This window comes from Molothrus aeneus, chromosome 1 (assembly GCF_037042795.1).
Source record: "Molothrus aeneus isolate 106 chromosome 1, BPBGC_Maene_1.0, whole genome shotgun sequence".
Lineage (NCBI taxonomy): Eukaryota > Metazoa > Chordata > Aves > Passeriformes > Icteridae > Molothrus > Molothrus aeneus.
The window spans coordinates 1514406-1655658 of NC_089646.1; the positions used below are offsets into that span (position 1 = coordinate 1514406).

General features: G+C 45.9%; 4 protein-coding genes across 8 annotated transcripts; 2 read left to right on the forward strand and 2 right to left on the reverse strand.

The window, feature by feature from the left end:
* Positions 1 to 10044: 10044 nt before the first annotated feature.
* On the reverse strand, positions 10045 to 21281 carry TMIE (transmembrane inner ear). The gene is made up of 4 exons (XM_066553221.1): positions 21106 to 21281; positions 18146 to 18263; positions 11791 to 11940; positions 10045 to 10330 (listed from the first exon to the last, which is right to left on the reverse strand). The coding sequence occupies exons 1-4, from the start codon at positions 21190 to 21192 to the stop codon at positions 10224 to 10226; spliced, it is 462 nt and encodes a 153-aa protein (XP_066409318.1). The 5' UTR covers positions 21193 to 21281; the 3' UTR covers positions 10045 to 10223.
* Positions 21282 to 27065: 5784 nt separating this feature from the next.
* ALS2CL (ALS2 C-terminal like) lies at positions 27066 to 68934 on the forward strand. 2 transcript variants are annotated; one of them, XM_066550336.1, is made up of 26 exons: positions 27066 to 27191; positions 35457 to 35574; positions 36472 to 36664; positions 37573 to 37638; positions 38530 to 38695; positions 39402 to 39530; positions 40880 to 40999; positions 42361 to 42437; positions 42977 to 43043; positions 43530 to 43726; positions 47978 to 48043; positions 48929 to 49027; positions 50023 to 50181; positions 51439 to 51550; positions 53111 to 53188; positions 55853 to 55971; positions 59475 to 59648; positions 60606 to 60699; positions 61885 to 62042; positions 63064 to 63126; positions 64013 to 64186; positions 65063 to 65105; positions 65321 to 65382; positions 66641 to 66790; positions 68370 to 68466; positions 68701 to 68934. In XM_066550336.1, exons 2-26 carry the CDS (start codon positions 35460 to 35462, stop codon positions 68761 to 68763), a joined length of 2841 nt encoding a protein of 946 aa, XP_066406433.1. In that variant the 5' UTR covers positions 27066 to 27191; positions 35457 to 35459; the 3' UTR covers positions 68764 to 68934. The 2 variants fall into 2 exon arrangements, with proteins under 2 accessions (XP_066406433.1, XP_066406424.1); XM_066550327.1 differs by lacking the exon at positions 27066 to 27191 and adding an exon at positions 33004 to 33196.
* A 1410-nt stretch (positions 68935 to 70344) lies between these two features.
* JMJD4 (jumonji domain containing 4) lies at positions 70345 to 82633 on the reverse strand. The gene is made up of 7 exons (XM_066550349.1): positions 82530 to 82633; positions 80465 to 80948; positions 78212 to 78377; positions 76979 to 77104; positions 75457 to 75724; positions 73050 to 73196; positions 70345 to 72222 (listed from the first exon to the last, which is right to left on the reverse strand). Exons 2-7 carry the CDS (start codon positions 80721 to 80723, stop codon positions 71911 to 71913), a joined length of 1278 nt encoding a protein of 425 aa, XP_066406446.1. The 5' UTR covers positions 80724 to 80948; positions 82530 to 82633; the 3' UTR covers positions 70345 to 71910.
* Positions 82634 to 82727: 94 nt separating this feature from the next.
* Positions 82728 to 104135, forward strand: SNAP47 (synaptosome associated protein 47). Of its 4 annotated transcripts, none has more exons than XM_066550373.1 (6): positions 88724 to 89125; positions 89208 to 89316; positions 91832 to 92384; positions 94335 to 94819; positions 99304 to 99425; positions 101576 to 104135. In XM_066550373.1, exons 2-6 carry the CDS (start codon positions 89301 to 89303, stop codon positions 101720 to 101722), a joined length of 1323 nt encoding a protein of 440 aa, XP_066406470.1. In that variant the 5' UTR covers positions 88724 to 89125; positions 89208 to 89300; the 3' UTR covers positions 101723 to 104135. The 4 variants fall into 4 exon arrangements, 3 of the variants coding, with proteins under 3 accessions (XP_066406478.1, XP_066406470.1, XP_066406458.1); XR_010783717.1 differs by lacking the exons at positions 88724 to 89125; positions 89208 to 89316 and adding an exon at positions 90233 to 91493 and having other exon boundaries at positions 101576 to 102485; positions 102576 to 104135; XM_066550381.1 differs by lacking the exons at positions 88724 to 89125; positions 89208 to 89316 and adding an exon at positions 82728 to 82770.
* Positions 104136 to 141253: the final 37118 nt, after the last annotated feature.

Genomic DNA, 141253 nt, shown 5'->3' on the forward strand with positions numbered 1-141253 from the left:
TTAACTCGTTATCAATTCCCAGCCACCTCTTATCGACCTCACAGTCACCTCTTATCAATTCCCAATCACCTCTTATCAACAGCACAATCACCTCCTATCAATACACAATTAATGACCTCCTATCAATTCACAATCACTTCTTATCAACCTCTCAATCAAAACCTCCTACAAATTTGATTCTGGGAAAAAAACCCAAAAGCATTCACCCAAAAATTTTATTAAAGCTTTTTTTTGGCAGAACTTTTCCACTCATTTTGGGTGATTTTTTTTTGGTTTGTAGGAAAATTGTCCTTTCCCAGGTTATTTTTTGAGCCCACGGATTTTAGCATTGATCCAAGAGTTTGTATGAGGAAATAAATAAGACATAATGATTAATAATTATAATATTTATCGTAATTAATTAATCATTCTCTAATAAAGAAAATATTCATTAATGACAGGATTATTGCTGGGATAAAGGAAGCAGAAAAAAAGTTTTTTGAACAGCTGAATCTCAGTTTTATCCCAAATTTCCTTCCTGGAGCAAAGCCGGGTGAAAATGCTGAGCTGAGCTTAACGCAGCCCCTCCATCTCCTCGGGAATTGACCTCAAATCCCACGGCTCCTGCTCCAAATTTTCTCATTTTGGAAAATTACAGGCTGCAGCTTGGCTCTGCTCTCCCCCACCTGGATGTTCCTCCCTTCCCAAACCCCAGCTCCGAAGGCCCCTGATCCCCTCCCGGGAACAATCCCACAGAATATCCCACAGAACTCTATTTTCAGTCCTAATTAACGGCCCGGGCGGCTTTTGTTTGCTTTTCTGGTTGAACCATTTTTACTACTCCACCTCCTCCCTCGTTTTTCCAGGAAGAATGTTCCGTGTGCACCCCACAATTAAATTCCAGACAGCGCTGGGGGAGATCTGGGCTATTCTGAAAGACAAACCAAAAAAAAAAAAAAAGAAATAACAACCCAAGGTGCTCAATCTATATTTGACCACCCAAAAATGAGGCGAGGATCCTTCCAGGCAGAGGGGAAAAAAAATTATAAAAATAAAAAACTCAACTCAGCCACTGTGGGAGCCTCTTTTTTTTGGAAAGGCAAAACCAGACCCAGAGTTCAGCCCAAGTGATGAATGCAAGAAAAAAAGCAAAATTTTGTGGTTTTCTGCCTTTAATCAGCTCCCACCTGACCCCTGGGGATTTGTTTCTATTCGAGCTCCGTGTGGGATTTGGGACTGTGATCCCAGAGCGGCAATTTGCAAATTAGGACCTGCACTTGGAGGGAATTAAAACTGGATTTAGCTGGGGCACAGCCACACCACTGTCTTCTCTCAAGGTCTTCTTTATTCCCTGCCGGAGCAGCCTCCAAAAGCTGCGGCAAAGCCCAGGTGGAGTTTTGGGAATGCCAGGTGGGGGTGGGACAGTGAAGCTGAAATGATTTTCCACCAAAACATCCCCCAGGACAGAGCTGCTGAGCCCAGAGTTACCCCAAATCCCAAACATCCCCCAGGACAGAGCTGCTGATCCCAGAGTTACCCCAAATCCCAAATATCCTCCCAATTACAGCAGCTAATCTCAGAATTACCCCAAATCCCAAATATCCTCCCAGTCAGAGCTGCTGATCCCAGAATTAACCCAAATCCCAAATATCCTCCCCATTATAGCAGCTGATCCCAGAATTAACCCAAATCCCAAATATCCTCCCGGTGAGAGCTGCTGATCTCAGAATTCCCCAAAAATCCCAAATATCCTCCCCATTACAGCAGCTGATCCCAGAATTACCCCAAATCCCAAATATCCTCCCAGTCAGAGCTGCTGATCCCAGAATTACCCAAAATCCCAAATATCCTCCCAGTGAGAGCTGCTCATCCCAGAATTCCCCCAAATTCCAATTATCCTCCCTGTACAAACTGCTGATCTCAAAATTACCCAAAATCCCAAATATTCCCCACGTGGTTGCGTCCATCGCTCCACTTCAGCGTCCCCCTGGAACCCAAGGAATTCTCTCACAAGGGACATCACAACATTCCCAGATGGAACAGCACCTGCTAAAGCCCAGCCTAAATATTTAGGCCGCCTTAGATGGAGCTTGGAGTCCTGTGGAAGGTGCCCGTGGCAGGGGAGTGGCATTGGATCTTCCCCAAAGTTCTTTCCGACCCAAACCATTCCCAGAATTTATGCCGAATATCCAAAATGTTCCTCGGAGGGCAGAGACACAAAAGGCACCCCCAGGCCTTGGTTTCCAGCAGGAGGATTTAATCCCATAATGTTTTCCTGCTCTGGGCTGAGTGGGAAGAACCCATTCCATTCCCTAATCCCAAAAGTATTTTCTGGAGGTGCTGCCTCGTGCCTTTAGGACCTTGCACCTGATCCTGAATTAATTACAGGGATTGATCCAACGGGAGCTCCTGCCTGGCCCATCCCCGTGGACACGGTGACACCACAGCCTGGAATTCCAGCAGCTCAGCCACCGGCAAAACGCAGAGGAAAACCATTCCCAAGGGATCGATCATCCCATGTTTTGTGGGGGCTGGAAAAGAGATTCCAGGAGGAGATCCCACAGCAGGGAGAGCCGGGAATGGGCAATGCCAGGGAAATTCCTGCCCGGCCACGCCCGGCTCCGGAGCGATTTCCCTCCCTCCCGGAATCCCACTCCACCCACACCCACTGAGAGCTTTAATTCCGGCCTCATCCCAGAAAATCGCATCCCTGCACATTCCCCAACCGGACACAATGGAATTACAAAATCCTGGAATGCTTTGGCTTGGAAGGACCTTCAAGATCATCTCATCCCATGGGCAGGGACACCTCCCACTGTCCCAGGTGATCCAAGTGTCCAACCCGGCCTTGGGCACTGCCAGGGATCCAGGGGCGGCCACGGCTGCTCTGGGAATCCCATCCCAGCCCCTCCCCACCCTCCCAGCCAGGAATTCCTTCCCGAATTGAGCTTAAAAGGTTCTTGAGCTTGGAATTAAAACTGGGAATTAGGTAGAGGAAATATTGGGGATTTGAGGAATTCTGAGCTCTTTCTGGAGCTGGGGGCCAAGGCTTTGGAATCCCTCAGGGAATGTTGGAATATTCTCTCTCCGTGCTGATGCTGAGCTCATCTGTTTTACCTCAAAATCCAAACTGGAACAATTGGAAATAATGGAATTTTTGGGGGTTGGATGGGATCTTCAAGAACATCCAGTTCCAACCCCATGCCAGGAACACTTCCCACTAATCCAGACTGCTCCAAGTGTCCAATCCTTGGGCACTTCCAGGGATCCAGAGGCAGCCACAGCTGCTCTGGGAATTCCATCCCAGCCCTTCCCCACCCTCCCAGGGATGAATTTTTCTTGGTCTCCAAGCTAAACCTGCCCTGCTCGCAGCGATATCCCGAGTTCCTGGCGACAAATCATGGAAGGAAAAGGGAAAAGCTCCCAGAGCAGCAGCAGCAGCAGCGCTGGGGGAGCCTCTTACGGGGATTTTGGAAAGAATTTCGGATGAGTCCGAGACAGGACCTCTGAGCTGTTTTTGATGATGTGATTTATTTTCTTATCTTCCACACGGGCGGGAAGGGTGAGCTCAGCTCACACCTTCACTGCGCGGCTCACAAGGTCACAGGACCCTTACTTAAAGATCTTTTAAGGATTTATTGACCAATAGAACGCTGCCAACAAGGATATTTATGTTTGGTTTTGACCCAATCCTCAAATATTTCATCTTACGGACCCGTGCTACGGTGTGAGCTCCCTTAGCCGATCCTGTCATGGCACACAAACCCACAGCGCTGCATTCCAAACTCCTCGCTTGCCTCTGTAACTGCTTTTATTTTTTTATTGTTAATTATAATAATTAAATATAAATTAATATTTGCTCTTCTCAAACTCCAAACCTCTAAACTTTCCTCTTCTCAGCTTAACGCGCCTCTGCTTTAAACCACAAATCCACGTTCTCACTTCCAGCACCTCGGAGCTTGGGAGCCTTTTCCAAGGTCTCAGATCAAATCCTGGGTTTCATTCTAAGCCCAAAGTTCTGGGAATTCCCTGCATTTTGGATTCCAGCATCTCTTTTCCTTGGCTTTCAGGAAGCGCCAGACTGGGACAGGGAAGTGCAGGAAGCTGGAAGAAAAAAACCCAGGAATGGAAACAGGAATGGTGGGAGCAGGGATGGACGGTTGCCATGGAAACCGCTCCTCCGTCTTGCAGTGCTTCCCTGATTTTGGATAGTTCCAACCTGGATAAGGCTCCCTGATCCTTCCATTCCGGTGGGAGCTGTCCCTGGCCATGGCAGGGGGTTGGAATGGGGTGATCCAACCCAAACCATTCCAGGATTTTGGGATTTCAATCCAAACACCTCATTACTGGTGCTGACACTGAACTGAGTGCAAGGAAAGAGATTCTGGAAGAGTTTGGCTTCCTTATTCCCACAGAAAATGGGAGCACGATCCAGAAGTTTCCATAAATAAGAAGAGTGTTTTACTTTGCCCAAATGAAAAAACTGAAATAAATTGGGATTTGGATAAATCCTCCAATAAAATTCACACACAGCTGGCAGAAGGAAAAGCTTTGGAAGATCCCCCTCAGTTTCAGAGATTTGGGATTCTCGTGTCATTCCTGGCTTTTCCTGAGCATTCCCTTATCCTCCCCAGACCCTTCTGGGATCCATGGGATCCATCCGGATGGAAACGTTCTGGAGACCCTTTGGAAAACCCAGTGCATTCCACGGATATTCAGGAAACACTGGAGTACCTGAACTTTACATCTTCCATTCCTGGAAGCCAGGTGGCTTCAGAGCCCTTCTTCTCCTGCTTTTTTTTTCTTTTTTTATGGAATCATGGATTGGTTTCAATCCCCTAAAATTGTCAAGTCCATGCTTTAAACCCCAATTTCCACATGGATAATAAATCCCTCCAGGGATGGGGACTCTAAACCTCCCTGGGCAGCTCCAATCCTTGGCCACCTTTTCCATGAAGAAATTCCCGCTGATGTCCAACCTGAACATCTCCTGGCCATTCCCTCTCCTCCTGTCCCTGCTCCCAGGGAGCAGATCCCAAATTTTCCCCCTGGCTCTCCCCTCCTGTCACAGCCGGAAGGTCCCCCCTGAGCTTCCTTTTCTCCAGGATGTTTGATGGAATTAAGGGAGGAATTCCTGAACTGAGGGAGAGATTCCTCTCTTCCCACGGCAAACATTGAAATTGGGCCGATGGGAAATATTCCCAAAATGTTCATTTCTCCAACTGATTATATGGATAATGTGGATTTCTCCAACTGATTAATGGATAATAATATAAATTATATGGATAATTTCTCTAGGGACATCCACGATCCCAACATGAAAATTCGGCTGAGGTGACGCTTCCAGGAGACCTCATGGAATTTGTTTTCCTGCTCACCCACACTCCCACCTCGTTCCTTTTCCTTGGAAAAGCCTCAAACTGGGAGCTCCTCTGACTTTGCCCTTTGGAAGTTCCCCGGGGTGACAGCAGGACCTTGCTGGGGCGTGTTTTCCATGGATTTGCTTCCCTGGATTCAGTCCAAGAGGGAAGGATCCTTGATGGGATTAAGGGAGGAATTCCTGAACCGAGGGAGAGATTCCTCTCTTCCCACAGCAAACACCAAAACTGGGATAATGCAAAATTATTCCCAAAATGTTCATTTCTCCACATAGATTGTATGGATAATGTGGATTCCTCTGGAGACATCCATGATCCCGACACCAAAATCCAGCTGAGGTGAAAATTCCACAAAACCCCATGGAGTTTGTTTTCCTGCTCACCCACACTCACCCCTCATTCCTTTTCCTTGGGATTACCTTGGAAAAGGCACAAACCCGACTTTGATGTTTGGAAATTCCCAGAGGTGACAGCAGGACCTTGCTGGGGCGTGTTTTCCGTGGATTTGCTTCCCTGGATTCAGTCCAAGAGGGAAAGACCCTTGATGGGATCAAGGGAAGAATTCCCGAAGCGAGGGAGAGATTCTGGGCTGATGGGAAATGCTCCCAAAATGTTCATTCCTCCCATTGACTCTGTGGAGAGGGATAACTCGGAGTTCTCTGGAGACATCCATGATCCCGACACCAAAATCCGGGTGAGGTGAAAATTCCACAAGACCCCATGGAGTTTGTTTTCCTGCTCACCCACACCCACCCCTTGTTCCTTGTCCTTGGGATTACCTTGGAAAAGGCACAAACCCGACTTTGATGTTTGGAAATTCCCAGAGGTGACAGCAGGACCGTGCTGGGGCGTGTTTTCCATGGATTTGCTTCCCTGGATTCAGTCCAAGCGGGGTCAGGAGGTTCCTGGTATTCCCAGGGGGGATTTTCCAGGAGCTGCTTAACAGAGGACGGGAATGTCCCGGGAATGTCCCGGAAATGCCCCGGGAATGTCCCACCAGAGCCCGGGACTCAGGTCACTGCTCCCGCTGCCGCCGGAGGGCTCAGCCAGCACCGTTCCCCCTTTCCAGGTGTTTCCATGGGCTCCGCATTCCTGGGCGCTGGGGCAGGACAGGGGGAACGGCACAATCCCTTTCCAGGGGCACTGGGAATGCGTCTAACAAATGCTGGAACACCCCATTTTCCCTTCTGTTTTCCATGGAAAACCAACCCAGGGAGAAAATCGGGAGAAATCAACACCAGGAGCAACTTTGGCTGGAAGATTTCCCAAATCCAGGCTTAATTTCCCATCCCAAATAAGCCCAAATTCCTCAAAACTGGGTCTAATATCCCAGACAAGATCCCCTCTAGTGGGAATTTCTGGAATACGTGGAGATCCTGGAATTTACTCCTGGTCCTGACTGGGTGATTTTTCCTCCTCCAGGACCAGCATCACCTGAATCCCAGGAAATGAGTGATCCTGCCATTATTCCCTGGGTTTCTGGGAATTAAATGCAACTTTTGGCTTCTGGAATTCCATTTCCACCCAAATACAGGACAATAAACCTAATTTCCCACTAAAAATTCCTTTCTGCGGCTGTGGCTTTTCCAAGGCAATTTCTCCATCTGCTGGTGGAAAAGCAACTCCCAAAGCGCTGGAATTGCTCCGGGCTGGAATTTTCCACCTTTTTTTTCACTTCCTGGCTTCCAGATCCCACTGGAACAGGGAAAACATCGGATCAGGACTGGGAATTTCTTCCCTCTGTTTCCTCTTCAGGAATTGGGACGAGTTTTATGGGCAGGATGATCCCTGGAAACTCTAGGAACGGATTCCCTGATCCCAGAAATGGATTCCCAAATCCCAGGAATGGATTCCCTGGTCCCAGGAGTGAATTCCCTGCATTCATCCCAATCCTGGTAATTCCAAACCCAATTATTCCCAAAGGATAAATTCTATTTTTTTAAACAGAAAATCCCTTTTTCAAAATCAGTAAGACATTCCCACAAATCTTTCGGATCTGATCCACAGGATCTGGAATATTTGCTTGGAAAAAAAGGGATCGAGGTGGATTCAAAGGATCCCCCCCAATCTCAATGAATATTTTATTTTGGTTTTTGATTATTTTAATGGGCAAGGGATGGAAGTTGGATGAGGGAGAAGGAAATCCATGGAAAAGAAAAGGAGCGGATTTTCCTCCTGGAAACCTTTGGATTGGGAATAAATCCCTCTGCAAATGGAGCCACATCCCAAATTTCCAGTACAATTCCAACTGCAGGACAGGGAGTCCGAGTTTTCCTGCCCCAATCCCAGCTGGATCCCATCCTGGAGTTTTTAAGGCACAAATATCCCTTCCCAAAATTCCCACGGATCCAGCAGATCCCAGGGAGCAAAGCCTGAATCCAACAGAAAAATCCTTTTTATTGTCATGATTCCTGATTAAACCGGGCCTTGAAAATTTGGGATTGGGATGGAAATTCCAAAGAAATCCAATCTTTGTATCCATATTCCCACTTTTCCATCAGTGCCATTCCAAGATTTGGACTCCTCTGTGCCCAGGGGCAGAATTCCCAAAGCTGGAATTTCAGATTTCCCTGGATAATTCTCTTCCCAAACATTTCCATGGTTCTGGACATCATTCCCAACGTCTCTCCTGGAGTTTTCCACCTTTTCAGGTGCTCTGGAATTTTGGGACTTCTTGGAGCTGAGCAACCTCGCTCAGACAGGAAATTCCCTTCATTTTTCCAGGCTCATTTCCCACCAGAAGGAGTTGGGTGGGAGAGAAGGGAAAGGAAAATCGGGATAAGGGAAAAGTGGGAAATATCTTGGCACTGAAAAATCTGTGTTGAAAAAACAGCAGGAAAATCGATCATTTCTATCGATTCAATAGAAAATAAATCCCATTCCTGGGGATAAGGGACTGGAGGGAATTCTCCCTGTGGAGGAGACAGTTCCAGGATATCCTGACTTTCAATTATCCCAAGATTTTCCAGGCTATCCCCCCCCCCCAAAAAAAATCTGGAGTTAAATCCCCCCAGCTGGAAATTTTAAGGCAGAAATTGCTGGAATATTCCCAAAACAGCTGGAAAACACCACCCCTGATAAATCCACCCCTCAGGAATTCCCAGGAAGGGAGGGAATAGCAGCCACCTGGAAGTGGAGCAGAATTCCTGGTCTCAGAACTGGCTTTCCTCAGCAAAAAATGGGGAAAGTGTGGATTAATCTCCTGTAAAAGATGGAATTCCTGGCGTTTCCTGCAGCAGTCCAGGAAAAGAGGCACCAGAAAAGGAAGGAAAAATTCCCACGTGTCCAAAACCCTCTTGGAATCCAAAGGACCCAAGCCTTGGAGAATTCCATCCTTTGGGATTTTCTGGGAATTTACATAATCCCTAAAATTCCCCACGAGGAGGTGCTGAGTGCCAGGAAATCTTTCTCCAACTTCTCCAGGAGAAGAAATGTGGGATGAATCCCATTCTCCTTTAGTTCAGATCCTTATCCCTGAGCATTCCCGTGTTTATCCAAAGCCCTCATTCCCATTCCAGCTTTCAGGTCAGTTCCATCCCATTCCCACTGGATATTTTTCTTCATTATCCAACCAAATTCCCAGTTTTCCTTCACAGAGACGGATCCTGGCAGCTCCACCTCCAAGTGGGAAGAAATCCATGCATCCAACAGCTTCCCACAGGAATATCTGGAAAAGCACATCCTGCTCCAAGTGCTCCTCCCCCAGCAATTTGCTGGACCATTCCCAAAAAAAATTCCAGCACTGTCCTTCCGGGATGTCACTTCTTCTTTGCCGGAGCTTTGGAATTCCCGCCGGCTTTTCCATCGGTTTTGGCACCTCCAGATTTTCCAGCTTCGCCGTCTTTTTCTCCCTTTTTCCCTTGTTTCTTATCGTTTGTGTCCTTTCCCTTTTCCCCCTTCTCCTTTTCCCCCTTTTCTCCTTTCCCTCCTTTTTCCTCTTTTCCTCCTTTTTCCCCTTTCTCCCCCTTTCCTCCGTCTTTTTTTTTGGCTCCGTCCTTCCCTTCCTTCTTGGATTCTTCCTTCTGCTCCTTCTCCCCGTCCTTTTTCTTGGAGTCTTTGGATCCATCCTTCTTTCCCTGAGCCTTGTCCACTTTTCCGGACACAGTGGGAACTTCTTCCTCTTTTTTTTCTTCTGCAGCCTGAGCTGTTCCCAAGGATAGAGGAAAAAAAAAAAAAAAGGAAAAGGAATTGATGTGGATTCAACAACCCAGGGACTGTCAAAATTCCAGCTCCCTGCTAGAAATCTGGGATAAAGGGAAAACATTCCCACTGGGGACTTTCCCATCCAGCTGATTGCTCCCGGTGAGGTTTTTTTTTGGAATTGAGAAGCAGCAAATCCAAGGATTGATGGATCCCCTTGGAAGAGGGAAGCCACAGGCGGCCAGGAATTGAAATTCCCAAAATTCCTTGGAGAACCATCTCATCCCCTAAGGATTAACTGGAAGGACAAGGATTCGGTGGAAGGAAAAGGATTTATTCATGGAATTGGATTCAGCTCCAGAGGGAGGGCTGGGAATTCCCAGTTTCAGGCACCCCTGAAATCCCGGGATTTGTGCAAATTCCCATTGTTCAACCGGTAATTCTGAATTTTGCTGTTGTAGGATTGAATTTCTCCAAGGAATTCCTGAATTCCTACAGTGCTGGGATCTGCCTCTTCTCCCACAGACTGAAGCAGCACATCCCAAATTTTGGAAATGCCGTTTTTATGGAATTACATCTCCCGGAGAGACACAAGAGAGAAGGAAAAAAGGCATCGAAAGGTGTTGAGGAAACAGGAAAAATCCAGGAGTGAAGAAGCAGCAAATCCAAGGATTGACGGATCCCCTTGGAAGAGAGAAGCCACAGGCGGCTGGGAACCGAAATTCCCTAAATTCCTTGGAGAACCATCTCATCCTCTTCCTTCAGCACAGGCAGGGAGTGGAGAGGTCTGGACTGGCCATGGCCAGAGAGAGGGAGGAGATTTTCGGGAGAGCCTATGGAATCAGGAAAGGAGAGTGAGAGCAGCGGAGGAGAAATATTCCAGCAGGGAAAACCGGGAATGCGGGATTCCAACCACTCCAATTTCACTCCATTGGTGCTCCCCAGCCCAAGGGCAGGCCCTGAGATTAAATTGATTCCCGCTGGGAATTTTCAGCATGGAGTTCTCCTTCTAACCAAGGAGGGTGAGAGATGGAAGTTGATGGGAAAAGGGGATACAGCCTCCAGTTGTCCCAGGAAAAGTTTGGATTGAAAATTAGGGAAAAAAAATTCCTGATTGGAAGAGAGATTAAGGATTGGGAAGTGTTGGAATCACCATCCCTGGAAGGGTTCCAAAAACCAGGAGATGTGGAATTTCACAGGATTTTTTAGTGGGATTTCGTTCAAAATAGGATTTGACGGATTTGAGAAGCTTTTCCAAACTTAATTTGGGAATGAAGGAATGATTCCGACTCGAACCGAGGGAAAAGTTCCCTCTTATCCAAAGGATTTTATCCCAATGTCCTGAGTCCACACTGGGAGGGTTGAACTTGGTGGTGGCACCACAGGAGGGACTTCGTGCTCCCAGAATCCCCCCAAAAAAAGTGGGAATTACGTCTGGGGAATGTCAGTGAGCTCATTGAGGGAATTTGCACTGCCCCAATCCCCCCAAAAAAGTGGGAATTAGCTCTGGGAATGTTGCTGAGCTCACTGAGGGAATTTGCACTGCCAGAATCCCAAAAAAAAGTGGGAATTACCTCCGGGAATATTGGTGAGTTCATTGAGGGAATTTGCACTGCCCCAATCCCCCGCTCCATAAAAGTGGGAATAACCTCTGGGAATGTCTCTGAGCTCATTGAGGGAATTTTCACTGCCCCAGTCCCCCAGAAAAGTGGGAATTACCTCCAGGAATGTCAGTGAGCTCATTGAGGAACATTGCACTCCCAGAATCCCAGAAAAAGCGGGAATTGAATCGGAGAAAATCTCTTTACTCATTGGGAGAAATTTGCACTGCCCCAATCCCCCAAAACATTCGCTCAGCTTTGCCAATGTTGCCGAGCTCATTGCGGGACTTCGTGCTCCCAGAATCCCCCAAAAAAGTGGGAATTAGCTCCAAGAATATTGGTGAGCTCATTGAGGGCTTCAGCACGGCCAAAATCCGCCCCCCCCCCAAAAAAAAAGTGGGAATTACCTCCAGGAATGTCGGTGAGCTCATTGAGGGAATTTGCACTGCCCCAATCCCCCAGAAAAGTGGGAATTACCCCCAGGAATGTTGGTGAGCTCATTGAGGAACTTTGCATTCCCAGAATCCCCAGAAAAGTGGGATTTACCTCCAGGAATGTCGGTGAGCTCATTGAGGGAATTTGCACTGCCCCAATCCCTCCCAAAAAAAGTGGGAATTACCTCTGGGAATGTCTCTTGAGTTCATTGAGGAACTTTGCGTTCCCAGAATCCCCAAAAATTAAGCGGGAATTACCTCCGGGGATTTCGGTGAGCTCCCCGAGGGGCGGCACCGTCTCCAGTTTGTCCGCGTAGTTTTTGGCCGCCTGGCGCTGGGCGTAGCGCGCCTCGATCTCCTTCCGCGTGCGCGGGATCCGGCACTTGAAAATGCAGCACAGGGTGATAACTGGGAATATGGGAAACGGGAATGCTGGGTGAGGGACGGGAAAAGGGAAACGCGGAGTCCTGGGGGAGTTATTGGGAATGGGAAACGGGGAATCCTGGGGGAGTTATTGGGAATTCTGGGTGAGGGATGGGAACGGGAAACGTGGAATTCTGGGTCAGTTATTGGGAATGGGAAACGTGGAATCCTGGGTGAGGGACGGGAATGGGAATGGGAAACGTGGAATTCTGGGGGAGTTATTGGGAATGGGAATGGGAAACGTGGAATTCTGGGTGAGGGATGGGAATGGGAAATGTGGAATTCTGGGTGAGGGACTGGGATTGGGAAACAGGGAATTCTGGGGGAGTTATTGGGAATGGGAAAAGAGGAATTTTGGGGGAGTTCCTGGGAATGGATAGGGAGAAACAAGGAATTAATTGGAAATGGGATCGGGAAATGTGGAATTCTGTGTGAGGGATGGAAATGGGAATGGGAAACATGGAATTCTGGGTGACGTTCCTGGGAATGGACAGGGAGAAACAAGGAGTTAATTGGGAATGGGAGTGGGAAATGAGGAATTCTGGGTTAGTTCCTAGGAATGGAACACATGGAATTCAGGATGAGTCACTCAGAGAGAGAGAAGAGAGAAGTGAGAGATTCTGGGGGAGTTCCTGGGAATGGGAGTGTGAAACACGGGAATCTGGGAGTTCCTGGGAATGGAGAGAGAAATAAGGAATTCTGGGCATGACTGAGAATGGCAACGGAAAAAGAGCAATTCCAGTTGAGTTTCTGGGAATGGGAAATGAGGATTTGGGTTGGTTATTGGGAATGGGAGCAGGAAACAAGGGAATCTGGGTGAGTCACTGGGAATGGGAAACCTGGAATTCTGGGGGAGTTATTGGGAGTGGGAAATGTGGAATTCTGGGTGAGTTATTCAGAATGGGAGATGTGGAATTCTGAGTCTGGGAATGGGAGAGGGGATCAAGGATTTGTGTTGGTCGCTGGGAATGGGAACGGGGAGTGGAGAACAAGGAATTCAGGGGATAACTGGGAATGGCAACGGGAAAAAAGGAATTCTGGGAGAGTTATTGGGAATGGAGAGGGAGAAATGAGAATTTAACTGGGAATGGGAGGGGGAAATATGGAATTCTGGGGGAGTTATTTGGAATGGGAAATGTGGAATTCTGGGTGAGTCACTGGGAATAGGAGAGGGAAATGCGAGTCTGGGTGAGTTCCTGAGAACGGACAGGGAGAAACAAGGATTTAACTGGGAGTGGGAGAGGGAAGTATGGAATTCTGGGTGCGTAATTTGGAATGGGAAATGTGGAATTCTGTGTGAGTCACTGGGAATGGGAGATGTGGAATTCTGCAGGCACAGAGTTTGTGATGATTGGCCGTGGGGCTGGAGTGAGTGCCCCGGCGAGCTGAGCCGTGGAGGGCGTGCCCAGGAGTGACCAATCAGAGGGGGAGCAGGGGGCACACGGGTGCAAGGTGTGAACAGGAGGGGATAAAGGGCTGGGCTGGAGAGGCGCAGGGGCCCGGAGCCTCCCGAGGCGGGATCGCCGTGAGCGGGGCGGAACCTTCTGGAGCTGAACGGGGACACTCTGGGTGTGCCGGCCATCTCAGCTGACTAGTTACTGGGAACGGGAAACGTGGAATTCCGGGTGAGTTACTGGGAACGGGAAATGCGGGAAACGTGGAATTCCGGGTGAGTTACTGGGAACGGGAAATGTGGGAAACGTGGAATTCCGGGTGAGTTACTGGGAATGGGAAATGCGGAATTCTGGCTGAGTTACTGGAAATGGGAAATGTGGAATTCTGGGTGAGTTACAGGGAATGAGAAATGTGGGAAACGTGGAATTCTGGGTGAGTTATTTGGAACGAGAAATGAGGAATTCCGGGTGAGTTATTGGGAATGAGAAATGTGGGAAACGTGGAATTCTGGGTGAGTTATTGGGAACGAGAAATGTGGAATTCCAGGTGAGTTATTGGGAACGAGAAATGTGGGAAACGTGGAATTCCAGGTGAGTTATTGGGAATGAGAAATGTGGAATTCTGGGTGAGTTATTTGGAACGAGAAATGTGGGAACGTGGAATTCTGGGTGAGGGGCTGGGAATGGGAAATGTGGGAAACGTGGAATTCTGGGTGAGTTATTGGGAACGAGAAATGTGGAACTCAGTGTGAGGGACGGGGAAATGTGGAATTCTAGGTGAGTTATTGGGAAAAGAGGAATTCCGGGTGAGTTCCTGGGGACAGACAGGGAGAAACAAGGATTTAACTGGGACTGGGAATGGGAAATATGGAATTCTGTGTGAGGTACTGGAAATGGGAAATGTGGAATTCTGGGTGAGGTACTAGGAATGGTGAGGGAGAAATGAAGGTTTAAGTGGGAATGAGAGAGGGAAATGTGGAATTCTGGGTGAGTTTCAGAGAATGGGAGAGGGGATCAAAGATTTGCATTGTTTCCTGGGAATGGGAGTGGGAAATACGGAATTCTGGGTGAGTTCCTGGGAATGGAGAACATGGAATATTGGGGGAGTTCCTGGGAATGGGAGAGGGAAATGAGAGACTGGTTGATTTACTGGGAATGGACAGGGAGAAACAAGGATTTAATTGGGAACGGGCGTGGGAAATGTGGAAGACCGGGAATTCTGGGGAAGTTTTTGGGAATGGGAAATGTGGAACTCTGGGTCAGTTACTGGGAGGGAGAAATGAAGAAATCTGGGTGAGGTACTGGGAATGGGAGAGGAAGAAACCGGGATTTAACTGGGAATGGGAGAGGGAAATATGGAATTCTGGGTGAGTTCCCAGGAATGGCAACAGGAATTGAGGATCTGGGGGGAATTCCTGGGAATGGGAGATGGGAACGAGAGTTTGCATCGGTCATTGGGAATGGGAAATGTGGAGTTCTGGGTGAGCTCCTGGGAAAGGGAAATGAGGATTTGGGTTGGATATTGGGAATGGGAGGAGGAAACGCGGGAATCTGGGTGAGTCACTGGGAATGGGAGAGGGAAATGTGGAATTCTTTGTGAGTTCCTGGGAGAGGGAAGTGAGGAATTCTGAGGGAGTTCTTGGGACTGGGAGTGGGAAACATGGAATTCTGGGGGTGTTACTGGGAAGGGAGAGGGAAACGAGGAATTCTGAGGATAAGTGGGAGTGGCAATGGGAAAAAAGGAATTCTGTGTGAGTTTCTGGGAATAGGAAATGAGGATTTGGGTTGGTTATTGGGAATGGGAGCAGGAAACACAGGAATCTGGGGGAGTTCCTGGGAATGGGAGTGGGAAACAAGGAATTCTGGGGATAACTGGGAATGGCAACGGGAAAAAAAAGGAATTCCAGGTGAGTTATTGGGAATGGAGAGGGAGAAATGAGAAATTAACTGAGAATGGGAGGGGGAAATACGGAATTCTGGGGGAGTTATTTGGAATGGGAAATGTGGAATTCCGGGCGAGTTACTGGGAATGGGAAACACGGGAATCTGAGGGATTTGCTGGGAACGGAGAGGGAGAAAGGAGGATTTAACTGGGAATGAGAGTGGGAAATGTGGAATTCTGGGTGAGTTGCCGGGAACGGGAAATGAGGATTTGGGCTGGTTACTGGGAATGGGAGCAGGAACCACGGGAATCTGGGAGAGTTCCTGGGAGTGGGGAAACCTGGAATTCGGAATTTCCCCCGTTCTTTATGGGATGGTGCCGCCTTGTGGGATGTGCCGGGAGGTAGAATCCACACTCGGATCAGATTCCTGGATTTATTTGGTTTATTTAGTTTAATTTTATTAATATTAACGTTAATATAAACGTATTTATTGGATATTTAATAAGTTAATATTAATATTATTAGAACAATTAATAAAATTATATTTCTTATTAATTGTAATGTTATAGAAATTATTCTTCGTAACATAAAACATATGTGTTAAATATTAATATGTTTTTCCACAAATATAATTTAAATTGGTTCATTTTATTTCCTTATTTATTGTAATAACAGTGAAAATAAAGCTTTTAGTGACAACTACAGTTACAATCAAATTATTATCATTTATAACATAGAAATATGTTATTCCATTAATATAATTTTATTAACTCAAATACTTTATACGAATAAAAATTGTTATTTAAAATTAATAGGTCATTGATAAAGTAATACAATAATATGAATTAAAATCATATTAACCATCCAATTACCTTTAAAGCATAATTCCTGTATTTCTATTTTATTTAGATCTATGTTTGGTTCTTGTTTTAGTTTTGGTTTTACAATTATTTCCTTTTTTTAATTTATGTTTTATATTTAATTCTATTTTGAATTTTATAGTTCTATACGAATTCTGTTTTAAAATGTTACATTTTTGTATTTATTTCTATTTGTTAATTTCCTATTTTATGTCTAATTTCATTTTTACCTTTCTATTTATTTCTATTGTTTAATATCCAATTTTCACATTTCATCCACTGCAATGCAATATAATGTATTTACTCATTCTTATTTAATTGTATTTTAACATCTTCTGGTTTTCTGTTTATTTTTATTTTTTTAAATTTTATACTTTAATATTTATTGCTATTTTTAGTTCCCTATTTTTATATTTATTTATATTTTTAATTCCCTATTTTCCCATTTCACTCCATTTCCCAGTTCCCTGTTTTCCATGGATTTTCTCCATCCCAAATCCCATTCCCGGCAGGGATGGGGGTGGAGCTTGGGCCATTCCTGCTCCGCATTCCCACTGAGAAATCCCTCCAGAATTCCCACTCCCAGCTGGAATTCCAGCATTCCCGAATTCCAGACACCTGAAGGGAATCCAGGAAGCTCCGGGATCACTCCCAGGGAAGGAATTCCCTTGGAAAGAGATTCCAGGTGGGAATCTCCATTTTGGATTCCCTCTGGAATTCTCAATTCCATCCCACAGAAATTCTCCTTGAATTCCCAGACACCTGAAAGAAATCCTTCGGAATTCCCACACTCAGCTGGGAATTCCGGCCCAGAGGAATTCCCAAACTCCTGGACACCTGAAGGGAATCCAGGAAATTTTGGGATCACTCCCAGGGATGGAATTATCTTGGGAAGAGATTCCAGAAGGGAATCTCCTGTTTGGAGCTGGGAAATCCCTCAGGAATTCTCAATTCCATCCCACAGGAATCCTCCTTGAATTTCCAAATTCCTGGAAACCTGAAAGGAATCCAGGAAATTTTGGGATCGCTCCCAGGGATGGAATTTTCTTGGAAAGTGATTCCGGGTGGGAATTTCCAGTTTAGAGCTGGGACCTCCCTCTGGAATTCCCACACTCAGTGGGGAATTCCAGCCCAGAGGAAATCCCGAATTCCCGGACACCTGAAGAGAATCCACGATTCCCAACCTGGAGCAGTCATGATTCGCAACCTAAAGCATTCCATGATTCCCAACCCATAGAATCCCAGGAATCCCAACCTGAATCATTCCACGAATGCCAACCCAACATATTCCAGGATTCCCAACCCAAGGAATTCCAGGATCTCCAACTCAAATCATTCCATGATTCCCAACCCAAAGAATTTCATGATTCCCAAACTGAAGCATTCCACAAATCCCGACCCAACACATTCCAGGATTCCTAACCTGAAGCATTCCAGGATTCCCAACCCAAAGAACCCCAGGATCTCCAACTCAAATCATTCCATGATTCCCAACCCGAATCATTCCACAAATGCCAACCCAACACATTCCAGGATTCCCAACCCAAATCATTCAATTATTCCCAAACTGAAGCATTCCATGATTCCCAACCCAAAGAATTCAAAAATTCCCAAACTGAAGCATTCCACAAATCCCGACCCATCCTGACATTCCATGATTCCTAACCTGAAGCATTCCATGATTCCCAACCCAAAGAATCCCAGGATTCCCAACTCAAATCATTCCATGATTCCCAACCCAAAGAATCCCAGGATTTCCAACTCAAATAGTTCCATGATTCCCAACCCAAAGAATCCCAGGATTCCCAACTCAAATCATTCCATGATTCCCAGCCCAAACCATTCCATAGCTCCCGGCTCCATCCTGCACCGGGGCAGGAACGCGGGTGCTGGAGCCGATTCCCGTCCCTGGAACATCTCCGGGTGCTCCCGAGACGAATCCCTGGCGATTCCCACCAATGAATCCCCCCCTTTGCGCGTTCCCGGGATTCCAGAGAGAGCGCCCTCCTGGGGAGCCTTCCGGAGGAAAATTCCCGGGAATTGCGGGACTCACTGATGGAGAGGACGAAGAGGGCGAAGATCCCGACCACCTGCCAGAGGCGCAGCCCCCAGATCACCACGGTCTCCGACGTCACCGGGTCCGGCTTCTTCTTGGGCGGCGCCGTGGTGGCCTGGGAAAAAAAAACACAGGGAAAATCCGGCGGGAAAAGGCGGATCAGGACGGAAAAATTCCCACAAAATACTCCAGAAGGCGATGAGGGCACGGGAAATGGGGAGGCCTCAAGGATTTGGGAATGTTGGAGGGATTTTTAAGGAATCTCCTTTTCCCGGCCATTCATTGGCTCGCTCTGGAATTCCTTTCTCCCGTTTTCTAATGGATTTTTAGGGTTGGGATTTCCGCCAGTGAGGGCCTGGATGAGGAAATTCCTGGAAAAATTCATTTTTCCCAATGAATTTTAATGGTAACACATCCCCGGGATGTGGGAAAGCCGCGGATCCAGAAGGAAGCAGAATGGAACCACAAGGAATTTCTGGGATAAAAAGTTGTGGAATTTTTTAACAGAAAGGTAAACTCAGCCTAAACCTAAAGGATGGAAATCCTACAAAATATTCCAGGGGATTTTCAGGGAAGATCTTGGAACAGCAGCTTAAAAAAAGCTGGAATACACCCAGTGCCCCCAAAAAAAAAATCCTGATTTTTTGAGAAGTGGAATTCCTGAGAAATCCCTCCAGGAATTTTATCCCAAACTGGGAATAAAGGATTATTCCAAACTTATCCTCCCAGGACTGGCTCAGATCCGGGATCCAATTCCCAGGGAAATCCCTCAATATCCCATTGTTTGCTGATCTCTGGGATCAGGAGCAGGGAAGGACGTTTAGGATCATGGGCTCATCCTGGGATTTAGGGATTTTTTGGGATTTAAGGGCTAATCCTGGGATTTGGGGATTTTGACCCATCCGAGGATTTTCTGATTCTCTTCCCAAATTTTGGGAGAACTTCCAGCTCTGGGAATTTATCCAAAGGCCTGGGAGCCGGACAAGTTTTCCTCAATCAAATCCAAGATCTGAAGGGATTTTTGTCTCATTCTCAGATATCCCCCTGCTTTTTCCCCCTTTATTTTTCCTTATTTTTGGGGTTTTTTGGGAATTTTTCCAGCTGCCAGGATTATTTTCCTCTCCAGCTTTTTCTTCCTCCTCTGTTTGCTCCAGCCTGGCTGAGCAGGAATCGAATTTTTCAGGGTAATTCCATTATCCAATTATTTCCAGGAATAAACTCCTCACAGAGCTTTTGCTTTTCCAGGAAAAAAAAAAAACCAAACCTGGAATAAACAAAGCAGATCCAGGAATTCTCGCTGTTTATCCCGATTTTTGGGGCTTGGATGTTTCATTTTTGTTTTCTGGGAATTGTCTGGAATAAAATGGGAAATTTTCCAGCTGGCTGGGTCGTCCTTGGGATTCAGGGAAGGATAATTTGGGAATTCTGCACTGTCAGGGGAAGTTCTGCCTCATTTCTCCCCTTGGGAATGGTTGGACAGCTCAGAAAACCTGGAATTCTTCCTGGAGCAGCAGCCTGGCCTTGGAGAGGATTCCTGGATTCATGGAATGCTCAGGTAGGATGGGATGGGGGAAAAGCAGGGATTTGGTTGGGAATGAGGGGCTGGAAATCCTGGGAAAAAAATCAGGAAAAGGGAAAAGATGAGAGGCTGGAAATCCTGGGAAAAATATGGGAAAGGAGGGATGAGAGGCCAGAAATCCTGGGGAAAAAAATGGAAAGGGAAATCCTGGGAAAAAATCAGGATAAGGGCAGGGGTGAGAGTATTGAAATCCTGGGAAAAATGGGAAAGGGAAATCCTGGAAAAAAATCAGGAAAAGAGGAAGGAGGAGAGGCCAGAAATCCTGGGAAAAAATACGGGAAAGGGAGAGAGATGAGAGGCTGGAAATCCTGGGAAAAATCAGGAAAGGGAAATCCTGGAAAAAAATGGGAAAGGAGGGAGAAGAGGTCAGAAATCCTGGAAAAAATATGGACAAGGATGGGGATGAGAAGTTTGAAATTCTGGGAAAAATCGGGAAAGGGAAATCCTGGAATAAAATCAGGATAAGGGCAGGGGTGAGAGGTTGGAAATTGTGGGGGAAAATGGGAAAGGGAGGGAGAGGAGGCTGGAAATCCTGGGGAAAATGTGGAAAGGGAAATCCTGGAAAAAAAACCAGGATAAGGGAAAGGATGAGAGACTGGAAATCCGGGAAAAATGTGGGAAAGGGATGAGAGGTTTGAAATTCTGGGAAAAAATGGGAAGGGAGTGATGAGAGGCCGGAAATCCTGTAAAAAATCAGGAGAATGGATGAGAGGCTGGAAATCCTTGGGAAAAAAAAATATGGAAAAGATGAGAAGTTTGAAATCCCGGGAAATTGCTGGAATTTTCTAATCCCGAAAATCGCAGGCAGATTCTGCTGCAGGAATTCCCAGGTGGAGCAGGGAAAAGGATCCAGAGGGGAAAGTGAAAGTTTTTGGGAGCTGGGATTTGTGTTCCAGGCAGGAATTTCCCTCCGGAATTGCAGCCAGGGCTCAGGAGCTGCTCTCCCCTCCCAGATAATTCCCAGGTTTTCCATCAATTAGGGAATGCAGAGTCATCCTCAGGGAAAAGGTCCTGTGGAAGGGCAGGAATTCCATGAAATCCCACAATTCCATGAAATCCAGGATTACTGGGAATGAGGGAAGGTGGGAGAAGGAAAATCCATCCCAAATATTCCCAAAATTTTCCAAATCTTTCACGGGAACATCCATCAGGAATAGAATTTGTGGGATCGTTTTTGCCCCGCTCCTCAAATCATTGGAAAACCGGGAAAAACCCGCGATTCCAACCCGAAATTCCCAACCCAGCCTTTCAGGAAGCAGCAAAAATTCCCAAGAAACCCTCCTTGGATCCACCTTAAATTCCCGGCTGGTTGTTTTCCAGGGAAATCCCCCATTCCCGGCCCTCATTCCCACTTTTCCAGCGGGATTTTTTTCCTCACCTCGATCAGCTGCGCCAGGGAAAGTCGGGATCGGAGCAGGACGAGGCAGGAAAATCCCAAAAATTCCCAGCTTGGATCCCACGCCATCTTCTCTTCTCCTCTTCTCCTCCCGGGATTTTCCCCCCTCCTGCCGAGCCTGGAGTTTTTTGGGATCTCGGGAAAATTCCCGGCCTGGCTTTTCCAGCGGCGTCCTCCGAGCGGAGCAGCGCTGGAAGCCGTTAATTAATTAATTAAATTAATGAGGCGGTGTCGATGACGGAGCCCCGGGAGGGGGGATCGGGAGCACCGGGAGCGCTTCCCGCCGCTCCAAGGGGCGGAATTCCCGATTCCCGCCGCTCCAAGGGGAGGAATTCCCGATTCCCGCCGCTCCAAGGGGAGGAATTCCCGATTCCCGCCGCTCCAAGGCATTACTGGGTTTTTTTTCTGGTTTTTTTTTCCAGTTTTTTCTTTTTCCCAGTTTCTTTTTTCCCTCCCCCAAGGTTTTCTTTTCCCTCACTTTTCTTTTGTCCCAGTATTATTTTCCATTTTTTTTTCCCCGCAGGTGTTTTTTAGATTTTTTTCAGGTTTTTTCAGTTTTTTCCCAGTTTTTTTCCCCTCAGTTTTTTTTTTTTTTTTGTATTTTTTGTTTGTTGGTTTGGGTTTTTTTTGGTGTTTTTTTTTTTGTGTTTGTTTTTTTTTCCAGATTTTTCCGGGTTTTTTTTCCTTTTTTTTTTTTCCTTTTGTTTTTTTTTCCTTTTGTTTTTTTTTTTTTTTTCCAGGTTTTTTGTCGCTGGTTTTTTCCAGGCTTTTTTCTTGCCAGGGATTTTTTTCCAATTTTCTTTTTCCCAGTTTCTTTTTTCCCCCCCAAGGTTTTTTTTCCCCCTTTTCTTTTGTCCCGCAGTTTTTTTCCGCAAGTGTTCTTTAGATTTTTTTTCGGATTTTTCCAGGTTTTTTTCCCGTTTTTTCCCCCAGTTTTTTTTTTTTGTGGTTTTTTTTTTTTTTCCAGATTTTTCCCAGGTCTTTCCAGGTTTTTCTTCCCATTTCCCAGCCCCCCCGCCCCCCCCAGGTTTTTTGTTGCTGGTTTTTTCCAGGCTTCTTTTTTTCTTGCCAGGGTTTTTTTTCCAATTTTCTTTTCCCCCAGTTTCTTTTTCCCCCCATTTTTCCCCCCATTTTTTTGTCCCAGTATTTTTTCCAGTTTTTTTTCCCAGCTGTTTTTTACGTTTTTTTCCTTTTTTTTTCCAGTTTTTTTCCTAGGTTTTCCCCCCCTTTTTTTTTTTTTTTTTTGCTCCAGGTTTTTTCCCGGCTTTTTTCTTTCCAGGATTTTTTCCATTTTTTTTTCCCCACAGGATTTTCTAGGTGTTCTTTTGGGGATTTTTCTTCTTCTTTTTTTTTCCCAGTGTTTTGGTTTGTTTTGCTTTCTTCGGTTTGGTTTTTTGGTTTTGTGGGGTTTTTTTCCCCAATTTTTTTTCTCCCAGCTTTTTTTTTCAGGTTTTCCAGCCCCCTTTTCCCCCCTCCCAGGTTTTTTTTCCAGTTGTTTTTTCCCAGTGTTTTCTTTTTTTAAGTTTTTTTTTCCCCTTTTTCCCCCCCTTTTTTTTTTCTTCCCAGTCTTCTTTTTTAAGGTTTTTTTCCCAGTTTTTTTTCCCAGTTTGGGGGGATTTTTTTGGTTTTTCCCTTCCTTCCTTTCCCCCAGGTTTTTTCCAGGGTTTTTTTTTCCCATTTTTTTTTTTTTCCAGATTTTTTCCCCTATTTTCCCCCATTTTTTCCCAGGTTTTTTTTTCAGGTTTTTTTCCCTTTTTTTTTCCCAGTTTTTTTTTTTTCAAATTTTTTCCCCTATTTTTCCCCCATTTTTTTTCCCTTTTTTTTTCCCAGTTTTTTTTTTCAAATTTTTTCCCCTTTTTTTCCCCCATTTTTTCCCCAGTTTTTTTTCAGTTTTTTTTTCCTTTTTTTTTCCCAGTTTTTTTTTTCAAGTTTTCCCCCCTATTTTCCCCCATTTTTCCCCAGTTTTTTTTTCAGTTTTTTTTTTCCCTTTTTTTTTCCCCAGTTTTTTTTTTTTTCAAGTTTTCCCCCCTATTTTCCCTCATTTTTTTCCCAGTTTTTTTTTTCAGTTTTTTTTCCCAGTTTTTTTTCCCAGTTTTTTTTTCAAGTTTTCCCCCCTATTTTCCCCCATTTTTTCCCAGTTTTTTTTTCAGGTTTTTTTTTCCCTTTTTTTTCCCAGTTTTTTTTTTTTTTTCAAGTTTTTCCCCTATTTTTCCCCCATTTTTTCCCAGGTTTTTTTTTTCAGGTTTTTTTTCCCTTTTTTTTTTTCCCAGTTTTTTTTTTTTTTTTCTTCAAGTTTTCTCCTATTTTCCCCCTATTTTTTTCCCAGGTTTTTTTTTCAGTTTTTTTTCCCTTTTTTTTTCCCCAGTTTTTTTTTCCAAGTTTTTTCCCCTATTTTCCCCCATTTTTTCCCAGTTTTTGGTGGTTTTTTTCAGTTTTTTTTTCCCAAACCCTGTTGCTTTTGGGTGTGAAATTCTTGATTTTTTTTTTTCCTTAAAAAAAACCCAAAAAACCCCAAACCCCTGGGATTGAAGCCAAGCCGGACGTTTGGAATTCTGGGGTTTCAGGGATGCGTTCCTGCGCCTGCATTTTGCGGAATTCCTGAATTTTTTGGGGTTTAAAGCTCATCCCATTCCACGAGCAGCAGCAGCTCCTGTGGGATCCCACGGGATATTCCAGGGATATTCCAGCTTCTCTGGGAATTCCATCCCAAAATCCCACAAAACCTTCCTTGATTTCAGAATTTCTGGGATTTGGGGATTTCAGGCGGCACAAGAAAGGATCCAGGTGCATCCCAACATTTTTAGGGAATCCCACAGAATTCCCACAGAATTCCAGCAGCTCCAAGGTTTAATCACGGAGCAGCCCAGGAACATTCCAGGAATTCAGAATCTTTGGATTTGGGGGAATTTTCCCGGGGAAATCTTTGGGAATTCGGGATGCGGGAAGAGCCACGCGGTGGCAGCAGCGAGACAGGGAATTCCCGCTTCCCGAATTTCCTCTGGAATTCCAGGCTGGGGCTCCAAGATTTTAAGGAATTCTTCCCCGAGCTGCTTTTCCAGCGAATTTCTTTTTTGTTTTTGGAATGAGGCTCCTGCATCCAAGATTTTCCTTGTCCCTCTCCCGCTCTCTCCTCCTTTATTTTCCCGCATTTTCCAAATTTCCTGGCTTCCAAAAAATCGGGATAAAACTCCGGGAGATCTTGAGGATTTCCCAGGATTTTGGGGTTTGGTTAAAAAATTCCCTCTGGAAGCAAAAGGGATCAAATGTGGGGAAATCCTGAATTTCCAGAGGTTTGGGAATTCTGGGCCTGGCCAATCCGTGGGGAGCTGGAATTCCCAAATCCGCAACAAAGTGGAATTCCAGAAGTTCTCCGTTTGGAAAACACGGTGGGAATTTGGGATGTGGATAAGAAGATTTTTTTGGGGAATTCATTCCAAGTGCTGGAATGTCAAATCTGGGAATTCTGGGATGGGAATTCCAGCTCCATCCTTTTATTCCCAGAGCTTTGGGAACAGAAATCCTGGGATCTGGTTCAGAGGAGATTTTCTGGGAATGCATCCCATGGGCTTGGAGTATAAATTGTGGGAATTCTGGGATGGCAATTCCAAGTCATTCCTCATTCCTTGTTGGGAATTCCAGTTCCGTCCTTTTATTCCCAGAATGAAGGAGAATGGGAATGGACTTTTGTGGAAATCCGGGATCTGGATGAGAGAATTTTCTGGGGATGCATCCCATGAGCTCAGAGTATAAACTCCGGGAATTCCGGGATGGGAATTCCGGGTCATTCCCGGTGTCTCATCCATCAGTTGGGAATTGCAGGTCCGTCCATTTGATTCCCACAACTTTGGGAATGGAAACTCCAGGATCTGGTTCAGGGGGTTTTTTGGGAATGCATCCTATGGGCTCGGAATATCAATGGGAATTCTGGGATGGGAATTTCAGCTCCTTGCTTTTATTCCTGGAGCTTTGGGAATGGAAATTCCCGGGATGTGGATGAGAGAATTTTCTGGGAATTCACTCCAGGTGCTGGGAGTTTAAACTCTGGGAATTCTGGGATGGGAATTCCAGGTCATTCCCGTCCATGAGCTGGGAATTCCAACTTCAATCCTTTCATTCCCAGGACTCTGGGGATGGAATTTTATCCTTTTGGAAGAGGTTATGGAAATCCCGGGATGTGGTTCAGGGAATTTTCTGGGAATGAATCCCATGGGCTCGGAATATCGAATCTGGGAGTTCTGGGATGGGAATTCCAGGTCATTCCTCGTGTCTCATCCATGAGTTGGGAATTTCAGCTCCTTCCTTTTATTCCCAGGGCTTTGGGAATTCTGGGAAACTCTGTGGAAATCTGGTATATCTGGTTCAGGGAATTTCCTGGGAACGCATTCCATGTGTTGGAATATCAATGGGAATTCTGGGATGGGAATTTCAGCTCCTTGCTTTTATTCCCAGAGGTTTGGGGATGAAAACCCCGGGATGTGGATAAGAGGATTTTCTGGGAATTCACTCCAGGTGCTGGAATATCAACTCTGGGAATTCTGGGATGGGAATTCCAGGTCATTCCCATCCGTCACTTGGGAATTCCAACTTCAATCCTTTCATTCCCTTGGCTTTGGGAATGAAATGCTGGAAAATGCTGTGGAAATCCGGGATCTGGTTCAGAGATCCATTCCAGGTGCTGGAATATCAGCTCTGGGAATTCTGGGATGAGAATTCCAGGTCATTCCCATCCACAAGTTGGGAATTCCAGCTCCTTCCTTTTATTCCCAGAGCTTTGGGGAATGGAATTTTATCCTTCGGGAAGAGGTTATGGAAATCCTGGGATCTGGTTCAGGGAATTTTCTGGGAATCCATTCCAGGTGCTTGGAATATCAACGGGGAATTCTGGGATGGGAATTCCAGGTCATTCCTCTCCATCAGTTGGGAATTCCAACTTCCATCCTTTTATTCCCAGAGGTCTGGAAATGAAAGTTGGAATTTTTCCGGGAATCCATTCCAGGTGCTGGAATATCAACTCTGGGAAGTCTGGGATGGGAATTCCAGGTCATTCCTTTTATTCCCAGAGGTTTTATTATCAATTTTATCATATTTCAATTTTATTTATTTATATTTATTTTATTTTTTAAGAACTAATTTTTTTCATAGATTTTAATTTTTTAAAATTTTATACTTTTTCTTATTTTTAATTATTCAGTTTTTATTTTTCCTCTATTTTTATTTTAATTTATCTTAAACTTTATTTTTATTTTCATTTGTAATTTTTAAAATTTCTAACGTATTTAATATTTTTTATTTAATTTTTCTTTTTTAATTTATTAAATTTTTATTTTATCTGTTCTTATTTAATTTTTATTACATTTTCCTATATTTTTCTTTTAATTTATTTTATCTTAAACTTTATTTTAAAATTTTTAATTCTTTAATTTTTTTACTTTAATTTTTGTTCATTTAATTCTTGCTTTATTTTTTATTAACTTTTCCTTAATTTTATTTCATTTGCATTTCATTTCATTGTTGTTTTTCTTTCTATGTAATTATTTTAACTTTTATTTATCCTTTAAATTTTATTTTACTTTTAATTCCATTTTTAATTGATTTGATTCTATTTTTTATTTCAACAATGAGGCAAAACAAAAATTAATTTTTTAAAATTTTAATTAGATTTCATTTTAGTTTTAAACTTTTGTTTTAATTTTACTTTAAATTATTTTATTAAATTTTGTTGTATTTCATTTTAAAATTTTAATTTATTTTACTTTATTTTATTTTCTTATTTAATTTTATTAAATACGGGGAAAATCCAGGAAAACCCAGGAATCTCGGGAATTCGGGAAATCTTCGGGAATTTGGTGCCGTTTCCCTTTAAATCCTCCCCGAGCCCTTCCCGGCTCGGGTTGCAGCCGATGGAATTTTCCAGCGCCCGAGGTTTCCATGGAGACCGGGAATGTTGCGCTGCACCTTGAGAGAAAAGAATTCCAAGAATTTCGCGTCCTTCCCTTTGGAATTGTGGCTGGAAAGGAGCCGGAGCCGAATCCCCGTTCCCATGAATCCGGATCCTGGCTGATCCCGAGGTAAAAGGGAATTTTTGGCTCCCGGAGATGCCTCTGGAATTGTTCTTGTGGGATTTTGTGGGGATCAAGGGGTTCCAGCTCGGGAATTTTGGGATTTGGGAATGTCTGTGCCGATGTTCTGGAGCGTTAGGAAGGGATCCGAAGGTGCAAGGGAAGATGGGGGAGCTGGGAATTTGGGAAAATGATGATCCATGGGAATTGTGCCTCGTTTCCTACAAATGTTCCCAGATCCTGGACATGGATGGAACACTGGGAATGGGATAAATATTCCCAAATCCTGGACACGGATGGAGCATTGGGAATGGGATAAATATTCCCAAATCCTTGAGATGGATGCAACATCAGGAATGGGATAAATATTCCCAAATGGCCGGAGTTGGATGGAACACTGGAAATGAGATAAATATTCCCAAATCCATGAGTGTGATTGAACATTGGGAATGGGATAAATATTCCCAAATCCCTGACAGGGATGGAACATTGGAAATGGGATGAATATTCCCAAATTCTGAACAAGGATGGAGCATTGGGAATGGGATAAATATTCCCAAATCCCTGCTGGATCCCTGCTGGTTCCTATGGAATGTTTGGAATGGGATAGAACAGTGGGATAAATATTCCCAAAATTTCTGAGTCGGATGGAAAGTTGGGAAAAGGAGATAAATGTTCCCAAATCCCTGCCGGTCCCGATGGAATGTTGGGAATGGGATGTATATTGGGATATACATCCCAATAGTGGGATAAATATTCCCTAAATCCCTACATTGGAAGGAATGTTGGGAACGGGATATAATGGAGGGATAAATATTCCCAGATCCTTGCCGGTTCCTATGGAATGTTGGGAATGGGATGCAACAGTGGGATAATTATTCCCCAAACCCCTAAATCGGATGGAACATCAGGAACGGAACAGAACAGTGGGATAAATATTCCCCCAGATCCCTGAGTTGGAAGGAATGTTGGGAATGTGGATCATGGTGGATGTCCCTCACCTTTGGAGGTGGCGTCCAGGCCAGTGGGACAGGGCCAGGCTGTCCCCATGGGGCTGGGAAAGGTTGGATAGGGACGGGAAAGGTTGGGAAAGGTTGGATAGGGATGGGAAAGGCTGGATAGAGATGGGAAAGGCTGGATTGGGTTTGGAAATGTTGGAGATAGAGGGGAAAAGTGGGAGATGGATGGGAAGGTTTGGAAGGGTTGGATAGGGGTGGGAAGGGTCACTCCAAGGCCACCAGCTCGTGTGTGGCCACAGGAAAAAAGTCCTGGAATGTTTGGGATGGAAGGGACCTCTGGAGCTTGTCCAGAGCAACCAGTTTCAAACCTTTGTCTCTCCTGCCCGGCTCCGGGTGCTGACGGAGCCCAAGGAATGTTTGGATGGTGATCCCGGAAATCTTTTGGGATGTCCTGGGCAGGAGCAGGAGCTGGATGATCCCGGATCCCGTTTTTTGTGGATCACTATGGATGTCCCTCACCTTTGGAGGTGGCGTCCAGGCCAGTGGGACAGGGCCAGGCTGTCCCCATGGGGCTGGGAAAGGCTGGATAGGGATGGAAAGGTTGGGAAAGGCTGGATAGGGATGGGAAAGGTTGGGAAAGGTTGGATGTGGATAGGAAAGGTTGGAGGTGGATGGGAAAGGTTGGATAGGGATGGGAAGGTCACTCCAAGGCCACCAACTCTTGTGGCCACAGGAAAAAAGTCCTGGAATGTTTGGGATGGAAGGGACCCAAAGGTTCTCCAGAGCAACCAATTCCGAAACCTCGTCTCTCCTGTCTCTCCTCCATATCCAAAGGTTGGATGTGGATGGGAAGGGTTGGATAGGGATGGGAAGGTCACTCCAAGGCCACCAACTTGTGAGGTAAAAAGGAAAAAAGTCCTGGAATGTTTGGGATGGAAGGGACCTCCAAAGGTTCTCCAGAGCAACCAATTCCGAAACTTCGTCTCTCCTGTCTCCACTCCATATCCAAAGGTTGGAGCTGAGTGGGAAAGGTTGGATAGGGATAGAAAAGTTGGGAAAGGTTGGATGTGGATGAGTAAGGCTGGATGGGGATGGGAAGGTCACTCCAAGGCCACCAGCTCGTGTGTGGCCACAGGAAAATGTCTTGGAATGTTTGGCATGGAAGGGACCTCCAAAGGTTCTCCACAGCAACCGATTCTGAAACTTCATCTCTTCTGTCTCTCCTCCATATTCAAAAGTTGGATGTGGATGGGAAAGGTTGGATAGGGATGGGAAGGTTGGGAAACGCTGGTTAGGGATGAAAAGGTCACTCCAAGGCCACCAACTCTTGTGGCCACAGGAAAAAAGTCCTGGAATGTTTGGGATGGAAGGGACCCAAAGGTTCTCCAGAGCAACCAATTCCGAAACTTCGTCTCTGCTGTCTCTCCTCCATATCCAAAGGCTGGAGCTGAGTGGGAAAGGTTGGATAGGGATGGGAAGGTTGGGAAGGGTTGGGAAAGGTTCTGAATGGTTGGATGTGGATGGAAAGGTTGGATGTGGATGGAAATGTTGGATGTGGATGGAAAGGGTTGGAGATGGATGGGAAGGGTTGGGAAAGGTTCTGAATGGTTGGATGTGGATGGAAAGGTTGGATGTGGATGGAAAGGTTGGATGTGGATGGAGAGGTCATTCCAAGGCCACCAACCCCTGAGGCCACAGGAAAAACCATCCCGGTGGTGACGGAACTCAAGGAATGATTGGACAACGCCCTTGGAAAAGCTGGAACGGGACGAATCCAGCCTGGAACCCTCCAAAGGAAGGGACAAACCCTTGGTCCCGATCCAAGGGCTGAGAATTCCCTGGGAATAAAATATTCCTGGGACCTGACGGTCGAGCCAGACCGGTTCTGGAACCTCCTGGAGAAATTCCAGCGGCAGCCAGGTGGGGGAACAGCCCCGGGAATTCCCATGGAATTCCAGCCTCTCCCGGCCCATTCCATCCCATCCCACTCTTCCCTAAATCCTCCTGCTCATCCCAACAGGATTTTCCTGAAAGGGAATTTTCTGAAGTTAACCCTGGAATTCTGTCCTGGTTTCCAACAGCTCCACAAAGGAAATTCCCACTGCTGATCCTGTTTTTTTTTCCTCAGGATTTGTTTTCCAATCCCTCCCTCACCCTTTAGGGAAAGGTTTGCGCTGTCGCGGTGAAAAAAAGCGGGATTGGGTTTTGGGATCGCAGCTCCACATCCCCCGTTTTCCAGGAACATGAAAATCCTGGAATTCTGGACTTGCAAGGCATAAAAATTGGGAATTTTGGGGTTGGATTTAGGATTTTTTTAGGAGGAGGGGAAATGGTTCCTGGGGCTGAGGTGTCTGGGGTCTCCTTAAAAGGGTTTGGGAATTTTGGGGTTGGATTTGGGATTTTTTAGGAGGAGGAGAAGGAGTGAAGAGCGGCTGAGGTGCAGCAGGGAACTCCGGGAGCTCCTGAGGGATGGATTTGTGGGTTTGGGGTTGGATTCAGGGATTTTAGGAGGAGGGGAAAGAGTTAAAGATGGCTGAGGTGTCTGGGATATCCTGAGGGACAAATTTGGGGGTTTTGGAGTCGGATTTAGGATTTTTAGGAGGGAGGGTAAGAGTTAAAGGTGGCTGAGCGGGAGCAGAGAACTCTGGGATCTCCTGAGGGATGGATTTGTGGGTTTGGGGTTGGATTTAAGGATTTTAGGAGGAGCGGAAAGAGTTCCTGGGGTTGAAGTGCCTGGGATCTCCTGAGGAATGGATTTGGGTGTTTTAGGATTGGATTTAGGATTTTTCAGGAAGGAGGGAAATGGTTAAAGGTGGCTGAGGCGCACAGAGAACTTTGGGATCTCCCGAGGGATGGATTTGGGAATTTTGGAGTCGGATTTAGGGTTTTTAGGGAAACGGAAGCAGTTAAAGGTGGCTGAGGTGTTTGGGGTCTCCTTAAAAAGTTTTAGGAATTTTGGAGTCGGATTTAGGGATTTTAGGAGAAAGGGAAATGGGTAAAGGTGGCTGAGGCGCACAGAGAACTCCGGGATCTCCTGAGGGATGGATTTGGGAATTTTGGGGCAAGGTTTAGGTTTTTTAGGAGGAGCGGAAAGAGTTCCTAGGGCTGAGGTGCCTGGAATTTCCTGACCGATGGATTTGGGATTTTTAGGGCTGGATTTAAGAGTTTTTAGGAGGACGGGAAATGGTTAAAGTCGGCTGAGGTGTCTGGGGTCTCCTTAAAAGGTTTTAGGAACTTTGGGGTTGGGTCTGAGGTTTTTTAGGAGGAGGAGAAAGAGTTAAAGGTGGGGCAGAGAACTCCGGGAGCTCCTGAGAGAAGGATTTGGGAGCTTGGGGCTGTGTTTAGGGTTTTTTTGGGAGGAGCGGAACGGGTTCCTGGGGCTGTGGCGTCTGGGATCTCCTGAAAAGGTTTTAGGAATTTTAGGGTTGCATTTGGGATTTTTTAGGGGGAAGGGAAATGGTTAAAGGTGGCTGAGGCGCACAGAGAACTTTGGGATCTCCCGAGGGATGGATTTGGGAATTTTGGAGTCGGATTTAGGGTTTTTAGGGAAACGGAAGGAGTTAAAGGTGGCTGAGGTGTCCGGGGTCTCCTTAAAAAGTTTTAGGAATTTTGGAGTCGGATTTAGGATTTTTTGGAGAAAGGGAAATGGTCAAAGGTGGCCGAGGCGCACAGAGAACCGCCTGACCGAGGGATTTGTGGGTTTGGGGTCGGTTTTAGGATTTTTTTAGGAGGTGAGGAAAGAGTTCCTGGGGTTGAAGTGTGTGGGATTTCCTGAGGGATGGATTTGGGAATTTTAGGGTTGGATTTAGGATTTTTTAGGAGGAAGGTAAATGGTTAAAGGTGGCTGAGGTGCCTGGGATCTCCTGACCGATGGATTTGGAAATTTTGGGGTTGGATTTAGGATTTTTAGGAGGACGGAAAATAATTTCTGGTGCGGCAAAGAACTCCGGGACCCGCTGAGAAAAGGATTTGGGAATTCTGGGGTCGGGTTTAGGGTTTTTAGGAGGAGGAGAAAGAGTTAAAGGTGGCTGAGCTGCACAGAGAACTCCGGAATCTCCTGCCGGATGGATTTGGGAATTCTAGGGTCTGGTTTAGGGTTTTAAGAAGAGGAGAAAGAGTTAAAGGTGGCTGAGGTGTCCGGGATGGATTTGGGATTTCTAGGGCTGGAATTAGAATTTTTTAGGAGGAAGGGAAATGGTTGAAGTTGGCTGAGCTACACTGAGAACTCCGGAATCTCCTGACCGACGGATTTGGGAATTTTGGGGTCGGGTTTAGGATTTTAGGAGGAGGGGAAAGAGTTAAAAGTGGCTGAGGTGCCTGGGATCTCCTGACCGATGGATTTGGGAATTTTAGGGTTGGATTTAGGATTTTATTTTTTTTTTAAGGAGGGAGGGAAAGAGTTAAAGGTCGGGGTGCAGCAGAGAACTCTGGGAGCTCCTGCCCGGGGGATTCGGGAACTTTGGGGCTGTTTTTGGGGTTTTAACGCGGAAGGGATGCGCCGCCTGTGAATGGCAGGAAAAATCTCCTTTTCCAAGGAATTCCTGGCGTTCCCAGCAAATGGGAGCGAGCCCGGAAGGAGGAGGAAAAAAAAAAATCCCAAATTTTTTTTGGTTTTTTGGGAGGGGGGAGAAGCGCTGTGGGAACAGAGCGAGGCTGAGAAACGAAACGTGGCCAAAACCCCTCCTGACCCTTTTTTCCTTTCAGTTCCCGAAATTTCAACTTCCCGAAAGTTCAACTTCCCCGAAATCCGGGATGACAAAATCCGGCCTGACAAAATCCGGCCTGACAAAATCCGGGATTATTTAAATAAATAAATAAATAAATAAAAATAAAAGTCGGGGGGAAGAGGAGGAGCAGGAACTTTGGGGAGCCAAGATTTGGGATTTTGTAATCCCGGCTCCCGTGGGTGTTTGGGATTTGGGGCTCAGCCTCCAAATGTGGGAGGGAAATATGGGAGGGAAAAATTCCAGCCTCGGGAACACCGAGAATTCCCGGATTTCTGCGCCTCCCGGAGATTTTCCCAGCCGGGAGTTTTCCTGCGCTGCCTCATTCCAGGTGGGTCCCCCCAAAATCCAGCAAATTCTGGGATTTCCTGCTTGGTTTTGGGATCAGTTTGGTTTAGTCCGGAGGAAACTTGAGAATGCTTCCCCCAGGTGGAACCGGGATCAAATTCCAAATCGCGGAGCGGATTTTCCCGTAAAACCCCGCTTTTCCCTAAGGAATTCCAGGTCTTTTTAAGGGATTTCACTCCCGGCGAAACCGAAACCCCCGAACTAAACCCGGTCCTTGCTCCCACCGCGGCTTTTCCAGGCGGGACTCCCCGATCCCGCTCCTGCAGGAAGGGATTTTCCAGCCTCGCCTGGAATTCCAGGGCGGACGAAACAAAGCTGGAGAAGCCGCGGCGGTGCCAAGAGATCGAGGATTAAAGCCGGGTTGATAAGCTCGGTTTAGCAGGTTTCTGTCCGGGGGGAGGTGATCCCAAAAAAACCCTTCCCAGAGCTCCAGAATTCCATGGGAAGTCGGGATCCAAGGCTCGGTTTTGGGTGCAAAGCGGCGCTTTGGAGGCTTTTAAAAAATAATAAAGAATTAAAGGCAGAGGAGGGGCTGGGTTTAAACTTTGGTTTCATTTGGGGCTGGGTTTAGTCTGTGGTTTAAACTGTGGTTTCGTTTGGGGCTGGGTTTGAACTTGGGTTTAAATTGGGGCTGGGTTTAAACTAGGGTTTATGTTGGGTTTAAACTTTGGTTTATTTTGGGGTTCAGTTTAAACTTTGGTTTAAACTTTGGGTTCATTTGAGGCTGGGTTTAAACTGTGGTTTAGTTTGGGGCTGGGTTTAAACTTGGGTTTAGTTTGGGGCTGGGTTTAAACTGTGGTTTAAACTGGGGCTGGGTTTCAACTTTTGTTTAGTTTGGGGCATGTTTTAAATTTGGGTATAATTTGGAGCTGGGTTTAAATTGGGTTTACGTAGGCCTGGCCTAAAGCTGAGGCTGTTTAGGGCAAACCCCTTTGGAATGTGCAACTGCTCCCTGCAGTGGCTTCAATCCCAAAGAGCAGGAAAATGGGAAATTTTGGGAATGTGGGTGGGATTATCCCGAAAATCCAGCCTGGAGTGCATTTTGGAGGCCAGAAAATCTGGGAATTCCAGAGGAGTTCCAGAATAACAGGGAGGAACAGGGACTAAAGTTGGGTAATTTAGAGATTCCTGATTCTGGAGTTGGTTTTTTTTGGGAATAGGAGCAAAATAAACCTAGGGAAGCCTCCCGGGTTTAGTTCTGGTTGCTAAAACCAGCTCTAGTTAATCCCGGCCTAGCTGGGCCACAGGCCTGACCTGTTTGGGAATGTTGACATTCCAAAGGCGTTGGAAAAGGCCTCATGCAAAGCACCTGGAATTCCCTTGGGAAAGGCTTTGGGCAGGAAAGCGCTGGGGGAATTTCTCAGGGAATTGGGGGAAATTCATCCAGGAATTGTAGGAATTCTTTCTGGGAATTGGGGGGACTTTCTTTGGGAATTGGGGGAACTTTCTTTGGGAAAATACAAATAATCCTGCTGGATATTCCATTAATTCCTGAAGGGATCAATTCCAGGTTTTTCTGAATGTTTTGTGGCCCTGAGATCGATCGTTGGGAATTTGGGAAAAGAGGGAGAAGAATGGGAATGAGATGGGTGGGAAGAGATTTCTCCTTCATCCCATGGATTTCTGGGATTTTCCCCTCTGGAATGCATCAGGATAACCACAAGGAATTAATTCCAGGCTTTCCAGCATTGAGATCATTGGGAATTTGGGAATGGGTGGGATGGGGATGAGATTTCTCCTTCATCCCTTGATTTCCAGGATTTTCTCCTGGGAAAACCCCTCTGGAATTCATCAGGATTAACGCAAGGAATTTCAGGCTTTTCCTGATTATTGGGAATTTTGGAAAAGAGGGCTGGGAATGAGCAGGACAGGAATGAGAGTGGTGGGAAGAGATTTCTCTTTCATCTTTTGGATTTCTGGGATTTTCTCCTGGAAAAACCCCTCTGGAATGGGAAAAGCCCCATCAAGATTAACACAAGGAATTAATCCCAGGCTTTTCCGGCTCTGAGATCATTTGGAATCCGGGAAAATTTGGGAAAGTTCAGGAAAACTGGGCTGGGCTGTCTCTGGTTGAGCTGTTTGGTTTCAGTTTCTCTTCCGACTTTTCCTGAGGATTTTTGTGATCGGCCCCACCCCAGAGTGGGGCCGAGGGCAGGGAAGCTTTGCTGGAAATCCAAGGAAAAACCTTGGGGATAGAATCCAATGGATTTACAGGGATTTGATTCATTCCCGCTGTTTTCCAGGCCATGTCCACAGCTGGAATTTCAGGAATTCTGGGATTGTTGCTCCAGCTGGAGGAAAACTTCTCCTCCTGCCTGGCCCGGATCGACGCCCTCATCCTCAAACCTCTGCTCCAGGCAGGTAAATTCTGGGAATTTTTCTCTGGAATTCCCCCCTGGAATTGATCTGGGAAGGGATTTCTGGCTGGAATTCCTGCTGGGAAGAGGAAGTGTTTTGTGGGAATGTTTTCCTTAAGATAGGGAACGGGGAACGAGGCCAGGGTGGTTTTTTGGGATCAATCCGTGTTTTCACCGGGATCAGCGTTCCCGATCCAGGGAAATTCATGGCCCTGATTTTCCTGGCTGGGGCTTTTCCAGCAATTCTTTTTGGGATGACTCCAAGGAAACTGGGAATGGTTCCTTGGGAAAAGGGGGGAATTTTCCCTCTGGGGCAGCAGGATCAGCATCCAGAGAGTTTGGGATAGAGTTTGTCCCATTCCAGCAAAAACAGCTCCATGCCCTCCAAAAATTCCTGGAGTTTCCCCCATTCTTCCCATTTTTTTCTGCTCTCTTTTTTCCCAAATTATTGAATTCCTTCCAGTCAAAACAGCTCCAAAAATTCCTGGAATTTCCCTTTCTTCAGATCTATTTTTTCCCATTTTTTTCCCCCCTCTATATTCCCAAATTATTTATTTCCTCCGGGAAAAATGGCTGCATGAGCTCTAAAAATTCCTGGAATTATCCCAATTTTTTCCGTTTTTCCCATTTTTCTCCCTTTTATTTTCCCGAATTATTAAATTTATTCCAGCAAAACGGCTCCTTGGCCTCTGAAAATTCCTGGAATTTCCCCTGGTTTTCATTTTTCCCATATTTTCGTCTCTCTACATTCCCAAATTATTCAATTCATCCCTTCCAACCAAAACAGCTCTGAAAATTCCTGGAATTTCTCATTTCCCAGAATTTCTCAACCACAAAATTCCACAAAATCCCTTTGGAATTCCACTTTTCCCACAGGATTTTCCCAATTTTTCCCTCCCAGAGCCGCAGGATCCAAAGGAAAAGGAGAACTTCCAGCTCTTTGTGCTCCTCAATGATCGCTTCCAAACCCTCTGGAATTTCACGGAGGAGAACTCCCGGATCCTGAGGGGGAAATCCCAGTTGGAAAATTCCGGTTGTATCCAGGATTTTTACATCCTCTGGAAAGGAGAGGTTTTCCTCAGCCTCTACATCCAGTGAGTGCTGGAATATTTGGGATTGGGTTGATCCCATTGGGAATATTGGGAAAAATTGGGATGAGAGCCCACAGAGAGAAAATATCTTTGGAAAACGGGTTGGGTGTGATTTTTTCCAGGATTTTGTGTTTCTGGATTTGGATCAGAGATCCCAGCGGGAATGAAATTTTACGGAGAGCTGAAATTCCATAAAAATCTTCAATTTCGCATTTTTGCTTCTCCATGGAAGCGGCCAAAGCGTTCCCAGTTTGGGATTTCCCAGTTTGGGATTTCCCAGTTGGGATTTTCCAGGTGGATGAGGTTTTGAATGATCCAGAGGAATTTTCCTGAGATTTTATTCCTGGGTTTTTTTGGAATTAAACCCAGGTTTAATGCTGGGAAAATGTGGGATTTGCTGGGAGAACACGTAGGATTTCCTGAGAATTTTTGGTACAGAAAATGCAGATCTTGGAAGAAAATCTTGGGAAATATGCGATGGAAAAAGAAAATTCCAAGTTTTACTTGGAAAAATAAAGCTCGGAGCCGGAGTGTGACAATTCCATTATTTCCATCCCAGAATTCCCAAATTTTCCCAATTCTCTTGGGAATTCTGTGGTGAAGAGTCTGTGAATGAACAGCTCGGAGCAGAAAATTCCTTTATGGAATTTCGTTCTGTAAAATCTGATGGAAGCGGATCCCAGGATTATCAGCACTTTTGCCTTATCCAAATCTGCCAAAAAATCCTGGAATTAAGATTGGGAAAGAATTCCAAGATCTGATCCAGCCTTTGATCCCAATCCATCAAACGTCTGGGCCTGCATTTTTCCAGAGGTGCTTTTATGGGATTAAGGGAACTTCCCAAAAAGCTGGGATCCATAAATTCATCCTGAATTTCCCTCTCAAACTCTCCTCCTTGGAATTTTTTCCAGGTATTTCGTCACCTTCGCCAACTTTGTTGTGGTCCAGGGCTTCGAGCAGGCCGCCAGGAGCAAGAGGTCAGCGGGTGGAAAATCCTTGGGAATTTTGGGAATCCTTGGGATACGGGGACACCGGAGAATCTCAGAATTCCACAATGGTTTGGAAAATTCCCCCAAAAAAATCCTCTCATCCTATCCTGGGCCAGCTCCCACTATGGTTGCTCCAAGCCCTTTCCGACCTTGGACAATTCCAGGATTGGATTTTCCTCTTCCCAACCACCCCCAGCTCCTTCTGGAGCTGGAAGCTTGGGATTTGGGGATTTGGGGAAAAGATGGAATTGGAGAGAGGAATTTGGCTGGGAATTCCCACTTAAGCCAGATTTTTATGGAAGCAGGGAATGAAAGCATGGATTTCTAAGGAGCCCATTCCCAATTTTTCCATGGCTCCCGCTATCCCAGGTTGCTCCAAGCCTCGTCCAATTCCAGGATTGGATTTTCATCTTTCCAACCATTCTGGGCTCCTTCTGCAGTTGGAAACTTAGGATGTAGGGATTTAGGGAAGGGGTGGGAATCTAGCAGGAAATTCCTACTAATCCCAGATTTTTGTGGAATCAGGGAATGAAAACATGGATTTCTGAGGAGCACATTCCCAATTTTTCCATGGCTCCTGTTATCCATGGATGGATTCCCTCTTTCCCAATTCCCTCTTTCCAACCACCCCCAGCTCCTTCCAGAGCTGGAAATTTAGGATTTGGGGATTTAAGGAAGGGGTGGGAATCTGGCTGGGAATTCCCACTAATCCCAGATTTTTATGGAAGCAACAGCTGCAAACGTGAATTTCTAAGGAGCACATTCCCAGATTTTTCACGGCTTTCTCCATCCTCACCCAACGCGGAAAGTTTGGAAAACAGAAGAGTGGGAATTCCGGGATAATTTAACGACCCTCTCCCATCATTCCCAATTTTCCAGCGATGCCTGGAAGCTGCACAAGGCGGTGCTGAAGGAATTCCTGCGGGATTTCACCTCGGAGAGCTCCCTGGGCCTGGCCCTGCACCTGGTGCTCCACAAACCCTTCCGGGAGCACATCCAGGGCTACCTGCAGCTCCTCTCGCAGCTCCAGGAGCAGCTCCAGGAGGTGGGGATTCCCTGGAATGCTCAGGGGGTCTTCTTAATGCGTTTTGCGGCAAGAAATATTCCCTAAAATTCAACCTGGATCTCTCCTTCGCTAATTATTCCTGAAAATCCAGCCTGGAACTTGGTTTAGTCCAGGATGGACGCGTTGCTGAATATTCCCAAAAATCCAAGCTGGAACTCCTTTCCTAAATATTCCCTAAAATCCAGCCTGGAACTCCTTTCCTAAATATTCCCACAAATCCAGCCTGCACCTTTTTTGATCCATGGTGGACATGTTGCTAAATATTCCCAAAAATCCAACCTGGAATTCCTTTCCTAAATATTCCCTAAAATCCAGCCTGGACCTTTTTTGATCCAGAATGGACACGTTGCTAAATATTCCCAAAAATCCAACCTGGACATTGCTAAATATTCCCGATATTTTGGGTTGCTAAAATCCAACCTGGACCTTCTTTGCTAAATATTCCCCAAAATCCAGCCTGGAACTCCTTTGCTAAATATTCCCTAAAATCCAGCCTGGACCTCCCTCATTCCAGGAAGGACACGATGCTAAATATTCCCAAAAATCCTGCCTGGACATTGCTAAATATGAAATAAATAAATATTTAAATTTAATGTTTAAATGGATAAATATTCCCTAAAATCCAGCCTGGACCTCCCTTGACCCAAATTTGCGGCGTTCCTGGAGTTTTCCTGTCCTTTTCCAGGGCTCGGAGCGGGATGTGGTGGCCAGTGTGGCGCAGGAATTTGGGAAGCTGGAATCCTTCATCGGCCAGGTCCTGGATGAAGCCGTCTTCACCAAGGAGCTCTGGAAATCCCTGGGCTACAAATTCACCGTGAGTCCCGAGGGAATGGAACAGGGATCGGGAATTTGGTGTGCGCTGGGGGTTTGATAAGGATGAGGAATTTGGTATGGATTGGGAATTTGATAAGGATGAGGAGTTTGGTATGGATCGGGAATTTGAAGTGGTCTGGGAATTTGATAAGGATGAGGAATTTGGTATGGATCAGGAATTTGATAAGGATCAGGAATTTGATATGGATTAGGAATTTGAAGTGGACTTGGAATTTGATAAGGATGAGGAATTGGATATGGATGAGGAATTGGATATGGACCAGGAATTGGAAGTGGATGGGGAATTTGATAAGGATGAGGAATTTGATATGGATTGGGAATTTGGTATGAGTCAGGAATTAGATATGGATCAGGAATTTCAGGTGGATTGGGAATTCAGTATGGATCGGGAATTTGATAAGGATGAGGAATTCGATATAAATCAGGAATTTGATAAGGATGAAGAATTCAAAGTGGATTGGGAATTTAATATGGATCATCAATTTGGTACGGATCTCAAATTTCATAAGGATGAGGAATTTGATATGGATTGGGAATTTGCAGTTGGAATTCAATAGAGCAGAGCTGGGTGGAAGAGCTGGTGGAGCTCCCTGGGGGTTCCAAAGCCGAGTTTGTGTCCCAGGTGTGTCACTGTCACTGGAGCCCCGAGCCAGAGGGAATTTGGTGTGAATTGGGAATTTGATGTGGATCAGGAGTTTGATTTTGACGGGGAATTTGATATGGATGTGATGTGGATTTGGTGTGGATCGAGGAGCTGAGGATTGAAGTTGGCAGCAGAGCTGGGTGGGAGAGCTGGAGAGACTCCCTGGGGGTTTTAACGCTGAGTTTTGTGTCCTGTGGTGTCGCTGGAACCCTGAGTCAGAGGGAATTTGATAGGGATTGGGAATTTGATAGGGATCAGGAGTTTGATTTTGATATGGATCAGGAGTTTGATTTTGATGTGGATCCGGAGTTTGATTTTGATTGAGAATTTGGTATGGATTAAGGATCTGAGGATTGAAGTTGACGTAGCAGAGCTGGCTGGAAGAATTGGAGAAACTCCCTGGGGACTTTAGTGTTGAGTTTTGTGTCCAGTGGTGCCGCTGAAACCCTGAGTCAGAGGGAGTTTAATGTGGATCAGGAATTTCATATGGATCAGGAATCTGAGGCTGGAATTCAACAGGGCAGAGCTGAGTGGAAGAGCTGGAGGAGCTCCCCGGGGTTCCAAAGCCGAGTTTGTGCCCCAAGTGTGTCACTGTCACTGGAGCCCCGAGCCAGCTGATCCCTGCAGGAACTCCTGCCTGGAATTCCATGTCCTCTCCCAGTCCTGTTTTTTTCCTGCTGCTCCAGGACGTGCTGTGTGTCCCTGAGAGGAGGCTCCTGGAGGACAGCAGGAACCTTCCCATCGCGCCCGGCGCCGCCCGCTCCGAGCGGCTCCTGCTCTTCGATGACGTCCTGGTGCTCATCCAGGTGAGCCTGGGATCCTCCCGGGAAGAGAGCACAGACAAACGGACCTGAAATTCCAGCGGAATGGCAGAAATGACAGGAATTCCCACGGGAATGGTGGTAAAATTCCAGGTTTTTGGTGTTGAACGCACAGCAGAGTTTGGCTGTTGGGAAAAGTTGGGAAAACTTTGTTTCAGGGCCATCTGTGTGTGGTTGGCTCTGGAAAATAAAGGAAATCCGGGAAGGAGTAAAGGACATCCAGAGAACATTTTCCCAGGAAATGTGGATTGTCCACCATCACAAGCACCTTTTGAGTTGTCCACACCCTTTTCCACAGCGAATTTTGGCCCTTGGTTATCCCAAGGGATTTGATGGATCAAGGATAGACATTCCATGACCTCCCACGCGTTGGGATAAACAGGATTTTCCATGTTTGTGCCATGGCTGCAGACATTGGAGGTGGTTTTGGGGCTATTTTAGGAATTTTGGGGTGTGGAGATGCGTTCCCATGAGGGAATTCCAGCTTGGATTGTGCCACTGGCTGGGATGGGAACATGGGATCAGCAAATCCATGGAATCATCTCCATGTTCAATCCATGATTTCCATCTGTGTCTCACCTGCTGCTGCCGAGCTTTATGGAGGTTTGGGAATTCCAACTGAGTTGGGATTGACCTGGTTGGGAATTTTGATGTCCCTTCCTTTTCTGGTCTCCCATATCTGGGAAAACACTGTGGAATTCCTTGGAAAACTCCATCCCTCCAGGCAGCAACTCTGTGTGAACACCCGGATGTGAGGCAGGGAGAGGAGATGAGAAATTAAAATTTTCCTCTTATTCCAATCGTTGGAGTTTGTTTTGTTTGGGTGCTGCTGATCCCGAAAGTGGCTCCTTAAATTTGGGATTTCTGGGATACTTTTGGTGGTGCCACCTGGAGTCCAAATCCTAAATCAATCCCAGAATGGATTGGATGGAAAGGGAGCTCAAAGATGATCCGTTCCCACTCCATTCCATGGTTCCAGGTTGCTTCAAGCCTTGTCCAACCTTTCCTTGGATACTTCCGGGGATGAGCAACCAAAAATCTCTGGGAATATTGGCTGGAATGATTTGGGTATGTTGCCATGTGATAGGGAAGGAATTCCTGTGGAGATCAGGGTCATGTGGGAGTGTTTTACTCCTGGATGTAGCCATGGAATTTTGGAAGAGCTTTAGGAGTGTTCAAATGAGAACTTCCCTCCTTTTCCGGTGGCTTTTCCATGTCCAAGGTCTCTCCTCCCGATGTTGGATGGATGGACCAAAAAGTTGGGAATTTGTGCTGCCACTCCAGCTCTGCCATTCCATGGATGTTTCCAGCAATAACAGGACCATCTTTTCCCATTTTTTTTCCAGGGAAACAGCTTCCAAAGTTTTGACCTGAAGCTGGTGTGGGTGGATGAAAACTGCGGAGAGAAATCGGCTCCAGGACTGTGAGTGAGAGATTCCTGCTGGGAGTTAAAAAAATGGAATAAAAATGTTCAGGTTGATGGGAAAATGATCCAAAGCTTTGTCCCAAGTCCTTTCTGAGCCATGGGGTTGAGATAAGGATAATGGGATCTCACCAGCTTGGAATTTGCTACCTGATTGAAATCCCAGGATTTTTGAGGTTGGAAAAGCTCTCTGGGATCATCTAATCCAACCTGTGTCCCATCCCCACCTTGTTCCCAGCCCAGAATTCCTTGGACAGCTCCAGGGATGGGCACTCCAAACCTCCCTGGGCAATTCCAATGCCTGGCCATTAAAAAATTCCTGCTGGTGTCCAATCTGACCCTCCCCTGGCACAACCTGAGGCTGTTCCCTCTCATCCTATTCACTGCCAATGAATCCCAAAATTATTTAATCCAGCCCTGGAGAACTTGAGATCTCTCCAGAAGAACCACCTGGGAAAGCACCAGGATCTCCAGGAGGGGAATGGGAAGAGCTGATGGATTGGGAATTGTGTTTTCCATCCTTTTCTTTCCCCTCCCAGGCACAGCCTACGCATCACAACCCCGGAAGAGACGTTCATCCTCTCCACCAAGGACCCTCAGATGAAGGTCAGGCTTTGGGATATTCCCATCTCTTTATTATTTAAAACTGGAAAATAATTCTGGTGAGGGTGGGTTGGGATTTTTGTCTCCCTTTTCCAAAAGAATCCTGGATTAGATGGCCAGAGGTGGCTCAGGGTTGATGGCTGGTGAGGAATGTTGGTGGGAGCCCATCGGTTTCTTACTGCTTTGCCTGAAGGACAGGCCTAGACAGGCCTATCCCATAGGCAAATCAACTTGAAATTTGTATTTCTTTTTTTTTTTTTTTTCATATCCAAGTGGATATTTTTCCCTCTTTTTTTAACATCCAAGTGGAAATTCCTCCCTCACAGCTCTTGTGCCTTGCTGCAGTATCCACCTTCCAGGAGGAGAACCCCTGTGGAAGCTGCAGATGGGCTTTGATGGGAACCCGCAAGCTCCCCGCTGCTTTCCCGGGGCTGTCTCCGGTTGGTTTTCCAGGGGTTTGTGCTCATTCCCCGTTCCCCGTGCCCGCAGGCTGTGTGGAGGTGGAAGCTGGAGCAGGCCGTGCGCCAGGCGCTGAACGGGAAGCGGGATTTCCCTCTCTGGGGCCGCAGCGGGGAGGGCAGCGAGGCCCCGTCCCGCCGCTTCTTCACCTACGTCTTCCGCATGGAGGGACGGCTCCGCGGCGCCACCTACGAGGGAGAGTGGCTCTGGGGGAAGCCCCACGGCAAGTAAGGAACCTTCTGGGCTCCTTCTCCAAGTCGGGGAAGAGGGTTGGGAAGTGCTGGTTTGGAGTTTCTGTGAAGGCTGGGAGAGATCTCCAGGTCACTCATGAGGGGGCTGCTCCTTTTCTGGGCAGGCTCTGAGTAAGCACCTACAAGGGCAAGGGAAGGAACCAGGAAGGAACCTTTTAGGCCTCTTTTCCAAGTGGGAATAAGGTTGGAAGCACCTTTAGGGCCCCTTTTCCGAGTGGGAATAAGGATGGAAGTGCTGGCTTAGAGATTTCTGTGAAGGTTGGGAAAGATCTCCAGGTCACTCATGAAGGGGCTGCTTCTTTTTGGGCAGGCTCAGGGGGGCCACCTATGAGGGCGAGTGGCTCTGGCAAGGAACCTTTTGGGCCTCTTTTCCAAGTGGGAATAACATTGGAAGTGCTGGTTTGGAGTTTTTGTGAAAGTTGGGAAAGATCTCCAAGGTCAACCCAAACCTCTCCAGGTCACTCATGAAGGGGCTGCTCCTTTTTGGGCAGACTCTGGGGAGCCACCTATGAGGGCAAGTGGCTCTGGGAAGGAACCTTTTAGGCCTCTTTTCCAAGCAGGAATAAGGTTGGAAGTGCTGGTTCGGAGTTTCCCTGAAGGCTGGGAAAGATCTCCAAGGTCAACCCAAACCTCTCCAGGTCACTCATGAAGGGGCTGCTCCTTTTCTGGGCAGGCTCAGGGGGGCCACCTATGAGGGTGAGTGGCTCTGGGAAGGAACCTTTTAGGCCTCTTTTCCAAGTGGGAATAACCTTGGAAGTGCTGGTTTGGCATTTCCACGAAGGTTGGGAAAGATCTCCAAGGTCAACCCAAACCTCTCCAGGTCACTCAAACAGATCATGAAGGGGCTGCTCCTTTTCTGGATGGGCTCAGAGTGGCCACACCTGTGAGGGCGAGTTGCTCTTGGGGAAACTCCATGGCAAGTAAGGAACCTCCTGGGCACCTTTTCCAAGTGGGAATAAGGTTGGAAGTGCTGGTTTGGCATTTCCGTGAAGGCTGGGAATGATCTCCAAGGTCACTCAACCACCTCACCACGGGTCTGCTCCTTTTTTGGGCACTTCCAGAGTGGGAATAAGGTCAAAATTTGATCCTTAATGATGCTGTGGATGTGAATCCAGGCCCGGCTCTCTGATTCCTGCCTTACTCATTTTCACAGGGAATTCTGGCCTGGAGAGCAGGTTTAGCAAAGCCTGAGTTCTAAAACTTGGGATTTATTGGGGGCGTTTCATTGGTGGTTTATGGATTAAATCCTAAAGGCTGCCCCAGAAACGTGGTCTTGGTCACCCTGAAGCTACGTGAGCTGGTGCCTCTACTTAGGATTTAGGCTTGGCCTAAAATCGAGATCTCAGCCTGGGATATGAAAATCTCACCCTCGTGATGAGGAAAATCCCCAATAAAAACCCTTTGGGGAGAATTTTATTTATATATTTTATTTATATTTGTTTTATTTTATTCTCCGCCAGCAAAATCTCTTTGAACTTTATCCAAACTTGAAACATCCAAACTTTTATCCCAGGAATTAAGAAAAGCTTAAATCCAAAAGGAGCTCAGATGGGAATATTGGGAACTGTTCAGTAAATCTAAGTTTAAGCGAGGGGATGTCTGTAAATCAAAGGTTCCCGACCAAAATTTCTTGGACATAGGATAGAGAACACTCTGGTTATGTTGGGGAAGAAACCTGGAATATGACCAAGCTCCTCAGCCACCAAAAACATTGGGAAATTTTATTTCCCATGAGTTTTACACAGTTTGCTCTGGAAGCAAAAAGGATGGAGAGAGACTCACTTTGAGAGAGCCTTAAAATGATGAAAGAATCCAGAATATAAATGGCTTGGAAGGGATTTGGATCCAGTTCCAGCCCCAAGTCCAAAACTGAATCCTGAATATTTCATGGAAGAGATTGTGCCGTGCCCTGGAACAGCATCAAAGGAGAGTTTAGGGCAGGAGACCTTTGGGTCATCCCCACCTTCCCTCCCTCAAAACCATCTCCAGGATTTTGTCCTCTCCTGCCTCAGGGCTGGAAAACTGGAATTAATCCAAACCTCTCCTGCCCCATGGAGTGACTCGGGTGAGGCATCCCAGGAAATTTCTGGCAGAATTCAGGAACTTCAGGCGTTCGATTCCTTGGATTTGACTTCCCTTCCCACTCCTGGAATTCCTCTGCTGTGATTTTATTGCTGGAAGGTTCCAGAGCAGCATCCTGGCCTTGGTGGCCGCTCTGGGATTTCCGAGGGAGGAGCACGGGAGCGGAGCTGTGGGAGTGGGAATTTGGGCTCTTTGGCAAAAACACCAGTGTTCTCCACTGGCTGTCCTGGAATTCCAGAGTCCTCCAGTGCCTGTCCTGGAATTTCAGGTGGCCTGGGCTGGGAGAAGGCCAGACTCCCACTCAGATGTGGCTTAAACATCCTTGTGCCCGGAGCAGACATGAAACTATGGAATATCCTGAGTGGGAAGGGCTCACAGGGATCAAGCCCTGTACAGATCCCAACAACCCCACCCTGTCCAAACTCCTGGAGCAGCCTTGGGAATGTGCCCATTCCTTGGGGAATGTTCAGTGCCCGACACCCTCGGGGGGAAGAACTTTTCCCTAAAATGCAACCTCAACCTGGGCCAGCTCCAGCTGTTCCCTCACCCCCTTTGGCTGCTCCCCTTTCCCCACTCAGACCCACAGAGCCAAAGGAGATTTAAATTAAAATTAAAATATTGAAATTGCCAACACATCCAACCAATCCTCTGGAAAACTTGGAAAAGAGCCACTCTCGTGGAGGTGTTTGAAACAACAACCTGGGTGAAAGTCAAACAACCCCCTCACGGTTTTGGTGTTGCACCATCCCCTGGCAAACCGACCCAGAGGAGGTTTGGATTAAATGTTGGGAAAGAATTCCTGGCTGGGAGGGTGGGGAGGGGCTGGGATGGAATTCCCAGAGCAGCTGTGGCTGCCCCTGGATCCCTGGAATGTCCAAGGCCAGGCTGGAGCACCCTGGGATAGTGGGAAATGTCTCTGGCATGGGGTTGGAACTGGATATTCTTTAGGATCCCATCCAACCCCAAAAATTCCAGGTTTCCATGATTTTGAATTGTTCCAGTTGGGATTTTGAGGTAAAACAGATGAGCTTGGCATCAGTGTGGAGGGAAAATATTCCAACATTCCCTGAGGGATTCCAAAGCCTTGACCCCCAGCTCCAGAAAGAGCTCAGAATTCCTCAAATCCCCAATATTTCCTCTACCTAATTCCCAGTTTTAATTCCAAGCTCAAGATCCATTTAAGCTCAATTTGGGAAGGAATTCCTGGCTGGGAGGGTGGGGAGGGGCTGGGATGGGATTCCCAGAGCAGCCGTGGCCGCCCCTGGATCCCTGGCAGTGCCCAAGGCCGGGTTGGACACTTGGATCACCCTGGGACAGTGGGAGGTGTCCCTGCCCATGGGATGAGATGATCTTGAAGGTCCTTCCAAGCCAAAGCATTCCAGGATTTTGTAATTCCATTGTGTCCGGTTGGGGAATGTGCAGGGATGCGATTTTCTGGGATGAGGCCGGAATTAAAGCTCTCAGTGGGTGTGGGTGGAGTGGGATTCCGGGAGGGAGGGAAATGGCTCCGGAGCCGGGCGTGGCCGGGCAGGAATTTCCCTGGCATTGCCCATTCCCGGCTCTTCCTGCTGTGGGATCTCCTCCTGGAATCTCTTTTCCAGCCCCCACAAAACATGGGATGATCGATCCCTGGGGAATGGTTTTCCTCTGTGTTTTCCCGGTGGCTGAGCTGCTGGAATTCCAGGCTGTGGTGTCACCGTGTCCATGGGGATGGGCCAGGCAGGAGCTCCCGTTGGATCAATCCCTGTAATTAATTCAGGATCAGGTGCAAGGTCCTAAAGGCACGAGGCAGCACCTCCAGAAAATACTTTTGGGATTAGGGAATGGAATGGATTCTTCCCACTCAGCCCAGAGCAGGAAAACATTATGGGATTAAATCCTCCTGCTGGAAACCAAGGCCTGGGGGCGCCTTTTGTGTCTCTGCCCTCCGAGGAACACTTTGGATATTCGGCATAAATTCTGGGAATGGTTTGGGTTGGAAAGAACTTTGGGGAAGATCCAATTCCACTCCCCTGCCACGGGCACCTTCCACAGGACTCCAAGCTCCATCTAAGGCGGCCTAAATATTTAGGCTGGGCTTTAGCAGGTGCTGTTCCATCTGGGAATGTTGTGATGTCCCTTGTGAGAGAATTCCTTGGGTTCCAGGGGGACGCTGAAGTGGAGCGATGGACGCAACCACGTGGGGGATTTCCAGGAGGGCCTGGAGCACGGGTAAGCCTTGGAAAACGGGATATTCCCTGTTTTGAAAAGAAAAACAGGGAATGGTTCCTGCCAGAGGTTGGAACCTGGAGGGAGGGGACTGACACTGACTGATCCCGGGGCTGGAATTTGATCCCGGATTCCAAAATCTGTGGGATTTTTTTTCCTAGGGAGTGTCTTAAAGTTATTTTTAGGTCTCTTTAAAACCTTAAATGACTTTTTCCTCATGATTTAAGAAACCAATCCATGAAATTCAACTATTATTTATCTCAATTTTATTGGAAATAGGACTTTAAGATTCCTCATTTTTCCAAGGGAGAAAAAAATACATCCTGAGCACTTTGTGTTGGGAATCCCAGAACGTTTAACTCGGCCCCTAAAATGGGAAAGGGGGAAAGAGGGGGAAAACAGCGCTGAAAGAAACTCTGGAGAAGAACAATCAGGATCTGGGAATGCAGCTCCCAAAGGGATGAGCTTTCCTTTGGCCCAGTGGCACCTGGGAGAAGTGTCCCAGGTAGGGCTGATCCATGCACATAAACGTTGGGAATTTGGACAATCCTTGGTTTTTTGAACTTCATCCGCTACAATGGAGTTGCTGCTTTCAGTGCAGACATTTCCATCCAGCTGGAACCTGATCCCAAATCCCAAAATCCATGGGAATTTATTCCTAGGAAGTGTCTCAAAGTTATTTTTAGATCCTTTAACAAATCTCACTTAAATGAGGAGTTTTACAGGAGAAACCCAATCCCATGGAATTCAAATTGGTTTTTAAACTTCATCCACTGCAATGGAATTGCCATTTTTCCACGTTGACTTTTTTTTCCACGTTGACTTTTTTTTCCACGTTGATTTTTTTTTCTTTTTCCCATGCTGACCTTTCCGATGTGCCCCCGGCAGGTTTGGGATCTGCCTGGTGCCGCGGCGCTCCGAGGATCGCTATGACTGCTACAAGTGCCACTGGCACCAGGGCAAGATGAGGGGCTATGGAATCTGTGAGTAAGTAAAATCCAGGACGGGTTCCAGGGGTTTGGAGTGGGAAATGTCCCCTGAAATCTTTGTGGCCTTGTTTTGGAAACGCTTTGTGGGCGTTTAGAATTCCAGAATTGTTTGGGAGCTTAAGGATGACACCATTCCATGGGCAGGGACACCTCCTGCTGTCCCAGGGTGCTCCAGCCTTTCCTTGGGCATTCCAGGGATCCAGGGGCAGCCACAGCTGCTCTGGGAATTCCATCCCAGCCCCTCCCCACCCTCCCAGCCAGGAATTCCCAATTCCCAATCTCCCATCCATCCCTGCCCTCTGGCACTGGGAGCCATTCCCTGTGTCCTGTCCCTCCAGGCCTTGTCCCCAGTCCCTCTCCAGCTCTCCTGGAGCCCCTCCAGGCCCTGCCAGGGGCTCTGAGATTTCCCTGGAATTTTCTCCTCCGAAGTCACCCCAAGTCATCCCAGCTTTGGCTGCTGGGAACACTGGGCTGCCCCTGGTTCCTGCTCATCCCTATCCCTGATTTCTCATGCCAAGTAGGACAGACCCAACATTCCAGCTGGGATAGGCCTGTCCTCCAGCCTGGATGTTCTGCTCCTTTGTTTATCTCGGAGCTGCTCTTCCCAGAGGGACCAGTCCAGGGAAGGGCTGGTGGCCACCACAAAGAGCTGGACCCAGGCTTGGCCTCCTTCCTACGGATCCGATTTTCCAGCCTGGATTCACCAGAGCTTCCTGTGCCCAGGCTGGTGAGAGGTCAAGGCCTGAGTGGCCTCTCCCAGGACAGCTCCAAGCCCATGTGTTGAGTCCTTGGATAATTTGGGAAGCTCTGGAATGTCTGGTTTGGGGGGATGCGCATTCCTAACAGCAAACAAGGATCCAAATTCAGCGCTGTCAGAAAAATCTTTGGAATATTTCGAGATGGACGAGCCGGATCTCCTTGCTTCCCTGGTTTTCTACTCCAGGAGTAGCTGTCAGATATTCCCAGGCTGGAATTCCATCCCTCTTCCTGCAGGTATGGGAATGACCTGGTCTACAAGGGCTACTTCAAGGACAACGTGCGCCAAGGCTTTGGGATCCTGGAGAACTTCTCGGCTGAGCATCCCTTCAAATACACGGGACAGTGGGAAAACGACAGAAAGAACGGATACGGAGTCTGGGAGGACAAGGAGAGGTAAAGGTGGGATGGATCTCAGGTGTGGGACCGCTGAATTTGCAGGCAGCCCCGACAAGGGAAGAGACGAGAATCTCGACTCCCCGTGTTTCAGAAGGCTGATTTATTATTTTATGATCTATATGTATTATATTAAAAGAAAATGATATATTAAAAGAAAATGATGTATTAAAACTACACTAAAAGAATAGGAGAAAGGCTGGCAAGGAATAGAAAGGAATGACAATAAAATCCTGTGACTGCTCGCAGCCTCGGCACAGGTGGGGCTGTCTGTGGGAAATGCGGCTCTCAATATGAGTGATCAGCAAGCCTCAAACTTTATTGATGGTTCACAGATATTTATATTGGTGTTAATGAAGCTCGTACATATTGCAAAGCTGAGCTCATTATTGGTTAATTACTTATCGGCCAACCACACCCACTTCTATATTCTCATGGTTATTCTACATTCTTGTGGTTATTCTGCTGAAACTATCCTCATATTCCTGGCAAGAGATCCTCTCCTCTCTCCTGTTGTTGCACCAAGGGCACAATGTCCTTGTCAGTGGTTGGACACTGACTGCTGAATCCCAGACTTGTCTCCTTGTTGCTTAACCAGCGGTATCATGTCAATGTGCCCTTTCTCAGCCAGCCAGCTGTCCACAAAGCTCTCCACACTTCCCCCGTTTTTCTGTTGAACAAGCATGGTCTGGTTAAACGCAGCAGATACCATCCTTTGCGCCGTGTTCTGTAGGCACGCGCAAAAAGCACGGCAAAATTAACACTCCCAACAGAGCTATAATGCCCGCTATAACGCTGGCCTTAACAAATGCGCGGAGAGCTTTGTTTTGCCAAAAATACGAGGATAGTTTCGGCAGAATCACCACAGCTGTCGTTGGTCGTCAGGTGAAAACAGTTTCACACGCTGGGTAAAGGGTTCTCCAAGTCACATTCCAAAGCAGCAAAACGTGGAGAAGCTGAAGCTTCCCAGCTTCTCAGGAGAAAAGATCCTGGCGAAAGGATTTTTCATTGAATGTGTCCGTGACATGAGACAGCTTTGGGTTTGGTGGGATAAACCCTGGAGATTTGGGATGGATGGAGGCGGGGGGGATGTAAGGCTTGAATTCCTTGGAAAACATTCCCGGAGCTCGGTTTGTGTGGGACATCCAGCCTGGAGCGATGTGTCAGGAAAAATCACCCTGGGCAGGACAAATCCGATGGATTGAGAGCTGGGAAAACAGGGAAAAATCCGTCACCTGGGATTTCCTTGCATTCCAGAGGGGAGAGGTACATCGGGATGTGGTTGGATGACCACAGACATGGAGAAGGCATCGTGGTGACCCAGTCAGGGCTCTGCTACCAGAGGACATTCCATGCGGATAAAATGGTGGTGAGTCCGAGATTCCCGTGGAATCTGGGAACCCCTGGGATGGGGAATCCACCACCGAGGGCGAGACTGAGGTTTCATCCCCGAATTCTTCCTGGAGGACAAGGAGGGTTGGAGATCAGGGAAAGGTTCTGCTCCCAGTGGGTGCTCAGGATGGACATTCCCAAGGGAATGGGCACATTCCAAAGGCTGCCAGAGCTCCAGGAATGTTTGGAAAACTCTCCAGGAAAGGATGGGATTGTTGGGATCTCTCTGCAGGGCAGGGGTTGGATTTGGATCCTTGTGGGCCCTTCAGGATATTCCATGATTTTCATGGTTTGGAAGAGCAAGGTCTTGGTTAAGTCTTGTTTCATTCTCCCCTTCCAGAGGGATTTTTGGGATATTGGGGAGGAATTCCTGGATTGGAGGGGTTGGGATGGAATTCCCAGAGATTTGTGGCAGCCCCTGGGTCCCTGGAAGTCTCCAAGGACAGGTTGGAGCACCCTGGGATAGTGGGAGATCCCTGCCCATGGATCCTGAAAGTCCCTTCTAACCCAAGCCATTCTAAGAATTCCATAACATTCCATATTTCCTGGAAATCATGAAACCCTTACTTTTCCAGTGGCAATTCACCTGTCCAGTCCATGGGACGTTGGGAATTTGGTGGGGAAAGCAGAGGGAATTGGTATTGGAATAAAAACATCCTTAAGAAAAACCAACCCTAAAAAAAATCCATCCTTAAAGAAAAACCCAACAACCCCATTCCCACTTCCCGAATCAGGGAAAAATGGTTTTTATTGGGTTTTATGAGACATTTTTGATTGAGGTTTTGGGATTTTTTTATTTTCCTTTTTGGGAGGTTTTTATTGGGTTTTATGCAACATTTTAATGGAGTTTTTGGGATTTTTTTTCTCCTTTTTTTGGGTTATTTATTGGGCTTTATGGGACATTTTTGGTTGAGAGTTTTGGGGTATTTTCATTCCAGAGGAAAATATTCCAGCTCTGGAAGTGATCCCAGTTGGTTTGGGGATGAAGAAACCTTTGGGTTTAAACTATGGAATAAATCCCATTGGGCAGAAAATTCCCTATGGACAGGAATTATTCCCTGGAATAATTTCCCATGGAATGGGCCTATTCCCAACACTGCCAAAGCTCTGGGATTTTCCAGGGATTCTTGGGTTGCCTCCTGTGCCAGGAGTTGGATTTTGATCCTTCTGGATCCCTTTCCCACAGGGAATTCCACACAGTTGCCGTTTTCTTGGAATCATTTCCCAAAGAATTCCCTAAAATATCCCAGGATTGGGAGCACCACGAGTTTGACTCTGTGACAATCCTTGGTGGCTTTTCCTGGTTTTTTCGTTCCTTTTCCATGGAAAATCCATGGAATAATTTTATTGTTCCGAGTTTCCTGACCTCCTTCTCTGTGGGTTTTCCCTGGAGCTTCTCCCAGACATCGAAAGATGATGTTTGGCTTAAAAAAAAAAAAAAAATCTTGGAATCTGCATCCCATTAATTTTTCTGGGATCAACTGGACCGGGTGGGAAGTTAATTCCACAGATTCCTGACCTTTCTTTTCATCCCAAGGGCTCAGGAATTTTGCTCCTGGAAGACGACTCCGTCTACGAAGGGAACTTCACGGAGGAGCTGACATTTGTTGGAAAGGTTGGAATTTCCTCCCTCTTCTCCTGGAATTTTCCATGGATTCATCTCCCAACTTTATTCCTTCCTGATCCGCTTCCCCCAGCTTCCATAAAAACCCCATTTTCCAAATTTCTGGAGTGTTTAGCACAGAAGGAAAGCTGCAGCTGGAGATTTTGGGAATTTTGAGAATAATTTGGCATTTTCATGTTTTGTTTACTTCAGGTTTGGTTGGTTTGGGTTTTTTGGGTTGAGTTTTTGGGGTTTATTTTCTTGGGTTTTTCAGGACACTTCTGCTTGAGGTTTTGGGATATTTTTTACTCTTTTTTGATTTTTTTAATTGGATTTATGGGACACATTTATTTGAGTTTTCTGGGGTTTTTTGTTGGATTTTTTTTGGGTTTTGTGGGACATTTTTGGTTGAGTTTATGGGATTTTTGAAGAGGTTTTATGGGACATTTCTGGTTGAGGTTTTGGGATTTTTTCTCTCTTTTTTTTGGGTTTTTAAATTGGGTTTTAAAAGGACATTTTTGATTGAGTTAGTGGGGTTTTTTGGTTGGGTTTTCATTGGGTTTTATGGGACATTTTTGGTTGAGTTTTTGTTTTTTGTGGTTTTTTTTTTTTTTCCCTTGGGTTTTATTAGGGTGTTACGAGACATATTTGGTTGAGGTTTTGGGATTTTTTTTTTCTTTTTTTGGGGGGTTTTGTTGGGCTTTATGGGATATTTTTGATTGAGCTATTGGAGTTTTTTTTAATTGGGTTTTGATTGGGTTTTAAGGGACATTTTTAGTTGAGTTTTTGGGATTTTTGGGGGGGGTTTTGGGGGGTTTTTAGTTGGGTTTTATGGGACATTTTTGGTTGAGTTTTTGGGTACTTTTTTTTTTTTTTTTTTTTTTTTTTGAGTGTTTTTTATCAGGTTTTTTTTTTGGGATTTTTGGCTGTGCTTTGCAGCTGCACCTGAGATCCCTTTTTTATTTTTAAAGGAGCTGGGGCCACAGGAAATGATGCAGAACCCGGAGCTGCCGAGACCGAGGCAGCGGAAATTTGGGATTTCGCAATCCGGGCCCTGCCCTGGCACGTCCCAGCTTTTGTGGTTGGATTCCAACAGAAATTCCTGCTCCAAAGGGTTGAGAAAATCCCCAGGGCAGGGAAATTGAGTTTTCCAGAAATCTGGGATGAGCCTGGCAGGAATTCTGGGAGATGGCACAATTAATGCTCGTTAATTAATGCTAACGAGCTTTGGCAGCCGAGGAGGAATTTGTCATCATCTTCCTCCTCCAAGGACATTCCAGGCTGAGAAAATGGTGGAGAATCCAAGAATTCCTTGGAATCTGGGAATCCCTGGGATGGGGAAAATCTGGGAATCCCTGGGAAATCTCTGGGGTGGATTTTGAGGGGTTGATTCCAGTGCTGGGATATTCTCCCTCCAAAATTCCTGTTTGGATTTCGTGGCAAATCCAGAGAAATCCGGGATTTAGGTGCAGCTGGAATGTGCGTCCTGCTTTTCTGGCTGGAATTCCAAGCCAGATTTGGGATATTGAGTTGGATTTCATGTTTGGGATTGGAATAATTCATAGAGAATTGAATGATGGAGAGTGGAATAATAATTGAGAATTTAATTATAAATAGAGAATTTAATAGTAAAGAATTTAAAAGGAAAGAATTAATAATTGAGACTTTATTAATAGAGAATTTAATAACAAAGAATTTTTTAATAAATAGAGAATTAAATAATAAAGATTTTATATAATAAATAAAGAATTTAAGGATATAAAATTTAATAACTAAATTTAATAACTAAATTTAATAAATAAAGAATTTAATAACAGAATTTAAAAATAAGTAGAAAATTTAATAATAAAGAATTTATGTAATAATAGAGAATTTAATGATAGTTTAATAATAAAGAATTTAATAATGATTAGAATATTTAATAGTAAATAGAGAATTTAATAATAAAGAATTTATATAATAGAGAATTTAATGATCAACAGAGAATTTATATAATCAATAGAGAATTTAATGATAGAAAATTTATATAATAGAGAATTTGATAATAGAGAATTTATTAACAAACAATTTAATAATAATAGAGAATTGAATAGAGAATTGATGTTAAGAAATTGAAATAAGTATTTTTTTTAATTAAAAATTTTAACTTAATTTTTAATTCCAGATTTTTCTGCAGGGGAAGTGCTCCAAAATTTAACAATAAAAGAGAATTTAATAATAAATAGAGAATTCAATAATAAAAATGGAATTTAATGATAGAGAGTTTAATAATAGATGGGAATTTAATAATAGAAAGTTTAATAACAAATAGAGAATTTAACAACAAAGAAATAATGATTGAGAAATGAATAGAGAATTGATACAGAGAAATTGAACTAAGTAATTTTTTTAATTTAAAAATTAATAAAATTCATAGTTTTTAATTTAATTTATAATTCTGAATTTTTTCCTCAGAGAAGGCTCTCTGGAATGTAATAATAAAAAGGGAATTTCACAATTAATAGAGAATTCAATAATAAAAAGGGGATTTAATAATAGAGAATTCAATAATAAATCGAGAATTCAATAATAAAAGGGAATTTAATAATAATTGAGAAATAGAAATAAATAATTTAATTTTTGATTAAAAAAGCGTGGAATGCACAATTCTGATTAAATTTGCGACTCTTTCTGCAGGGGAAGCTGTCCCTGGCCAACGGCTTCGTGCTGCAGGGGACGTTCAGCTCGCGGGGCGGCCGCGGGCTCAGCACCCACGGCGTGCTCAGCACGGCCCCCGAGCCCCACAGGCAGCCGGAGTGAGAGCGGGAACAACGGGACCATGGGGAACAACGGGGTCCTGGGGAACAACGGGGTCCTGGGGAACAACGGGACCATGGGGAACAATGGGGTCCTGGGGAACAAGGGGGTCCTGGGGAACAAAGGGACCATGGGGAACAACGGGGTCATGGGGAACAACGGGACCTTGGGAACAAGGGGACCATGGGGAACAACGGGGTCCTTGGGAACAACGGGGTCCTTGGGAACAACGGGGTCATGGGGAACAACGGGACCATGGGGAACAACGGGACCATGGGGAACAACGGGATCATGGGGAACAACGGGGTCCTTGGGAACAACGGGACCGTGGGGAACAACGGGACCATGGGGAACAAAGGAACCATGGGGAACAACGGGACCATGGGGAACAACGGGGTCATGGGGAACAATGGGACCGTGGGGAACAACGGGGTCCTTGGGAACAACGGGACCATGGGGAACAACGGGGTCATGGGGAACAACGGGGTCCTGGGGAACAAGGGGGTCCTGGGGAACAAAGGGACCATGGGGAACAACGGGGTCATGGGGAACAACGGGACCATGGGGAACAACGGGGTCCTGGGGAACAACGGGGTCATGGGGAACAACGGGACCATGGGGAACAACGGGGTCATGGGGAACAACGGGGTCATGGGGAACAACGGGACCATGGGGAACAACGGGGTCATGGGGAACAACGGAACCATGGGGAACAACGGGACCATGGGGAACAACGGGGTCATGGGGAACAACGGGGTCCTTGGGAACAACGGGGTCCTTGGGAACAACGGGACCATGGGGAACAACGGGACCATGGGGAACAACGGGGTCATGGGGAACAACGGGGTCCTTGGGAACAACGGGGTCCTTGGGAACAACGGGACCATGGGGAACAACGGGGTCATGGGGAACAACGGGGGTCATGGGGAACAACGGGGTCCTGGGGAACAACGGGGTCCTTGGGAACAACGGGACCATGGGGAACAACGGGGTCATGGGGAACAACGGGGTCCTGGGGAACAACGGGACCATGGGGAGCAACGGGACCATGGGGAACAACGGGGTCCTGGGGAACAACGGGGTCCTTGGGAATGGGGATCCTTGGGGTCCTGGGGAATGGAGTCCTGGGGAGTGGGATCCTTGGGGTCCTGGGGAATGGGGTGCTGGGGAATGGGGACCTTGGGGTGCTGGGGAACAGGGTCCTGGGGAATGGGATCCTGGGGAACAACGGGGTCCTTGGGAATGGGGATCCTTGGGGTCCTGGGGAATGGGATCCTGGGGAACAACGGGGTCCTTGGGGTGCTGGGGAATAGGGTCCTGGGGAATGGGATCATGGGGAACAACGGGGTCCTTGGGGTGCTGGGGAATGGGATTCTGGGGAACAGGGTCCTTGGGATCCTTGGAAATGGGGTCCTGGGGAACAACTGGGTCCTTGGGAATGGGATCCTTGGGAATTGCGTCCTCAGGAAGGGGATCCTTGGGGTCCTCAGGAATGAGATCCTTGGGATGGGATCCTGGGGAACGGGATCCTTGGGATCCTGGGGAAGGGGATACTCAGGAACGGGACCCTTGGGAACAGGGTCGTGGGCAACAGGATCCTCTGGAAGGGGATCTTCAGGGTGGGATCCTTGAGATCTTTGGGATGTGATCCCGGGGAACTGGGTTCTGGGGAACAGGGTCCTCAGGGTCCTTGGGAAGCGGATTCTCAGGAATGGGGCCCTGGGGAATGGGGTCCTCGGGATGGGGATCCTTGGGATCCTTTGGAAGGGGATTCCTGGGGTCCTCAGGATGGGATCCTTGGGAAGGGGATCCTCAGGATCTTGGGGAATGGGGTCCTCAGGATGGGATCCTGGGGAATGGAGTCCTCGGGATGCTTGGGAACAGGGTTCTTGGGAATGGGATCCTTGGGATCCTGGGGAATAGGGTCCTTGGGATGGGATCCTAAGGAAGGGGTCCTCGGGAACAGGATCTTGGGGAGTGGGATCCTCGGGAATGGGATCCTTCGGAACGGGATCCTTGGGGTCCTCGGGAACAGGATCCTCGAGATCCTGGGAATGGGATCCTCATAATGGGATCCTGGAGAACGGGATCCACGGGAACAGGGTCCTTGGAATGGGGTCCTTGGGAACGGGATCCTCAGGATGGGATCCTCAGGAAGAGGATTCTTGGGAACGGGGCCTTGGGAATGGGGTCCTGGGGATGGGATTCTTGGGAAGGGAGGCCATGGGAATGCTCCGCATCCAGCCCCGCAGGCATTCCTGGGAATTGATCCCAGTGTGGATTTATGGGCAATGGGAGACAGGGAGGGATGGAGCCCGGGGGGTTCAGTGCGGTGGGAGGCAGGGATGGATATTGGACTGAAATCCTGGGATTAATTCCATGTGGGAATGAGGGAGTGGATGCTGGACTGCAATCCGGGGATTAATTCCATGTGGGAAGCAGGGATGGATTTTTTTAGTGCCATCCTGGGATTTTGATGCAGTTAATTCCGTAGAGAAGCAGGAATGGATGCTTTCCTGAAATCCTGGAATTAGGGTTAATTCCATAGAGAAGCAGGGATGGATGTTGGACTGAAATGCTGGAATTGGGGTTAATTCCAATAGGGAAGCAGGGAATTGATGTTGGACTGCAGTCCTGGGATTTTCGTGGAATTAATTCCCATTGGGAAGGAGGAATGGATGTTTTGATGCTATCCAGCCCAAATTCCCCCCAAATCCCAGTTCCCCTCCCAAATCCCAGTTCAATTCCATCTTTTTTCCCCTCTAAAATACTCCCAGTTCCTCAGAGCATCTGTGGGATGGAAATTCCTTTTCCCTGAGCTATCCAGGCAGGAGCAGCTCCTGGGAGTGGTCGCTCAACTCTTTTCCAGCTTTTCTGCAGGAATTCTGAGGAGATAACGAATCTTAAATAGGAATATTTAGGAGTATCCAGCAGTGAATGGAGCAGGAAATCAAAAATTCCGGATTATTTGTGTCCCACGCATCTGGAATTTTTTTCCCCCAAAGGATTTTTGTTGTCAGGACAAGAGGCTTGAAGGGTTTTTATGGAATTACCATTTAGGAATTCCCATTCGTGGAATCCATTTAGGATTATCTGGGAATGGTTTTGGTGGGAATGGAGCTTAAGGATGATCCCATTCCACGGATTCTCCCACTATCCCAGACGGATCCAAGCTGACCTTGGACACTTCCAGGGATCCAGGAGCAGCCACAGCATCTTTGGGAATTCCATCCCAGCCAGGAATTCTTTCCCAAAATCCCATCTAAATCCACATTTTTCCAATGGGAAGCCATTCCCTGCGTCCTGTCCCTCCATCCCTTGTCCCAAGTCCCTCTCCAGCTCTCCTGGAGCCCCTGGAATTTTCCCTTCTCCAGGAAAACATTCCCAGCTCTCCCAGCCCTGTGTTTCCATCAAATCCCAGAGAACATTCCCATATTTGAGGGGGAAATCCGCAAGAATTTGGGAAGACCATGGGAAATCACAGTCCTGTGTTGTTTTCCAGCCAGCTGGGCCTCAAGGAATTGCCAGTGGAGAAGAGATGGACGGGAATCTTCGAGCAATTCTTGGAATTCCTCCATTCTGGCTGCCAGGAGGAAATGGAGGAATCTTTCACGGGATTCCACATCCAAACCAGCAAGGAGCTGAGGAAATCCCAGGAATATCTGTTCTGCCAGAGGTACTGAGGGAATCCCGGGAATTCCTGAGGAAATCCCGGGAATATCTGTTCTGCCAGAGGTACTGAGGGAATCCTGGGAATTCCTGAGGAACACCAGGGAATTCCTGTTCTGCCAAAGAGAATCCTGGGAATTCCTGAGGAAATCCCAGGAATATCTGTTCTGCCAATGAGGGGATCCCGGGAGTCCCTGAGGAAATCCAGGGAATTCCTGTTCTGCCAAGAGAGAATCCTGGGAATTTCTGTTTTGCCAATGTGGGAATCCTGGGAAATCCTGTTCTGACAATGAGGGAATTGCAGGAATTCCTGTTCCGCCAAAGGAACAAGAATTTTTACCGAGGAAATTCTGGGAATTCCTGTTCTGCTGAAGAAGAAATCCCAGGAATTCCTGTTCTGCCAATCAGGGAATCCCAGGAATTCCTTTTCCCCCAAAGAGAAAATCCTGGGAATTCCTGTTCTGCCAAAGGAACCCAAACCTTTACTGAGGGAATTCCAGGAATTCCTGTTCTGCTGAAGAAGAAATCCTGGGAATTCCTGTTCTGCCCAAGGTACTGAGGAGATCCCAGGAACTCCTGTCCTGCCAATGAGGGAATCCCAGGAATTCCTTTTCTCCCAAAGAGGAAATCCTGGGAATTCCTGTTCTGCCAAAGGAACGGGAACTTTTGCTGAGGAAATCCTGGGAATTCCTGCTCTGTCCAAGAGAAAATCCCATGAATTCCTGTTGGGAATGCGGGCCCTCATTCCCACCCAGGAATGTTGTGTAATTCCAAGAATTTTCCAGCTCTTCCCGCTCAGGAAAAAGGAGCAGGAATTTCCCACCTCATCTGGAATTTTTGCTGCTGGGATTGATCCGCGCCCATGGGAACTGAATTTATTGAAATTACTTGGATGCCCCTTTGGAATTTTCCAGCTGGGATTTGTTCATGGGTGGTTTTCCCTCAATTCTTGTTCCTTTTCCAGAGGCTCTGAGGAGATTTCCTGGAAAATTGAGGAGATCCTGGAAGATCTCACCGAGCACCAGGAGCCGGAGTCGCTCCAGAGTTATTTGGAGAAGGTGAGGATTGAAATGGTTTAATAAAATTATCAGAAATTATTAAAAATTTCATTATTAAAACGGTCAAAATCCAGGATTTATGATAAATAATCGAATGACAGAGGATTTATAGAAGAAATAATTTCATAGTAGAAAATTTTTAAATAAATAGATAATTGAATAATAAAGAATTTTTATTATAAATAAGGAATTTACTAATAAAAGAATTTATATTAAAAAAGGGAATTTAATAATGGAGAATTTAATAAGAAATAAGAAATTTATATGATTTATCCATTATTATTTATATGAAATTAATTATTTATATGAAATTATTAATTATTAATTATCGTTAATTATTAATTATTATTAATTAATAATTATTAATTATTTATATGAAATTTATTTTATCCATTATTATTTTTATGAAATTATCCATTATTACAGGGAATGTAATAATGGATAATTTAATAATAAACAGAGAATTTATTAATAAATAGAGAATTCATATAATCAATAAATTGACTAATAATGACTTTAATAATAGAGAATTTAATATTAAATAGAGAATTTAAGAATAAAGCATTTAATAATAAATAGTTTAATAATAAATAGACAATTTAATTATGGAGATTTAAATAATAAATTGGGAATTTAACAGTAGAGAATTTACTATAATAACTAATTTAAGAATAGAGAATTAATAGATAATTTAATAATGGAGAATTTAATAATAAATAGACAATTTAATAATAGAAAATTTATATAATAGAGAATTTAAGAATAAATAAAGAATTTATAGAATAGATAGTTAAAGAACAGAGAATTTAGTAGTTAACAGAGAATTTAAGAATAAAAAATTCATGTAATTAATAGAGATTTTAAAAATAGAGAATTTATTAGTAAATAGAGAATTTAATAATAAATAGAGAATTTGTTTATAAAACAGAGAATTTATAGAATAGAAAAATTATTGATCAAGAATTTATCTAATGAATAGCAAGGTTATTTTTCCCTCACCCACTTTTCCTTGGAGCGCCTTTTGTTCCCTCTGGAATATCCCAGCAAATCCCAACTGGAAAAGGGAGCAGGGAGCATTTACGGAATCCAGAAGATCCCAAATCCCAGCTGGGAATCCCGGGAGGAATCCAGGTGCCCTCCGGGGGCTTTTCCTCTCCTCCTGATCCATGAAATTGGAATTTCCAGGCGTTGGAATCTTCCCTGCATCCCTTGGGAAAGCTGCTCAGGGCTCTGGCCGTGGCGTTCCAGGCGACGTATTCCGGGATCGGGGCCAACCGGCACCTGCTGGCCATGGCGCAGGAGGAGGTCAAGTTCTACTCCAAGAAAATCTGGGAATTCTACCAGTGAGTCCAGGCTGGAGCTTTTCCATGGGGCGGGAGCGTGGAATGGATCTTTGGGACCCTGGGATTGGGAGCTGGGCCTTAGTTGTGGTCCTGTGTGCTTGGGAGTTCTTGGGAGGACATGGGAATTCATGGGAATTCTTTGAAATTCTTGGGAGTACTTTGGAATTCTTGGGAATTTTTTGAAATTCATGGGAATTCTTCGGAATTCTTGGGAGCTCTTTGTAATTCTTGGGAATTGTTCAGAATTCTTGGGAGTTCTTGGGAATTGTTCAGAATTCTTGGGAGTTCTTTGTAATTCTTGGGAATTCTATAGAATTCTGGAGAATTCTTGGGACTTCTTCGGAATTCTTGGGAGTTCTTCAGAATTCTTGAGAGTTCTTGGGAATTCTTCAGAATTCTTGAGACTTCTTGGGAGTTCTTTGGAATTCTTGGGAGTTCTTTGGAATTCTTGGGAGTTCTTGAGAGTCTCCAGGAGTTCCTGGGAGAGTTGCTTCCTCGAGGCGTCAGTGTCAATCAGAGCACAAACCCCTGTGGCTGGAAATCCATGACTGAAGGAAAAACGGGATCATGGAATGCTTTGGGTTGGAAATCTCATCCAGCTCCAGTCCCTTCCTACTATCCCACGTGCTCCAAGCCCTGTCCAACCTGCCAGGGATCCAGGGGCAGCCACAGATTTTCTGGGAATTTCATCCCAGCCCCTCCCCACCCTCCCATCCAGGAATTCCTTCCCGAAATCCAACCTGAACCATTCCAGGATTCTCTGGGAAATCAAGACAAAGCCCAGCTGCTCTTCCAGAGTGGGGTCAGGAATTGTGACCACTGTGCTCTTTAGAATCCGTGGAAATTCTGGAATTCTCAGCCATTCCTGGCGCTTCTGCTGCTCGAGCAGAAACCCCTGAAGCACTGCAACAACTCCGTCAGAATTCCAGGGATTTTCACTGATCTCCCACTCTTCCTCTGGGAACAAATTATCCTTAAATGAAACCAGGGAAGGAACTAATCCTTGCTTTTGCTCTTCCAGGGGCTTGCTCCGGGTGGCCCTGGAGCGGAGGGGCCGCGCGCCCTCGGAGGATGCGGATCCCAGGTTGGTGGCGCCTCCAGAGGTTCCGTGTTCAGATCCCGGTGGGATTTACCAGGGGTCCTGGAATTCAGGAAGTGCTGAGCTCGTGTTTGTCTGCTTGAGCCAGGATCAGAGCCCAGTGGCTCCAAAGATCTCCTGGAGCTCCAGGTTTTTCCTGGTGACTCCCGAGATCTGGAGCTCCAGGTTTCTCTCAGTGAATTTCCAATTTCCTGGAGATCTCCTGCTGCTCCAGGTTTTACCCAGAGGCTCCAAAGATCTCCTGGAGCTTCACGTTTTCCTTGATGACTCCAGAGATCTGGAGCTCCCGGTTTTCCTGGTGCCTCCAGAGATTTGGAGCTCCCGGTTTTTCCTGGTGACTATGGAGATCTGGAGCTCCCGGTTTCTCCCAGTGAATTTCCTGGAGATCTGCTGCTGCTCCAGGTTTTTCCCAGTGGCTCCAAAGATCTCCTGGAGCTCCAGGTTTTTCCTGATGACTCTGGAGATCTGGAGCTCCAGGTTTCTCCCAGTGAATTTCCTGGAGATCTCCTGCTGCTCCAGGTTTTACCCAGAGGCTCCAAAGATCTCCTGGAGCTTCACGTTTTTCCTGATGACTCCAGAGATCTGGAGCTCCCGGTTTTTTCTGGTGACTCCGGAGATCTGGAACTCCCGGTTTTTCCTGCTAACTCCCGAGATCTGGAGCTCCCGGTTTCTCCCAGTGAATTTCCTGGAGATCTCCTGGAGCACCAGAACCTCTTGGATCAACTTGTGGCCACCACAACCCAACCGCGCCAAGCTCGGAAGAGCAGAAAACAAGGAGAACCCCTCGGAAACGCCTCTTCCATAGGTTTGGGAATATCCACATGGATTTCCCTGGAAAATCTCAGGGTTTTTTTTTTCCCCTGTTTTCCAGTCTCGGGAAGGGCTCCAGGCTGGTGCTGCCTCTGATCCTGCCCAGATTCTATCCCGAGCTCTCCATGCTCTACATGCTCCAGCACCAGCGGGAGGACGAGCTCTACTGCCAGGGAATCGTGGAGCTCAGCCTCTTCCCGGATATCCAGCTCCTGGAATTCCTGGATGTGCAGAAGTAAGTGGGATTTTCCCATCCCCAGGGAAAATCCCGGGAGAGTTGAGCAGTTTTTTGGTTCATCGTTGGTTTTTCCCCGGTTTTTCACTGGGAGTTTCTCCCAGAATTCCTACTTGGGAATGTTTGGCTGGAAGGAGAATTGGTACTGGAAAACTGCTGTTATCCCTGCTAATCCTCATTTTTGTGTGGAGAATTCCCAAATTTTTTGTTCCAAATCATCCAGAATTGATAAATGTCTTGGAGAAGGAATGTTCATTCCAGGGTATTCCCTGTTAAAATGTGGAAATGGGAAAAGATGGAAGAAGTGGAAGCAGATGTTTCCCTCCTCCATTCCTGCTCCTGGATCCACCTCTGGAAGTGATGGAAAGCAGCTTGGGAATTTTCCTCCGGGATTTCAGGAGCACAGCAGGTCCAGGGTCTCAATTGGATTCCTTCCAAAAGAAATGAGAGGAATTGGATCCAAAAGTGCCAAAATTTCTCATGGATTATCCCAGGATCATCCCTGAGGAATGCAAACTCTGATGGGAGCTCCCGGGGAAATGGATCCATGGGATGGGAGCTGTGAATGGAAGTGGATCCATGGGATGGAGGGAAGTGGATCCATGGGGATGGAGGCTCCCAGGGAAGTGGATCCATGGGTTGGAGGGAAGTGGATCCATGGGATGGAGGGAAGTGGATCCATGGCATGGAAGCTCCCAGGGAAGTGGATCCATGGCATGGGAGCTCCCAGGTTCCTGAGGCAAATCCCACTGGAGCAGGACCAGGAGAGGAGCGAGTGGAGCCTCCGAGGCTTTGGCAGCACCTTGGAGGAGGAGATGGAAGAGCTGACGGGATTCAGGATGGAATCCATCCTAAATCCCGCTTTTCCCTTTCCAGGCACCTGTGGCCTCTCAAAGATCTCACCCTGACCTCCAACCAGGTAAGGAAAACCCTCGGAGCCAGCCGGGAATGGGAATGGGACATGGAATTGGACTTGGATGAGGACAGAGCTTCTCTGAATGAATCCCAGGAATCCGAGCTCCACGATCAGCTCCCATCCAGAGGCGCTGCCTGTGGATTTCCATGGAGATCTTGGGGGATGGTTCTGGAATCTCTGCCCCCAGCATTCCAAAGGTATCCCTGTCTCTTTTCCAGAGGCGCTCCCTGATCAAGGATAAATGTTTCCTGTCTGCCACCGAGTGCCTGCAGAAGCTCATGTGAGTCCCTGCCTGGCTCTTCCCACTCAAATCCAGGGATTTTTTTTTATTTTTGGGAAATGCCAGGAATTTCTACCTGTTTCAAAAGCATTCCTGGGCAATTCCGTTCATTATTTAAGGAAAAGTTGTTTGGGATGTGCTTTCTGGTTCAAAGCGAATTCCATGGAATTTTTCCCTCCAAAATTTCGTGGAGACATCAATAATGAAATCCAGCAGTTCCCTGCTCAGTGTCTTCCACTTGCCACAGATATTTCCTGGGAAGGAACTCCTGGCTGGGAACGTGGGGATGGAATTCCATCTCTGTGGATGGAATTCCCAGAGAAGCTGTGGCTGCCCCTGGATCCCTGGAAGTGCCCAAAGCCAGTTTGGAGCACCCTGGGACAGTGGGAGGTGTCCCTGGCATGGGGTTGGAACTGGATGTTCTTTAGGATCCCATCCAACCCCAAAAATTCCATGATTCCATGATTTTGAATTGTTCCAGTTGGGGTCTTGAGGCAAAGCAGACGAGCTTGGCATCAGCATGGAGGGAAAATATTCCAACATTCCCTGAGGGATTCCAAAGCCTTGGGCTCCAGTTCCCAAAAGAGCCCGAAATTCCTCACATCCTCAAATGTCCCATTCCATATGGGAGATCCCGGGAATGTCCCATTCCATACTGGAGACACAAGGAATGTCCCATCCAATATTGGAGATCCCAGGAATGTCCCATTCCACCCTGGAACATCCCCTGGCCCAGCCTTGGTGCTTCCTCTTTCCTCCACCCTTTGGCCCCAGTCTGTCAATCCTTTCAGAATCCCAGAATCCGTAATTTTTTCTTTTTAAATCCCGTTTTTCCGGAGGCAGCTCTTCCGTGGCTCTTTTGTCCCAGCAGCCCCAGGGTGGATCCCAGGGAGAAGCTGGAGATCCTCCGGAAGAGGATCTCCAGGAATGTCCCATTCCATACGGGAAAGCCCAGGAATGTCCCATTCCAAATGGGCGACACCATGAATGTTCCATTCCACTTGAGAGATCCCAGGAATGTCCTATTCCATACAGGAGACACCAGGAATTTCCCTTTCCATACGGGAGACCAGGAATGTCCCATCCAATATGGGAGACCCCAGGAATGTCCCATTCCACCCTGGAACATCTCCTGGCCCAACCTCGGTGCCTCCCCTTTGGCCCCAATCCATCAATCCTTTCATCCCTAATTTTTTCATTTTAAACCCCGTTTTTCCGGGTGCAGCTTTTCTTTTCCATGGCTCTTTTGTCCCGGCAGCACCACGGTGGATCCCAGGGAGAAGCTGGAGATCCTGCGGCAGACCTACGAGGAGCTGGAGCTGACGGTGTCGCGGCTGCTGGGCGCCGGTTACCGCCTGCCCATGGACGACCTCCTGCCGCTCCTCGTGTTCGTCGTGTCCCGAGCCAGGTGGGCGCAGTTTGTTCCCTCTGGAATGGTTCCAAGTGGAAGAATTCCGATGAAAACTTCTGGGATTTTGGGGGGGGTTGGATGTGTCGGGTTTTTGTGGGGTTTTGTTTTGTTTTTGTTTCTTTTGGTTTTCCTTCCCCCCAGAGGCACAGTTGGGTTTTTTGGGATATAAATGTGGAATTCTGGAGGGTTCGTGTTTTATCCCAAAGGATATTTCATTGAAAGTCAGATTCCTTTTATCCCAGAATTCCAAAGTGTCCGTGTCTTATCCCAGGCAACGTTTCATGGAAAATCAGATTCCTTTTATCCCAGAATTCCAAAGTGTCCGTGTCTTATCCCAGGCAACATTTCATGGAAAATCAGATTCCTTTTATCCCAGAATTCCAGGGTATCTGTGCCGTACCCCAAAGGATATTCCAGGGTTTTCATGGAAAATCAGATTCCTTTTATACCAGAATTCCAGACTGTCCATGTCTTATCCCAAAGGATATTTCATGGAAATAAGATTGATTTTATCCCAGAATTCCAAAGTGTTTCTGTCTTATCCCAGACAATATTTCATGGAAAATCAGATTCCATTTATTTTATCCCAAAGGATATTCAAGGGTTTTAATGGAAAATCAGGTTCCTTTTATCCCAGAATTCCAGAGTGTCCGATATCCTTTTATCCCAAAGGATATTCAGTGGAAATGGGGTTCCTTTTATCCTGGAATTCCAGAATGTCCATGTTTTATCCCAGACAACGTTCCAGGGTTTTAATGGAAAAAGTGATTCCTTTTATCCTGGAATTCCAGAGTGTCCGTCTCTTATCCCAGATGATATTCCAGGGTTTTCATGGAAAATGAGATTCATTTAATCCCAGAATTCCAGAGTCTCCATCTCTTATCCTGCAGAAGATTGGGACAGTGGGAGGTCCCTGCCCATGGATCATCTGTAAGGACCTTTCCGACCCCAAACACTCTGGAATTCTGGGATTCCTACAGAAATTTTCCACCCTCAGCAGGGACTGGGATTCTGTTGGGAGATGAGGAATCCCAAATTCCATCCAGCAATTGGAATTTCCTATGGATGGATCTGGAATTTTCTTGGGATGGAGCATCCCCAGTTGTGGCTCCTGAATCCCTTTAGGTGTTCCCGGTGGGAAGCGCTTGGGAAGAAAAATTGGGATAATGGGAAGTCCCTGCTCATGGATCATCCTGAAGGAGCTTTCCAACCCCAAACACTCCAGAGTTTTGGAATGCTGGGATTCTGGAGTTCTGGGATTCTGGAATGCTGGGATTCTGTGATTCTGAGATTTTTGGATTCTGTGACTCTGGAATTCTCTGATTCTGGAAATCTGGAGTTCGAGGACTCTGGGATTTCGGGATTCTGGAATTTCGGGATTCTGGAAACCTGGAGTTCTGTGATTCTGGAGTTCTGGGACTCTGGGATTCTGGAATTCTGGTGATCCCAAATCCCTCCAGCAGATCCGGATGCACCAGCACTGGAATTCCAGAGTTTTCCTCCTCCTCTCTAAAATTCCAACCCCTCCACGTGCCCTGAGATTTTTTCCTGGATTTTGGGATGTGTTTTTCCCTAGGATCCAACACCTGGGAGCTGAAATCCACCTGATCCGGGATTTGATGGATCCGACCAACCAGGGAGGAATGTTTGACTTCCTGCTGACAGCACTGGAGGTATGGGGATTTTTCCAGGAATTCCAGCAAAATTCCAGCTTTTCAGGAATTGGAATTTTCAGGATTTTATTCCCTTGTTGGGCTAGAAAAAAATCCTAATTCCTTAATTCCAGACAGATTGGATTCTGTTGGAATTCTCCTTGGGATCAGCAGGGATTCTCTGCCTGCAGGAGCTTGGATTCGATCCCAGAATTCCCAAATTTTTCCCTGATTTTTGCTCTATTCCCTCCCCAGTCGTGCTACAAACACATCCAGAAGATCCGGCTCCATCCAAAGGAAAACTCCCACAGCTCCTGATCCATGGGGAAAATCTGAATTTTCCTGAATTTTCCGGACCAAACCCCACTTGAAAAAGCGGGAATTTTATCCCTGGCTGCCTTCAAAGGGAAGAATTCCTCCCCAGCCGAGGTTTTCCTGATCCCAAGAACACTGGAAGGGCTGGAATTTCCATCTCCAGGTTTTTTTGGTTTTTTTTGTTTTTTTTTTTTTTTTTTTTTGAGTTTTATCCCCTTTTCCTGCAAATAATTCCCGGGAAAAATCTCCTTTCCCTGCTCAGGATGGGGTTTGTCTTTTTGCACTGGAGAATTCCCAGAAAAAGAAAGAATTTCTTTGGGAAAACCCAATTTTTAATGGGATTTCTTGGACTGGGAAGGAGAGCTCATCCCAAAACTCCTAAAAATTTCTGGAATGAGAGGAGATTTTTCCCACCACTCCTTTTCCTACTTTTCCCAACTCAGGACTTTTCCAATTCCATTTGGAAGCTGCTATTCCCAAATTTCCTGCTTTTCCCATGCTCCAAGATTTGTATTTGTCCTTGGGAGACCTCAGGGCTGATCCCACACCTTGGAATTCTGGAGGGCTTGGAAAAAAACATGGATTTCTCCCGGATTTTGGGCAATTCCGGGAAAACAACCAGAAATTATGGAATAAAAACTCCAATCCCAGCTGGATTTGTGCCCTGCCCACCCCAGAGGTGCTTTGTGCTCTGAGCTGGAATTTCCCTTTGGAAAAAGAATGTTTGGGATATTCCCCATGGGTATTTGGGATGCTCTTCCCAGGATCCCAAAACAATTTAAAAATAGCCCTTAAAAAAATCTTATTTTTGACAGTTTTTATCCTTTTTTTTTTTTTTTTTCATTTTTCCTGGGATTTTTTTTTTTCTTATCCAGAAAAATATAACTCCCCAAGCTTTTTCCAGCTGCTTTTCCCGAGTTTTCCTGATTTCCTAAATTAAGGAAAGTGCTTCTTGATACTTTTGGAAATGAAGAATTGGAAATCCAAAGCTTTCTAAAAATGGGATTTTTTGTCATTTTTCCCTTGGGATTTCTTCATTTTTTCCAGGAATTTTTTACCTTATCCAGGCGACTCTGGGAAAACAAAATCCCCCAGGTTTTTTCCTCCCATTTTCCCCAAATTTTATCATTTAATAAAAAACCAGATTAATTACAAGGATTACTGTATTAATGAGAGAATCCCATGGGAAGACTGCCAGGAATTTTTATTTTAATAAAATTATGGGAATTTTGAAGAACTTCCAGGATCCACGTCCTCCTTCTTCCAATCTTCTTTGTTTTCAGGAATTTGGGAATTTTCTAAATGAAGGAAAAGTGGATCCCTGATAATTTTTGGGAATGAAGAACTGGAAGTCCAAATAAATGGGATTTTTTTTTTTTTTTAATAAATAGGAGTTTTGTCATTTTTCCCAGGAATTTCTTCATTTTTCCGAGGAATTTTTTTGCCTTATCGAGGTGACTCTGGGAAAATGAAACCCTCCAGCTTTTTTCCTCCCATTTTCCCCAGATTTTATCCTTTAATAAATAACAGATTCATTACTATGTTAACTAATTAAGAATTAATATATTAACGAGAGAATCTCACTGGAAGTTTGCCAGGAATTTTTATTTAAATAAAACTTTGGAATTTTGAAGATTCCAGGCTCTGCGTGCTCCTTATTCCAATCTTTGTCATCTTCAAGAATCCAGGAATTTCCTAAATTGAGGAAAAACGGCTCCTTGATATTTTTGAGAATGAAGGGAAAAAAAATGCAAAATTCCTACTGCAAAAGGACATGCAAAGTGCAGGGGGGTAAAAATTCCAAGGAATTCAAGGAAAAACGAGGTGGATCTTCAGTTTGACTTCCTAAAACTTCTCGAAATTCCAAGTTTTTCTTGGCTTTGATTTTGGGAAGGATTCAAGCGAGGCCTGAAGGTTAACAGTGTGCAGCCATTTGTGCTTCCAGGTTTTGGATTTTTCCAAGGAAAAGCAGGAGGGGGAGGTTCCACTGGGAATATTCTGGGTGGGAATTGTGCTGTGGAAGCGTGCAGGAGGTGCTGGATCCACAAAAAAATTCCACAAGGAATTTTTTTCCCTGAGTGCCTGCTCAGAATCCTAAAAAATGTGGGATTTTCATTTAGCTGGGATCATTTTTTTCCCCAATTCCTCCAAACCACTCGGAACTTTCCTGATCTTTCCTGGAGGGAATTCTGGGGCTTGGGATAGAGCGTGGGATTTTGGGAGCATATTCCCATTCCTGGTTTTTATTGGGATTGAGTCAAAGCAGGTTTTGCTTGGAGTTGAATTAAATTAAATTTAATCCTGAGCGTCTCAGCTTTGGAAATCCCACTTTGGAAGACACGGAATCAACATTCCCAAATCCTGGCTCCAGCTCAGGCTTCCATGGAATTCAGCAGCTGGAATTCCCTAAAAAAAGGGATGGAAAAGCTGAGCTGCACCTGGAAGAGGAGGGGTTTTAACAAAGCTGAGCTTAAGCACGGGGAATTTGCTGCATTCCAACACCAGATGATCCACAGGGAATTTTTGCCCTGAGTGATGCTCAGAATCCTAAGGAAGTTTGGGATTTTCCTTTGTCTGGGGTGGTTTTTCCCTTAATTCCTCCAAACCACTCAGAATGTTTGGGAATGCTCTCCCTCCTTCCATTCTTCCTGTTCCCACTGGAGTAAAGCTCTTGTCCAAGTCCATTTCCTCCAAGCTCTTTGGAAAACACCTTGGAAAAGCGGGAATTCAGAGCAGGGCCGTGCCTATGGCTGACTCCAGGTGATGGCTCCAGCTCAGGCTTCCATGGAATTCAGCAGCTGGAATTCCCTGAAAAAGGGATGGAAAAGCTGAGCCGCACCTGGAAGAGGAGGGGTTTTAACAAAGCTGAGCTTAAGCACGGGGAATTTGCTTCATTCCACTTCCACACTTGATCCATAGGGAATTTTTGCCCTGAGTGATGCTCAGAATCCTAAGGAAGTTTGGGATTTTCCTTTGGCTGGGGTGGTTTTTCCCCTAATTCCTGCAAACCACTCAGAATCTTTGGGGATGTTGTCCCTCCTTCCCAAACGCTCTCCCTCCTTCCATTCTTCCTCTTCCCGCCGGAGTAAAGCTCTTGTCCAAGTCCATTTCCCCCAAACCCTTTGGAAAACACCTTGGAAAAGCGGGAATTCAGAGCAGGGCCGTGTCGATGGCAGACTCCAGGTGCTGGAGCAGCGCCTCCGGAGGAGGGGACAGGGCAGTCAGGTCCAGCTTCCGGAAATCCTCGTTAGCGCTTAACGAGCTCAGCACCTTCACCGTCCTCTTGAGGTCGAAGACGGCGTGCAGCATTCCCAGGGTGGAGATGGCAGCTCTGGAATCGTTCCGGGACGAGGATTCCTCATCCAGGCCCTTCTCCAGGATGGAAATCCGGTTTTCCGCGATGACTTTGAGGAAGTTGTAGAATTCCTTGTAGTCGATGCCCGTGCAGGATTTCATGATCAGCTGAAGGGGGAAATGGAGTGAGAATGGGAATGGCGGCAGGAAAAAATCCCTAACATCGGATTTGACGAAGTTGGGAATTCTTTGGAATCATAAATAATTATGTTTAATAATTTTTTTCATTGGAATTGCTTCTGGATCCAAAGACACTGAGTTCTTTTTCCAAGTATTATTTGTGGGAGTTTTCCCAAATACTCGTTTTTGGAAGGAAATCAACCCAAGGAGAGGGAACAGCTTCCAGATATAAACTTGGAATTTGGTTCACCCAGAAGATTTTGGAAGGAATCCCACCCATCCTCTTCCTCATGGAACTTTGGTTGGATTATGGAGTTTGGTCTTCTGGATTCTTTCCCAGCGCCAGGGATACAGGGGCAGCCACAGCTTCTCGGGGAATTCTATCCCGGCCAGGAATTCCTTCCCAAAATCCCACCTAAATCCCCATTTTCCCAATGGGAAGCCATTCCCAGTCTCCTGTCATTCCACGCTTATCCCAAATCCCTCTCCAGCTTTTCTGGGACCTCTTTAGGCTCTGGAAGGGGCTCTGAGGTCTCTCCCTGGAATTTTCCCTTCTCCAGGTGAACATTCCCAGCTCTGATCCTGAAGTTCTCCATCTTTCCAACCAACATTCCAACCTGGACACAGCCAATAACCAGAAGCAATTCCCAGACTTTCACAGGGAACGTTCCCAAACTTTTACGGGGGAGCATTTCCCAACAAAACAAAGCCGTCCCCAACTCCTGCTTCCTCAAAAACCCACGGAAATTCCGCTGCGAGTTACTCCAGGAATCCCGGAATTCCGGCTCCCCGGGTGATCCGGGACTGGGCAGTACCTGGCACTGGAGGTGCCAGTCGTCCATGGGATCTTTCCATTGGCTGATCTCCCTCTGGACGGCCGCCAGCTCGTCCTGCAGGAAGCTCCACATGACGGCCACGTTGCACCCGTTGACCCAGTTGTGGTTGATGGAGATGGTGTCTTCCTGAGGGAAAAGTTTGGGATAATCCGTGGATAATTAGTGATTAGTCACAAATTAAGTGATTAGGGATGATAATATGGAATGTGCTGCTCCAAAATGTCCCTGATTCCCAAAATGCGGCCGCTGACCCGGCTGTGGTTGATGGAGATGGTGCCTTCCTAAGGGAAAAGTTTGGGATAATCCATGGATAATTAGTGAATAGTCAATAAATTAGTTATTAGGGATGATAATATGGAATTTGCTGTGCTCCAAAAACCTGATTCCTTCTTTAGAAACCCAAAATATCCCTAATTCCCAAAGTGCAGCTGCTGACCCGGCTGTGATTGATGGAAATTGTCTCTTCATGAAAGACAAATTTGGGATAATCCGTAGATAATTAGTGACTAATTAAGGTAATAGGAATGATAATATGGAATTTGCCGCTCCAAAAATCCTATTCCTGAGCAAACCAGAATGTCCCTAATTCCCAAAATGCGGCCGCTGACCCGGCTGTGATTGATGCAAATGGTGCCTTCCTGAGGGAAAAATTTTGGATAATCCATAGATAATTAGTAATAAATCACTAATTAAGTGATTAGGGATGATAATATGGAATGTGCTGCTCCAAAAATCCTGAGCAACCCAAAATGTCCCTAACGCCCAAAATGCAGCCATTGACCCGGCTGTGGTTGATGGAGATGGTGCCTTCCTGAGGGAAAAATTTGGGATAATCCATAGATAATTAGTGATTAGTCACTAATTAAGTGATTAGGGATGCTATTATGGAATTTGCCGCTCCAAAAATCCTATTCCTGAGCAAACCAGAATGTCCCTAATTCCCAAAATGCAGCCGCTGACCCAGCTGTGGTTGATGGAAATGGTGTCTGCCTGAGGGAAAAGTTTGGGATAATCCATGGATAATTAGTAATTAGTCACGAAATTAATTTTTAGGGCTGATAATATGGAATTTGCCACTCCAAAAACCTGATTCCTTCTTTAGAAACCCAATTCCCAAAATGCAGCCGCTGACCCGGCTGTGGTTGATGGAAATGGTGTTTTCCTGAGGGAAAAATTTTGGATAATCCATAGATAATTAGTAATTAGCAACTAATTAAGTGATTAGGGATGATAATATGGAATGTGCTGCTCCAAAAATCCTGAGCAACCCAAAATGTCCCTAACGCCCAAAATGCAGCCATTGACCCGGCTGTGACTGATGGAGATGGTGTCTTCCTGAGGGAAAAATTTGGGATAATCCATAGACAATTAGTGATTAGTCACTAATTAAGTGATTAGGGATGATAATATGGAATTTGCCGCTCCAAAAATCCTATTCCTGAGCAAACCAGAATGTCCCCGATTCCCAAAATGCGGCCGCTGACCCAGCTGTGGTTGATGGAAATGGTGTCTACCTGAGGGAAAAGTTTGGGATAATCCATGGATAATTAGTAATTAGTCACTAAATTAATATTTAGGGATGATAATATGGAATTTGCCACTCCAAAAACCTGATTCCTTCTTTAGAAACCCAATTCCCAAAATGCAGCCGCTGACCCGGCTGTGGTTGATGGAAATGGTGTTTTCCTGAGGGAAAAATTTTGGATAATCCATAGATAATTAGTAATTAGCAACTAATTAGGTTATTAGGGATGATAATATGGAATGTGCCACTCCAAAAATCCCATCTTAAGGGATCTCAAGGATCATCCCATTCCATGGGCAAGGGCACTTCCCACTATCCATGGTGCATGGTGCTCCAAGCTGGAATTCCTCCTTCCTGGGAAGGATTTCCACTGTTTCCTCTTTCCCAGGATCTTCCTCCTCCTCCTCCTCACCCCAATTCTATCCCACGGAATTCCTGGAATGGTTTGGATGGGAAAGGACCTTTGGGGTCATCCCATTCCCACCATCCCAGGGTGCTCCAAGCTGGAATTCCTCCTTCTTCCATCCTTTCCTCTTCCTTTTCCCTGGGATCTTCCTCCTCCTCCTCACCCCAATTCCATGCCACGGAATTCCTGGAATGGTTTGGGTGGGAAAGGACCTTAGGGATCATCCCATTCCCACTCTTACAGGGTGCTCCAAGCCTCATCCAAGCTATCCTTGGATGCTTCCAGGGATGGAGCTTCTCTGGGAAAACCATTCCAAACCATTCCTTCCCAACATCACCCAGGAGAACAGATCAACCTTTTCCCTTGGAAGTCCCAATTTCCATCCATCCCAACAAAACCTTTGGGATCCCATTTCCCGATCCAAGAGCAATTCCCAGCGGGATCCATGCCCTCACCAGGTTATGAACCTGGTGGTGCCACCCGCTGGGAATGAAGACGATCTCTCCGGCTTCCTGGAGAATTTCCAGAGGGGGCTGGCTCTGGCTGTAGCGCGGATAAATCCTCTTATCCCGAAGATCCGGAGCCGTCACGTCGAAGGGGAGATTCCCGTGGCGATCCTTGAGGAATTCCTCCTGTCCTGCGGGATACAGGAGCCATTTCTTCCTGCCGCAGACGTTGGCTGACCAGCTGTAGGAGCGGAAGACGTCGGCGTGGAACGGCGTCCTGGGAAAAATCAGGGATGGGCAGCAATCAATCCCGAAAAAATTCCAACAGGGATCCGAGTCGCTGAGAAGCCGAGGTGCTGATCCCAAAATCCCTTATGGAATTTCGGTTGGATTATGGACTTTGGCTAAGTCAAAAGGCCAATATATGGATACTGATCCCAAAATTCCCCCTGTGGAATTTCAGTTGGATTATGGGGTTTTGGTTATTAAAAGGCCATTATGTGGATACCGATCCCGAAATTCCTCACGGAATTTTGGTTGGGTTATGAGTTTTTGTTATTAAAAAGCCACTGTATCCATACTGATCCCAAAATTCTTCATGGAATTTCAGTTGGATGATGGGAGTTTTGGCTATTAAAAGGCCACTGTATCCATACTGATCCTAAAATTCCTCATGGAATTTTGGTTGGATGATGGGAGTTTTGGTTATTAATAGGGCATGACGTGGATACTGATGTCGAAATTCCTCGTGGAATTTTGGATGGATTATGGAGTTTTGGCTATTAAGGCTATTATATGGATGCTGATCCCAAAATTCTTCATGGAATTTTGGTTGGATGATGGAGTTTTGGATATTAAAAGGCCACTGTATCCATACCGATCCCAAAATTCCTCATGGAATTTCAGCTGGATTATGGAGTTTTTGCTATTAAAAGGCCACTGTATCCATCCAGATCCCAAAATTCCTCATGGAATTTCAGTTTGATTATGAAGTTTTGGTTATTAAAAAATCACTGTATCCATCCAGATCCCAAAATTCCTCATGGAACTTTGGTTGGATGATGGAGTTTTGGCTATTAAAAAGCCATTTTATATAGATACTGATCCCAAAACTCCTGATGGAATTCTGGCTGGATAATGGAGTGTTTTACATCCTCTGCGCTTCTCCTCCTTAATTTACCCCAAAAATCCCTTTAAGGGCAGGAAGTTCTGATAAAAACACCCCAAAATGCAGCTTTACAACCAACACTGGGCTGGAAATTTCACCTGGAATTTTCCCCTGGAAAACACTGGAGTTATCCCTGCACATTCCAAGTGGCTGATCCCAAGGGAATTTCTCCCCTAATCTACCAGATCTTTTTTTTTTTTTTTTTTTTTTTTTTGTGGGCACAATTTGGGGTTTTCCTTTTCCCCTCCCATCCAGAGCCAGCTGGGACACCAGCAGACCTGCCTGGTTATTCCTGATGGATAATGGGATAATTTCCTGGGATATTCAGCTGGAAAAGGAGTTTTTTTGGGATGAGAGCCTTACCAGGATCCCTTGGGTCCCATGTAGACGAACCTAAAATCATCCACGGCCACGGCATCCCAATATTCGTTGAGCCAATCCGAGGAAAAATACACGGGAGTGGTGTAAACATCCTGCTCTGGAAAAGCTCTGGAAAACAAAAGCACTTGGAAAAGCAGCTCAGGAAAACAGGATGCCCCAAATGCAGTGGGAAGGGCAAGGTGGATCCTTAAGGATGGAATTCCTGGGGTTTGGGGTGGAAGGGAGTTGAAGGAGCAGCTTATCCCAAATTTTCACTGTCCCAGATTATTCCAAGCTGGTCTTGGGCATTTCCAGGGATTCAGCGGTAGCCACGGCTTCTCTGGGAATTCCATCCCAGCCCCTCCCCATTCCCACAGGGAAAATTCCTTCCCAAGGTTCTTTTCCAGAGCTGGGGGAAGGTAACTTGAAGGAGTGGGAATGCTCCCAGAAAAGCCAATGGATACTAAAGGATCCTGAATCCAACATGGCCATGGAATAATCCCAACTCAAATCCCACTCCAGGTCTGACTGTAGGAGATGTTCCAGTGCCCCTTTCCATAGGGAGAGAACATGGAATGGTTTGGCTGGGAAGGGACCTTAAGGATCATCCCATTCCATGGCCAAGGACAATTCCCACTGTCCCAGGCAGCTCCAGCCTGGCCTTGGGCACTGCCAGAGATCCAGGGGCAGCCACAGCTGCTCTGGGAATTCCATCCCAGCCTCTCCCAGCCATGAATTCCTTCCCAAACTGAGTTGAAAAGGATCTTGAGCTTGGAATAAAAGCTGGGAATTAGGCTGAGGGAATAGGGGGGATTTTAGGAATTCAGAGCTCTATTTGGAGCTGGGGGCCAAGACTTTGGAATCCCTCAGGGAATGCTGGAATATTTTCCACAACTGAAAATCATGGAATCATGGAATTTTTAGGGTTGGATGGGATCCTAAAGAACATCCAGTTCCAACTTCATGCCAGGGACACTTCCCACTGTCCCAGGCTGCTCCAAGATGGCTTTGGGCACTTCCAGGGATGGAGCAGCTTCTCAGAAAAATCCATCCCAACCCGGAATTCCTTCCCAAATTAAGTGGGAAGCCGCCATTCCCTGGCTCCTGTCATTCCATGCTTGTCCCAAATCCCTCTCCATCTTTCCTGGAGCGCCCTTAGGCTCTGAGGATTCCATGGATCCTTCCCTTCTCCAGAGGGACATTCCCAGTGCTGGAGTGTTGGGAATGAGCCCTGACCTGCTCAGGTGCCAGTCCTTGAGGTAGAGGCAGCCCCGGGAGGAGCGGTAGCCGTTCCTGATGTATTCCCGCCAATATTCCACGTATTCCTTGAAGGGCAGCTGCTCCTTGGGGTTGGAATTGTATTCCTTGACATCGCAGTTGGCAACGGGCACCACGGCTTCTCCTGGAATTACAAATCCCTCAGGAATTCTCCAGAGGAACGAGGAGGATTCATCAAATCATCTCCACCTCAAGCTCAGCCCCGCAGAGTTCCAGGCTTTAAATATTCCAAAGGAAGCACCCCAATCATGGAGCCATCATTCCAGGGAAACACCACCCAGGAATTACAAACCCCTTGGGAATGAGGAGGACCCATCAGATCACCTCCCTAAAGTTCATCCCTGCGGAATTCCGGGCTTCAAATATTCCACAGGAATATTCTATATCCTGGAACCATCATTCCAGGGAAATACAATCCTGGAATTACAAATCCCTCAGGAATTTTCCTCAAGAATGAGGAGGACCCATCAAATCACCTCCGACTCAATCTCATCCCTGCGGAATTCCAGGCTTCAAATATTCCAAAGGACCCAGCCCAATGTTCCAGAACCATCATAACAGGGGAACAGGATCCAAGAATTACAAATCCCTTGGGAATGAGGACGACCCATCAAATCACCTCTCTCAAACTCATCCCTGCAGAATTCCAGGCTTTAAATATTCCAGAGGAACCATCCCAATCCCAGAACCATCATTCCAGGGGAACACCATCCAGGAATTACAAATCCCTTGGGAATGAGGAGGACCCATCAGATCACCTCCCTAAAGTTCATCCCTGCGGAATTCCGGGCTTCAAATATTCCAAAGGAACCATCCCAATCCCAGAACCATCACTCCAAGCTAACAAAATCCAGGAATTACAAATCCCTCAGGAATTTTCCTCGGGAATGAGGAGGACCCATCAAATCATCTCCAACTCAGTCTCATCCCCGCGGAATTTCAGGCTTCAAATATTCCAAAGGAACCATCCCAATCCCAGAACCATCATTCCAGGGGAAAATGATCCAGGAACTACAAATCCCTCGGGAATCCTCTGCAGGAATGAGGAGGATCCATCAAATCACTTCCCCCTCAAGTTCATCCCTGCAGAATTCTGGACTTTATAAATATTCCAAAGGAACCATCCCAATATTCCAGAACCATCATTCCAGGGAAAAAATGATCCAGAAATTACAAATCCCTTGGGAATTAGGAGGACCCATCAAATCACCTCCCTAAAGTTCATCCATGTGGAATTCTGGGCTTCAAATATTATAATGGAACCATCCCAATCCCAGAACCATCGTTCAGAGGGAACACAATCCAGGAATTGCAAATCCCCCAGGAATTTTCGTTGGGAATGAGGAAGATTCATCAAATCACCTCCCTCAAGCGCATCCCCATGGAATTTTGGGCTTCAAATATTCCCAAGGAACCATCCCAATATTCCAGGGAAACACCTTCCAAATCCAGAGCTGTTTATTTTAAGTGACCTGGATTTTCCTGCTGTTTATTCCATGTGCCCCAAATTTTCCTGGTTTTTCTTTGCTGTGACCTGAATTTTCCAGCTTTTTATTTTAAAGGGAATTTTCCCCTTAAATCCATTAAGAGGGAGGTATTGATTAGGACTGAATCCTTTAGGATTTGGAATAATTAAATGATCCAAGATTTTGAATTTATTTGAATAATTAATTATAAAGAAAACAGGGGAGTAAATTTCAACTTGGAATCTGCAAACCAGACCGTGAAGAAATGGGAAAAATCCATGGATTAATTTTGGACAAAAGCTTGGAACTTTGGGTTTTTAAAGTGCTTTTATCCCTAAAATTCAATCCTAAAAAGCTGAATCATTTAGGATTAGGAAAAAAATCCCAGGACTTACCAAACTTCTGCAGGAGATGCTCAGAGTTGGGTTTCCCATGGAAAAAAAATCCATGGATTAATTTAGGATGAAAACTTGGAATTTAGGGTTTTTAAAGTGCTTTTATCCCTAAAATTCAATCCTATAAAGCTGAATCCTTTAGGATTTGGAATAATTAAATTCTCCAATATTTAAAATTTATTTAAATATAAATAAAAAATAAAATTTGGGCGTGTATAAATGGAAAAAAAAAAACCCCTGTATTAGTTTAGGAAAATCATGGAATTTTGTTTTTTTTAGTGCTTTTATCACTAAAATGCAGTCCTAAAATACTGAATTCTTTAGGATTTGGAAAAAATCCCAGGACTTACCAAACTTCTGCAGGAGATGCTCAAAGTTGGGTTTCCCATCCCACGTCACCCAATTTTTCCTGCTGCCCCAATCCTCGGTGAACTTGGCTGAGAAAATGCAGGGATGGTTGGGAATGAGATAATCCCGGAAAAAATCGGAGTAAGTGAAGGAATCGGCTTTGTCAATAAAATCCACGTGGCCCCCGGGGAGAGCACCCGGAGAAGAATTCCCAAAATCCCGGAAAAAAGCGGTGGAACAGGCAAAGGTTGCTCTGTCCATGCAGGCTGGAAAAAATTCCTGGCTGAGCCAAGGAATTTGGAAAAAGAATCCCAAAAAAAATCCCTGCTAAAAATGGGATTTGAGGATTTAAAAGTGTGGAAAATCATGGGGAGATTGAGGGGGAATGAGTGTTGGGATAATTTGGATTTTTCATGGTTTTTGGGATAGCTGGGAAATGGATGTTTTTTATGGATGTTTTTTCCTCTTGTCAGAGCTGGTTCCGTCCTAAAAAAGCAGGAAAAGAAAATTTCAGTGGGATATTCCCAAGGAATTAATGAATTGAAGGGGTGGAGGGAAAGAATTTCCTGAAATGTTTGGGAAAGCTCTGGGATCATCCCTTTGTTCCCAGATCTGGCACCTCCCACTTACTACAGAGCTTTTCCCAAGGATTTGGAGCAATTGCAGAATAAAAATAGGGGAAAAAATGGAAAAGAAACCAAAAAAATAGGGAAGGGGAAGGCTGAGCACAGAGGGAATAAAGCAAAGAGGCTGCAGGGATGGGACTTGGGAAATGCTGAGGGAAAAGGGGATTTAGGGATCTCCAGGAGGGAATTCCCTTCTCACAGAGCTCCAATGGCATATTGGGATTGAGGAACCTCCATGAAGGAATTTTCCCTTATGGAGCTCCAAGGGAGTGTCGGAATTATGGGACATCCATGAGGGAATTCCTCCCTCAGAGGTCTCCAAGGGAACACAGGGATTAAGGGAAATCCATGAGAGAATTTTCCCTCACAGAGCTCCAAGGAAATATTGGGATTAAGGGACATACATGAGGGAATTCCTCTCTCACAGAGTGCCAAGGGAATATTGAAATTAAGGAACATCCATGAAGGAATTCTTCCCTCAGAGATCTCCGTGGGAACACCAGGATTAAGGAACATCCATGAGGGGATTTCTCCCTCTGAGATCTCCAAGGGAATATCAGAATGAAGGGAAATCCATGAGGGAATTCCTCCCTCACAGAGCTCCAAGGAAACACTGGGATATCACAGTGGGAATAAAGGATTTCCATGTGGGAATTCCTCCCTCAGAAATCTCCAAGGGAACACTGGGATATGGCAGTGGGATAAAATGATTTCCATGAGGGAATTCTCCCTTCATGGAGCTCCAAGGGAATATTGAAATTAAGGAACCTCCATGAGGAAATTTTTCCCTGAGAGATCTCCAAGGGAATTAAGGGATACCCATGAACTCCAGGAAACACTGGGATATCACAGTGGGAATAAAGAATTTCCATCTGGGAATTCCTCCCTCAGAGATCTCCAAGGGATATGGCAGTGGGATTAAAGGATTTCCATGAGGGAATTTCTCTCTCAGAGATCTCTAAGGGAACACCGGGATTAAGGAACATCCATGAGGGAATTCCTCTCACACAGAGCGACCAGGGAATATCAGAATTAAAGAACATCCATGAGGGAATTCCCTCCTCAGAGATCTCCAAGAGAATATAGGAATTAAGGGAAATGCATGAGGGAATTTCTCCCTCATGGAGGTCCAAGGAAGCACTGGGATATCACAGTGGGAATAAAGAATTTCCATGTGGGAATTCCTCCCTCAGAGATCTCCAAGGGAACACCAGGATTAAAGGGACATCCATGAGGGAATTCCCCCCTCAGAGATCTCCACGGGAACACCGGGATTAGGGAATTTCCATGAGGGGATTCCCCCCACGGCCATCCCCAGTGTTGGGGGGAGGACCCGGACACCACAGGGCGTCGCACACGCCATGCCCGCCCCGCCCTCCCGTCCCACCCGCACCGTAGCTGCCCGCAGGAAGCGGGAGCACCCCGACGGAGCCACACTCACCTCCGCTCCCCTTAGGGCAGCCCCGCGGCGCGAATGGCGGCGTCTGCAGCGACAATGAATGGCTATGGCGGGTGCCGCCGGAACCTCTGCGTCGGGCGGGTGGGGGCCGGGGGGGAGGTGAAAAGCGGAGCGCAGCGGCGCGGGGTTTAGCCAATAGGAACGTTCAGGTGCGCGGGGCTGAGCCAATAAGAGCGCGCGGAGGGCGCAGGCGCGGAGCGGGGTCGGTGCCGCACTGAGGGAGGTGCGTGGGGAGCCGTGGGGGGGGCTCGGACGGGCCCGGGGGGCTCCAAATGGGGCTGGGGGAGCTCCAGATGGGGCGGGAGGCGCTGGACGTGGGGCTTGGGGTTGGAAATGGGGCTAGGGGGTCACAAACTGGGGCTTGGGAGAGCTTCGGACAGGGAATGAGGGGCTCCGATCCATGGCCGCGGTGGTCTCGGACCGGGACAGGGAGGTCTGGATGGGGCTGGAGGGACTGGAAATGGCGCGGGAGGGGCTGGGCGTGGAACTTGGGGCTGGAAATGGGGCTGGAGGAGTCACAAATTGGGGCTTGGGGGGGCTCCGGACAGGGAAAGGGGTCTCCGATCTATCGCCGCAGTGATCTTGGACCGAGGCAGGGAGGTCCGGCTGGGCCTGGGGAGACTCGAAATGCGGCGGGAGGGGCTGGAGGTGGAGAGGGGCTGGAAATGGGGCTGGGGGGGCTCCAGTCCGTGGTCGGTGTGGTCTTGGACCGGGAGTGTCCGGATGGGGCTGGAGGGACTCGAAATGGGACGGGAGAAGCTGGGAGGTGGAGTTTGGGGTTGGAAATGGGGCTGGGGGGAGTCACACAACATGGCTGGTGTGGTCTTGGGCCGGGAGGCCTGGCTGAGGTGGGAGGGACTGGAATTGGCTCCAAATGGGGTGAGAAGGGCTCGAGGTGGAGCTCGGGGTTGGAAATGGGGCTTGAGGGGGCTCTGATCCATGGTCGGTGTGGTCTCGGATCGGGGGTTTTGTGTCGGGGCTTGGGTTGGGCTCAGACCGGGGCTGGGGAGGTTCCACACCGGGAACCGGGGAGCGACGGCGGCTCCGAGCCGGGGCTTGGAGGGGGGGCCGGGAATTGAGGGGCTCGGGATGGGGCTGGGAGGCTCCATGAGTTGGATCCTGGGCTGAGCTGGCACCCGGGGAAGGCTCGAGCGGGGCTGGGATGGGCTGGGAGCGGGGCAGAGATTTGGAGAGGGAATTGATGGGTAGGGAAGGGACCTGGGTGAGGGGATTGGGGGAGATCAATAAATTCCTGGATAACTGTAGAAGCAAAGTGAGGTAGGACAGTGGGGATGGACAGAGACAAGATCTCTGGAGCCAGGGCTTGGGATTTGGGGTTTATTGCAAGGGGCCGGGGTGCAGGGGCCTTTTGGGATTTGGGGTTTATTGCAAAGGGCCGGGGTGCAGGGGCCTGCTGGGAGCTGCCAGGCACAGCTCAGAGCAGGCACGAGGGAAGAGAGGGGGAGAGAGGATGAGACAGAGAGAGAAGAGAGTAAAAGAGGATGAGAGAGTGAGGTTCCTGTTACAATACAATAAATCTTCTGTGTTGAATATTCTAATTCTCACTAACCAGTCTAATGCAGCCTACAAATCCTACAGCATTTCCATACAGCCTGTAAGAATCAGTGCAATCCATGTTAGAGTGTTTTCTTTGAGCCAGGTGTAATGAGCTCCAGGAGGCCTGTGACACACCCGAGATAGCTCAGCCACCTTTGGAGGCATAAAAATCAGCAGGATGGCTTCTGTTGCAGTGTTGGAAACAAAGAGGTTTAATAAAAGGCAAAATAACAAACAGAGAAAAACGGAGCCAGGTGCCAGAGGTTTTTGCTTCTCACAAAAGCCATTAGTTTCTTTGTTCACTCTTTTTCTAGTTAATTGCTCAGGCAGGACTTTTTTGGCTTCTGTCTGATTAGCTGTCCTTAGGTTTGAGATGCAATCCCCCTGGTCCTATGAGGTGCTTTTTCACTTAATCAATGAGAGAAACTTCTCTGGTTCTCTGGCTGCTCACAGTGACCCCGAGATGTGTTGGAAAGTCTCTTTTCCCAGCCCAGTGCTCAGAGAAGGAGTCAGAGCTCTTCATTTCTCGGTCTCAAGGTTGTTTATTGTTCCTTGTCTATAAAATTCTTTCTCCTGTCCAGCCCAGCTCCGCTCAGCAGCACAGACAGAGGCACTCTGCCTGCCCCAGGGCAGTGTTATCTTTTTATACTAAAAACTACCTGTGCAATATTTACAGTTCCTTCCCAATACCCATCACCTGTGTTAGACACTGAGCTTCTACTCTAAACCAACCCAAAAGTGCCACCATCACAGCAGGAGATGGAGGCCAAGAAGGAGAAGGAGAAAGGCTGGACACACCCAGATTCCTCCATCTTGCCCCCTGAACCCCCAGTCCAAAAACCCCAAAAATCTATTTTTCACTCTGTGATAAATTCACTGTCATTCTACTGGCTTGTAATTCTTCATATAAAGGTTGGCAATTGTTTTTTCCAAGGGCTCAATCAAAGGCACAGGGGTCTTGGGCTCTGTGCCAGGGTCTCTGAGCCCCCTGGGCAGGGGCTCGAGTCCTGCAGGGCAGCCAGAGGAATTTCCTGGGCTCCCACAGAAACTTCTGGGCTCATTTCCTTCTAAGGGGACAAAGGACAGAGTTTTGTCATTGTCATCAGGGGGCACATTCCTACATTACCATCCTGTGTTACATCTTAAACCCTAAAAACTCCTCTTTGGGTCCCTTCTGCCAAGCTGTAGGGTCTGCTCTGACCCTTGGAGCTGTCTGAGAGCAGAGGGTGTTGTTTGATTGCCTTCAGTCCAGCCACACCATTGTTTTCCAGTTGTTCAGTGACTGAGGGATCTCAAAGCTTGCTTTCATTTCAATCTTGCTCACAGTTTCCATATTCTCAAAATCTTTTGCCAGACAATCACATTTACAAGGCTTTTCTGTTTCATCCTCCCCAGCAGGTGACGCTGAGTTGTGTGGGAGCGTGGGCTGGGGAATCCTGAGGGAGCTGGGAATGTTCAGCCTGAGGAAAAGGAGGCTCAGGGGGAACTTCTGGGGTCTGGCTCTGCTGCCAGGGAACAGGGACAAGGAGCAGAGGGAGCTTTTGGTTGGATATTTGGAAAATTCCTTCATGGAAATGTCCAAGGTCAGCTTGGATCCGCCTGGGATAGTGGAGGATCCATTAATGGGATCATCCTTAAGGTCCCTCCCATCCCAAACCGCTGGAATTCTCTGCTCCATTGGGGTGGGGAGGAGGAAAACTCCTGGAAAAAAAGGAAGAGGAAGGGATGGAAATCCTTGGCAGGAGGGAGGAATTCCAGCTTGGGGTGAGGAAACAGAAGTGAGGCTTGGGAATGAAGGAATGAGGTCAGGCCTGGATACTTCACAGCTTGGAAAATCCTAAATTTGGAATTTGTGGATTTATCAATCCTGGAATTGAGTCTTAATTAAAAAAAAGAGGGAGAGTGCCTGGGTAGGATTTATAAACTCATTTATTGATTGTAGCTCTCAGGAGTTTGAAGGTCAGCATTTCCCAGATTTATTTCTGGGAATAAACCACCCTGTGGAATCCTCGGCTGAGCAGGAGGAGAGAAAATAAACAACAAAAAGTGCAGGAATGTTCCGGCCATCATTCCCAAAAAACCTGGGAATGAAATGTTGATGGGAACATCACCCAGGGATGGTGCCAGCTCCTCCCCCTAATTAACTAATTAGTAACGCTCCTGGTTAATTGGGTGATCTCACCAAAGGTGAATCAGCTCCTTTTTATGGGAGCAGCCACTGGATGATATTCCAGGAAAAAAATTCCTGCAAAATCCCCGTGACACTGCTGGATACCAAATCCTCATGTCCCTGCTGCTGATCCAGGCCTTGCTGGGCATGGGATGCCAGGATTTGGGGGCAGATGGGGCCAAAAATCCGATTATTTCCGAAAAAAAGTGTGGATAATGGGAGAGTTCCCATTTGTTCTGGGAACAAATTGTGAGGGAACATTTTGGAAGAAGCTGAAGGAATTTCTTGTGGAATCCCTCAGGTGTCTCCTGGATGAAGGATTGTGACATTCCCAAGTTTCCAAATCTATTCCTGAATTTACAAAGAATTCAGAAGCAATTTGATTTTTTTTGTTTTGTTTTTCCCCTGATCCCAACCTTTCCATGGATGTCAAATCCACATCTCCCTGTTATGAATCCCAGGGGTTGCTGTGGATGGAATGCCAGGATTTTGGGGCAGATGTGGCCAAAAATCCAATTACTCCCTAAAAAAAAGAGTGTGGATAATGGAAGAGTTCCCATTTGAGGTGAGAAAAAATTGTGAGGGAACGTTTTGGGAAGAAGCTGAAGGAATTTCTTGTGGAATCCCTCAGGTGTCTCCTGGATGAAGGATTGTGACATTCCCAAGTTTCCAAATCTATTCCTGAATTTACAAAGAATTCAGAAGCAATTTGATTTTTTTTTTTTGTTTTATTTTCCCACCAATCCCAGTTTTTCCATGGATTTGCTGCCAGATGTTAAATCCACATCTCCCTGTTTGGCCTTGCTGGGCATGGAATTCCAGGACTTGGGGGCAGATTTGGCCAAAAATCCAATTATTTCCTAAAAACAAAAGAGTGTGGATAATGGAAGAGTCTCCATAGGAAAAGACTGATCTGGGAACAAGTTGTGAGGGAATATTTTGGGAAGAAGCTGAAGGAATTTCTTGTGGAATCCCTCAGGTGTCTCCTGGATGAAGGATTGTGACATTCCCAAGTCTCCAAACCTGTGGCATTCCCAAGTTTCCAAACTATTTTTGAGTTTACAAAGAATTCGGAAGCGATTTGATTTTCTTTGTTTTATTTTTCCACCAATCCTGATCATTCCATGGATTTGCTGCCAGGGGTTGCTGTGGATGGAATTCCAGGATTTTGGGGCAGATGTGGCCAAAAATCCAATTATTACCTAAAAAAAAGAGAGTGTGGATAATGGGAGAGTCCAGATCTGATCTGAGAGCAGATGGTGAGGAAACATTTGGGGGAAAAAAATGGAATTTCTTGTGGAATATTTGGGACAGTGGAAGGTGTTCCCATGGCAGCTGGAACTGGATCATCTTTAAGATCCTTCCCCAAACCATCCCCTGGTTCTCATCCTGAAATCCAGGACAATCCTGCCCCTTGGTTTTCCAGGAATTCCAACCATTTCTTTTGCCTTATGTTGGAAAAAAAATTCTTTAGTCTTTTCATTGGAAATTTAAATTTCTTCTCGGAGAGAGAAGAATTTTTCAGAACTGTTGCAATTAAATATCATTTAATTGGACAAAAAAAAAAAAAAGGGTTTCATTCTCAATTGGATTCTTTCTTGGGGAAAAAAAAAAGGATTTCATTTTCAGCTGGATTTTTCCTTGGAAAAGAAAAAAAGGATTTAATTCCCAACTGTATTTTTCCTTGGAAAAGAAAAAAAGGATTTCGTTCCCCACTGGATTTTTCCTTGGGAAAAAAGGATTTAAATCCCAGCTGGATTTTTCCTTGGGAGAATAAAGGATTTAATTCCCAACTCGATTTTTCCTTGCAATAAAAAAAAGATTCCATTCTCATCTGGATTTTTCCTTGTAAACAAAAAGGATTTCGTTCCCAACTGGATTTTTCCTTGGAAAAGAAAAAAATAATTTAATTTCCAACTGGATTTTTCCTTGGGAGAAAGGGAAAAAAAAAGGGTTTAATTCCCAATTGCTTTATTTTCTTGTGGAAAAAAACCAGAATTTAATTCCCAACTGGATTTTTCCTTGAAAAGAAAAAAAGGATTTCGTTCCCCACTGGATTTTTCCTTGAAAAAGAAAAAAGAATTTCATTTCCAACTGGATTTTTCCTTGGGAGAAAGGGAAAAAAAAAAGGGTTTAATTCCCAATTGCTTTATTTTCTTGTGGAAAAAAAAACAGGATTTAATTCCCAACTGGATTTTCCCTTGGAAAAGAAAAAATAATTTAATTTCCAACTGGATTTTTCCTTGGGAGAAAGGGAAAAAAAAAAAAAGGGTTTAATTCCCAATTGCTTTTTTTTTCTTGGGGAAAAATAAAAAGGATTTCGTTCCCAACTGGATTTTTCCTTGGAAAAGAAAAAAAAAAGGATTTAATTCCCAACTGGATTTTTCCTTGGAAAAGAAAAAAAGGATTTTGTTCCCAGCTGGATTTTTCCTTGGGAAATAAAGGATTTCATTCCCAACTGGATTTTTCCTTGAAAAAAAAAAAAGGATTTAAATCCCAGCTGGATTTTTCCTTGGGAATTTGCCCTGCGGCCCAGCAAGGAGCTGAGTGAAGCTTGGGGCTGCCAGGTGAGTCAGGAGTCACAGGACCAGAGACAAATCCAGGTACAAAAACCCCGGGAAGTGACGGCTCTGCCTGTGCTGCCCTGGCATTTCTTCCTTACTCTCTACAAATCCTGGATTTCTAAAGGAATTCTCATTCTGGGAACAGCCTCCGCTGTGTTTTCCTTTAGTTCCAAGTTTGTTTTTCTCAAAACTTGAAGAGAAAAAAAAGAAAAATCCCTGAGGGGGAAAAAATTCCTCCCTGAGGGGGGAAAAAATGCTCCTGGAGAATTCCATGGATCCAAATCCAGGTAAGAAACTTGGGATGAGGCTCAGGAAGAGCTTCTTTTTGATTTATAATAAGATACAAATCCTTGATTTTTTTTTTTAAAGGAATTTCATTTTGGGAACAGCCTCAGTTGAATTTTCCTTTAGAATTTTTTTCCTTGGTGAAAACTTGGGAAAAAATTCCTCCTTGAGAATTCCATGGATCCAAATCCAGGTAAGAAGCTTGGATTAAGGATCAAGAAGAGCTCATGTTAATTTATTATTAAATAAATCCATTATATTTTAAGGAATTTTCATTTTGGGAATAGCCTCAGTTGTATTTGTCTTTAGAAATTTTTCCTTGGTGAAAACTACGGAAAAAATCCCTGAGGGAGAAAATTCCTCCCTGAAAATTCCCTGGATGCAAATCCAGATAAGAAACTTGGGATAAGGCTCAGGAAGAACTTATTTTAATTTATTAAATATAAATCCTTGATTATTAAAGGAATTTTCATGTTGGGAACAGCCTTGATTGTGTTTTCCTTTGGAATTTTTTTCCTTGCTGAAAACTTGGCTGCAACCACTCCTTGAAATCAAATTTTCCTGGGATTTTGCTCCCTCTTTTCCCACAGTTTTCTTGAGGGTTGTGGATTTATTGGATCAAAAGAGGTGGAGAATTTTCACTTTAAATTCCATTTTTTTTACCAATTTATGGCTGATTTCTTTTTTTCCATTTCATCTCTGACATTGATAATGAAAAAAAAGTTCTTAAAAATCCACGGAAATAAGGGATGGAAACCAAATAAAGGATTTTTTTGGGATATAGCATGGACTAATCTTTATCTTAATTATATGGGAATATTGAATATATTTAATTAAACATTTATTTTAAAATTATTTAACTTTAAAATAGTTATTACAAATAATAATTAAAAATTATTTATTAAAAACAATAATTTTAAAAAATCTCTTGAACTGAACTTTTTAAGGAATTAAGGATGGAGCAGCCTGAAAACACTGGGAGATCTCGGGGTGGGATCAGGAATTCAGCATTCCTGCAGAAGGAATTTTTTTGTTTTCCTGAGAATTCCTCAACTTTTCTTGGAGGATTGGGGTGGGATTAAGGAGGGCAATGAGTGGGAATCTCATTAATGGCGCAGCAGAATTCCAGAGCTCCTGGAATATCCAAGCCTTGGAGAAGATGATGGATCATGGATGAATTCCCAGTGATGTCATCAGCATTCCCAAATTAATTATGGGATGGAAGCAGGCCTTGGTGCTGGAAACCACAGCCATGAGGAAGATATTCCAGGAAAATTCCAACCCTTGGACCCAAGAAACTTCTGGAAGGGTGGAGAGAAGCCATTCCAGGGGTGGAATTGCCCATTCCAAAGTTGGGATTGTTTGGACAGAAGGAATTCCTGGAGAATTTTGGGAATTCCCAGAAAATACTGGGAATTCCTGAAGAATACTGGGAATTCCTGGAGAATATTGGGATTTCCTGGAGAATATTGACAAATCCTGGAAAATACTGGGAATTCATGAGGAATTTTGGGAATTGCTGGGGAATACTGGGATTTCCTGGAGAATATTGGGATTTCCTGGACAATACTGGGAATTAGCAGAGAATTCTGGGATTTCCTGGGGAATTCTGGGATTTCCTGGAGAATATTGACAAATCCCTGAGAATACTGGGATTTCCTATGGAATACTGGGAATTTGCAGAGAATAGTGCGAATTCCTGGGGAATTTTGGGATTTCCTAGAGAATATTGGGATTTCCTGGAGAATATTGACAGATCCTGGGCAAGACTGGGAATTAGCAGAGAATACTGGGAATTTGTGGGGAATATTTACAAATCCTGGAGAATGCTGGGATTTCCTGGAGAAGATTGACAAATCCCAGAGAATACTGGGAATTCCTGGAGAATACTGGGAATTCGTAAGGAATATTGACAGTTCCAGGAGAATTCCTGCAGTGTGTTTAATGTGCCTGGATTTGAGATTGCAGAGGGGAAGGGGAAAGAGCGGGGATTTGTAAATATGGGTGAGCTGGAATTTTGGGATATCCTGGATTTTCCTCAGTGCTCGTTGGTCTGTGGGAAGCCGAGATGAGCTGGGAATGGGAATATTCCAGGATATGAATGGAATTATTGGGAACATGGGGTGGGCAGTGATGTTGACAGCCCTTTCCAGAGGAAATCTGGAATTTTGGGATATCCTGGATTTTCATCTGTGTCTGTTGGTCCGTGGGAAACCGAGATGAGCTGGGAATGGGAATATTCCAGGATATGGATGGAATTCTCGGGAACGTGTTGTGGCGAGTGATGTTGACAGCCCTTTCCAGAGGAAATCTGGAATTTTGGGATGTCCGGGATTTCCCTTAGTACTTGCTGGCCTGTGGTAAACCGAGGTAAGAGGAATGGGAATATTCCAGGATATGGATGAAATTATTGGGAAAATGCATGGCCGGTGATGTTGATGGGGTTTTCCAGAGGAAATCTGGAATTTTGGGATATTGTGGATTTTCCTCGGTGCCTGTTGATCTGTGGGAAGCTGAGATGAGATAGGAATGGGAATATTCCGGGATATGAATGGAATTATTGAGAAAATGCATGATGGGCTTTTCCAGAGGGAATATTCCTGTGGTTAGAAATGCTTCCCAAATTCCTTGGACATCCAGCTGAAAAGAGCCAGGATCGATTCATGTGTGTTTATTCAGGATTCCTGCTTTTCCCCCTTGGATTTTAGTGTCTCCTGCTGGATTGGAGAGCGTTTCCCTGGGAGAGGAGGCCGGGAAGAGCGAGCTGATGAACGAGGACATCCGGATCCACTCCTGGCCTTGCTCCTACTACCTGGACACCAGCAAACAATGGATCCCTGGGAAGCTCTCCCTGACTCCCGCTTCCATCAAATTCACGGCTGACAAAACGGGAGAGCTCCTGGTGGATTTCCATCTTTCCGGGATCGGCGAGATCAAGAAGGAATCTTCCCATTTAATCTTCAGCTCCCTCACCATCCTGGAGAAAGGCACCAAGCACTGGTTCAGCTCCCTGCATCCCAACAGGAATGTGGTGTTCAACATCCTGGAGCATTTCTGGAGGGAGCAGCTGCTGTCCAGCCAGGAGGCCGGAGCGGGAGCGGCCTTGGAATCCAGCAAGGGCAAGGAATTAACGGGAATGTTGGAGGGGTCGCAGAAACGCCTGGAGGACACGGCCAAGGTGCTGCATTCCCAGGGGGAACAGTTCGACAACATCATGAGGGGACTCCACAAGATCGAGGGGGACATGGATGTGGCTGACAGGTTTGGAATGGGAGCGTTCCCGGAGCTGGGAATGGTTTGGGGGGCCTGGAATTTCTGGGGGAGGGCTTTGGGAAATGAAACTGTGGATTTTTCATTGGAAGGATGGAGCAGCTCCATGAGGAAGCACTGAGGGAGTTGGGAATGCTCACCTGGAGGAAGGAAAAATCCAGGGAGAGCTCAGAGCCCCTGGCAGGGCCTGGAGGGGCTCCAGGAGAGCTGGAGAGGGACTGGGGACAAGGGATGGAGGGACAGGACACAGGGAATGGCTCCCACTGCCAGAGGGCAGGGATGGATGGGAGATTGGGAATTGGGAATTCCTGGCTGGGATGGAATTCCCAGAGCAGCTGTGGCTGCCCCTGGATCCCTGGCAGTGCCCAAGGCCAGGCTGGAGCACCCTGGGGCAGTGGGAATTCCCTGCCCATGGACTGGGATCATCCTTAGGATCCCTTCCAGTCCAAGCCTTTGTGCCCGTGGGCTCAGGAGATGTTGGGAATTCAGCTCTGGGAATTCAGGAGTGCCCCAATCTCCTTCCTCCTGCCCGTGCCCTGCTCCAGAAGAATAAAACTGGGATAAGAGCAGTGTCTGCAGTGCCCATTTCTGCTGCCATTCCTGGGAAATCCAGAGCTGTGCCAGCTTCTTTCCTGCCTTTTCCTTCCCGCCCTTTTTTCCCCGCCGTTTTTCCCTCACGATTTTTTCCCTGCCATTTTTGTTTCCCTCTGTTTTTTCCCTTCCCTATCTCCCTGCTCTTTTTTTCTTTCCCGCCCTTTTTCCCTCACCATTTTTGTCCCTCATGATTTTCCCCCACCATTTTTGTTTCCCTCTGTTTTTTCCCTCCCTTTTTTCCTCTCCTGCCTTTTTTCCCTTTTCCCACCCTCTTTTCTTCCCTCCCTTTTCCCCCACAGCTTCCCTGGAAATCCTTTGCTTAGATTTTCTAGGAATATCTCCAAGCCTTTAAAACACCTTGGATTGAATGGGAAGGAAGGAAAGAAGCCAAAATTGGGAATTTTGGGCAAGCTCGTGGCAGGATTGGAATATCCAATATTCCAACAGCCAGGGAGCAGCCAGGGCTCCCTGGGAATATTTGTGCCAAGTGTTTCCTTATCTTGGAGCCCTCTGGATAAAATTCCAGCAGGAGTGAGGGGAATGCAGCTCTGGAGCACAAGGAGAGGAGAGGAGTGGGAACAGACTTGGAATTCCACGGATTCAAGGGTGGCCAAACATTACCCAGCTCGGAGCTGCAGCAGGGAATTCCAGAGGGCTCTTCCCAGTTTTATTGAATTTATAGAGCAGGGAATTCCTGGGAGTATCCCAAAAGTTTTAATGGACTTAAAACAGGGAATGAAAATGGGATTAAATTGGGATTTTTGGGATGATTATTGTTGGTTTTCCTTTGAAAAAAAGGGGAATATTTTCCTTGTCCTTGGAGCAGGAGCTGAACCTGAACAGTTCCAGCCCTGGCTCCCTTCCCTGTTCGCTGGGAATGTTTTCCGTAGGGAGCTGCCCCAAAACTGATGGAAAGGTGGGGTCTGGACACTTCTGGGAAGTTTCTGCTGGAATTTGGAGCCTCAAGCTGGAATTTTTAGTGTTTTATCTGGGGATTTGGGTAAGGAGCAAAGGAAAAAGTGGCATCAGGCTAAGGGGGTGGAGGAAAAGGAGCAGGAAAAGGCCTTGGAAGTGGTGATGGATGGGCAGGAGTGGGAATATTGAGGAACACACACATGGAAAGGGACCTGGAAAAATCCACTTCCATTTCTTAATTCCCAGCTGGGATTCTGGGAGTTTTTCCAATGGATTTTGAGGAGAAGGTGGCGTTTGAACTGCCTGCATCCTGGGAAATTGTGGATGCGTTTGAGGACGGATTAAGGAATTCCCGTGTCTGTGGGGATTTTCTTGGAGCTGCTGGGATATCCAGAGCTTTTCCCTCTCCTAACCCTCCCTTCCCTCTTCCAGGCTGTTAACAGAGCTGGAATCTCCCTCCTGGTGGCCCTTCAGCACCAAACTCTGGAAAACGCCTGTGGAAGCGAAGCCCAAGGAAACCCCCGCGGCTGCGGATCCCAAAAGCCAGGAGGGAATCCTGCTGCGAATCCCCGTGATCATCACCCACAGGACAGACTCCAGCGCCAAACCCGGCAAACTCACGGTGCTTCCCTCGGGCCTGGAGATCCAGGATTGCAATTCCCAGCTCCTGCACCGCTTCGAGGCCCGGGACGTGGATGACATCTGGGTGCACACTCCCTACGAGATCAGCGTCCGGCAGAGGTTCATCGGCAAACCCGACACCTCCTACCGGCTCCTGGCCGCGCGCATGCCCGAGGCCATCCCCGTCCTCCAGATGCAGTTCAGCAAGAAAATCCAGTTCTTGGAGGATGCTCTTGGATTTGCCGGAGCCAGGAAGTCCCCTCAGGCGGATCTGGGGACGTCCATCTGGCAGGCAGGTGCGTGCCGGGGGGTTCCGGGCTCCAAAGGTTTTTATCCGAGGAGTATTCCCAGAGGCAAACTGGCCCTGCAGTGAGTCATGGTGCGTGACTCAGGGCATGGTGGATTTGTCCATGGTGAGGGTAAATCCAAGGAATAAACTCCGGGTACCTTCAGAGCCTTTTTTTCTGGAGTTAATTCCCAGCTGGAAGGGAATATTCAATAGCCAATAATGAATACCCAATAATTAATATCCAGTGTTTAATGTCCAGTATCCAGTGTTTAATGTCCAGTATCCAGTGTTTAATATCCAGTATCCAGTGTTTAATATCCAGTATCCCATATCCAGTATCCAATGTTCAATGTCAGGCGGATTTGAGAGCGTCCATCTGGCAGGCAGGTGGGTGCCAGGGGGTTCCAGGCTCCAAAGGTTTTTCCAAGGAGTATTCCAGAGGCCATGGTGAGCGAGTCCATGATAAATCCAAGGAATAAACTGCAGGGGGCTTCAGAGCCTTTGGCACTGCTGCTGCTTTTCCTGGAGTTAATTCCCAGCTGGAAGGGAATATCCAATGTTCAGTAGCCAATAATTAACATCCAATAATTGCTATCCAATACCCAATAATTAGTATCCAGTATCCTTTACCTAATGTCCAATATCCAGAGTTTAATGTCCAATATCCAGTGTTTAATATCCAGTATCCAACGTTCAATATCAGGCGGATTTGGGAACGTCCATCTGGCAGGCAGGTGAGTGCCAGGGGGTTCCAGGCTCCAAAGGTTTTTCCAAGGAATATTCCAGAGGCCATGGTGAGCGAGTCCACGATAAATCCAAGGAATAAACTGCAGGGGGCTTCAGAGCCTTTGGCACTGCTGCTGCTTTTCCTGGAGTTAATTCCCAGCTGGAAGGGAATATCCAATATTCAGTAGCCAATAATTAACATCCAATAATTGCTATCCAATACCCAATAATTAGTATCCAGTATCCCTTATCTAATGTCCAATATCCAGTGTTTAATGTCCAATATCCAGTGTTTAATGTCCAGTATCCATTGTTTGATATCCAGTATCCCATATCCATTATCCACTGTTCAATGTCAGGTGGATTTGAGAGCGTCCATCTGGCAGGCAGGTGAGTGCCAGGGGGTTCCAGGCTCCAAAGGTTTTTCCAAGGAGTATTCCAGAGGCCATGGTGAGCGAGTCCATGATAAATCCAAGGAATAAACTGCAGGGGGCTTCAGAGCCTTTGGCACTGCTGCTGCTTTTCCTGGAGATAATTCCCAGCTGGAAGGGAATATCCAATGTTCAGTAGCCAATAATTAACATCCAATAATTGCTATCCAATACCCAATAATTAATATCCAATAAATAATAACTGCTATTTAATATCCAGTATCCCAAATCTGGTAGTCAATATTCAGTAGCCAATATCCAGTATCCCATATCCAGTATCCAGTATTTAATATCCAATATCCCATATCCAACATCCAGCATTCAATATTCACTATCCTATATTTAATATCCCATATCCAATATCCAGTATTTAATACCCATATCCAATATTCAGTATTTAATATCCAATTAAATTACTATCCAATAATTAATACCCAGTATTTAATATCCAGTATCCCATATCTGGCAGTCAGTATTCAATATCCAAAAGCCAGTATCCAATATTCCATATCCAATATTTAATATCCAGTAACCCATGTCCAACATCCGATATTCAATATTCAGTATCTCATATTTAATATCCCATATCCAATGTTCCATATCTGGTACCCAGTATTTCACAGTGGATATTCCATGTTCTGTAGCCAATGTTTAATATCCAGTATTCCATATCCAATACCCAATAATTAATATCCAATAAATAATACCCAGTATTTAATATCCCATATCCAATGTTCCATATCTGGTATCCAGTATTTCACAGTGGATATTCCATGTTCTGTAGCCATTGTTTAATATCCAGTATTCCATATCCAATACCCAATAATTAATATCCAATAAATAATACCCAGTATTTAATATCCCATATCCAATGTTCCATATCTGGTATCCAGTATTTCACAGTGGATATTCCATGTTCTGTAGCCAATGTTTAATATCCAGTATTCCATATCCAATACCCAATAATTAATATCCAATAATTGATGCCCAGTATTTAATATCCAATATCCCATATCCACTAGTCAGTGTTCAATATCCAATAGCCAGTATCCAATATTCCATATCCAGTATTTAATATCCAATATTCAGTATCCCCTATTTAATATCCCATAGCCAATATTTCATATCTGGTATTCAGCATTTAATAATGGATATTCCATGTTCTGTAGCCAAAGTTTAATATCCAATATTCCATATCCAATACCCAATAAATAATACCCAGTATTTAATATCCAATATCCAATATCCCATATCCAGTAGTCAATATCCAATATTCAGTGTGCAATATCCAATATTCCATAGTCAATGTTTAATATCCCATATCAAATATCCAGTATTTGATATCTCACATCCTATTTCTAATATCCCATATCCAAGAATTAATATCCCATATCCAATATCCCATATCCCATATCAAATATCCCATATTCAATATCCTATATCCAGTATCCCATGTCCAGTATCCCATATTCCATATCCCATATTCCATACCAAATATCCAATTTCCAATTTCCAATATCCCATATTTAATATCCAATATCCCATGTGCAATATCCAATATTTATATTAAACCTTTAATTCCCCTAAATCCTGAACACTTTTCCCAGATATCCTGGAATCTTGAATTAAAACATGGGATAAACCTGATTTTCCTATATTAAAACCCCCAGGATTTTGATATTAGACAAGTCCAGGTGTGGGAATTCCTGAGATTTTGGAATAATTTTAAGAAAACTTTGGAGACTGAAAATTCCCAACAAGAAATTTGATATTCCCTACTATTAATCCTAAAATTCCAGGATGGGGTTTTTTTAACCCAGCCTTGGAATTTTCAACAGCTTGGAATTTATTCCTCCCAACATCCCTGAATCCTTTTTTTTTTCCTAATTTTTAATCCCAAAGGAGCAAAGAGAAGATGGATCCACAGCCAAAAACAACTGGAAAATTGGGATAAATTCATAAATCCACCAATTTCTGGTTGGAATTCCAGCAGGGAAGGGGAATATCCTGGTTTTGAGCAATATTCCAGCTTGGAAAAGCTGTTGGATTTTTAAGGAAGTAAATTCTGGCCTCTGTAATTTCCTGTTACCCCAAAAAAATTCCCAGTTCCTGATGGAATTCCAGGAAATAATTAGATCTCCAGCCCTTTTCCAGAGGTTTTCCTGCTGTTTTCCAGCTGGATTTTGTTCTCCTTCCCTGGTTAATTTAGAAAACCTTGGGAAGCAAGGGGAGCTGATGGAAATCCTGATTTTCCAGGTTTTCCTCTGTTTTCCTTGGATTTGTCACCGTTCCCATTCCGTCACAAGGTGGCGCTCACGGACTGTGTGGGAGCCTTTGGGCTTCTTCCATGGAAAACTGATTTTTTTCCTTATTTTTTACCTTTTTCTCAAATCAGGAGGGGGAAAAAATAGTTTTTTTCTGTTCCCCTCTCTGTGTTTACCAATAGGGAATTGATCCAAGGATTTTTGGGATAAATAACCCTGCAGGGCATGGAAATCTCTGGGAAAATTCTGAATTTTCCCTCAAAACTGCCACAATCCTTGCACCTTTTGTTTACACCAACCCTGCCTTCAGCTTATGCCTGAATTTATAGAAATTCTCAAAAAAGTCCATTTTGGCTTCCTTCCGTGTGGAAAAGTAATTTAGGGAATCATTTTTGTCCAATCCTTACTGGGTATTTTATTTAAAATATTATTAATTATTTATTAATGTTAATAATAGTAACAACAACAACAATCTGGATTTTTTTTAGCTGCTTTACACTTTTTCCCAGTGTTTTTTTTTTGGGGGATAAACACTGAAATTTTGGAACAGCTTTGATACAATTTTATCCCAAAAAACAGCTGAGAATTCCCATGAATCCCCACATTCCAAATAATCCCATTTTCCAAAGGCTCCCTAAGTAAGAAATAAAATTTAAAAAATAATTATTTAAAAAAGAAAATAAAATAACATAAATAGCATAAAAATAAAAATAACAAAGCATAAATAAAATGAAATACAATTAAATGAAGAAAAAATAAAGAGAAAATTTTAAAAAGAGAAAAATGAAGAGAAATTGTAAGGAATACAGTTTGAATATTCCCAGAAAACCAGAATTTAATGGGAAAAATTGGATCCTGGGCATTCCCAAATTCCCATGGAGCAAAGCACAGCTCAACCGCTTTTATCCCAGAATTCCAGAACGATCCTTAAGGATTCCAGGAGCAGCGATTCCATTATTCCAAGCTACCCTTGGACATTCCCAGGGATTCCCCAGCTTCTCTGGGAGTTCCTGAAGCTCCCCCTCCTTTCCAGGCAGGAATTTTTCCTTAATGTGGAATTTCTCTGGCAGCCACGGGATTCCTGGGAGCCGCGGTGAATCCCGGATTGCCGGCGGGAAGCGCCGAAGGGCCGGACAAGGAGCAGGTGCAGCTGCAGAAAATATCCCAGGAGGAAGCCAAGGAGCTCCGACAGGTAAAAATGGGGATGGAATTCCCAGAATGACCAGAATTCCCAGAATGACCAGGTTGGGAGAGACCTTCAAGGTCACAGAGTCCAACCCAGCCCCGACAGCTCAACCAAACCCTGGCCCCCAGTGCCACATCCAGGCTTTGTTAAACACACCCAGGCATGGGGACTCCACCACCTCCCCGGGCAGCCATTCCAGAACTTTATCACTCTTCCTGTGAAAAACTTTTCCCTGCTATCCAGCCTGCGGTGGTTCCAGTTGTGGGTTTCTCTGGGTCTGGGTTGAAGGCACTTGAGACAGTAGTTCATGTTCACACTCAGGTGTTTATTATCTCTTATCAGTAAAACAGCCTCACTGCTGGGAGTTCAGCAGCTTTTCATTAGAAGGCACAAAATGGCCACAATCTCTTGTTCCAAGGCCTTTTCAGACTAAACTGTCCAATGAAGAGCTGACACCTGGATTATTTTCCCTTTGAACCCAATCACTGATCCCACAGAGCTGCAATGGGGACTTTTCTGCCCAATTACAAAATGCCACCCAAACCCATGGAGAAGGAGGAAGAAGGATGAAGCAGAAACCCAGGATGACACCCTGTGCCCTCCATCTTGCTGCCATCCACAACACACTAAAAACCCCAAAACCTCAATTTCTCACCCAGTGACACACCTGCACTGCTCTCTATAATCTATTTCACACTTTTGTGGGTTCCAGTCTATCTTGAAGTCTGGGGAACTTTCTCCATGAATGAGGGTCAGAGTCAGTGCTGCCCTGGGGGTCAGGGCACCCCAGAGCAGACACAGAAACATTCCCAGTGCCCTGGGTTTCCACACCAACCTAAACTTCCCCTGGTGCAGCTCGAGGCTGTGTGCTCTGGTTGTGTCAGTGCTGCTGCAGAAAGAGCCCAGGGCCAGCTGAGCACAGGCCCCTTTCAGGAGCTGCAGAGAGTGATGGGGGCAGCCCTGAGTCTCCTTTGCTCCAGGCTGAGCACCCCCAGCTCCCTCAGGGCTTCCTCACAGGGTTTGTGTTCCCAGCCCCTCTCCAGCCTCCTTGTCCCCTCTGGATGTGCTCAGTGTCCCAAGGTCCTTCCCAAGCTGAGGGGCCTCTTTTTATTTTTTTCCCTTTGACTTTTTATTTTTTTGGAATTCTTTGCTAATTCATTTGCCTGCAGTTTTCCAGCTATTTTATTGGATGGTATTTTATGGTATTTTACAGGAATTTATTTTGGCTTTATTTAATTTAATTTAATATTATTTTTTATTTTTAAATTATTTTTAAATTTATGTTATTTAATGTTATTTCATTTTATTTCATTTTATTTATATTTCAATTTTTGTTTTATTTTTATACTATTTTTATTTTTTAAATTTGTTATGTTATTTTATTTTTTATATAATTATTTTCCAATTTTTATTTTAAATTTTATTTTATTTTATTTTGTTTTATTTTAGTTTATTTTTATTTTAATTTTATTTCTATTATTTTTGTTATTTATGTTATGTTATTTATTTTTAAAATATAATTGTTTCAAATTTTTGATTTTATTCTTTTTAAATTGCATTTGTTTGATTTTTATTTATTTTATTTATGTTATTTTATTTTTTCGAATTTAATTATTTTAATTTTTAAAATGTTATTCTTTCTTTTACACTTTATTTCTTTGATTTTATTTGATTTTAATTTATTTAGTTTTATTTTTTTCTAATGGGAAAAAGATCCTGCCAGAGGGCAGGGATGGATGGGATGCTGGGAAGAAATTCCTGGCTGGGAGGGTGGGGAGGGGCTGGGATGGAATTCCCAGAGCAGCTGTGGCTGCCCCTGGATCCCTGGAATGTCCAAGGCCAGGTTGGATCCACCTGGGATGGTGGGAGGTGTCCCTGCTTGGAACTGGATCATCCTTAAGGTCCCTTCCCACCCAGATTCTGGGATGTCAGTCCATGAATTTTCCCATTGCTCCCAAGCCCCCAAATTCTGGGATGTCATCCATGAATTATCCCATTGCTCCCAAGCCCCTAAATTCTGGGATTCTGGGATGTCATCCATGAATTTTCCCATTGCTCCCAAGCCCCCAAATTCCGGGATTCTGGGATGTCATTCCATGAATTATCCCATTGCTCCCAAGCCCTCACCGCGAGCTCTCCGCGTTTCCCGCTGGCAGATCCTGAAGAAGCTCAAGGGCCTGGCCCTGGAGACGGAGGCGGAGCTGGAGCGGCAGGACGAGGCCCTGGATTCCATCGGCAGCTCCGTGGATCGCGCCACGCTCACCATCGAGCGGCAGAACCGCAGGATGAGGAAGCTGACGTAGCTTCCCGGCCGGAGCAGGAGGGTGGGGGAGCCGGGATGTTCAGGACTGGTTTTTCCAGAGACACTTTGGGAGGGGTTTGGGATGAGGTTTGGAAAATGGCGCTGCTGGGAGTGAGTTCCTGAAGCGGTTCCTCACTTAGATGGTGGCTGGATCTTGGATGAGTTTTGGATCTTGGACAGTGTTTGGACCTTGGATCACAGTTGGACCTTGGATGATGGTTGGATCTTGGAGAATGATTGGGTCTTGGATGAGGGTTGGACCTTGGATAAGATTTGGATGTTGAATGGTGGTTGGATCTTGGATGAGCGTTGGATCTTGGATCATGGTTGGATTGTGCGTGATGGTTGGACCTTGGATGAGATTTGGATCTTGGATGATGGTTGGATCTTGGATAATGATCTTGGATGGTTGGATCTTAGATGAGGGTTGAACCTGGGATAATGTTCGGATCTTGGATGAGGTTTGCATGTTGGACGATGGTTGGATCTTGGATGAAGTTTGGATCTTGGACAGTGTTTGGACCTTGGATCACTGCTGGACCTTGGATGAGGTTTGGACCTTGGACAGTGTTTGGATTTTGAATGATGGTTGGATCTTGGATAATGATTGGATCTTGGACCATGGTTGGATCTTGGATGATGGTTGGACCTTGGACAGTGTTTGGATCTTGGATGAGGTTTGGATCTTGGATAATGATTGGAATTTGGACCACGGTTGGATCTTGGATGGTTGGACCTTGGACACTGTTTGGATCTTGGATGAGGTTTGGATCTTGCATAATGATTGGAATTTGGACCACGGCTGGATCTTGGATGAGGGTTGGATCTTGGACACTGTTTGGATCTTGGATGAGGTTTGCGTGTTGGACGATGGTTGGACCTTGGATGAAGCTTGGATCTTGGACACTGTTTGGACCTTGGATCACAGCTGGACCTTGGACGAGGTTTGGATCTTGGACAGTGTTTGGATTTTGGGTGATGTTTGGATCTTGGATGGCAGTTGGATCTTGGATGAGGTTTGGATGTTGGATGATGGGTGGATCTTGGATGATTGGATCTTAGGTGAGGGCCTTGGATCACACTTTGATCTTGGATGACGGTTGGATCTTGGATGGTTGGACCTTGGATAATGTTTGGATCTTGGATGAGGTTTGCGTGTTGGATGATGGTTGGACCTTGGATGAGTTTTAGATCTTGGAGAAGGTTTGGATCTTGGATGAGGTTTGGAAGCTTTTTTTGGGTGGAAAGATCCAAATTTCCAATTGGGATGAAACAGAACTCGTGGATTCTCCACTGCCAAACCCTGTAAATAGGAAGGGATGTGACAAAACCTGACTTAATTAATTAATAATTAATTTGTTCATTAATGTGCTTTTTCATTTTGCTGCTTTCCCGCCCATGAATTCCCTCTCCAGCTCTTTCCCTAAAACCCTTTGGAGCTGATCCTGATTTTTTTATTTATTTGCACTCAGTGGTGATGAAACATTTCAAGGCTTTTCCAGAATTCCTAAAAAAAAAAGGGAATATTTTCAATTAAAGTCTGAAGTTTACACTTGGCTCCGTTGAGAGCAGATTCCCCTCTGAAATTTTTGATATTCCACAGGAAAAATTCCCATTTCATCAATCCCTACCTTTTCCAGCTCCTTTACCTCCAAGGAGCTGCTGTTAAATATTTATTTTTTAATTATTTTTTTATTTTAATTTAAGTATTTTTGGTGTTGCTTTCAAATCCGACACTTTCAGTGCAATATTTTTAAACAGTGAAGCTTCAAATCCTTGGATTCCGTGGGAATTTTTCCCATTTTTTTGGAATCCAGCCTAATTTTGGGGAGAAAAAGACACCGAAACCTGTCGAGGGTGTTGTTTGCAAGGTTCGTATTCCTTCAGCTTAGTTAGGACTGGAGTAAGATTTATTCCAAGTTTTTCCTGGCATGCACTTTATTGGAAAATCCGGTGATAATTCCATATCCATCAGTTATTTCCTGGGAATAAAATCCTCTTGGAGCTCCTCCTGTTGTTCCCCACCCCCAAATCGCTGCTGGTTTGTCGTGAGAGGAGAAGGAACGTCCTGCACCTCATTTTTCCATGGATTTCCAAGTGGATTTTGCGCCAAATCCGTGTTTGTTGAGGCTGGGATGGGATCTGGGAGTGGGATGAGTCCAACCCAGAATTCCCCAAAGGAAATCTTTCGGATTTGAGCGGTTTTTGGGTGTTCTTTGTGCCATATTTTTTATTGTCGTGTGGTTTTAGCACCGACTCCGTATTTTGTGGGTTGTGTTGAGTCCAACATATCCCAAAAAACCTTGGAATATTCCTTGGGAAACCCATCCTGGAGCTGTACATTGGCTGAATTCCATGTGCCAGAAGGATTTTCCACCTGTAATTCCTTCTTATTAAATCTCTTGGAATTGTGATTTTTCTCTCCTGTCATCACTTGGCTGGGAATTTGCGGGGAAAAATCCATCCCTGTTTTCCTGTGGAATGGGATTTCATGGATTCTGTGGGGTTGGGCTTTGGGATTGAAAATATGGAAAATATTCCCTGCTGGAAGGTGGCCCTGGATGAGCTTAAAGCTTCCAACCCAAACCATTCTGGAATTCCATGATCTTCAGCGAGGCTGGGAAGAGTGGCTGATATTCCAGAGGAGCCTCAAAATCCTGGAAAAATGGGCTGGTGGGATCCTCGTGGATTTAACAAGAAGAAATCCTGCCCTGGGGAGGAGCAGTCCTGGGAATCAGGACGTGGTGGGAACACCCAGCTGGAAAACAGGAGCTGGAGGTGCTGCTGGATGGAATTCCCAAATGGATTGGGGCAGAAGGGATTTCTCAGGATCATCCAGCCCCATCCCCAGGGACACTTCCCACTGTCCCAGGCTGGTCCAAGTCCCTTTTTCCGTGAGAGGTGGATTGGAATGGGATGATCCTTGAGGTCCCTTCCACCCCAAAGCATTCTGGGATTTTCTGGGATTCTTTGTGCCCTTATTCCCAGCTCGTTTTGCTGGCTCTAGATCCCGAACTCTGGAATTTCAAGCTGGTGTGGGATTCCACATAGAGGAATCCCAAAATTTGAGGGATTTGAGGGATTCCAAACGGGAATTCCGTGTCCCAGGTGCCAAATGTGGGAACAGGACCCAAAATGGAGGTTCCAGAGACTGTCCCAGGTTGCTCCAAGCCCCTTTTTCCATGAGAAGTGGATTGGAATGGGATGATCCTTAAGATCCCTTCCATCCCAAACCATTCTGGGATTCTTTGGGATTCTCTGGGATTTTTTGTGCCGTATTCCTGACTCCTATTGCTGGCTGTAGATCCCAAACTCTTTGGAATCCCACACCAGCTTGAAATCCCATAGGGGAATCCCAAAATTTGAGGGATTTGAGGGATTCCAAACGGGAATTCTGTGTCCCAGGTGCCAAATGTGGGAACAGGACCCAAAATGGAGGTTCCGGAGACCTCAGGGATGGCTCCCTCTGGAACAACCTCCAAACTCCCCATGGATCATCAGAGGAGATTCCTGGATTTGGGAATTCTTCCTCGCCCACATCCTCTCCAGAGCCTTCCCAGCTCCCGGAGGTGAGTCAAGCTTGGAAAACGCTTCCCAAAAAGAGAGAGGAAACCTCTTGGAAGCCGCCCCTGTTGTATCCTCGGAGCGAAACTCTCGATCCCGATGCCAGCTGCTCTCCGTGTCCTTAGGGCTCCCTGGTTTTCCACACTTTTTTTTTTTTTTTTTTTTTTTTAATGGATTGCCGCTTCCAAGCACAGCAAATTCCCAGAGTGAGAAAAATCCCGTTCCGGCTTGGGTTTGGCTCCTCTCGGGCAGTTTGGCCTCGTTTTTGTGCTTTATTGCAGCAAATGCCCACGGGATGTTTTTTGGGAGAGCCATTAGGGATGGAGGGATGAAGGGGGGGGCCAGGAAAAAAAAAAAAAGGGAAAAACTCCTGAAATGCATCTTTTTCCTACATTTCCATTAAAAAAAAAAAAAATTGGGAAGACTTAAGCTCATAAACACCCCTGGAGAATGGGGTGAGGTTTCCTCCCCCTCTCTCTCCTTGGTTGTGACCATGGTTGGGGTTTGTTTGTTTGGTGGTTTTTTTTTTTAATCCATGGAAATCATGAAAAGAAAAAATCGTGTTCCAATTTACAAGGAAATACCTTGGGCCAAATTCCTTAAAAAAATTAAAGGGGAAGGGAAGGGAAGGGAAGGGAAGGGAAGGAAAGGAAAGGAAAGGAAAGGAAAGGAAAGGAAAGGAAAGGAAAGGAAAGGAAAGGAAAGGAAAGGAAAGGAAAGGAAAAGAAAAGAAAAGAAAGGAAAGGAATTCCCAATCTCCCACCCATCCCTGCCCTCTGGCACTGGAGCCATTCCCTGTGTCCTGTCCCTCCATCCCTTGTCCCCAGCCCTTCTCCAGCTCTCCTGGAGCCCCTCCAGGCCCTGCCAGGGGCTCTGAGCTCTCCCTGGAGCCTCCTTCTCTCCAGGGGAACATTCCCAGCTCTCCCAGCCCGGCTCCAGCCCCTGGAGTATCCCTGTGGGATTTGATGGCTGGAGCTCTGTGGGATGAATCCCACCGGGAACGTCCCTCCTGTGATCCCGAGGCCAGCTTGGACAGGGCTTGGAGCAGCCTGGGACAGTGGGAGGTGTCCCTGCCCATGGATGATCCTCAAGCTCCTTTCCAACCCAAACCATCCTGGGATTCCCTCATTCCATGATGGGGAGGTGTTTTTTTTTGCTCCACAAAATCTCCAGTAATTCCAAAGACTTGGGAAGGCTTTTTGGGAAGTCCTGTATCCCTAAACTCTGTCCCAAGGGAAAATACTTTGTTGGAAAGTGGAGCAGCTCTGAATTGGGTTCATTTGTCATTTTTTGGTGGTTTTGATGATTTGTGTTGTGTCTCAGTGTGCGGGATTGATTTCAGGCTTCATCCAAACTCCGGATAAGCAGCTCCACTTCCAGAGAGCCACAACTCCAAATTCCCTCTTTTCTGGAGCCACCTGGATGTGCCAGTTTTTCTGGTTTTGGGTTTTGTGGTCCCAAAAGCTGGGAATTTCAAAGGAAGGGGGAGATTTGGATGGTGGAGGAGCCATTTCCCCTCATGACTCCGGCTTGGAATCTGGATGGAACATTCTGGAGCTGTGGAAGTGCCAGGATCACCTCCCTGACAATCCCAAACCACCCCTGAGACTCCTGAAGTCCAGGCTGTGGGAATTGGGATGGAAAACCCAAGTGCAAGGCCAGGACTTGGACTTCTATGATCCTGGTTGGTCCCTTCCGATTCAAATTCCAGGATTTTATGATGAGATTCCCTGAGAGATGGAGAAAATGAGGGAACAGGGATGGCTTGAAATTCTTCTGGGGTTTTTTTTTGGAGGCCTGGATCAGCTTTTCCAGCGGAATTTTTTGTGGCCTTGTCAGCTGGATCAGGGACCAACCTGTTCCCGAGGCTTGGAATTCCCGTGGCATCTCCTGGGACAAATCTGGGACTCTCCAGCTTCAGCTCTGGATAAAACTTCTCAGTTTTGGTTTTCAGGGCTGGTGCCTTTGGAAAACATGGAAAACCTCAAACATTTGCATTTTTTGTGGTCTTGTCGGCTGGATGAGGGACCAACCTGTTCCCGAGGCTCAAAATTCCTGCGGCATCTCCTGACACACCTGGAACCCTTCAGCTGTGGATAAGAACATGAGAATTTAGGATTTCAGGGCTGGTGCCTCTGGAAAACCTGGAAAACCTCACTTTTGGCATGATTAACTTTGGAATTTTTTGTGGCCTTGTCAGCTGGATCAGGGACCAACCTGTTCCCGAGGCTTGGAATTCCCGTGGCATCTCCTGGGACAAATCTGGGACTCTCCAGATTCAGCACTGGGTAAGAACTTCTCAGTTTAGGTTTCAGGGCTGGTTCCTCCAGAAAACCTGGAAAACTTCACTTCTGGCATGATAAAATTTGGAATTTTTGGTGGCCTTGTCAGCTGGATCAGGGACCAACCTGTCCTTGATGTTCAGATTTCCTGCGGCATCTCCTGACACACCTGGGACTCTCCAGCATGGGGTAAGAACATGAGAATTTAGGTTTTCAGGGCTGGTGCCTCTGGAGAACATAGAAAATCTCACTTTTGGCATGATTAACTTTGAAATTTTTTGTGGCCTTGTCAGCTGGATCAGGGACCAACCTGTTCCCGAGGCTTGGAATTCCTGTGGCATCTCCTGGGACAAATCTGGGACTCTCCAGCTTCAGCACTGGGTAAGAACATGGGAATTTAGGATTTCAGGGCAGGTGCCTTTGGAAAACATGGAAAACCTCAAACATTTGCATTTTTTGTGGCCTTGTCAGCTGGATGAGGGACCAACCTGTTCCCGAGGCTCAAAATTCCTGCAGCATCTCCTGACAAACCCGGGACTCTCCAGCATGGGGTAAGAACATGAGAATTTAGGATTTCAGGGCTGGTGCCTTTGGAAAACCTGGAAAACCTCAGGCAAAACCTGACCCTGGCATGAGTCAGGGTGGTTTTACTGTGTTGTCACCTGAAGTACAGGTGGGAGGGCAGAGCTGCTCCCGGCAGGAAGCAGAGAGGAAGAAAAGAGCAGGGACAGAGAGTCTGATCCTTCCCCTTATCTCCTGTTCTCCCACCTGCTCTTATCTCCAGGCCCTGTTTGTTTTTCCTGGGTGGCTCCTTCCCTTTGTGGCTTTTCCTGATGGAACATGGGAGCGCTGGGATGAGCTCTGGGCAGAGGGGGAGCAGCCAGGGGAGATTATGGGGATTTTGTAAAAATTTGTCAATGCTCCTCGTTATCCGTGTGGGGTGTGATTGACTGAGGGCCTCGTCTGACCCCTGGGGACACTTTTCCTTCGGATTGAAAGGATCAGGAGGAGGTGGCAGCTCCCTGGATCAGGGCCAGGAGCAGCCAGGGCAAGGTGAGGGCACGTTTGGACTTTTGGCTCAGATTTGGAAGGTTGGAGGTGAAGAAAATCCAGGATCACCGGGAAATTATTGGCTACCAACTGCTGGAGCTGTTGGGAAAGGGGAAAATCCACACTGGGACACCTCCCACCATCCCAGGTGATCCAAGTGTCCAGCCTGGCCTTGGACACTGCCAGGGACCCAGGGGCAGCCGCTCTGGGAATTCCATCCCAGCCCCTCCCCACCCTCCCAGCCAGGAATTCCTTCCCAAGATCCCATCCAAATTTCCCCTCTGGCAGTGGGAGCCATTCCCTGTGTCCTGTCCTTCCATCCTTTGGAAATTTTCTCTCTCCACCTTTCCTGCAGCTCCTCCAGGTCCTGGAAGGCCTCACTGAGCTCACCCCAAAGCTTCTCCTCTCCAGGGGAACATTCCCAGCTCTCCCAGCCTTCCCTCCCAGCAGAGCTGCTCCATCCCTGGGATCACCCTGGAGCCTCCCCTGGGCTCTCTGCAGCAGCTCCAGCTCCTGCCCGTGCTGGAGCCAGGGCTGGGGCAGCTCTGCAGGTGGGGCTCACCTGGGGACAGGGACAGAATTCCCCCTTCCCTGGATCTCCTGGGCACCTTTCTTTTGGATCCTCATTTTTCCAACAAAACTGTTGCCTTAAACCCTCCTAGGATCGTGTTTAATATCAAGTTTGATGTTTTTTTAATTTCTCTCCGGTTTAGGATTTTTAGGCTTTGTGCTCTCCAGTGTTTCCCCATGGAGAGCAGCGTGGGCACCTTGAGTTTTTCCACCAGGATCTGGGACCCACATCTTGGTGGCATTTCAAGAATTCCATGCCTGTAGCACTGAGGCCCTCCAGTTCCTTCAGGCTCATCCCGTCTTGGAATCAACTGGAGCGAATTCCATCCTGGTCACTGCTGGAGCACAGGGACCACGCTCCAGGTGCTGCCTGAACTCCCCCTCCTTTGGGGCTCCCAGGAAAGCGCGGATTCCGACAGAAAACAGGAGGAGAACCCTGCCAGTTCCCAGCTCCTCCAGTGCCAAGGAGTTTGGCACTAAGCAGCTTTTTGCTGCCTGGTGTCTGGCAGTGCTGGGTCTTATTTTCAACAAACCCCATAAAAGGATTACGAGGGCCTTGTTAAAATAATGCCCTTGGAGCTTATTCCTCATTGGAAGGAAAGCAAGGATAAACAGAAAGGGTTCTCTCATCCCCAGGGTTATTGCTTGGAGTGCTTTGAAAGGAGAAAAAAGGAGGGAAACTGGCAGGAATTAGGGAATATGTAAACACACACACACTTGTCTGGGAATATAAAGTGAGTTTTGTTTCATTTCTGCTTTACAGCCCTCGAAAAAAAAAATAATTAACAGCTCCCCCCACTAATTAATCTAATTAATACTGATGTTTGGCCGTTGCATGAAAGGTTTTACCTTGGAGAAATAATCAATTAAAAGGGAAAAGGGAAAGGAAGCCATTCTGAAGGGGAGTTGCTATATTTACCTTTTTAATGGAGTTTAATAAATGGGAATTAGAAATCCTGGGATTTTTTTTTTTTTGCGTCGGCCGGAACGACGACAACAAAATGGGAAATCTTAAATGATGTTTGCCACAAAGTGCTCACGTTTTCCAAATAAAACCTGGGAAGGCTGGATGGCTCCATGGAGAGCTCTGGGAGCAGGGGGGCCTTTCCCTCAAGGCTTCAGCTTCATCCAGAGGGGGAAAACAGCGGACAGGGAAGATCCCAATGGTGCTGATTCCCGGGGTCTCCTGCGCTTCCAGGAGATCGGATCCACCCTGTCCCTCTGCAGGTGGAGGAATGGAGGATCTGGAGCCAATGGGAGCTGAGCAGGAATCTCTGGGATGTCACCTCAGGACAGCAGCTCAGGAGGTTGGGTGATGAGTGGGGAATGGCATTCCTGGTGGGATGGGGAATATCACAGAATCCCAGAATTCCAGGCTGGTGTTGGAATATCAGGGAATCCCAGAATTCCAGGCTGGTGTTGGGATATCACAGAATTCCAGCCTGGTGTTGGAATATCAGGGAATCCCAGAATCCCAGGCTGGTGTTGGGATATCAGAAAATTCCAGAATTCCAGGCTGGTGTTGGGACATTCCAGAATCCCAGAATTCCAGGCTGGTGTTGGAATATCAGAGAATCCCAGAATTCCAGGTTGGTGTTGGAAAATCACAGAATCCCAGAATTCCAGGTTGGTGTTGGAATATCAGAGAATCCCAGGCTGGTGTTGGGATATCCCAGAATCCCAGAATTCCAGGCTGGTGTTGGAATATCAGAGAATCCCAGAATCCCAGGCTGGTGTTGGGATATCACAGAATCCCAGAATTCCAGGCTGGTGTTGGAATATCACAGAATCCCAGGCTGGTGTTGGGATATCCCAGAATCCCAGAATTCCAGGCTGGTGTTGGGATATCAGAGAATCCCAGAATTCCAGGGTGGTGTTGGAAGGGCCTCTAGGGATCATCCTGCTCCAGCCAGGGACACTTTCCCCGGTCCCAGGGTGCTCCAAGCCCTGTCCAGCCTGGCCTTGGGCTGGTGACAGCTGCTTAAAACTCATCCATTTGGAAAAGATTCCTGCTGCCCTAGGAATAAAACCAAGCTGATCCCTGTTTATTGTAACGTTCAGGATGACAGGGACTCATGAGCTTCAAATGTTTGTTTTTCTGATTCTGGCCCAACTTTGGGGTCATTTTTCTTGGGTTTCATTGGTGGATGCTCAGCTGCAGGAAATCCGAGGTCTTGGGTGGGATGGGTGGGTTCATAGATGGAATGGTTTGGGTAGGAAGGGAATTTAGGGATCATCCAGTGCCACCCCTGCCATGGGCAGGGAAACCTCCCACTGTCCCAGGCTGCTCCAGTCTGGCCTTGGGCACTGCCAGGGATCCAGGGGCAGCCACAGCTGCTCTGGGAATTCCATCCCAGCCAGGAATTCCCAGTTCCCGATCTCCCATCCATCCCTGCCCTCTGTCAGTGGGAGCCATTCCCTGTGTCCCGTCCCTCCATGCCTTGTCCCCAGCCCCTCTCCAGCCCTGGACAAGGAGTGGGGAGCACCCAGGATGAGCAACTGGGATTTCCTGTCCCAGGTCAGTCCCTGGCATGGATTTCTCTCCCCAAATCCATGTCTGACCATGGAATGGCCACGCTGGGCCGGCCCAAAGTCCCTCCTTGCCTCCCTGCTGGTTCCTGGAAGTGGGAATGGGGCAGGGCAGGTGTCCATTGCTCTTCCCCCAATTAACCTGTGTCCAGAGGTGGTGGAGCTGGAGATCCCTCTGCTTTTGGAATCCTGCTGGTCTCAGGCATCCATGGATTCTCTGGCAAGGAATTTGTGCTGGAAACTCCACTTGTGATTTAATTTGAGCCTCTCTGGTTCTTCCACTGAAACCAGGAATGACCAATCCCTTTTCCCTTTGTTTTTTTTCCCCTGGATTTGGTAACCCTCCATCTTCTCCCATCAATCCATTCTCAATACTTCTATTGTTATCATTCCTCATGTTCCCTTTTTTTTTTTTTTTTTTTTAATCTTTGCCTCTATCCCAAAGGATTTTTCCATCCTTATTGTGGTTTTCAGGCCTTGTTTGGCTTTTGGAGCTGCCGTGACCAGAAATGTTTGGCAGCAATATCCTGACAGGAAAGGGGATGTTTTCCTCATCCCATTCCAATGTCGGCATCACACGCTCACACCTGCACTGGCCCCTATTCCCAAAATTCCAGCCTGCTTTAATCAGATTAATGGAGCAGGCAGAAAGCCCCACCCTTTAATTAAATTTAATTAAATGAAAATGTTACATCCCAATCAAGCCCATTGTTTTCTTTGCTTGTACACAAGCCTGAATCCCCTGGAGGCAGGAGCAACAAATTCCCAACGATTTTCCAGGAACGCTTTGTGGAGGTGATTATTGACCAAGGGGAGAGCGGTGCCATGGATTGTTCTCACAGTTTACTGGGAGCTGGAGCTGAGTGTCCGGAACATTCCTTGGCACAAACAATTTGCTAAAATTGGTGCAGCCATCCAGACTTTTGGCCGAGGGTGAGAAAGATCCGGCGTCTCCTCGGGCCCATCATTTGGTGAGTATGAGCAGCACAGCTGTTCTTTCCTTAAAGTTCCTTGTGGATACCTCAGGGAGCCTTTGGTGAGGGGAGGAGAAGGCTGGTTATGTCCCAGATCAGCAATATTTGAGATTTCATCTGATTATAAAGTCAGGGGCAGCCGGGGGAGACTTTAACCTGCTCAGGGAATCCTGGAATGGTTTAGTTTGGATCCCATCCCTTAAATCCCATCCATTCCCGCCTCCTGCCTTGGGCTGAGACACCTTCCACCATCCCAGGGGGATCCAGCCTGGCCTTGGACACCTTCAGGGACCCAGGGGCAGCCACAGCTGCTCTGGGCACCTGTGCCAGGGCCTCGCCACCCTCAGAGCCAGGAATTCCTTCCCAAAATCCCATCCAAACCTTCCTTTCAGCTCAAAGCCATTCCCTGGGTCCTGTCCCTCCATGCCTTGTCCCCAGTCCCTCTCCAGCTCTCCTGGAGCCCCTCCAGGCCCTGCCAGGGGCTCTGAGCTCTCCCTGGAGCCTTCCCTTCTTCAGGATGAACATTCCCAGCTTTCTCAGGAATTCCCCAGGCCCTTCCCTGCTCCCTTCTCTTCCCTGGACACGCTGGTGGAAACTGGAGGTCCTGCTCCTTCCCATCTCTCCCATTCCTTCATTCCCTCAAGGAGAAGAACCATCCTGTGTTTGCTGGAATCTCCAATTCCACTTCTCCATGTCCTGGAATTCCGTTGCTTTATCCCTCTCTTCAGAAACTCTTAAGATTGTCTTTAAAACCATCAGAATTTTTAGCAACAAAATTCCACGATTTTGAACTTTGGTGGCAGCATTCCCAAAACTCCCTCGGTGGTTGCACCAGCTGGGAACACGCTTCGGACTCCCAAAGAAATCTGAGGTTTTCCTTGGATTCTGAGAGTTGGAATTCTCCCAGAAAAAAGAACAAAGTGAACATAAATATTCCAAACCTTTTTATTTCTTTCTTTCTTTTTTAATTTTTTTTTTAAGAGGGTGAAATTCTGTTTATTTTGTGTTTGCTTTGTTGTCCCTGCTCTGTTTGGAATCCCGAGTGTTTGAAGTGCTCCAACCCTCGCTTATCTGGGAACATGTGGTCCCAGGGATTTCTGTGGGAACGCTGATGCTCTCACACGTGCTTGGAAAAGCTTTGTGGAACAAAGATAAAGGGAAAAATCAAATTACCTGAGGATAAATTCTGCTGTCTGAAAAGGATTTCAGAACCTTCCGCCCCGTGCCACCCACGTGTCCACTGAAACAAAAACTTTCAGTCTCTTTTTCTACATTTTGTCTCCTTTTCCTCTGCCAAAATTGAAGGAAATTTTCTTTTGGCTTTTGTCCTATTTTTAAAAATTTTAATTTTTTTTTTTATTTCTTTAAATCATGTTAAACTTCAGGAGTTTTTATGGATGAAGGCCCGACTTCAGGAACATCCTTCCCAATTTTTTGTTCTAAGGAAGCTGAAGCAAAATGCGCTTGAGAAAGGTTTGGATTAGGTTTAGCCCCTGATGGCTGGGAGAGGGTGGTGAGGCACGGGAAGGGATTCCCCAGGGAACTGGGACATTCCCAAGGCTGCCAGAACTACAGGAATATTTGGACAATGCCCTCAGGGTGGGATTGTTGGGGTGTCTGTGCAGGGCCAGGATTGGGACTGGATGATCCCCGTGGGTCCCTCCTCCAGCTCAGGAAATCCCACGGTTCCATGATTCCATGACAATCCAGCTCCCGTTCCGTTTCTAAATCCCAATTCCTGGGCACAGCCACCCCCGAGCCTCCCCTGGGGGCTCTGCTCCCAGGGAAATGCCTCAAGGGGAGGTTTGGATTTCTGGGAATATTCTCATGGAAAGGGTTGGCCAGCCCTGGCAGTGGTGGAATCCCCATTCCTGGAAGGATTGAAAATCCATGTGGATGTGGCACTTTGTGGGGACTTTGTGGTGGCCTGGGCAGTGCTGGGTAGTTTGACGCAAAATGGGTTTTCCAACCCCAACAATTCCATGATTTTTTTCCACGTTCAGGCCTGACACCTTAATTCCATCAGCCACTCTCATGGCATGACAATATTTTTAGGGAAACTCACCAATCTTTTGGGATGAATTCCAGGAATATCCAGGAAATTTCTTTCCAGCAGAAAGGATGGAACATCCGAGCCCCCCTTGTTAAGGCAGAAGTGAACGAAGTTTGAACAGGGTTGGGTTTGTGTGGAATTAGGAATGAAGGGGTGGATTCAGGAATGCCAAGGAAATGGGAAAAAAAAAAACCAAAAACAACCCAAAAACATAAAGGAGAGAAGAGATTTTGAACTTGGAAAAGGAATTTTTTTGCTGCCACACTGGAATTTTAGTGGAATTTATCCACTCACAAATCTCATCCTCGCAGTCCCTGATGCTCCTTTCTCCAAATCCCAAATCCTGGCTGCTCTCTCAGCGTGACAGATTCCAGGGTTGGCGCTGGCGGGGTCCAAAGAGGGAAAGTGTGGCTTGTTCTCCAAGGAGGAAATACTGGTGCGACTCCTGGAATGTGAAAACATCCAAACCTTTATAAAAGAGGATTAAAACTCTGAGGGAAAGAGCCTTGAGCTTTGCAGGAAGCAAAACGATTCCAATGGGAGCCAGCAGGGGAGAGCCATGAAAATAAATTATCTATTTATCCTGCAAACCGAGGGGGGCTTGGAAATAATAAAAAACTTCACAAAATCACTTTGGAACTTCCCAATTCCTGATCACGGGAATATTCTGGGAATATTCAAAAGAAAGAGAGAAAAAAAAAATAGTGTTTTTTTTTGCTCCTTGAAAGAACTGAAGAAATTTGAGGTTTATCAAGACTGACCCACTGTGTCTGAGGTTTTAATGAAAAATAATTCACTCTGTTTGGTAAGGAATATGGATAAAATGGGAAAGTTGCCTGGAAAATTTTGGAGGGAGAAATATTATGTGGAATTTTTTATTTGGGCTTGAGCGTAGAAGGGAATTTTGTGAGATTAAAATCTGGGGAGATCAATGTTTAATAAAGGATGGATAAAAATGGATATTGGCCTCAATCAGGACAATTTGGGGCACAGAGAAAACAAAGGGAGGCACAAAACTGATTTATGGCTCACGGAAGTGGATACTGGGGGAATGTGGGTAATTCCAGGAGTGGGAAGAAGTCTGGGAATTAGATGGAGATTGCTCGGAGAGGTGGTGAGCTCATAACCAGCCTGGATTTGCTGATGGCTCTGGACCTGCTGCTCCATGCCCAGAAAAGCTGGAAATCCCTTCCGGGGATGTTCTCTGTTTGAAACCAACGATTTGGAGGAAATCTCAGGAATTCTTCTCTTGCCAGAGGCAGGAGCTGCTACACCAGGAATGGGTAGGGATGCTTGACCAGAAAAAGTGGGAAATTCCACAAGGTCTCAAATTTGGGGGTTTTAAACAATTCCAAAGCTCCAGGCAAATGGAAATCCCGGTGCCCAGCCAAATGGATGGCATTGCAAAACTCGTCCTTAAGCTGCTCCTAAGTGAGCCAAGCTTAGCTGCCTAAATCAACCCAATTAATTTGGGCTGAAATGAGCTTTTAAATAACTGCAGAAATGCCTAAATTTCAAGATTTTCAAGAATTAAAATAGATTTAGGCCAAAATAGGATTTTCAAGAATTAAAATAGATTTAGGCCAAAATAGCTCGGAGAGAGAGTGGAAAGGGCCCATGAACAATTCCTGACTCCTGGTTGCTTCCTGCTTTTCATCCCTGAGCAGTTTAACTTAATATTAGGGAAACTTTAATTTATATTCGGGAAAACTAACCGTATTTTAATTAATATTCATGATCCACCCCCTCCCAGAGAAGAGGAGCAGCCCTAATTAGAAGTCAGGGAGGTTGAGGCTGGATCACCACAGACCTGGAATGGGAATCACTGCACATGGAGGTCATTCCAGACATGGATTTCCCACCTGGATCACCACAGACCTGGAATGGGAATCATTGCTCATGGAAGTCATTCCAGACATGGATTTCACACCTGGATCACCACAGACCTGGAATGGGAATCATTGCACATGGAGATTATTCCAGCCTTGGATTTCCCACCTGGATCACCACAGACCTGGAATGGGAATCATTGCACATCCCAGCCAAGGATTTCCTACCTGGATGGTCAAGACCTGGAAGGGGATCATTGCTCATGGAGGTCATTCCAGACATGGATTTCCTGCCTGGATCACCACAGACCTGGAATCGTTGCACATGGAGACCATCTCAGCCAAAGATTTCCTACCTGGATCACACAGACCTGGAAGGAGATCACCGCATGGAGAAGTCATTCCAGCCTTGGATTTCCCGCCTGGACCACCACAGACCTGGAATGGGAATCACTGCACGTGGAGGTCATTCCAGACATGGATTTCACACCTGGGGATTTCCTGCCTGGATCACCACAGACCTGGGAATGGGAATCACTGCACATGGAGACCATCTTGGCCAAGGATTTCCTACCTGGATGGCCAAGACGTGGAAGGGAATTATTGCTCATGGAAGTCATTCCAGACATGGATTTGACACCTGGATCTTCACATACCTGGAAGGGAATCGCTGCTTGGAGAGGTCATTACAGCCTTGGATTTGACACCTGGATCACCGCAGGCTGGCCCAGTACCGTGGCTCCCTATGGACATCCCATCTCCTCTCTGGAGCACTCGGAATGTCCAGAAAGGAAAGGAGACAGCTGTGGACAAGTTCAGGCATTGGAGACAGGAAATTCCAGGCTCTGCTCTGGGAGGTGCAAATCCCTGGAATGCTGTGCCATCCCTCAAGGTTCCCACTACTACTCTTCACACCGGAATCTGACTTTTCAGCTCTCTCATTCCTGCACAGAATTCCCATTTCATGAGGCTCGGGTCTTCCAGGATGGGATGGATCCCCCTCCTCTTCCCTTGATGTCATGGATTGAAGGGATGCTGGCTGGATCCCCCTGGCATTCCCGGGAATACAGAGGTTTACAGCTCCCATTGCCTTCCAGAGGAGTTAAGGGCTGTGCTCCTCATCAGAACCTGCTCCCAGTTTATGGCTGTGGCCCTCCAGCCCCACTAATGATCCCAGAAAATCTTTGGGATTGTTCCCAGTCACCTGGACTCACTGGGAGTCATGCAGGGAGTCTTGGGAACAAAAATCCTTTCTTGCATCTGGCTTTAATTACCTTTGGTTTTAATTAACTTCTGGGAGTTTCATATCAATAATGTGGAAAAAGCAGCTTTTCATGGAGGTTTGTTTTCCATACAGGGAAAAATTGCATTCCATTTATCCCATCCCATCACCTGCAGCCTCTGAGGGGCTTGGTCCAATGCCACTGGAATTCCCAGTGCCCCTGGAGGGATCACGGAGATGATCCTGGCCAGTTCCCCCTCCTCCTATTCCCCTTGGATCCACTGCAAAGCCCCCCCCGCCCCTTTCATTTTTGATTCCAGTGGGTGATAATTCCTTGCTGGGACAAAAATTCCAGCTGGATTTAAGGATCTCAGTGGATTTGAGAGCTGGAGGGAACAGATGGAATTAGGAGTCTCCAGGGAGATTTGTGGTCTTAAGGAAGTGCTTAAAGGAGGCTTGTAAAAAACAGGGAGAGGGATTTTTTTACACGGGCAGGTGGTGATAGGAAAAATGGGAATGGTTTTAAATTAAAAGAGGGACGATTTAGATTGGAAGTTCGGGGGAAATTCCTCCTCGTGAGGCTCTGGAAAAGCTGTGGCTGCCCCTGGATACCCCTGGAAGTGTCCAAGGCCAGGCTGGACGAGGCTTGGAGCAGCCTGGGACAGTGGAAAGTGTCAGGGTTGGAATGAGATGATCCTTAGGGTCCCTTCCAACCCAAACCGACCTGGGATTTGGTGATTCTAGGACAAGGAGTGAAATGCCTGAGTCAGGGAATATTCTGGACACACCACTCGCGCTTGACCCGCGGCAAGGACACCGCAAATGGAACGGTGGGGAAATGAAACCCTGAGAGAGGGAAAAGCATTTCCACACCCTATGGAAGCAGGGCATGGAGAGCACCACCACAGGAATGCCACAGCATTCGAGGAATGGGATTTTCCCTGTCCAGCAAAAAGAGCCACTCCATCACTAAATACGAGCGGACTGAAAGGCTTTAGGATTGAGGGAATCTTCATCCACGAGCAGCCTGGGAGAAGCCTTCGGAGGTCATGGATTTTTCCAAAATGTCTGGAAGAGCTGGCACTGCTCCTCTCCCAGTTGGAGAGGGAGCACATTCCCAGAGCAGACATTTGTCCCCCTGCAGAGTCTGTGTCCAAAAGGGACAATGGAACATCAAATCTGGGCGCTTAAAATCCATGAGGTGTGAAATCATTTCAAGTCATGACTGGGAATTTATGCAGCACTCGGGATTTTCTCCTCATTGTATTGGAGAGCAAAAATCTGGAGGTTCTGGAGGGTCAGGGGGACACTTTGATTCCCAAACATCCTTCAGGCCCTTGGGAATGTTGAATTGAGGATTTGAAGGGTCTTTTTCAAACTAAATTATCCTAAAATTCTATGATTTTGGTGGTCAATCCTGCAAAGGAAAATCCACAAAGAATCTGAGTCTTTCCTAAAATCCCTGCTTGGGAATCCTTCGCAGGACAACTCCCAAGGCCAGGAATTCACCAGTGGATTTTAAGATCCCTAAATATCTGCCCAATAATCCTGGAGCTGGATATGAACTCTAAATCCTGCTCCTGCTCAGCCTGAGCTATGAGATCATCTCCAAAGGGGGTGGAAAGGACAATTCCCAGTCACTGGTGTGGCCAAGGACCTGATCCCACACAAATCCCACACCGTCCCCCAGCTCTATCCCAGATCTGGCTGCCCTGGAGACGGGAACATGGGGAAAATCCCATGGGACATGTGGGATTATGCCAAATAACACTAGGAAAAAGGGTTGGAATGTTAGGGAAGAAGCAGGAGGGAGAGGCTGAAGGGTGATGCAGAATTGGATAATTTGAGGGGACATCACTGAGCTTAAAAATCCGGGAATGTGAGGGAGAATATGAAATCAACTGGTGGAAGCCAGCAGGAAAAAGCATCCTTAGGGAAACATCTCCAGAAAATTCCTTGGGAAGGTTTCATGGCCAATGCAGAGGCTTTGCTGCCCAAAATTCCTGGGGAAATCCCAGGGCACAGAAGCAGTTTCCAGATTCCCTGAGCAGCTGTGGGTTGGTTTCCCAGAAGGGGTCAGTCTTTCCCAAGGATTTGTGGGGAATTACCCAACTCTTCCGAAGGGAAACGCAGTGCCTGGATGGGTAAAATTTGGGAATAGCAGGAGCCTCAGGTGAAACTGAGCTCATTGAAAGTGGGAACTCAGCTGACCTCAAATTCCTGGGAATTAACCTTGGAGTGAAACAGGGGGATGAGATGGGAATTGTGCTTGGAAATCCCAGAATATGGGAATCAGCCTTGGAGCGAGTAGGGGTACAAGGTGGGAACATTGTGTTCAGAAATCCCAGGATGTGGGAATCAGCCTTGGCGTGAGCAAGGGATGAGACGGGAATGTTGTGCTCAGGAATTCCAGAATGTGGGAATTAACTCTGCCTTGGAGCAAACAGGGGGATGAGATGGGAATGTTGTGCTCAGGAATTCCAGAATGTGGGAATTAGAACTGCCTTGGAGCAAACAGGGGGATGAGATGGGAATACTGTGCTCAGGAATTCCAGAACGTGGGAATTAGCACTACCTTGGAGTGAGAAGTGGGGGTGAGATGGGAATATTGTGCTCAGGAATCATAAAATGTGGGAATTAGCACTACCTTGGAATGAGAAGTGGGGGTGAGACGGGAATATTGTGCTCAGAAATCCCAGGATTTGGGAATTAGCTCTGCCTTGGCGTGAGCAGGGGATGAGATGGGAATATTGCACTCAGGAATCATAAAATGTGGGAATTAGCTCTGCCTTGGAGCAATCAGGGGGATGAGATGGGAATATTGTGCTCAGGAATTCCAGAATGTGGGAATTAGCACTGCCTTGGAATGAGAAGTGGGGGTGAGATGGGAATATTGTGCTCAGAAAAGTGCTCAACGTTCCCACTTCTCCCCCTAAATCTCCTCTCGGGTGCTCTACCAGGAAAATCCTTTTCCCTGCTCTGAAGTTCTGGAAAAGTCCAACTCTGGCAGCAAAGATGGATCTTGGGAGAATCTCCTGGAGCTGTGGGCCCTCCAGAGCAGTTGTGGAATTATTAAATCTGAATTCTGCCTCGAAGCCGGGGAAAAGTGGGAGCATCCTGGTTCTCCAGCTGTAAAAACACCGGGACCTTCCACCTGCTCTAGCAGCTCTTTTCCCTATCCCATTCCTGGGTTTCTGTCCCAAATCCCATAGGGATCCATCCCTCTGGATTTATACTTTTACAGCCTGTGAATGCTGGGATCAACTTTAAAAGCCGATCCTGGGGTGATTCCCAAAATTTGGGAAAGAGCCTGGAACCTTCACTCTGTAATTCCATCCCTCCTCTTTTCCACTGGTGTCTCATCCAAATTTGAGCTTGAAATCCCTGGAAAGCCACCCTGAGGAAAGGCACCGGTGATTCTGGTGGGTGGAGTGATTGGAAAAGCGGGCATGGAATCGATGTGGAAATCCTTGGATTGCTGCAGTGAGGGGGAAGATCCTAAAAGAAGAACCTAAAAAAATGGATCCAAGGTAAGAAACAAAGGAAGGAAAAGAGGAAAATGGGGACCCTGGTGACATCCAAGGAATATTTCAGTTGGTGACAGCAGGGATAAACTTTTTCCTGGTGAAATGAGCTGTAAATCATTGGACAAATAACAATTAAAAGCCATTTTTAAAATGATATTTCCTGTTTGACCCCTGGGATTAAATATTTCACCTCATAAAAGCCAGTGCTTCTTCCTGGATCTACAAAATCCATTGAGTCTGGATTGGGCACAGGATACAGCCCAGATTTCCACCTGGAGGTGTTCCCGGAGCAGGATCCCACCTAATTCCATGTATGGATTGGTATCGCTGGAAAACCCGACCCCAGCTCGTCAGAATCCTTCAAATCAGGGCAAAATGTTCCCTTGGGATATTTACAAACAGCCAGGAGGGAAATATTTCCTTTCCTTTCAATGCTGTTCCCTTTCCTCTGTCAAGGAAAACCCCACCTTTCAAATTCTGTTTGTTCTTCCTTGTCATCCAGGAAAATTTCAGTCACAAGGACAATTCCTTGGATTTTAAAAAAAAAAATTATGGAAGTTTCTGGGAATTCCATGAGGAAATCTCAGTGATTTTTGGCTCTGGTTTGGCCATTTTCTTGTTCCATTTCTCTGTGTGCATCAGAGGATATAAATAAATACATTTCAGAATATTCCTAAGGATGTTTTTCCATAATATTCCTAAATATATTTTCCATAATATTCCTAAATATATTTTCCCTCTTTGCAACTGTCAGGATCAGAATTCCAGCATGAAATGGATCAGAATTCCAGCATGAAATGGATCGGATTAAATACAGACATCTACATTTTCCTAATAATCTGTTTTCTTCCCTGTCAGTGGGGCCTCAGGATGAGTAGAATCCCATCCATCCTAAAGCGGAATGACTTAGGAATGAGCCCATTGATCCTAAAATCAAATCCTAAGGTTGGAAAAGACTCCAAGATCATCGAATCCTTTGTTGTCCATCAAATCCCGGAGAAAGTGCTCAGGTGGATTTCTGGAGTTTTTCTCAAACCGTTGCTTTTTGTAAAGAGTTCGGTTTTCTGGTCAAGTTTAACCCAAGGGGTTTTTTTCCCCTTCCAGAATCTTCTCCATACCCACCACTGTTCCCAGGTTTTGGGATAAGGAGGAGGAATTGGAAGGGACCTTCAAGCTCATCCCATCCCACCCCTGCCATGGGCAGGGACACCTCCCACTGTCCCAGGTGCTCCAAGCCCCAGTGTCCAACCTGGCCTTGGACATTCCAGGGATCCAGGGGCAGCCACAGCTGCTCTGGGAATTCCATCCCAGCCAGGAATTCCCAATTCCCAATCTCCCATCCATCCCTGCCCTCTGGCAGTGGGAGCCATTCCCTGGGTCCTGTCCCTCCATGCCTTGTCCCCAGTCCCTCTCCAGCTCTCCTGGAGCTCTCTCCAGGTTGAAGAATCCCAAATTTCCCAGCCTTTCACACATATTCCCATTCTCTTTCCATTCTCCTTCCCAGTTTGTGCTCTACCCCTCCCACAGGAGCTGGTGCCTCTCTCCCCTTTGGATGCAGCTTGGAAAAGAGGATTTTTAGCTCTTTTTTCCCCCTCTCATCCCCAGTTTGCAATTTTCACTTCCCGGCACCAAGACCCAAGTCACTCTTTCCTTTTTCTCCTCCTTCCTGAAGAAAAGAATCAATTAGGAATTTAACCACCACCAGTCACTCTCCTTTTCCCCTTCCCCCCTCCTGCTCTCGCTTTCCCCCCATCCCAACTCCTGGAATATAAATCACTTGCTGTGGTCTGCAGCTCAGCTGGAAAAACCAACAGGCCGGGTCTATAATGTCACCAGCATCTCATTTAGGGGATTTATGGGGTCTGGCCTTAAGCACTTGCTGCTTTACAGCCCGTGAGTTCACTCCTGCAGGAATTCCCTCTTTCCCTCTGGGTTCCACCTCCTTATCCTCGACTCTGGCTGTCCGGCTGACCTTGGGAATTTTCAAAAGGTAGGTCCCCATCCCTTGGAAAATGGGATTTCAGCTTTGTTTCCATCCCTGATTGGTCCTAAAGAGGATCACAGCACATTCCTGCCGCTGGGAAAGGCTTGGAATTGGGGTGTGCTGGGTGCGGGAGCAAATGGAATGATTATCCAAGGTGGATTTGTTGAGGTTCACACATCGAGTGGGAAGAACGTGGCTGGCTCTTCCTTTGGGCTCCCTCTGAGTTTTCTGATTTTCCTTCAGTCTTTCCCAGTGCCTGGAATTGTCAGGGAGAAGGGAATCTCCAAGCTGTCACTCCCTGCAGAGAACAAAGGAAGGATGAGGTGAGGTTCCTTCACCAGGTGGTGGCAAACCTCCCTCAGCTGAGCCCTGCTGGCTCCATGGCCTGGTGACAACATTCCAGGAGCCAGCTGTCCCTGGAAGAGCCAAGCCTGGGGAGCAGCAGCTCCAACAGTCCATGAACACCCCAGCACCCGTCCTGCAGGAATGGCATCAAAACTCCTTGGAGCCAATCCATGCATCCAAGCCAGATGCAGATGCTGTTCAAGGACCAGCCAAGATCGAGGTCCCACATCTTGTTACCAAACTGTGCCAGATTTAGGTTGGGTTTTAGGGGAAGGTTCTTCCCCCAGAGGGTGCTGGGCACTCCAGAAATTCCCAGGTTCCCCAGGGAATGGGCAGATTCCCAAGGCTGCTCCAGGAGCATTTGGATAAATGGGATGCACAGGGTGGGAATGTTGGCGTGTCTGTGTTCTGGAGGATCCTTGTGGGTCCCTTCCCGCTCAGGATATTCCATGATTCTGTGACAGACCCCAAGCACACGGGAATGAGGCCTCTGACAGGAATTTCAGGATTAGGCCCTTCCCAAAGGCAACAGACACTTCCCTTTAGCTCCAGGCTTTAGGGAAAAGTTCTTCCCCAGAGGGTGCTGGGCACTGCCCAGGCTCTCCAGGGAATGGGCACATTCCCAGTGCTGCTCCAGGAGCATTTGGATAGCACGGCCAGGGATGCACAGGGTGGGATTGTTGTGTCTGTGTTCTGGATGATCCTTGCGGGTCCCTTCCCACTCAGGATATTCCATTGCAGCCCCACATTTCTCTTCACAGAGAAAAGCAAGGCACAATTCTTCCCAAGAATATTTCTGGGTTTCACCTTCTCCGAACCTCAGAGAAAGAAAACACAATTCTTATCTCATTTGCTGTGCCTGCGTTTGTGCCACAGCAGAATGCAATGCGGAGATTGTTCACCCGCAGTGATTTGGGTGTTTGGGTTCCTTGGCCTGTCAGGCCCAGGTCTGTGTGTGTGTGAGTTGGGACTGTCGGGTGACAGCCACGAGATTCTGTGCAGGGTGAGCAGGGTTGAGCGCTTGGCAGATCCAGTTTTAGATGTATAGAATAACATAGTATAATAAAGTAATTAATTATCCTTCTGATATCCACAGAGTCAGATGCATCATTCTCTCTCCCCTCATCGGAGCTCTCAGAGCAGCTGTACTCCCCGATTCTCTGACAGGCCCCAAGCACACGGGAATGAGGCCTCTGACAGGAATTTCAGGATTAGGCCCTTCCCAAAGGCAGCAGACACTTCCCTTTAGCTCCAGGCAGATCCACAGCCAGTGGGATCTGTCCCAGCTCCTGGGATAGCTCCTTCCCAGTCCACTGAAGAGCAGGGATCTCGGAGTGACTTTTCCTGGAGCCGGTGTCCAAATTCCTCTGGCATTTGGAGTAGGGACACCCGGCTGGCTTTGGAGGAGCTCACTCAAACTGGCAGTGCTGGGAGTTGAATTTCCTGGCTGGAAAATGGCCCTGCCTGGGGGAATGTTCTGGAAAGGCATCTCCATGGTCTTGAGGTGTAGGAGTGACACCAAGAGTGGGTTTGGCAGCAGAAGAGCCGATTTTTCCATGTTCCCAGCCACCTTCTCCATGTTCTCATCTGTCCTGTCAGAGTTTGGACTCCAGGATCCCGGAGGTCTTTTCCAACTGAAACGATTCTGTGGTTCTGGGATCTCCTCCATGTTCTCATCCACCTTTTCCATGTTCTCAGGCGTCTTCGTCACAGATGGGACTTCATGGAGCTCTTTTCCAACTAAAATGATCCTTTGATCCTGTGATTCTGTGATCTCCATGTTCTCATCCACTTTTTCCATGTTCTCAGCCATCTTTGGTCACGGGTTGGACTCCATGATCCTGGAGATCTTTTCTAACCAAAATGATTCTGTGATTTCCTCAAATTTCTCTAGCCACTTTCTCCACGTTCTCATCCATCTTCTGTCACAGGTTGGATTCCATGATCTTGGACATCTTTTCCAACTGAAGTGATCCTGTGATTCTGTGATCTCCTCAAAGTTCTCATCCACCTTCTCCATGTTCTCCTCTGTCCTGTCAGAGTTTTGGACTCCAAGATCCTGGAGGTCTTTTCCAATTGAAATGATTCTGTGGTTCTGGGATCTCCTCCATGTTCTCACCCACCTTTTCCATGTTCTTGGGCATCTTTGTCACAGGTGGGATTCATGGAGCTCTTTTCCAACTAAAACGATCCTTTGATCCTGTGATCTCCGTGTTCTCATCCACCTTTCCCTTGTTCTCAGCCATCTTCATCACAGACAGGGGTCCATGATCCTGGAAGTCTTTTCCAGCTGAAATGATCCTCTGATCCTACAATTCTGTGATCTCCTCAAAGTTCTCAGCCACTTTCTCCATGCTCTCATCTGTCCTGTTGGAGTTTGGACTCCAAGATCCTGGAGATGTTTTCCAACTGAGATGATCCCGTGATCCTGTGGTTCTGTGATCTCCTGGTCCATCTTCTCACGCCCGTGACTGCTCAAGGATGTGTGTGTGTGTGGATTTTTAGCATTTATATCCCAGGGATAAACCCCAGGATAATTCCAAGGCTCTGGAGGGAAGAGGTGTCAGCTCTCTTTCCTACCCCTTCACTTGGGTATTTCCAATCTGGATCCGTTTTCCAGGACAAACATTCCTTGGGACAGAAGGATGTGCTGCAGTTGTGAGTCGTTTCCCTCACTTTTGGATAATAAGCTGGATTATTGTTTTTTTTTTTTTCTCCTATGGACTCTACCCTGGGAGATATCTCATGAAATCCAGTGGAAAACTGGGATAAAGATCTATTTTCAAGGATAACCTGCCTTGCTGAATTATTCATGGCACATTCCTGCCTTGAGCTGCAGGGATGGCTTTGGACATTTGAGAAGATTGTGGGTTTAATGAAAACAAAATGAAAAATAATGAAAAAATATGGATGCAGATCCTCATGGAGCACTGGTTGTGTCCGGTTGTTCTCCTCACCCTCAGGAATCTGTAAAATTTCCCAGCGGGAGAACGGGAGCAACTCTCAAAGGATGGAGAGAGTGGGGAAAGGTTTGTTGTGGATGGGAATCCATCCAAAATCCCACCACAAACGTGTGGGAGAGCCAGAAGGAAGAGCCGGATCCATGGATCCCACTGGCTTATGTAGGTGTGGGAACCACTGAGGCCATCCAGAATCGCTCCCAAATCCCACAGATCAGCTCCTGCTGCTGCTCCAACGCCATTCCCAACCCTTTGGTTGCTGCTGTTTGCTTTTCCAGTCGGGCTCATTTCTGAGGGAAACATGATCTCATGGGGAGGGCATGGATCTAAGACTTTGGAAAACATCCTTTGTTTCAGGGACAATTTTTGGGAGAGTTTGTTGAAAGATTTTCATTTTCTACCCTGAAAATATTGAATTTTTCTCAAATTTATTTAATTTTGACAACTACAAGTTAAAAAATATGTTTTTATGGGATGAAATGTTTTGGCTGTGTTTTCCAATTAATTTCTCTCCAACAAAAAACCTTGAATGTTGGAATTCTCTGCCCAAATATTACAAATAAACCCATTTTCCTTTTCCCACTTTCCCTCCAAAGTGAGAGGAGCTCAGGAAAACCACTCTTTATTCCTTGGGTTCTCACCAGATCCATTCTCATCACAGACAAAGAAATAAAGGAAATGACACTGGAATTTTTGGGATGACAAAGAACCCTCTCCTCGATCCCACAATTTTTATGCTGATCAGTTCTGAATAAACAGAAATATTCCCTTTTTTTTTTTTTTTTTTTTCTCTGTGATGACAACAAATGGTTCATCTTGGGATTGGGAAGAGTGATGCCATTTAGCAGCTGCCTCCACAGAAGCCAAGCTAATAAATACCCTGTCATTCCTTAGGAACTCTGGAAAACCTTCTGGAGCAGGAAGGAGCAGAATCATTGGGGGCAATCCATCGTGTCTGGATTCTATTTTGCTGTTAAATCTCTCGTCTCGGGGTCTTGAACTCCTTAATGAAGCCAAATTCTGCCAAAATGGGTGAGAAAATGAGGATTTTTGATGGGAAAATGGAGTGGGGTCCATGCTGCTGAGGGTTCCATTTCAGATATCCATGGAAAACCAGAGCCAAGGGACATGGGAACTTCAGAAATGTTTGAGGATCATCAAAATTCCAGGGTTTTCTTTTTGACTCCTTGGAGTGCGGAAGGAGCCAAGAGGACCCGCTTAAAATGTCCAATAAATCCAGTGCAAAGTGTCAGGGAAATCAGGGATAAGCTGGATTCGTTCCCTCCCCACAGTAAATCAGCTTTTCCTGGAGATTTTTTTACTTTTCCCTTGTGTTCCTCTTGTTTTAGGGAGGATTTTAGGGGGGTTATCAAGGAATCATGGAATCATGGAATCATGGAATGGGTTGTGTTAGAAGGGATTCAGGGGTCATTTAGTTCCTGCAATCCCTGGAAGTGTCCAAGGCCAGGTTGGAGCAACTTGGGATTGTAAAATCCCTGCTAATGGACTGGGATAAGATGATCTTTAAGGTCCCTTCCAACCAAAACCGTTCTGGGATTCTGGGATTCTGGGACTCTAGGATAAATTGTTGATCTTTCCCTGTGCTGAATGGAGAATGAGACCTCCTGGAGATGAGCATTCCCAAATCCACCTCTGAAGATCATGGAACCATGGGATGAACCAGCTGTCACTATCTGACCTCACAGCATTCCTGGGATATGATTTTCTCAGGGAAAATCCCTTCGGTCCATGGATCTCTGGGATGGGGAAGTTACAGCAGTGTCCATCCACTGGGATCGTCCTGGAAGCTCACTGGGAATACCCACCCGTGATCCAGGATAGGAGACTCCTTCCTGGTGAACTCTTTTGGGACTTCTGATCAGAATTTTGGGGTTCTGCTCCTCATCCGCTGCACATCCCAAATCTGATCCCACATCCTCGGCTTCCTTTTAAAAACCATTCCTGAAATCTGGAGCTCAGTTACACAGCTGTAAATCACCCACTGAGAGTTCTGCTCCTGAAAGCCAGAGCAGTTCCACCTCCTGACACCACCACCTCCACTCTTGGAACGAATCCTGTGGAACACAAGCAGTGGGAAGCCAAGGAATTGCGGGGGGTGTGGAACAGTGGGGTTTTTGTTGTGTAACACCGAGGTGTGACGGGGGCCAATCAGGAGCTGGTCCAGCCCCACTTCCAGCTCCGCTTCCCCAATCTCATTCCCTGCACACAATCCAGCAAGGGAAGAGTTCCACACTTTGGGATTTTTCCATGCAAAAAGGGAATCAAAGAAGCTGAGAACCTGGCGGGTGAGGTTTAATTAATACTGGTTTCAGTGGAATGTGTCCCTGCCTATGGAACAGGATGATCTTGAAGTCTTTTCCAGCCCAAGCCACCCTGGAATTCTGTTCACATGGCTTTATTTCTAAGCTTAGCTTAAAATGAATTAAAAATAAGGCTTTAAATTAAATTAGGCCTAATTCAAATTAAATTCAAATTTTAATTTAGTTTAAAATTATTTAAAAATTAGGTTTTTGAGCAGAGGAAAATCTTCAGCTCACTTCCAGCTGGGCTCTAGAGCTTCACTTCCAATGGCATGGAAAACCAACTGGAATATCAGATATAACTCCTGGATCTTTGTCTTCATAAATCCTGGGGGTGATTCTGCTGCAAAAGTTCACCAAGTTACTGAAAATATTAATTATCAGATTCATATTCAATTTCATCCATTAAAATGTCCATGTTTGGAAGAGCCTTTATTTTTAACCTCCTTTCCTATTTTTAAAGCAATCTGCAGACTCTGATTTTTTTGTGGTTTTTTTTTTTTTTTTTTTTTTTTTTTTTTTTTTTTTTGTGGATCCGGTTTGGACTATAACGGGAAAAGAGGAGCAGGGATCAGAGGAGGAGAACAAAAAGCAAAGCGATATTTCCAATTGATTTTGCCTTGGTGAAATATCGAGTGATTAAATATTAAATAATGGAAGACAAGGAATGGGGATTTATCCCAGGGTGTCCCAAGTTTCCTTTCCAGCTGATAAACACCAGAGTGTTTATCAGCTGGAAAACAGAGTTTATCACCTTTTCACCTTATCACCTCAGAGTTTATCACCTTTCCAGCTGATAAACACCAGGAATATGGATGTGCTGGCTGGGATTTTTCCTGGGACATCTCTAATCCAACCTTCCACTTGGAGCAGGGAGAGGTAAAGGAAGGTTGGAATTTTGGATCAACCTGGAATCAGGATCTGGATCAATGTGGATCAATCAATTTGAATTTGGATCAATCAAGATCCAGAACAAAAGCCAGGTTGGATGGGGCTTGGAGCAACCTGGGATAGTGGAATGTGTCCCTGCCCATGGAACGAGATGATCTTGAAGGTCCCTTCCACCTCAAGCAATTCCATGATCCCATAAAAACATTCCCATTGTGTATGTCTCTTATTATTAGTTAAAAATAGATGTTTTTAATTATTATTTTCCCTCTTACAGGAAGCAGGTTCATTCCCAACTCAAAACCCCAGGATCCCAACCCCCGATTTCCCGTTGGGAGCCAGTTTTGATGGAACATTTTCCCAAAACTCTGGGGCAGAACGGAATTTGTTAATCAAGAAATAAATAATGGGGAGAAGAGCAAAACTGAGGGGCAGCAGGCAAAGAGAGGCAACACCTGCCCATCCCCGATTCCCGGCTCCCAAATTCCTGCGCTGGCCTTTCCCAGGGTTTTTCTCTTTCCCTTTCATGTCTCTGGGAAGGGCAGGGCAGGATTAGGGATCCCTCTGTCTCTGTTTGATGCCTGGCTGAAGGCTGATAACGCTCCCCGCTGACAGCAGAGCGATGATTAGCAGGGATATAAAGGAGGGAAGTGTCCTGGAAGGAATTTTTTCCATGCCTGGGCCACCGATGGCCTCAAAGCCTCCATTGTTGCCGGTGCCCAGGTGAACAATTTGTGCCTCTGAGGGAGGGAGATAGGGATCTCCACATCCCTCTGGAGAGCCACCCCAGCCTCCGGGACTCCTCTGACCTGCTGGAATGGCTTCAGAGGGTGTAGGATGTCAAAAGGGACGTGGAGCCTCCCGGAATTTCCTCAGCTCCACCCTCCATGCCGCGTTCAGCTGCGCAGGTGTTGGGTAAAGACAGCACCGAGCTCTGACTTGCAGGGATATTCCCCAAAAATGCCTCCAGGTAGAAGTTTCTTTGGGAAATTCCTCGTCGTGAGGGTTTTTTCTTTATTTGTCTACGCCAGGTGAGAGTTTTAGGGATGTAATTCCCTGGGTAATTATCCAGGTTTGTCCTGACTTGAGCAGAATGAACCCAAGGCCAAACCTGGACAACTAGAATAATCCTTGTGCTGCTCCAGAAAAATTCCCACCTTGCACAGGTTCCACCTTCCATCAGGATGAGGATCTCCTTGGGGGTCTTACAGGCTTGGAAATGATTAACAAAAGACTCCCCCAAATTTATGGAGCTGTTCCAGGGGAGGTTTAGGTTGGATTTAGGAAAAGATTCCTCTTCCAGAGGGTGCTGGGCACTGCTCAGGCTCCCCTGGGGATGGGCACATTCCCAGGCTCCAGGAATGTTTGGACACTGCTCCCAGGGATGCTCAGGGTGGGATTGTTGGGGTGTCTGTGCAGGATCAGGAGCTGCACTGGATGATCCTTGTGGCTCACTCAGGATATTCCATAATTCCATGATTATTTCTAATGCAGAACATGAGATTCAAGTGGAATTCCCAGCTCTCTTGGATCCAGTTGCGTTCCTGTCCTGGGGATAGGAATGAGTTGATCTTTAAGATCCCTTCCAACCCAAACCATTCCAGGATTCCATGTTTTTTCCCCAAATCCTACAGGAATTTGGAGATGCTGCTCCCTGTGTGTTTGGAGGCTTTGGGAACAGAGCTCAGCAGAGCTTCTGCTGGGCTCAGTTTATTTTCACCCATTAAGATTCGATCCTTTATGTTTTAAAAAGAAATTAATGGAAATTTTGGCCGCCAGGAGTGGCAACTTTATGGGATTTTGGGGGAGTTGCCATCTCCCTTCCAAGGCAAGCAACCTTAAAAAATAAAAGGGGAAAAAAAAAAAGAGGAAAAAAAGAGGTAGAAAGAGAAAAAGGACCCATTAAAGGGAGTTTTAAACCCAGAAAAAACCATATTGAATGTCAGACTTCATTCCACTTCAGAAAGTGGAGGAGGATGTGGTTCATCACTGCTTTATCCAGCTGTAGCTTTATCCCAGCTTGGAAAAGCGGGATATGAACTCCAGAGGGGCATCACTGAGGGATCAGCAAACCCTTCGGCCGCTGCCTGAGGGCTCCCTGAGTTGTGCGAGTTGTGTTTTTTTTCCCTCGGTGAGGATTTATGGCCGGTGATTCACGGAGCGAAGCCGTGTTTATTTTCCTTTTCCGACGATATTCCGCGCTGCCCGCGTTCCAGGAAATATGACATAGCTGTTATTGCTAGGAACGAGCTGCTGCCGGTGGTTTGCATCCACAACTGCCCTCGGAAGGAAGGAATTCCTGGCACTGCTCCTCACGCCAGAGAGGTTCGTCCTTTCCGATATTCCTTGTTTGTTTTGTTTTTTTTTTTTTTTTTCCAGATTTGCAAACCCAACCAGGAGATAATGAGGAATTTCCACTTGGGAAGGGGGATTTGGGGTGGGGGTGTGTGTTGTCTCCTCTGGAATAGCTTCGCACATTCCCAGTGTTTGCATTCTGCAGGATCCAGAAGGATTTGCATCCATTTATGGCCATGTTCTCCATCCTCAGTGGGGGGAACATGGGGACACCTCATCCACAGGCACGGGAAAATCCTGCCTGTGCAAGGGGGTCCAGCTCCAAGGTCATGGAATCATGGAATGAGTTGGGATGGAAGGGAACGTAATCATCCCATTCCATGGGCAGGAACAGCTTCCGCTATCCCAGGTTGCCCAAACCTGGCCTTGGACCATTGCCAGGATGGAGCAGCCACAGCTCCTCTGGGAATTCCGTCTCAGCACCTCAGCAACCCTCACAGCCAGGAATTCCTTCCCAAAATCCCATCCAAACCTCCTCTCTGTAATGTTTGAATCCATTCCCCTTTGTCCTGTCCCTCCATCCCTCGGAAATATTCCCTCTCCATCTTTCTGGTCACCTCCTTCGGATCTTGGAAAAGCACAGTGAGGTTACCCCAAAGCTCTAAGAAACCCACGGGAGATCCAAGTCCTTCAACATTGCTGCCCAGAATCCAATGGTTTTAGGGAAAACTCTGCCTGAAGAGGGGAATTATAAAAATATTTGTACTTGGAATGTCCAATTTTCCAACGGGATAATGAGAGGAATTCTATTTGTGGGTTGCTGGAACAGCACTGGAAGGAGGTTGGATGGGCTTGGAGCAACCTGATCTCCATGGAGGTGTCCCTGCCCGGAGCCAGCTGGACGATCCTTAAGGTCCTTTCTGATCCAAGCCATTCCAGAATTCCATGGAGATTAAAAGCTGGGTTGTGACATCGTAATTCCGCCAGAACTCTGAAGATGAAAATCATGGAAGCTGTTGGAATATTGAACATGAGCCACAACCAAAGACAGGCAGCGGGAAGCAGGATCATCCCTCATTCCAACAGGCATGGGGGACGTCTTCCCGAGGCTTTTCCCCCCTCCCAGCTCCCATCCAAACCCTTGGAGACCTGGAATTCGCGGAGCACCCTCTGGTTTTGCTGGCTTTGGCCGGCACTGGGCTGCCCCCATCAGCTCTATCTGCATCTCAAGGAAATTATGAGTGATTAACAAAGAAAGTCTGGATTGTGCCAAAATGTGGGACCTTTTGGCAGCCTTTGAATCCCAAAAATCTCATTCCCACTCCTTTATTCCTTCTTTTTAGGGAACAAACCCTCGTAACAAAGATTTCTTGGAAACACCACCAAAACTGATGATTTTAATAAAATTTAAAAAAAAAAAAAAAAAAAGCAAAAAGCAAATTAAAAGAGTAATTGCAATTTTCTTTTAGGTTCAATTTTCCTACTGGAAAGTTGGAAAAGGTTATGGAAATAAAACATTTCTTTTTGCTGTGTCTAAACATTTTTATTCCAAGGAATAAATGCATTCCCTGGATTAGGAAAACAAAAATACAAGGGAAAAACAGCTTTGCTTTCAAAGGTGGAATTAGAAACCAGTTCAGGCAGATCCACCTGGATCCCTGGAATATTTTGAGGAGGGTCCCAGACCTTGGAATGGGAATTCAGCCTCTAAATGGGAAATATTTTGTGTCCCACCAGGCAGAGATTTATTCCCACTGATTTTAAATCCTCCCAGGGGTGGGGACTCCATCACTGCCCTGGGCTGGAAAAGCCTTTCCATTGAAGGAATTGTTCCCAAAATCCAACCTTAATCTCCTCTGGAACAACTTGAGGTTCCCATCCTGTCCCTTTTTCCTTGGGAGAAGATCCCAAATCCCACTGGATCCCTGCTCCTCTCAGGGAATTTTGGAGAGTGAGAAGGTTCCCAATGATCCAGCTGAAATTCCTGTCTTGACCAGGATTGCTGGAAATAAAATTCCTGCCAGCTCCAGTGGGAAAAACTGGGATTTAAGGAAAAATCCCCCTCTCATGGATGAGAAAATGAACCCACAAAGTGAGTCCTGCACCTCTCTGCTCTCCTCTCCAGGAATATTTTTCTGCTTCCCAGATTTTTCTTATTCCCTTCAAATATTTCCTGTCATAAATTCCTTCTCCACTTCCAACCTGACCCATCCTGGGTCCCTCTGTGTGAGACAGGAATCCCAATTTCTGCCCAAAACAAGCAAAAATGGGGATTAAACCCAGGTTTTCTGCCATTTGTGGAGTATTTTAAGGATTATCCAACTGGCAATGCCACAGTTCCTGCTAATGCTGCCCGGGGAGAAATTTTGAGTTAATTACAATTAAAAGATGAGACTGGGCTAAATTTGGGCATCCTGCAGCTGAAATCCAAGGATTTGTCAGACCTTGGCACCGCTGGAATTGAAAATAAAAACTAAAAATTGTTAAGTGGTCAAACCAAAACTACAAACAAAAAATAGTCACAATGAAAACAAAAATGAGAAAGTGGTAAAAATAAACATTAAAAATGGTGAAATGGTAAAGGTAAAACAAAAAAATGCTTCAATGGTAAAATTAAAACTAAAAAATAGCAAAAACAAAACCAAAGAATTGCAAAACTAAAATTTAAAAGTAGAAAAATAGTAAAAAATAAAAAAATTGGCAAAAATAAAAATGGTAAAAACAAAAATGGGATTTAGAGAACCTGCTGTTGTGACAGGGTTATAAAAAATTAATGTACAAAACATGAAATAAACTCAGAATTCTTGGGGTTGGAGGTTGGACAGCACAGTTGGATTTAATGGTATGGATGGAATTTTCACCAATTTACCTTTTTGTTAATATAATTTTCATTTTTACAATTTTAAACTTTCATTTTAACCATTTTTTAGCTTTGGTTTTAGCATTTTACCATTTTTTAGTTTTATTTTGACCATTTTTATTTTGCAGTTTTAGTTTTATCATTTAACACTTTCTAGATTTTACTTTTACCACTCTTACCATTCTTACCATTCTTACAATTTTTATGATTTTACAATTTTTACTTTTATTTTTGCCATTCAACAATTTCTTTTTGTGTTTTTACGATTTTTTTTTATTTTTACCATGTTGCCATTTAAATTTTTTACCATTTCCCTTTTTTATTTTTACCATTTTTTTATTTTTACAATTTCACCATTTTTAAATTTGATTTTCCCAATTTTTTGGTTTTATTTTTACCATCTAACAAGTTTTTATTTTTGTTTCTGCCATTTTTTATTTTAGTGTTAAAATTTAACATTTAACATTTTTTAGTTTTAGTTTTACCATTTCTAAGTTTTATTTTCACCACTTTTCCATTTTGGTGCTTTATTTTGGCTACTTTTTATTTGTAGTTTTAGTTTTAACATTTAAGAATTTTTGGCTTTTACTTTTACCATTTTTACCATTCTTACCATTTTTATTTTTACAATTTTACCATTTTTTTATTTAAATTTTCACTATCTAACAACTTTTTGGCTTTGTTTTTCCCAGTTTTTATTTTTTACCACTTTTCCATTTTGCTATTGTTTTACATTTTTACTTCTATTTTTACAATTTTTTTTTTACCATTTAACAATTTTTTTTGTTTTGCCTTTTTTTTTTTTTTAACCATGTCACCATTTTAATTTTTACCATTTCACCATTTTTAATTTTTACCATTTTTCCAATTTTTATTTTTAGTTTTACATCCAAGATTTAAATCCCTCAGGGATGAGGACCCCACCCCAGGGCTGGACAGCCCAAAAATGACCCAGAAAATCCAAAGCACTCTGGGTTAGGGATTATATTAATTAATTCTCTCTGCAGAGATTAATTAATGTAACAAACCCATTTAAAAGGCTCAGAGAAATTCCAAAACTTTGCCTCACCTTCCCTCACAGTTTTTCAGGATTTTGCACTTTGTGGAACAAAGTGACGAAGCTCTTGTTAATTTTTAATGGCAGAATTATGTAGAATTGTAGAATTTTTAATTAGAATTATGTATAAGAGAAGTTTTAATAAGAATTATGTATAATAATTTTAATAATTTTTAATAGTAGTATAGAATAATTTTTAATGTAGGTAGAATGTAGCTCTGTAGAGCTCAGGGGGAAGAGTGGCTGGAATCCTTTTTTATTAGTAATTTATATATAAATAATTTATAGAAGCTAATTTTATTGATACATTGCTTATTTTTGTGATTATTTTTATGAGGAAAACCGTAATTTTTTTAATGCTAAGTGTAACATTTTATGGTTTGTGTTGGGAGGAATTGTGGGATCATTTAGTCCCAAATCTCCTGCCGCGGGCAGGGATATCTTCCACCATCCCAATCCCAGGGATGAGGCAACCACAGCTTCTCCTGGAAATCCACTCCAACCCCTCCCCGCCCTCACAAAAAAAAAGTCAGGAATTCCTTCCTAGCAGGCTGGAAAACTGGAAATTTAAATGTTGACCGAATTGATGGAACTCTGTTGTAAGAAATCGTAATTGGTCATTAAGTTATCTCCTGAATTTCTTTAGGATGCTCTTGGTTATATTTAATTTAAGAATAAACAAATCAGCTGCTGCACCTGGAGGATTCGGGCAGGTTGGGTTTTGGATAAAAATTTTGGGACAAAAAAATTCCTCTAAAAATTGCGGATATCTGCAGCCCAGTCCCCAGAGTTTGATCATTCATTTACCTCAGTGTAGAAAACAAAGAGAAATTTTGGGATGCCAGTGGTTTGATGCCATCCATCAGCTCCAGGAACAGCACCCTCCGTTCCTCACATCTCAAGGAAGGTTGGGATCCAATTCCCTTGGATATTGGGGCAGCTCTGGATGATTCTCTGGGATGCTCCCATCCATGTTGGAACTTAAATGACACAAACTCCTCAGGGCTCCATTCCAGACTGAATTCCCTTCCTGGAAAAGGAATCCTTGGGGTGAAAGCTGCAAAATCCTTCAATTTCCAACCTTGGAGCAGGGATTGACAGCTGGAGTGGAATCCCATTCCTCAAATTCCAAACGTTTCCGAGGCATCACAAACCCTTCACTTACCTCAGTGTAGAAAACAAAGAGAAATTTTGGGATGCCAGTGGTTGGATGCCATCCATCAGCTCCAGGAACAGCACCCTCCGTTCCTCACATCCCAAGGCTGGTTAGGATGGAACTCCCTTGGATTTTGGGACAGCTCTGGATGATTCTCTGGGATGCTCCCATCCATGTTAGAACTTAAACGACACAAACTCCTCAGGACCCCATTCCAGACTGAATTCCCTTCCTGGAAAAGGAATCCTTGGGGTGAAAGCTGCAAAATCCTTCAATTTCCAGCCTTGGAGCAGGGATTGCAGCTGGAGTGGAATCCCCTTTGTGGTGGGGTTCAGAGGGGTCCCAGGATGAGGGAGGAGACGAGGATCTTGACTCTGTGTTTCAGAAGGCTGATTTATTGTTTTATGATATATATATATTATATTAAAACTGTACTAAAAGAATAGAAGAAAGGATTTCATCAGAAGGCTTGAAAGGAATAGAAAGGAATGGAATGATAAAATCTTGTGACTCTCAGAGAGTCCGACACAGCTGGGCTGTGATTGGCCATTAATTAGAAACAACCACAGGAGCCCAATCCCAGATGCACCTGTTGCATCCCACAGCAGCAGATAACCATTGTTTGCATTTTGTTCCTGAGGCCTCTCAGCTTCTCAGGAGAAACATCCTGGCAAAAGGGATTTTTCATAAAATATCATGGCCACACCCATTGCTCACATTCCAAACGTTTCCGAGGCATCACAAACCCCGTGTGGCATCACTGCATTAATTATCCACAGCGTTAATTATCACTGGCTCGGGTTGGACTTCCCAAACTTCCAAAGGCTCTACAGAGCAGCAGATTTGTCATTCCAGCACGGAGCAATCCTTTTTCCTGGCTGGAATTCCTTCCAGGAGCTGTAAAGCTCCACGTGTGGCTCGGAGTCGTTTTAATGAGGATTCCCCTCAGGGCTGTCCAGACAGCAAATCCCATCAGCCCTGGAAATTCAACTCCTGACCTGAGGCTCCAAATCCATCCCCAGCCTCATAAAATCCACCTGGAGGCTTTGGAGGGAGCGGGAATGGCTGGAGATTGTGGAATGCACAGGTAGAAAGGTCCCTGTTTTATTTCCCAGCTCTGATTTGTCTCTGATTTCTCCTCACGAGTCCCAGGGTGGAGTTAAAGGCGCTCTCGTTCCGTGAGCTGCCTGGGCTTTGTGCCCTGTAAATTTCCAGACAAACCACTCATTTTCCCCCTTTTTTTGGGTCTTTCCTTCAGTTCTCTTGGAGTTGCTGGAGGGCAGATGTGGGGTTGGTGAATAAATAAAAATTCAGTGGGGATATGGGAAAGTTGAGCTTCCACACAAAGCCTAAAAATCTGGGAATAAGCAAATAAATCCTGATTGATTTGGAGGGCAGGTGATTTCCGAGCCTGAATCCCAGGATGGATTGGGTTGGAGGGGATTTAGGGATCATCAAAGTCCATCCCTGCCATGGCAGGGACACCTTCCACCATCCCAGGGTGATCCAGCCTGGCCTTGGGCACTTCCAGGGATCCAGGGGCAGCCACAGCTGCTCTGGGAATTCCATCCCAGGGTCTCCCCACCCTCCCAGCCAGGAATTTCTTCCCAAAATCCCGTCTATTCCTGCCCTCTGGCATTCCCAAGCAATTCCCCATCATGACAAATTATTCTGCTCTTGTTTGTCCACTCACACCCTCAAAACCATGAAGATGATTCCAGTCACTCCTGATTTTCTGTGGGATACAGAACAAGTGAATATTTTCCAATCAGATCCAGTGAATATTTTTCAACCAGATTTCCATAAAACCCACACACAGAGGAATTAATCCTAACATTGGAATAGAGCTGATGGTGAAACTTCCTTTTGGCTGGGGGAGAACTTCTGGTCTCATCAATTTTCCTGTCAGAACTCGACCATTTTTTAGCAGCCAAGGAATCTGTGGAAAATTCAGGATGGGAGAGCAATTTGTGGGATTTTAGGTCTCTAAAAATGCAAGAAAAATCGAGGAATAGGAATGTTAAAGGAACCAGCATTTAAATTTTAAGTAAAAGCTTCAATTAAAGTTGTTTTGCCTTTTCTGTGGGGCAGGAGCCTCACAAAGCTCATCCTGAGTCGGGATTTAGCCTGGAGTTTAGTTGGGATGAGGGAAACTGGAATCGGCCTCTTGCTGTCAGATTTCCCTCACTTTCGTTATCCCAAGGTTTCCCCAAAGGCTGTGGGACAAATTCCTTCTGTCAGGAGGCGCTGGAGCTGTGAAGGAAAGTGCTAATCCAGGAGTTCAAAGCCTGCAGGAGGAAATCCAACCCTTCCTCCAGGGAATTTTTTTTGAGGGAAGAGCGGTTGACCACAAGGAAATAAAAGCTCTCATGGCTGATTGGGAGCTGAGGGAGGAGGAAGTTTGGAATGATGAAATTCCAGCTGAGGAATTCCAGCAGGGAGGGAGGAATTGTTGGGAGATTCCCAGGCTGTCTGCTGCCTCTCAAACCATGGGAATTCTGCAGGGAAGGAAAGGGGAGAGGGATAAGCTGAGGATTTTGGGAATTCAAAGGTAAAGAACTTTGATTTTTCTCCCTCTTCTTGGATTTTAGGGACAGAAGTCTTGTCAAGGGAATGAATTCCCTTGGTTTATTCCTTGGATAATATCAATTATGCAAGGAAATCTGAATTTCCTCTGTATTTTCCCACACGAGTGGGAAGTCAGGGGGTTTCACACCTACAGCTCATCCCATCAGGAGAATTTCAGGGTTCACTCACAATTCCAAGAGGTCCTGATGGATTTCCTCCAAGCATTCCCAGTACAGACAGAACTCAGCACTGGGAATTCAAATGGAACACAATTTCCTTAAAACCAAATTATTTGAACTCTCCTGGATGTGTTTTCCTCGATTTTCCACCTTCCAGGATAGGACCAACCCTACCTCCACATGGATCCTGTCAGCTTTTTGTGCTGTACTGAGGTTAAAACAATTATTTGGGAAGGAGAAGGGAAATCCTTTGATGTTCAATCCATGTCGAGTTTAAACCAAGGAAAGCTAAACCAGAGGAAACTGAAAAACAACCCAGAATTGACCAAAAAGTCAACAGGGCAAAGAAAATCTCCAGCCAAGTCACAAAAGACTGAATTCCAAGGAATTCCCCTGGATTTGGGAGAGGAAATGCCTGGAATCCCTGACAGGCAGAAAAAGGGGGAATTCTTGTACTTCCAGTGTGCTCAGAAACTCAGCTGGAAAAATCCTGTGAGGAAAAGCTCCATCAGGATCTTTACATCCCCAAGAAAATATTCTGCCTCAACACCCCTGCCCTTCCAAAGCAGTGAAGTGATTGAGCTCCTCAGGGGATTTTGCCATTGTCGTTTTCCCACATTTTCAATGAATTTTTAAAAATTTATTTTTCCAATTTTCCGAATCAACATAAATTCTTCCTTTTCCAGCTCTGTGTTTCTGTAATGCTGATGTGTTGCTTGAACTTACCAGGAGAAGTGATCAGGGTTAAATTTCCTATTTGAATCACTTTCCCCCCACTCCATATTTTAAATTTAATGGGGTTGTTTGGTAGCTTCTCCGAGCCACCCCCATCCCAGTACAAATCACGAGGAATTGGGGTGGAATTCCAGCCCAAGCCAGCAAAACTTTTAGCACCCCCCCTTTCCCCATGAATTTTAATCCCAGTTATCCACACGAGGAACATCAAGCATCAAAGCCACTGCTGTTTCATACCTCCCCCAAATTCTTCCCCCAGGAGGGTGGGAAATGCAGGATTTTATCCCAGCTCTGAGCAAACCAGCCACAGAGAGCCCAGAGTATTTAATCCTGCCTAATTAAATCCCACTTTGCTTAATTAGGTGCTGCTCCAGGTGTTTGGTGACCATTTTTTTTTAAATTTTTTTTTTTGGTTACCCCTCCAAGCTGAAGGGAAAAAAACAAAAACGCCAGGGAGACTCCTGCCCTCCCTCATCCCATCTCCAGGTTTATGAGCTCCGCTCCACCAGGAGCAGCCCAGCCCAGGCTGAGGAGATGAATGAGCTCCCAGTCCCCTCGGCATCCTAAATTTTATGGGGTAAGAC

Coding starts and splice junctions, on each gene's coding strand:
- TMIE (XM_066553221.1), bottom strand. CDS start 21,192: ATGGCGTGGGATCCAAGCTGGGAATTTTTGGGATTTTCCTGCCTCGTC. Junction 18,264..21,105: donor CCCTGGCGCAGCTGATCGAG/GTGAGGAAAAAA, acceptor TTTTTTTCCCAG/GCCACCACGGCGCCGCCCAA. Junction 11,941..18,145: donor CCTCTTCGTCCTCTCCATCA/GTGAGTCCCGCA, acceptor CCATATTCCCAG/TTATCACCCTGTGCTGCATT.
- ALS2CL (XM_066550327.1), top strand. CDS start 33,077: ATGTGGGAGGGAAATATGGGAGGGAAAAATTCCAGCCTCGGGAACACC. Junction 37,639..38,529: donor CAGGCCGCCAGGAGCAAGAG/GTCAGCGGGTGG, acceptor CCAATTTTCCAG/CGATGCCTGGAAGCTGCACA. Junction 64,187..65,062: donor GAATTCCTGGATGTGCAGAA/GTAAGTGGGATT, acceptor TTCCCTTTCCAG/GCACCTGTGGCCTCTCAAAG.
- JMJD4 (XM_066550349.1), bottom strand. CDS start 80,723: ATGGACAGAGCAACCTTTGCCTGTTCCACCGCTTTTTTCCGGGATTTT. Junction 78,378..80,464: donor GCATCTCCTGCAGAAGTTTG/GTAAGTCCTGGG, acceptor TTGTAATTCCAG/GAGAAGCCGTGGTGCCCGTT. Junction 73,197..75,456: donor ACCACCAGGTTCATAACCTG/GTGAGGGCATGG, acceptor CTTTTCCCTCAG/GAAGACACCATCTCCATCAA.
- SNAP47 (XM_066550361.1), top strand. CDS start 91,448: ATGTCCGGGATTTCCCTTAGTACTTGCTGGCCTGTGGTAAACCGAG. Junction 91,494..91,831: donor CTGGCCTGTGGTAAACCGAG/GTAAGAGGAATG, acceptor CTTGGATTTTAG/TGTCTCCTGCTGGATTGGAG. Junction 99,426..101,575: donor AAGCCAAGGAGCTCCGACAG/GTAAAAATGGGG, acceptor TCCCGCTGGCAG/ATCCTGAAGAAGCTCAAGGG.